Genomic DNA, 144,179 nt, shown 5'->3' on the forward strand with positions numbered 1-144,179 from the left:
TTATCGTTTACAACAACCCCCACCTCCCAAACAAAATTAGTCTGAATATCAGTCAGAAAATCAGTCTGAATATCAAATAACTTTGACCTTTGTATTTATTTTATACACAATTACTTGGTTACTATGAATGCCCCTATGGAGTAAAAACAAACTACGATGTCTTAAATTGCATGTTTAAGTAATTTTATTTTTTAAATTTATTTATTTACTTTGAAGTATTTTTTTAACATATATTCATTTTTGAGAGACAGAGTGCGAGAAGGGGAGGGGCAGAGATGGGGGTGGGGGGGGGGCGGGCGGGGGAGACACAGAATCTGAAGCAGGCTCCAGGCTCCGAACAGTAAGCACAGAGCCCGGCGCGGGGCTCAAACCCACGAACTGTGAGATCATGACCTGAGCTAAAGTCGGACGTCCAATCGACTGAGCCACCCAGGTGCCCCTATATATTTATTTTGAGAGAGAGAGAGAGAGAGAAAGAGAGAGTTGGGAGGGAGAAGGAGAGAGAGAGAGAAGAAGAGAGAGTCCCAAGCAGGCTCTGCACTACCAACACAGAGCCCAACACAGGGCTTGCACTCATGAACCACAAGATCATGACCTGAGATGAAATCAAGAGTCAAACACCTAACTGACTGAGTCACCCAGGAGCCCCACGTGCTTAAGTAATTTGAAAAGAAAAGTTTTCAAAATGCCATTGATCAATTGTCAAAACCACTACTCTCTTCTCGTGCATAAAACTTTAAGACAAGGGGGTGCCTGGGTGGCTCAGTTGGCTGAACGTCCGACTTCAGCTCAGGTCATGATCTCGCGGTCTGTGGGTTCGAGCCCCACATCGAGCTCTGTGCTGACAGCTCAGAACCTGGAGCCTGCTTCGGATTCTGTGTTTCCTTCTCTCTCTGCCCCTTCCCCGCTCATGCTCTGTCTCCCTGTTAAAAAATAAATAAACATTAAAACAAATCTTTTTTAAAAACTGTAAGACAGACTCCATCATTAAAAATGTGAAAACAACAAAAACAAAGAGCTGACAATTCAGTTCCACAGCAAATATCCACTACTCACCAGGTGCTGTGCTGTGGATGACCTAGATAAATTCAAAACTGATTTTAAAAAAACATTTTTTAAAGGGACGCCTAGGTGGCTCATTCGTTTAAGCGTCTGACTTTGGCTCAGGTCATGATCTCATGGTTCATGGGTTCGAGTCCCAAGTTGGGCTCTGTGCTGACAGCTCAAAGCCTGGAGCTTGCTTCAGATTCTGTGTCTCCCTGTCTCTCTCTCTGCTCTAACCCACTTGTGCACTCTCTCTCTCTCTCTCCCTCTTTCTCTCTCTCTCTCAAAAGTAAATAAACATGAAACATTTTTCAATTAAAAAAAAAAAAACAGATTTTGGTACCCAGAAGTAGGGTACTTCCCTCCCCAACAATATCATAGAATACATGCAGGCTTTCAGACTGAGTGGTTGGAAGAAGTCCTGATGACCTTCGGGAGGCTGTTAAGCAGAATCGTGACCATAGCCCTAAGGAGAAGGTTGCCAAATAACTCAAAGGAAAATGAAGAAAATATTCCAAGAAGCTTAAAGAAAAGGGATCCTTGTGATGTAGTAACAGAAAATTTAGCAACAGCATTGCTGTGGGAAGGTGGAATAGAAGATGTGTTTCTGGAAGGGATAACCTAGCTCAGGGGACACCCAAGCAGAGTACTGAGAATACAACCTGCCTTTATTTGCTGTGTATGGTAAAATGTGAGTAAGAGAAATAAAGCAAATTAGATACGCTAAGGAACATATACATACAAAGGATCCAGGATTGCATTCAAAAATAAATTCTTTCTAAGAAATACCTTCTGGGGGCGCCCGGGTGGCTCAGTTGGTTAAGCGTCTGACTCTTCATTTCAGCTCAGATCATGATCTCATGGTTCTCAAGACCAAGCCCTGCATCAGGCTCCATGCTGACAGCGTGGAGCCTGCTTAGGATTCTCTGTCTTCCTCTCTCTTTCTGCCCCTCCCCTGTTCACTCACGCTCTATATAAATAAATAAATAAATAAATAAATAAATAAATAAATAAATAAAAAAAACCTTCGGAACAAAGATCAAATCCAAGGCACGATCAGGAAAACAGTCTAAAGATGAGGCCAAGGGTGTGACCATACAGTCTTTTGTTGAGATCTCGGAAGACAGTACCCCTTTAAAATAGAAAAAAAAGGGGCGCCTGGGTGGCCCAGTCGGTTAAGCGTCCGACTTCAGCCAGGTCACGATCTCACGGTCCGTGAGTTCGAGCCCCGCATCAGGCTCTGGGCTGATGGCTCAGAGCCTGGAGCCTGTTTCAGATTCTGTGTCTCCCTCTCTCTCTGCCCCTCCCCCGTTCATGCTCTGTCTCTCTCTGTCCCAAAAATAAATAAACGTTGGAAAAAAAAAAAAAAAATAGAAAAAAAAGTCATTGTCCCTCAACTGTCTTAGAGGGAATCTAAGCTGCAAAGGGGTTTATTCAGGGGATTTGGAGTGTTGCTTTTGCCTAATGAGATGGGTTACAAACCAAGTCCCAAAAAAAACTTGCGAATTTTTTAAAGGAATAATACTAGTTTGAATTGAGAGGGATAGACAGTACAAACAGAATGGTAAAATTTGCATGCTTAGGAATTACTCAGCTTTGAACAAGGGCCACATTTGATGGAAGAGGAAAGCTATTTCAGAGGATGAGGCCAAGAGCCACAGTGAATCACTTCCAATCTTTAAGCCTGAGCCCTAATTGTGGAATTGGCAACACTTGTGCAGCTGGATTTCAGGATTGCTATGAACCCTTAAGGGCTATGTACCTTCACCTTATCTGAACAGAATGCTTACAATGGTTATCCCATGCCTATCCCATCATTGTGTATTGGGTTAAATGGGGCCTGTATACTGTGTCACTGTACTTACAGCTGTTTCAGTCAAAAGGAAGAGTTCTCATGGTGCCTGGGTGGCTCAGTCGGTGAAGCATCCGACTTTAGATCAGGTCATGATCTCACGGTTCGTGAGTTCGGGTCTCTCATTGGGTGAGCAAGAACCCTGCCCTGGGTGAGCACGAGACTTGCTTCAGGTGAGCCCCACCTCTCTCTCTTTCTCTCTCTCTCTCTCTCTCTCTCTCTCTCTCTGGCCTTTACTCAATGGCACCCTCTCTCTCAAATAAAAGAAAGAGTTCCCAAGGAGTTGTTTCAGAGGTGTAATGTTCAAAAGCCTGCCTCATCCTCACCTGGACAAGATTTAAATGATGGGATACTGGATATTGAGTTGGAGCTTGCTCCTGGGATGAGGGTTTGGGCAAGTGCGGTTTCCATGCAGGACAGACTTGAATTATTGTGGCCAGAAGGGAGATGTTAGCAGATTGCATTTTCTAAAAATGGCTGCAACAATAGTTTTCATCCCATATGCTCTTCCAGAACTTTGCAGCTAGTCTTCCAGAGGCAGAGTCTACTTCCCCTTCCCCTAAATCAGGGCATCCTTGATTAATAGACTAGGATGGAAGTGATACTCTGAGACTTTGAAGGCTTGGTAATTTTAGAGGTAACTTTTTCAAAATGCCCTTGATCTGTATGAAAGCTGAACCCCTCTTCTCACCCAGCATGCTTTAAGATTCCCCACGAATCCCCACCAGAAGAGAGGGAAAAATTCAATCAACCAGAATAACGTCTGACCATCACTTGAAATGTGAAAGAGGCCAAAAGAAAGAACTAGAAGTGCAATTCGGAACTGGATATCCACCAGTTCTGGCTCTGTGATAAGCCTGGGTGTGCCCAGAGGAAAGAGAAGTAATCTCCTGATGGAGTTCACTGACAGAGGGGACAGAATGTGAGCCATTATTATAACACAAGGTAAGAAGAGCTATTAAAGATGCCCAGATACAATGGTTTATGTATAAAATAGGACAGCAAATAATTCTTTTGTGGAGAAGACCAAAAAAAAAAAAAAAAAAAAAAAAAAAAAAAAAAAAAAAAAAAAAAAAACCAAAGAAACCTAGCTTCAGAGTGACTATATTGGAATTAAATGCTGAAGGATGAATAAAAATCTTCCAAGTGGACAAAAGTCATTCACATAAAGGCCCTGAAATAATTAGGACTAGGTTTCACTAGGTGTGTGACAGAAAAACACATACACAAACAAAAAAAAAGAAAACTGGCTTCACAAAACAAAGTTTTATTTCACTGTTGCAAAGAAGCACCTGCAGCTGGGATGGCATCTTTATGACCATCAGTGAGTCAGGCTCCTTCCATCTTGTTCATCTGCCGTCCTCCACGTGTGTCTTCCTCCTCATGGTCCAAGGTGGTTCTTCCAACACAAGCCATCATATCTGGACTCCAGCAAAGAAGGGAGAGCTCTTTTGTGTGGTGCTTTAGTTTAAATCATGCTAAGCAGAACGCAGCCTCACCTGGATGCATAAGAGACTGGGAAATGTGGTGTTTATCCTGGACAGTCAAGCGTCCAGGTGAGAATCAAAGGTTCCATAACTAAGGAAGAAGAGAACAAGTATTGGAAGATATGATGAGTCTCTGCCACAGCTGTGGAGGAATTAAAGTGTGTGGCCCATGGAGGAGCTGGAGGAAATTCAGCATTGTGAGACCATAGCGAGTGCAGAGGTGAGAGAGTAGGAAAGGCAGCTGGGAGATAGGAGGGGGCCACTTGATGATGCGTCCCTGCCAAACTAGGGAATTTTGGAATGGCTGTCTCAACACTAAGGAATCACGAAGAGATGGACTGGATTGAGCATTGTTTTAAGATAATCCTGGCAACAGTGAGGTGATGGCTCTCACAGTGAAAGAGAATACAGGTAATATAGTACGTGTGGCCAGCTAGCATCTCTGAACATCCTCCCTACATTCTGGTAATTTCCCTAATTATGAGTTCCACCTTCTCAAGGTAGAAGCTGGAAGCTCTCAACCCCAGACTCCCTTGGAGCTGATAAGTGGAATCCAGGTCACAGCCCCAGACCCCCTTGGGAACTTGTATAAATCTATGGATGGGAGAAATGGGATTAAGATCTGGGAATACCCATGAGGGTATCCTGGGTATGCTCCTCAGGAAGGGTATAACTTCTGGGATAGGGCCAGTTCTTGAACTAATGGGCCAAATTTGGATTCAATTTTAGCCTTCTTCCTTTTGTTATAATTCCCTGTAGTTGCCTTGACCCTTCAGGAAAATCAGGTGGTGTGAAAGAAAACAAAGGAAGACAGCAGAAACAGTTGTGAAGCCTGCCTATCTTCACCCCTCCACAGGCACACAGAGAGGGAGCAAAATGTATCAAAAAATTGTATCCAGCAGAGAAATGAGTAGATGTCCATGGGAAAGTTAGAAGCAGAGATGGAGAGGACCAGCGGCCAAGAGAATAGCTCAGGAGGAGCACAAATCAAAATCTTCTCTTTCAGTTTACACCAAGACCCTTCAAGACAGGAAAGTTTAAGTTCCCTATAAAATTGAATCATGGGAACTTGTGATATCACCCCAGCCAGCAGTTTCTAAATTCATTTCCTGTGGCAGCCCCTGTCTTCAAAGGAAATGTTATAATTGTTGAAACTGAGGGATTGGTAATGGGGATTCATTCTAGTATTCTACTTGGTGTGTGTTTGAAATTTTCCATAAAAAACTATTAAAGAAAAACTGCATTGACATTTAATACATAAAACAAATTAAATGTATGGTTTGAACACTGCGAAATTAGTCTTCCAAGATCCAGCATACTTGCTAAGAACCATTTCCAAGGAGTCCTTGGCAGATGGTCTACCATTGCCTAAATACTTATAATGACAAGAAGCACACGGATCTTGAGGCACTCGGAGTTGGCTCTGCTTGTCAGAAAATGCTGATATTGATCCAAAATATGACCCCCTTACAACTTCAATTGAGAACCAGATAGTTCCTCTATCAAGGAATTAGATTTATCCTTTTTACTTCGTTCAGTGCATTTTCAAATAATCCCAAATAAGTGGCAAAGTTTGGTATTCTATATCACAGTAATACATGCTACGAAGTCTGTGAGAGAGATGCTAAGGGCCATGTTTCTATCCTCTGGGTTAAAAAGATGTGAGCAAAATGTTTAAGTTCAATTAAGATGCCTACAGGCAAAACCTGACAGAGTGTTTTACATTGTGCTACATAACAGATTGAGATTTTTTTTTTAATATCATGGTACTCGTCCGTCTTCACCCACCTGTCAACTCCACATCATTTGTTATTAATTTAACACCAGAGAGCCTGGAAAGAGCTGCAAGCTACCAAGGGCACACAAATCAGGAGCGAAGACAGCAAAGCCTCCCTGGAGATTCTTGTTCACAAACTTTAAAGGAATTTGAAAAATGCCCCTCAATTTGGAAAATGCTTGATATGAAATCAAGGGAAGTCTAGAAACACAAGTCTCAGTTGCCTAATCTCAATGCAGCAACTGAGGATAAGGTACGAATAGACAAGTCATCCGTGGAACCCCAAGACCACTGTGGGAACACATACCTGTCCCTCTGATTTTCTTTGGCATCTCCTTCCTCAATTACATGGACCTGTTTCCAGCACCAGCTGATTCTAACACAGGGACATCTATGTGCACCTCAGCAGGATGAGCTGGAGGAAGAAGTGTGTCTAGTTTTCAGGCTGATCCTTGAAGTAATGCTCCCTTACAAAGAATCACAGTTGGCCTTACACTGGAATATTATATGAAACATGCTTTTCCCATGTTAGCCAGAGCCCAGTCTCAGATGAGTAGTGTTCATTCCATGTCTAAATGCCATCCTACTCTCAAAAATGTTTTAAAACAAAGTGACACTTTAGCGTCAAGTACATGGAAAAAAATCCTCCTCTACTAAATGCCGTAATCAAATCCCATCTACTTACGTTGGCATGCATATATATCCAAATCTGTTGAAAGCCAAGGATAAAACTTAAATATTGGCACTGACCATCATGCAACAGCAACTAACAAAATGCTCAGCAAACCTGCTATCTTTTCCAGCGTAAATCAGGATTCTTGCAGGAAACAGAATCCAACTCTGATGATTCAAGAAACTTTAATGGAAGAACTATTTACAGAGGTGTGGACATGATTAAGGAAAATCAAGAAGGGATGATGAGGTACCCAGGGATTAGCAAGAAGAGAGAGCCATTGCCACTACTAGGTTGCCAGCTGCTCTCAGATAACATGGCCTATCTTCTGCTCATTCCACACACAGGATGGACTCCTCCTCAAGGCTGGCCATCTTGACTGACAACACTTCTTCATCCACTAAGAGAGTTGGAAGGAAGTCTATTACACACACCCAACGGACTTCAGGGGAGAGAAGGGTAGGTGCAAGGCAGTCTAGAATGGCAAGAGCAAAGAGCAAAGAAGGGCTTTGGCCTTCATCATGCCTAGGGCATCAGAGCGGAGAAGAGTTCCCATACCCAAGCTAGGACTATAAGATTCAAGTTTCCTGTTGATGTCAAGACCTCAAGGAGGTATGTGGAGTTTCCTTACATAAAGTACCAGATGTGCACTGGTGGGGAAGGGTTAGGTTGATGCCTAAAAGCTGTCAGCCATCAAACCTCAAAACTGGAATCAGACTCTATCAGATAACCAAACAAATGCAAGAAGGGAGAAAGATATAGAAACTCCAAACTCTAGCCCTCCAATCTCCTGCCTGTGCCTACCACATTGAACCTTTCTGGAAGCCTGAATCTGAATCTGGAAGATTCAGAGATCTTGGGTGATGTCATCCATAGTGTGATGTCAGTCTTCTGGGGCACAGAGCAGAGCTAAAGAGAGTGGAGAATGGAACCAAGGGGCAAAGGAAGAAGAACCAGCTGATACACAGACACCATTACTCAGCCTCCCTTCAGCTAGGTGAGGCTTCGTGACAGAGTTCTAGCATGTGGACAGAAGTGATGTGCCACATTTTTGGTCCTGGCCCATAGCACTTGGCATGGCCCTCAATGCTCTGTCTGTGCTCTCATCTATAGCTCAGACTGAAAGGATCCAGAGGATTTTTGAGGTCTTCAGTGATCATGGAGCCATTAGACTAGCTGAGCCTGGGTATTTAAATGACTGTGTCTGTCACAGACCCACACTCAACAGTGACATGAGTGAGAAACCAATTTGTATGTGCTAAGCTTCTGAGATTACGGAATTACTTATTACATAGACAAATGTAGCCAATACTTACATGAATATTTGGGGGGGGTGGAGAAAAATTCTAAAATTAACCAAAGTTTGCAAAAGATTTTAAGAATAACTTTAAAAAATCTATCCTAACAATTATTAGCAGAAAAGGACCATGAAATAATAGGTTACCCACTTGGGGCCAAAGCAATCAAACCTTTGCATCTTAAGTTTCTCCTGTACTTTCTGTCAGTATTATAGAAGCTGTGCCCTATTGGATGGAGGAAAAGGAAAGAAAAATAGCTTCTGGGTATGAATCCAACAGTAGCTGCCATAAATGGGGACAAGTGCGGCCCTTCAACACCAGCATGTGGACCAATAGTCCTTGGGTATATATATAGTTTGGACCCCCTTTCTTCAACGCTATTCTGTCTCCCTAAGATTTCATTCCTAAGATTACTATTCATTTAACCTTCATTCCTTCATTCTAGAAACATTTATTGAATGGCAACTCTGTGCCAGTCACCTTCCCAGTGACTTAGTGTCTACTTGTAAGAGACCTACAGGTCAAGTGTAGCAAGTGCTTTGTTGGAAGGACCTATGGGGTTCAGGAGGACCCAAAATGGGGAGTGACCAGCTCTGCCTTGGTCAGGAGCAAGGGTATGGATGGATTAGAAAAGTCTTCAGAGAAAAGGTGACCCTGAGCAGGCTGAAAAGTAGTAGCTATATGGACACCTGTCCTTCTAACAGCCTGTACTCTTACGTGAAAGAATTAGCCTGTGCCAAGAGATGGGTCAGCGTATGCTAAGTCTTCACTTTAAGGGTAGCACGGAGGACACGCCGCGCCTGTGGGCCTTCCTCCAGAGAGGTTGGGAAGATATTCTGCCGCTACAAATCCTGTGATTATCTGCCATCATCGCCCCCAAGGCTGAGGTTGAAGCTGGGCCAACAGCTCTTCCCTAACGCATTCTCAGCTCAGCAACAATATTGGCACCAGCAGCAGCTGCTGGCAGGCGGGAGAGCCGCCACGGCACAGCAGTGACCCTTGGATGGCTCTCCGGCTGAGTTCTAGCTGAGTTGTGATGAACTGCTGTCCCCAAGAAGAGCCTGGAGCTTCGCGGAATTGCCACTGAGTCTGAGAGTTATGAGGCTGTGAGAACAGGTCCAGCAGGGGCGGGTCTCAAAACCCACTGGGAATTGGATTCTTTCTTTCTTCTAAGGCATTTCCCTCTCTGAATGCTCTAGAAATTCATTTTCTTACCCTTATTTGAGCCTCAATTTCCTAATCTGTAAAATGGAGTTAATAATAGTATTTGCTTCAAAGGTTGTGGTGAGGATCCGTAAGTCAATACAAGAGCCCAGGGCGCTGTCCAGCACACAACAGTGATAAATGTTTGACAGTCCAATGAAGAGAATAAGATGGCCGTGATGAGGTGATAAGTGGCCACTTCCAGAGCTCAAAGAAGGCAGGCAGTTCAGGAAATCAGTAAAGGAGTGACTGGGGGCTGCTGAAAGGAAATGATTTTTCCTTTAGGAAACTGCTTGCCAACTCCTGATTTGTAGTTTTCGGAATCGTTTTTATTTGCACTGGCCCACCCATCACGTGTGGATTTTTTGCTTTTTGGGTTTTAATATTTACATAAAGGCAGAACTCTACAATATCCTCATGGTTTGTGTGTTCATTGCTTTGACCCATGGCCCTAGCTTTCAACATCATTCTGTGTCTCTGTGCATCCATTTTTTCATTCAACAAATGAATTTATCAAGTCCCCACTCTGTTCGGAGCCTTGTACAGGTGCCAATGACTCAGCAATAAATAGGACACGGTCTTTGTCCTCAGGGAGCTTGCTGGCGATGGGCAGAGAGACAAGAAAGCAGTTTCAGTGCCATGGGCTACTTCTGCCTTGTGGAGGGAACATTCCCAAGGAGGCTCTGAGAGCTCTGACCTCAGCCCTAAGCGAGGGTGGTGGCATTCTTGGTGGGAACAGATGCAAAGACCCAAAGGCAAGAGGGCACATGGAGCTTTCAGGACTGTGAGGAGACAGGCAGGGCTGGAGCAGAGAGCACCAGGCAGGAGGCATCGAAAAGTGAGTTTGAAGAAGTCAACGGCAGTCAGGTTATAAAGGACCTTCGTTGACAGGCTAAGGAATCTGGACTAAATTCTCAGTCCTTGGCAGGGGACTGACAAAATAAACTGGCACTTTAGATAGATGTCTAAAGCTGCAAGGTGGAGGACAGAAGGGAAGAAGCCAAAATGATGTGCGGAGCCCATGTAGGAGCTACCCCAGGTAGCTGAAAAATTTCACACAGTCGATGACAGTATTTATGCTAAGGCATGAGCAGTGAGGATGGGGAACAGCAGATACAAAAAGCAGCTTTCAAAGGCTAACAGTGACCAGAAGGCAGTCTGGGCTCAAGTACAGATCCAGTGTAGACACTCTGAGCCAGTCTGCCCATGCTAGGGAGGCAGGGAGGGCATAGAAGACTGCCTTGAATCCACCCTGGGTTGTCCTGCAGTGGGACATGAAGGAGAGGGAAGACTCAAGGTTGGTGCCTGGACTTCTGACTTGGGCAAATGTTTGAATGTCATTCAGTGAGATGGAGACCAGGAGAGAAGGGGTGGCCCTGGGGAAAGGGCACGAGACAGTACAGGGAGCTCAGTTCAGACATGCTGCGTCTGAGGTGCCTAAGAGACTTTGGAGTAAAGACTTCCGAAGCAGCTTACAAGGCTCTTCTGACTCAGCCTCTACTTACCTGTCCAGCCTCCCCTCTCACTACTCACCCTGAGCGGTTCCTGCAAAGAATCAGTTTCTCCTCACACTACACTCTTTGCACATGCAATTCCCACCACCTGGAACTCTCCCCTAACACCCCACCACCCCAGCTCTCTCCAGACCAATCCATGCATTCTTCAGGTCTTGGGTTCGGTGCCAGGACCTCCTGGAAACTTCCCTGACCTCCCCCAGTTCCACATTAAGTGTCTCTCTGTGTGTTCTTGTCACTCTCTCTATTTCCCAATCATTGCCTGCCACAGGATCCCAATTATCTGTTTTCTAGTCTCTTCCCTCAAGATGCCCTAAACCTAATAGGGCGGGGGTTGCTCATCAGTGTGTCCCTAGTGTTTGGTTCAGTGCCTGGCACATAGTAATGGCTTAACACACACATGGAACACCTGTAGATGTGTGAGGTGCCTGTGACAAAGAGAAACAGGCGCACAGGGTGCAGGCATCACCTATGTACCTTTCAATCGATGTCGCTTAAACATGCGTTCAAAATCCCAACATATTCTGAAATAGAAAGTTACGTTCCCCCAAACTGCTAAGAGCAATCTGATACAGTAACAGTTTCTGGCATCTGCAGCTCATTTTAACAGATGCCAATATGACACACAGAAAGCTGTCAGGCCTGCTCCGAAAAGGAAAGTCAGCCAGTTCATGTTCCACTTGCCAAATTAATTTCACTTGACGTTCAATTCGTATCCTAAGGTGCTGTGGACTTAAAATTTGACTGTAATAAAAGCAGATTAGAGAAGTGTTCCATCTGACAAACTCAGGTCCTCGAGTTATCTTTATTGTGAGTAAGGCTGCCTCGACAGGGAGCTCTCCGATCAAATATGTGAATCATCTAAGAAATGTGTCCATTGATTATTTTAAATAAAATACCTTTCTCCTCTTTCCTATGCCTGATGTTGACTGGAGAGGAGGCACCAGCTCACCATAATCACAGAGAAAGGAGACAGCAGGAAGTTAGAACTCTGGGGGCTTGAGGACAGAAAACTGAGTTGAAATCTCAGATCCTCTATTTGTTTAATGTTTATTTATTTATTTATTTATTTTGAGAGCACAAGGAGGGGAGGGACAGAGGGAGAGGAAGAGAGAGAATTCCAAGCAGGCTTCGCGGAGCCTGACGTGGGGCTTGATCCCATGACCCTAAGATCATGACCTAAGCTGAAATCAAGAGTTGAACACTTACCTGACTGAGCCACACAGGCACCCCTCCTCTATTAAAGGGGGTCTCTATTAAAGGGGGTCTCAACCCCAGTTGCACATTAGAATCACTTGGGGACTGTTTTTTGTTTTCTTGTGGGCTTTTTTTTTTTTTTTTTTTCAATACCAATGCCTGGTCCCAACCCAGATAAAGTAAATCAGGATCTCCTGGAATATAGCACGACATCTGCATTTTTTAGAACTCCAGGTGATTCATGCACGCATTTATTAGCTATATGAATTTGAGTAAGTAATTTAATATCCCTGGTATGCAAAATGGAATGTGGTCGATGTGTGCCACTCTAATGGCTGACTGCCAACTTTTTTTTAACTTAACAGTTTTTTGCTAGAATTAGGTTTAAGAAAATATCCATACATTGCAATTGATTGATATGTCCCTAGACCTCTTTAAATTTTTAAGTTCTACTTCCCTCTTTTATTTTTTCTTCACAATTTATTTATTGAAACTGATCATTTGTTCCAAAGAGTTTCCTATGATCTGGAATTTGCTGATGGTTTAACGTGTTCTTCTTTCCCCCTATGGGTTGCTAGAGCAAAAAGCTTAATTACATTCAGATTCAATTGGCAAGACTACTTGTTTTTAATTTTTTTTTATTTTTTATATGTTTTATTTATTTTTGAGGGAGAGAGAGAAAGAGACAGAGCATGAGCAGGAGAGGGGCAGAGAGGGAGACACAGAATCTGAAGCAGACTCCAGGCTCTGAGCTGTCAGCACAGAACCCGACATGGGGCTCGAACCCATGAACCGTGAGATCATGACCTGAGCCAAAGTTGGATGCTGAACCAACTGAGCCACCCCGTCGCCCCACCTACTTGTTAATGTACCTTTCTCTGAAGCACTTTATATCTATTGTCTCCATTTTTGTGATGTGAGCAACTGTTAATAACCATTGCCTAGATCTATTATTTCATTGAAGGATGCAAAACAATGATAGTCTATTGTTTTATCTTCATTTCTTAGCTTGAGCACTTCCATAAAGAGAAAATTACCCCTCAACAGTATTTGGTTTCCCCAAAATGCAGTAACTATATAATAATCGAGAGGGAAAAAAGTTCCCTTTTTTGATTCTATTATTTATCATTTTTCAAAATGATGAACTGGATCTGTAGAATCACCCAAAGGTGATCAATGAGGGTCGCTTTGATTTTGTTCTTTTTTGTTTTTTAGTATCATTATGAATTCATAGATTCAAATATATTTAAAGTGTTTTAATCCACTGCAGTCTTAGTGACACTCAAATGATCTTATCTCACCCTTTCACGCTTCCTTCTCACTCTTTGATAACTTCTTTGCTTTCTGCTCTGACAAGATGATCCAGGATCATCTGATACATGTCTTGTCCCAGATCTGGAATCAGTTCTCCAAAGAACGATTATTCCTTTCAGTGGAAATAGTATTCGAAACTAAAACCTGGGTCTGATTGACTCTCAGTGTTATGCAGTTGTTCCTGTTTCTAAGACTTCTAAGTGGACAGAGCTAGACAGAAAATACTTTTCATTTTCTTTAAGATAAAATCATTATGAGCTCATATTAGGATTTCAATTCAACGAAATCTTGCCATTTGCAACTACGTGGATGGAACTGGAGGGTATTATGCTAAGCGAAATTAGTCAGAGAAAGACAAAAATCATATGACTTCACTCATATGAGGACTTTAAGATACAAAACAGATGAACATAAGGGAAGGGAAACAAAAATAATATAAAAACAGGGAGGGGACAAAACAGAAGAGACTCATAAATATGGAGAACAAACTGAGGGTTACTGGAGGGGTTGTGGGGGGGGGGATGGGCTAAATGGGTAAGGGGCACTAAGAAATCTCCTGAAATCATTGCTTCACTATATGCTAACTAATCTGGGTGTAAATTTTATTTTATTTTATTTTTTTATAATTTTTGCTTCAACCATCAAAGAAAATTTATTTATTTATTTATTTATTTATTTATTTATTTATTTATTTATTTATTTTAATATATGAAATTTATTGTCAGATTGGTTTCCATACAACACCCAGTGCTCATCCCAAAAGATGCCCTCTTCAATGCCCATCACCTACCTCCTCTCCCTCCCACCCCCCATCAACACTCGGTTTATTCTCAGTTTTAAGGGTCTCTTATGCTTTGGCTTTCTCCCACTCTAACCTCTTTTTTTTTTTTCTTCCCCTCCCGCATGGGTTTCTGTTAAGTTTCTCAGGATCCACATAAGAGTGAAAACATAATGGTATCTGTCTTTCTCTGTATGGCTTATTTCACTTAGCATCACATCTCCAGTTCCATCCACGTTGCTACGAAGGGCTGTATTTCATTCTTTCTCATTGCCAAGTAGTACTCCATTGTGTATATAAACCACAATTTCTTTATCCATTCATCAGTTGATGGACATTTAGGCTTTTTCCATAATTTGGCTATTGTTGAGAGTGCTGCTATAAACATTGGGGTACAAGTGCCCCTATGCATCAGCACTCCTGTATCCCTTGGGTAAATTCCTAGCAGTGCTACTGCTGGGTCACAGGGTAGGTCTATTTTTAATTTTTTGAGGAACCTCCACACTGTTTTTCAGAGCGGCTGCACCAATTTGTATTCCCACCAACAGTGCAAGAGGGTTCCCGTTTCTCCACATCCTCGCCAGCATCTATAGTCTCCTGATTTGTTCATTTTGGCCACTCTGACTGGCGTGAGGTGATATCTGAGTGTGGTTTTGATTTCTATTTCCCTGATGAGGAGTAATGTTGAGCATCTTTTCATGTGCCTGTTGGCCATCTGGATGTCTTCTTTAGAGAAGTGTCTATTCATGTTTTCTGCCCATTTCTTCACAGGATTATTTGTTTTTCGGATGTGGAGTTTGGTGAGCTCTTTATAGATTTTGGATACTAGCCCTTTGTCCGATATGTCATTTGCAAATATCTTTTCCCATTCTTTTGGTTGCCTTTTAGTTTTGTTGATTGTTTCCTTTGCAGTGCAGAAGCTTTTTATCTTCAGGTCCCAATAGTTCATTTTTGCTTTTAATTCCCTTGCCTTTGGAGATGTGTCAAGTAAGAAATTGCTGCGGCTGAGGTCAGAGAGTTCTTTTCCTGATTTCTCCTCTAGTGTTTTGATGGTTTCCTGTCTCACATTCAGGTCCTTTAGCCATTTTGAGTTTATTTTTGTGAATGGTGTGAGAAAGTGGTCTAGTTTCATCCTTCTACATGTTGCTGTCCAGTTCTCCCAGCACCATTTGTTAAAGAGACTGTCTTTTTTCCATTGGATATTCTTTCCTGTTTTGTCAAAGATTAGTTGGCTATACTTTTGTGGGTCTAATTCTGGGGTTTCTATCCTATTCCACTGGTCTATGTGTCTGTTTTTGTGCCAATACCATGCTGTCTTGATGATTACAGCTTTGTAGTAGAGGCTAACGTCTGGGATTGTGATGCCTCCCGCTTTGGTCTTCTTCTTCAAAATTACTTTGGCTATTCGGGGCCTTTTGTGGTTCCATACAAATTTTAGGATTGCTTGCTCTAGCTTCGAGAAGAATGCTGGTGCAATTTTGATTGGGATTGCATTGAATGTGTAGATAGCTTTGGGTAGTATTGACATTTTAACAATATTTATTCTTCCAATTGAGTGTAAATTTTAAAAAACAAAAAATTAAATTAAAAAAAAGATTTCAATTCAAGTTCAGAACTGAGGAGCTTTGATTCAACTCTTCTTTCTTGCATCTGCTTCTCTTTTCTTGCAAACCATAATTACTTCTTTGCTTTGTGCCACAGTATATGTGCCTTCGTAGGCATACATAGTGCACACGCCTTAGAATACCAACACTGCCAACATGCTAATCAAACAAACAAAAAAAACCCCTGCAGATCTTCATGAACTTTTGCCTTTAGAGTATATCTCACTAAAGAATGTACAACTAAATTATTGCGTTACAAAGCCATTTAAAAGAGTTCCAAACTATGTGATTGCGCCCCCAACTTGACGTACCATTTTGCTTTATTTTGCTTTCAGTATTTTAGGGACAAATTCTTAGATGTGATATGTTTATAATTATGTGAAAACGTGTATCTGGTTCCAAAGTCAAACCTATAAGAAAAAATGTAATCACAAAAGTCTAGTTTCTATCCTGTCCACTTCATTTTTTTTTAAGTTTTTGGTTTATTATTCCCTTTTTAAACAGAAGCAAAAATATACGTGTATTTATACTACCCACACTTCGTTCAGTGAATGGTAGGATGCCATAAACACCTTGTCTACCTTGCTTTTTCACTTAACAACATATTCTGGAGATCATTTTCTACCACCATATAAAGACGTTCTTTATTCCTTTTTTAGAGCTACTTAGCACTCTGCTCCCTATTTCTTCAGCTCATCCTCTATTTCTTCAACTTGCTCCCTCTTTAAGGACATATGGATGTTTACAGTTTTTTACTATCATAAACAGGATGGCATTCAATAGCCTTATACACATATACCTTCTTGTTTCTATATTTTTATCAGTATTCCGTGGAATCAAGCCTGGTGGTGGAATTTCTGGGCCCAAAAGTAAAGATGTTTGTAATTTTGCTAGGCATCACCCAGTTCCACTCGTGGGAATTATATCATTTTGCTGTCATCTGAGATGTATGAGAGCACATATTTCTTCACATAGCCGATCACAGATTGTGATGTCACCCTTTTGGATGTTGCCAATATGACAGATAAGAAACGGTATCAATGTGGTTTATAATTTTCATTCCCCTTATTGTAAGTACATTTTATATTATTATGAGTACATAGTGTAAGTACAAATTACCCATGTTTTCTTTTGGTACTTGTATGCTTTTATTTTATACACTTAAGTCTCTAATATATTTGGAATTTATCTCTCTGTGTGTGGTGGAGGCTATTGAAAAAGTCCAGGGGCGCCTGGGTGGCTCAGTTGGTTGAGCATCTGACTTCGGCTCAGGTCATGATCTCACAGTTCTTGAGTTCAAGCCCCACATCGGGCTCTGTGCTGACAACTCAGAGCCTGGAGCCTGCTTCAGATTCTCTCTCTCTCTCTCTCTCTCTCTCTCTCTCTCTCAAGAATAAATAAACATTTAAAATAATAACAATAAAATAAAATAAATGGTCCATCTTTTCCCCCACTAATTTGAGTTTATTGCATATTAACAAATACAACTGGGTATCTATCTGGATTTTCTATTCTGTTCCACTGATCTGTCTCTTCATATGTCAATACCACCCTGTTTTGATTATAGAGGATTTATAATAAAGTTTTTTTTTTAATTTTTTTTTAACGTTTATTTATTTTTGAGACAGAGAGAGACAGAGCATGAACAGGGGAGGGTCAGAGAGAGAGGGAGACACAGAATCTGAAATAGGCTCCAGGCTTTGGGCTGTCAGCACAGAGCCCAACGCGGGGCTCGAACTCACGGACCGCAAGATCGTGACCTGAGCCGAAGTCGGACGCTTAACCGACTGAGCCACCCAGGCGCCCCTATAATAAAGTTTTAATATGGTAAAGGGCTCTCCCGGCCCCCAAACTACATTGCTCTTTTTTCACACACAGAATTTTTATGGCTTTTTATTATTATTCCAGAATAATAATAGTAATAAACTACCTGTTAGATTTTTCTTGCAATTTAGTAATTTATAAATTAATTTACAGAGGCTTGACATCCATATGGCGTGCCTGCCCATTTGTTCAAATGTACTTTTGCAGCTTTGAGTTTTTATATTGTTTTACATATAAGTGATACCTATGTTTTTACATCTCCTTTTTTTAATATTTAATACAAATGGGATCTTCTCTTCAATTATAACTTCTAACTATTGATTTTTTAATGTTGCTATTATAATCTACTGCTTTGGTAAATTCTCCTACTATTTGTAGTTTTCCCACTGATTAGCTTGAGTTTCTGAGATATAAAATCAAATTCTCTACAAACAGATTTGACCTCTCATTTCCATTTGTATGCCTCTAATTACTTTTTCTTACGTAATTATGCATTGGCTAAAACTGTCTCACACAATATCATGAAATAGTGGAGATGGTGAGCACTGTTACCTTGTTCCTGATTTTAACAAGAAAGCTTCTAATGTTTTCCCATTAAATAAAAAATAAACTGCTACCTTTGGGATTTTGGCACACACTCACTCATACACATATATGTATATACTAATTGCCATTGTATTCAGTGTTCTTAATGCGAATGAGTATTAAATAATGTCAAATGACTTTTTTGAGCCGGCAAAAAGATTATACGATTTTTCTCCCTAGCCATATTAACATGATGGATTATACTAACAGATTTCCCAATGTTGGACCACCCTAGCATTCCTGGAATAAAATCCACTTATTCGTGATGTATTTTCTTAATATGCCATTGGATTCTGTTTGCTAATATTTTATTTATGATTTTTACATATATATGTATAACAGATTGTTCTGTGGTTTTCTTGTTAGGAAAAATCTTTGACAGGTTTAGGGATCAATCCCTTCATCTCCTTGTAAAACAAATTTCCAAGTTTTTCTCTTTCTATGTTCTGGAATAATTTCACCAGCATTTAAATGATTTGATCTCTAATTTTGGTAGACTCCCACTGTGAACACATCTGGAGTTGGTACTTTTTCGTGGGCAGTTCTACCACTCCTCCCTCTATTTCTTCCCTAGTGACTATTAGTCTCTTTACGATTTTGTTCTCACTGGTGTCAATTTGAAGTCACATTTTTCCAGAAAATAACTCAAAACATTTTTCTTTTTTTAATTTTAATTTTTTTAACGTTTATTTATTTATTTATTTATTTATTTATTTATTTTTGAGACAGAGAGAGACAGAGCATGAACAGGGGAGGAGCAGAGAGAGAGGGAGACACAGAATCCGAAACAGGTTCCAGGCTCTGAGCCGTCAGCACAGAGCCCGACGCGGGGCTCGAACCCACAGACTGTGAGATCATGACCTGAGCCGAAGTCGGATGCTTAACTGACCAAGCCACCCAGGCGCCCCTCAAAACATTTTTCTAGGAAGCTTCATCTAAGTGTATATTTACAGGGACTTACACAAAACAAATCTCTTATGATTTTGAAAATTTTCTCCGTTATGATGGTTATTGCCTTCCTGTCACTTCTAATTTTGTGTATTTATGCTTTCTCCCTTTTATATCTTTCACTACATACAGTAGCTGGTGGTTTGTTAATTTTGTGAATTTTTCACTTTTACAATTTGATTTTATTCATAAATTCTACTCTCTCATTGTTATTGTTTTCTTACACATTTTTTAATATTTATCACTTCTTTCCTTGTGCTTTCTTTTGGCTTATTTTTAAATTCCCTATCTACATTTCAATTTTAATTTATTTTTCATTTTTATTAATATAAATATTTCATAGTATAAATTTTCCTCTCATAACTGTATTCATAGATCCACAAATTCTACTATTTCATCCTGTGTTTCCTCTTTGGTCCAAGAGTCGTTTATTAAAATGTTTTTACATTTCTTTTTTTTTAATTTTTTTTAATAGTTATTCATTTTTGAGAGACAGAGAGAGACAGAATGTGAGTGGGGGAGGGGCAGGGAGAGAGGGCGAGAGATAGAATCCCAGGCAGATTCTAGGCTCTGAGCTGTCAGCACAGAGCCCAACGTGGGGCTAGAACTCATGGACTGCAAGATCAGGACCTGAGCTGAAGTCGGATGCTTAACTGACTGAGCTCCTGTTTTTACGTTCTAAAAGAAGTCTTAAAATTTTTATTTTATTCTTAGTTTATGATTCTACTGCATTGTGGTCAAAAAAGGTCCCTCCGTTTTTACATTTCTAAAAGAAGTCTTTTTAAATTTTTATTTTATTCTTAGTTTCTGATGCTATTGCATTGTGGTCAAAAAAATAATGCTTTTGTTATTTTTATTCTTTAGAATGTATTACTTTTCAAATTTATTTATTTTCTTTGTGACCAAAGATGCAATGAATTTTCATGAATGATCCAGGGGTGCATGTGAAATGAAGGTATGGTAGGTGACAATTGCCCCCAAGAATATCAGGTCTTATTTCTAGAACATGAAAATATATTACTCTATAAAGCAATATTAAAAAGATATGCGCAGATACGATTAAGTTAAGGGTTTGTAGATGGGGAAATTATCCTGGACTATACAACTGAGCCCTATATGCAACTACAGGTGTCTTTGTAAGAGAGGGGCAGAGGGAGATGTGACAAACTAAAGAGCAGGGCTGTGTGAAGACGGAACAGAAAGAAATCTGAGGATTCTGGCCTTGAGTATTGGAATGAGGCAAGCCGCCGACATCTTGATTTGGGCACAATGAAACTGATTTTGAACTTCTAGCCTCCAGAATGTGACAAAACGAATTTCTGTTGTTTTGATCCACCAAGACGGTAGGAATTTGCCACAGCAGCCACAGGAAAACTAACACAAAAGGTGTTTTCTCAGGTTTCAGAGATTTGTTCATATGCATGTGTTCTACATTACTGATTCTCTTATCTGGATTTTCTATATTCTTCCTGATTTTTTTTTCCACTTGCTCTGTCTCAGATTGAGAGAAATATACTAACAGCCCCTTTTATTCCTGAGTTTCTATTTCTCCTACCATCTCCTGTTGTATCTGCTTTGATAAAAATTTTGTCACATTTTGGGGCATATAATATGGGGTATATATCTTTAGCCTTTAGCATTATAAAGTGCCCTTTGTGTTTTTTTGGATGTGGTCTTATAAATAATACAATGTGAATTTTGCTTGTCAGCTAATACTTGGCCTCATTATTTCTGTCATATTGGTAGAGACAGACATACAGTCATCCACTTACATGGTCTGTTCCATTTACTTGCATTATCTCTTTCTTTTGGTGTTTAGGAAAGTTTATATTTTTGTTCTAAGGTTACCTTTAGAATACTACCTTTATATATTAATCAAATCCTCTCTTCTTTGGGATACTGCTTATCAGTTGCCTATCATGAACAATATTGGAACTAGCTAGAAATCTTTTCTTTCTCCTTCCCTCCTTTTCCTTCAGCACCTAATGTAAAATAATAGCTTTTTTTCCTTATAATTAACACCAACAGAGCAATCAGCAAGCTGCTCTCATTCCTGTATGTTCATCATCTTATCTTCCCATTTTTGATAGTCTTACAAATAGTTATAGTTTTTAATAATTATATATTTTTTATCTTAGAGAGAGAGAGAGAGCGCATGTGCAAGTTGGGGAGAGGGGCAGAGGGAGAGAGAGACAATCTCAAGAAGGCTCCACACTGTCAGCACAGAGCTCCACGCAGGGCTTGATCTATGAACCATGAAATCATGACCTGAACCAAAATCAGAAGTCAGACACTCAACCAACTGAGTCATCCAGGTGCCCCTGCATTTTTTATAGTTATATTGTTCCACATTTCAGAGCAGATAAGCAATGTATAATGACCGCCTCCATTATTTCTGTAATTTAGATATGATATTAGAGATAAGTGTAATATCAATTCTTTGAATACTGAATACTGAAGTCAAAACTCAATTTCTCAGATTAGCTTACAGCCAGGACACAAGCAAGTGACTAAATTATGCCAATCAGAACTTTGATCCAGGGGTGCCTGGGTGGATCAGTTGGTTGAGCATCCAACTTCAGTTCAGGTCATGATCTCGCAGTTCGTGAGTTTGAGCCCTGCATAGGGCTCTGTGCTGACAGCTCAGAGCCTGGAGCCTGCTTCAGATTCTGTCTCCCTCTCTTTCTGCACCTCCTCGCTTGTGCTCTGTCTCTCTCTGTCAAAAATAAATAAACATTTAAAAATAAAAAAATAATAAAAAAGAGAGTAGTCAGGGACACCTAAACCCCTCTCTCTATTTCTACCCCTAAATTCTGTTTAAAACAAGCAAGTCATGATATTTATATACCACAGCTGGCCACAGCAAAAGGCTTTCCAGCCAACCATACAAAATTGCTTTAGTGGTGCAGTTACATTTCAAAATTACAATTACAAAATTACATTAGTCATACAAAAATACATGTTCACTTTAAGGCAAAAAGTGAAACATATGATCACCTTAAATACTGAAAAACCGAATATCAATGCCAAAAGGAACCAGAGAGAATCCAAGCCCATTGGGTTTATATTTAGGGAAATTGAGTCTCAACGAGGCTAACTCCCTGACTAGAGTGACATAAACAGCGCTGAATAGAGAACAGAATCTTTGGGCTCCTGAAATCCGGTTTAAATTTGCCTCTTTTTATGTGTCACCACCTCCCTTCCTTTTCATCTCAGCAGCCCTGCAGTGGTTAATTTTCTCCCCCAGTCATTAATATCCACAACAAAAGTAAGAATACTAGAGAGTAAAAAGACATCCAGTATTAAAAGCCATCAGGGCTTGAAGGGAAGGTTTCTACATTAAAACAAATTTTCTTTTCAATTACAAATCTATCCGCAATAATTCAAATCAAAGTGCATAAATTAAAAGATGATATTCTACCCGATTATCCACTCAAACTTCCCAAAACTTTCACGTCTATCATTTAGGGGAATATCCATTCAGTTATTTTTATCCCAGAACTCAAATCATCAGTTCAGGTAATTTAGATCAAGCCTTATTTTAAATACACCATCCACTAGAATCACATAACTGTGGCATCTTTTTTATTGTTTAAAGTTTATTTATTTATTGTAGCAAGAGAGCAAGATGAGCGGGGGAGAGGGAGAGAGAACCCGAGCAGGCTCCACACTGCCAGCGAGGAGCCTGAGGCAGGGCTTGAACTCAGGAACCGTGAGATCATGACCTGAGCAGAAATCAAGAGTTGGAGGCTTAACTGACTGAGCCACCCTGGCGCCCTTAACTGTGGGATTTTTTAAAATGTTTCATTATAAACAGAAACTGAACCTAAATATTGAAAATAGATTATGTGAATTTTCTTAGAGTACTGACCTTTTTAGAAGTAGTGAAATAGTCATTCAATTCTCTGTATTTTGGAAAGTAAAGAGAAAATAGATGCACAACAATCCACCTACACCAGAATTTCTTTTGTATTTTGTTTATGTTGATTTGGCCAAATTCTCTTTTCTCTACATTTAATTCTGCTACCAGTGTTAACTCATTAAGTATTTTGGAGTAAGGAAGGTGTTACACAGGGACAGCACTCTCCATGAAACTTCCATATTTCTGATTTAGTGAACTACCTTGTAGTAATTCTTTTCCATTTTTCTCAGACTGACATAAATTTTGTTTATTCACTCAATTTGGAAAAAAAAATCTTTCTAGAAATCTTTCGGAAATTCAAGGCTTCAACATATGCTACCCATTTTCTGTCTTGAAGATGTAAGAATATAGCGGTTCAGGAGGGAAACGTCACTGCATTGCTTATTTACATGCCAAAAGCTACTTAAATTACATCATTACTTTATCTTCGTGGCATGGCAAATAAAGCTCATTAAAACTATTAATGGCTGATTTTCTTGGGCCATAGGAATTGCTTGATGTTATCTAACATACCAGTGCTCTATAAATAGTCTTTAAATTTATATTTCTACTGTTACTATTAAACTGTAGATTGACAGACGGAAAATTAGTTTTTCCAATACAGCATTACGACGCTATTAAAATTCCTATGACTAACACCATGTTAGAAACTCCTCATAGATTGTGAACTCTTTGCTATTCAATCTGATTGTTCAAATTCACAGATTCCTAAGCCAAACTAAAGTAAATCTTGGTTCCAATTATGCATAAAAAGACTCTTAGCATGCCAAATCAGCTAACCAGTTAACTCTGGCAGCCAGGAAAGCAGCCTGCTGTCTAGAAGTTTGCCGACTCCGTCTACAGCAAAGCCCGGCTCTGCCAGTAAGCTCGGGAGCTCCAAGACCTCACACAGGTGTTTGCTACCACCTCTCCACCTGTCTCACACCCATCCTTCTGCCCCGCCCCTTACCTTGACCCCGCCTCTGCGCTCAGCGAGACTTCCACGCCCCCCTTGCGTTCAGCCAATAGATGGTGACATTGGTGGGAGCGGGCCTTCCCTCCCAGCCAATGCAGGAGATCCTTGCTGTTCTGGTCCCGCCCCTGCCAAGAGCTCCTGCCGGAAGATGGCGGCGGCCGCGGAGTTGAAGCTGCTGGAGAAGTCCCTGGGACTGAGTAAAGGGAACAAATACAGCGCTCAGGGCGAGCGCCAGGTGAGAAACGGGGGCGGCGCGGAGGGGGAGAGGTGGACAGGAGCGGGGCTTGCTGAGCCCAGGTAGGACGGGGTGGCCGGCAGAGGCGGACAGAATGAGGAGGCGGCTTTCCTTCTCCCCACGTGTCTGCGCCGCAGGACCGGCTGGCGTCTCTCGGTCTCCCCCTGCGGCCCTGGCTCCTAGAGGGTGCAGGGGAACCTCCCCAGTTCGGGTTCAGCCTGAACGTTTTCTCCTGGGAAATTGTCGTCATCCCGTTCTGGGAAAGCGAGAAAGGGCCTCAAAGAGTCCAGTCTGGAGGCCCCGCGTTTGCATTCAGTGACAGCATTAACTAGAACACTACCTTTCATTCAGTGTCATTCAGCCACTCCAGAGAGCTAACAGGATGCCAGGTAGCGCTGTGCTGGAGCTGGGGAATGCAGCAGTGGTTGAGACGGACTCACTCCTTCCTCCTCCGGAAGCTTGGTTTTTTTCTAGGTGGACAAACTTTGCTGCTGTTTTAATTACAAGTGAAAAGTGCTACATTGAAGCGCAGATGTCTGAGAGAATACATAGTTGGTTTTGCTCCAATCTAGGAGATTCAAGGAAGATTTTTCTGTTTTTCAAGTTCAGTGTGCAGCGTGCAGAAAATGAAGGGGAAAGGTACTGGGTATGAAATTGACTGGGAAGGTATAAGGACTCCGATTTCTCAGGGCGTTGAAGAACGTTTGTGTTTCATAAACATCGTTGTTTGACGTGGATGGAATGTGTTAGAAAAGAGGAATGATTGTAAGCAGACAACTTTGGATAAATACATTTTTCGTCCCTTTGAGATTTTTTCCATGTGACGCTTTTCTTTTTGTGTTCCTCAGTTTGGTCCATGGTAAAAAGCAGTCCTTGTGTAGTTTTTATACATAAGTTAACCTGAAGCCTAGAAAAGTCATGGGACTTGCCTAAGATCAGCCCATTGATTGGTGGCAAAGTAGACATTGGAGACAAAAGGCCTGCTGTTGCGTTTTCCTCTGGCCTCTTGCTGATCCCTTCCCTTCGCCCACTATTCCCTAGTTCGGTTTCTGTTTTTTAGAGAACATTGCCAAGACGTGAGTCTTGGAGGCTTATCTAGTATGAGAAACAGTCTTTGGCAATTTAGGGCAGAATGGAATATATACTAAGTGGAGGAAAACGTTGAGGAATGTGAAAGGAGAAAGTTAATTTTAACTGTGAGATTGGATTTGTAAACTTCACAGAAAAGCTGCTATGGAAAGTGTGTAAGACCAAAATTATGAAAGATTGGGAAATTTGGAGCAAGAAGTAGACCAATATGAAAAGTGCTGCAATGTAAAGTAAGCCCAAAATTATAGTTTGAGGGCAATTGTGAGGGCTTTGGAGTTCAGAGTATGGTTTTTTACTTTATTTTAATTGAAACTTTTTTTTTTGTCTTAGCAGAGGGTAGCTATTGAAAGTTTCTATTTGTGTGTTTGGGGAAAGGGTTGGGATTATATGAAAAGATTCAGTCATTTTGGGGGAAGACAGCTGACAGCAGTAAGCCAGCAATGATATGAAAAGTTGGAGTTCAGGAGCGAACAGTCGAGAAAGAATTCTTGACATGTCTTTGGTGCAAAAAGGGTGGTTTTATTAAAGCACAGGGACAGGACCCTTGGGCAGAAAGCTGCACTGGGGTTGTGAGGAGTGGCTAATTATATACTTTCAATTTGGGAGGGGGTTAGGGATAGCGTAAGTCTCTAAGGGGTTTGGAATCAAGGTTTCCAGGACCTGGAGGGGCTAGCTGTTGTTAGGAAAAGGTCATTTACTACTATCCAGTAAAACCTTCTGAGACCCTTCAGATGTATATCAGTGGGCCACATGCTTGGAAGATGATTGGTAACATGTATCTTTGAGGAGGGGTAGAGATAAAGAAAGTTTCCAAAGGAATTTTTTTGTGAGACTTACAGGTTCCTGGAGATTAGGCTAATGTTAAGCTTAGGTTGCCTTTTCCCCTTAGCACAGTATTAACATCAAGGCAGTTGAGTTTCTAGAGGAAGGTCACTCTGCCTTTCTCAAGGATTGTCAATGGATTGTAAGTTGTAAGAAAGTTTAATTTTTTTCTTCTGCCTTCATTCTCCACATCAAGCAATAAGGCATTCTCTGTAACATTACCAATTATACATTAGTCACCTGTCTGTGTACCACCTCCCCATCCATAGTTTCAATGTCTGCAGTTTCAGTTCCCTATGGTTAGTCATGTCCAGAAATAGACACTATGTCAGAAGGTCGGGAGTAGCCTAGCACTATGTCACAATGCTGATGCTGTCCACCTCACTTCATCTAATTATATAGGCATTTTGTCATCTCGCATCATTGCAAGAAGGGTGAGTATAGTAGAATAGGATATTTAGAAAGAGAGAGAGACCACATTCACATAACTTTTGTTACATTATATTGTTATAATTGTTCTACTTTATTATTAGTTATTGCTGTTAATTTCTTCCTGTGCCTAATTTATAACTTCAACTTTGTCATAGGTATTTATGTATAGGAAAAAACATAGTATGCATAGATTTGGTACTATCCAAACCTATGGTTTCAGGCATCCACTGGGGGTCTTGGAACATCTTCCCCACAGATAAGAGGGGACTAGTATAATTAAAAATTGACAGGGCACCTGGGTGTCTCAGTCAGTTAAGCTTCCCACTTCAGCTCAGGTCATGATATCATGGTCCGTGGGTTCTGAGCCCCACATTAGGCTCTGTGCTGACAGCTCAGAGCCTGGAGTCTGCTTCAGATTCTGTGTCTCCCTCTCTTTCTACCCCTCCCCCCTTGCACTCTTGTCTCTGTCTCTCTCTTTCAAAAATAAATAAACATAAAAAAATTGGTTTTTGTTTTTTTTAATTGACAACAATCCAGGGGCACCTGGGTGGCTCAGTTGGTTAAGTGTCTGACTTAGGCTCAGGTCATGATCTCGTGGTTCATGGGTTCAATCCCCACATCAGGCTCTGTGCTGACAGCTCAGAGCCTGGAACCTGTTTCAGATTCTGTGTCTCCCTCTTTCTCTGCTCCTCCCCCACTTAAGCGTTCTCTCTCTCTCTCTCTCTCTCTCTCTTTCAAAAATAATAAAACATTAAAAAAAAATGTTTAATTGAAAATCCAGGGACACCTGGCTGGCTCAGTCAGTAGAGGATATGACTCTTAATCTCTTAGGGTTATGAATTCAAGCCCCACGTTGGGTGTAGAGATTATTTAAAGAAATTTTTTTAAAAAAATTGAAAACAATCCAAAGATCCAGCTTTGGGAGAATGGTTCATTAAATTATGGTACATCAGCACATTGGAATATTACTTATATAGCCACTGATGGTGATTACTTAGAAAACCATGGCCTTCTAAGAATAATATGAAAATAGCCTGTGCCCCATGATTGCAGCTATGCAAGATTTGTGTACTTCAGGCTGTATAAAGGAAAGAGAATGGACTTTACAAGTCAGTCTTACTTTATCCAAACCCTGACATTATCCACCTTGCCATTACAAAGCAGATGACCCTGATTCTTTGTAAGATGATGATGAAATTACTTTCCAACTTAGAAGATGTAGTGATTAAATGAGAAGGTAACTGGGAATTTTTTGAGTTAGCATGGTGGGATTGTGGATAATATATTTTTACAAATAATCCTCTTTAGAATTAAATGTCATTTCCCCACACACAGTCATTGTTTGCAGGTTCTTTTTCTGGTTTTGTAATGTTTTGTTTTTTAAATATAACATACATTCAGAAAAGTGAATAAATCTTGATGAGTTGCCACAAAGTGAACACAGGTAGGTAACAACACAGTCAAGGAATAGAACATTACCAGCAACCCCAGAGGTGCTGACAGCAAAAAGCCTGGTGCAGGACTCGAACTCACAAACTGTGAGATCATAACCTGAGCCACAGTCAGATGTTTAACTGACTGAGCCACTCAGGTGCCCCTCCATGCATTTTTTTTTTTAAGGATATTATCAGTGATCTTAGAGGTAGAGGCTTCATTTGAGTATGAAGGCAAAAGTGAAATTTCAAGGAGCTAAGTAGTGAATGGGAAGTAGGTAAGGAAGTGGGAAACCAGAAAGTACCTTTTGTTACTTTAATTTTTAGGAGGTAACCTTTGAATTTGTATCTGATAATGTTAATCTCTCCATATACTTCACAGGGTCCTGTTGACCTAAATGTGAGCGTGAAAGTGTCCCACAAAGTGTAAATCACTTTACAAGTACAGATACTATTTAGTGACTGGAAAAAGCAGCCATCTTCCCAAGAAGATATTCTTGTTTGGTTTGTTTGGGTTGTTTAGATTGTATACTTTTTTTAATGTTTATTTACTTAGAGAGAGAGAGAGAGCGAGAGAGCGCATGTGTGTGTGTGAGCTCAAGACAGGCAGAGAGAGAATCCCAAGCAGGCTCTGCACTGTCAGCAAGGAGCCTGACACAGGGCTGGATCTCAGGAATCCTGAGATGACCTGACCTGAAATCAAGGGTTGGTCGCTTAACTGACTGAGGCACCCAGGTGCCCTTGTATACTTGTTTTTGGGTAATTGGTCAGTCTCCCCATCAGGTGATACTTTTTCTTTCTTTCTTTCTTTTTTAAGTTTATTTATTTTTGAGAGAGAAGGAGAGGAACAGGGGGAGAGAGAATCCCAAGCAGGTTCAAGAGTTAGATGTTCAACTGACTGAGCCACCCAAGCACCCCACCTCCCCATTTTCTTTTAAATTTCTCATAGGTCTTTGCTTGGTTGTACATCAAAAACATTTAAATTAATTAGCAATTTCTTATAAGCTGACCTTTTGTATTACTGTTCTAATAAGGGAAACAAAAACAGTATTATTTTTCAGATGATTACCTGAAGCCCAGACTATTATCATTGGCCCCAATTATATTTTAGAACGTTTTTAAAAATATAAGATATTGGCCAACAGTGACCTTACTCTAAATAATTCCAGAATTGATGGATATGCAATTCATAGCAACCAAGTCACCATCACAGTCCATACCTAGTTAATGAGATCGCTAATTATATTAAGATCACATATCACTAAAAGCAGCCTAGATCTCATTTGGTGGTTGTAACTACATCAGCATTAAGTGAGTGTTACTATAATTGTATCTTTTTGTTATTACAGAAGTCAGGTTTATTTAAGTATGTTCATCTTGCTAAAATAGGGTATTGGTAACCTTGATTGAAATTAATGCAGTATTATTAGGCTTTCCATTTTTTCCTCTTGTATAAGCACAGTTATAAATTATGTAGAAACATACTGATTTTTGCAATGTTACTACGAGTTTTACTCCAAACATCTGTTACCAAATTGTAAATAATAGAACAACTATTTTGCTGATTTTCATTTGTATATAATTTAGTACCTTAGAGTAGAATCCTAGATTGTCTTGAAAAACCAGTGAGGGATTTGATACGTAGAACTTAAAAACATGATGGTACTTGTTTTTTAAATTTATCTGAAGAATTTTTTTCTTTTTAAGATTCCCGTTCTTCAAACAAACAACGGTCCAAGTCTAACAGGACTGACTACTATAGCAGCCCATCTTGTCAAGCAGGCCAACAAAGAATATTTGCTTGGGAGCACCGCAGAAGAAAAAGCAGTAGTTCAGCAGTGGTTGGAGTACAGGGTAACTCGAGTGGATGGGCACTGCAGTAAAGACGGTGTCCGCACTCTGTTGAAGGTATTGTGATTCGCTGTAAAGGCTAAAATAAATGCGTGAACTGTTAATAGCAGGAAGCTCTCTCTCCCCTGAGATTCGGTAGCTGAAGCTATGGGCCTTCTTGCTTCCTTTTGCCTCAGGGTAGTTTGTACCTGTTATTACCTGTGCTGGTAAGAGTCCACCAGCCCTCCGCCTTCAGATCTCAGCTCAGATACCCCTTCCTCAGAAATGTTCTCAGCCACCTCTCTCTCTCTAACAGATGTAGGTCCTTATTCTATGTCCTTTTTCTCATAACGTTCATCATAGTCAACAATTACTTGCATGATTTTTATTTAATGTCTTAATACTTATTTTCTCCATTCAGCAGTAAAGTACTTTGCAAGGGCAAGAAGGGAATCAGAATCTTTGGGAGTTACTAAAAAACACTGTTAGATTGATCTGAGAAAGCCCACATTTTTTCCCTTAAGACGTATTGTTTTAAGATTTGTATTTTCTTTCCAAAGAAGCTAGATCAGAATAAAAGAATCTATTGATATAAGGTATAAACTGAAGATGGCTCCAGAATCACCAATAATAAAAAACATTGTGGGGCACCTGGGTGGCTCAGTCAATTAAGCATCCAACTTCAGCTTAGGCCATGATCTCCTGGTTTGTAGGTTTGAGCCCCACATGAGATTTGCTACTGACAGCCCAGAGCCTGGAACCTGCTTCAGATTCTGTGTCTCCCTTTCTCTCTACCCCTCCCCCCCCCAAAAAAAAATAAACATTAAAAAATTTTTTTTAATTCCAAATGATATTTTTTATTAATTACATAAAAATAAAGCAGGTTAAAAAATTTTTATAGAAGTTTAGAATTTGAAGGATCCTTAGAAATCATCCAGACAACCACATACCACTGCAGGAATCCCTTCTGTTTTCTAATTTTATTCGCATTATATAAATTGGTAGTGTAAGTTGTGTAAGAAGTTCTCATAGTACGAAAAGCTTTTCATTTATCACTCGGGGAAATGGTTTAAACTATATTCTTGATAGATATCATCAAGAGAACTGGTAGATTTCAGGCCTTGTTTCTTTATAGGTGCTATCCTGATCAACTATTCATGCTTAATATCCACACTGACCCTTCCTGCTGGCCTCTGCCGTGCTCAGCAGCATTTCCAAAGGGAAGCAAGCATGTCTGTTCTCTCAGTGAATGTGAGATTTCAGGCAAATGTAACTATCTCTTGTAATTTCCCAGAAGAAAGGATAGTAATAGTACTTAATTCTGAAAGGTATGAACAGGATTTCACTGAATTGGGTTTATAAGTCCAAAGTTGTATTCAGAGATTTGGTATTAGGCACATGGAAGTAATTCCACCAAAACGGTGTATCTGGGATATATAAATAGTATTTGAAATTCCAATCCAGAGAATCTGACCAGAGATACTACCATTTTTGAAATGTAAAAGGGGATAGGTGACTTGGTTGTCCTTGCCCTGCCATAGTTTCCTAATCTGTACCTACAGTGATGTGTCAGATGCAGCTCTAAGGGCTTGTGATCCAGTGACCCATTAAGGGTAGGCTGTAAGAACACAGCCCCTGTCCTTACAGAACGCAGACTGGTAGGGAGACTAATGTATGTATAATGGACTGCAGTGTGATTTTTGGCCATATGAGCATAGATGAGAAAGTGTTTTCTGTTTTGCTTTGCTTTTTGCTATTTCGTGATAGTGTTTTTATCTTAAAGACAGTAAATACTTATTAAAGAAATTTAGTAAATACAAATAAGGGAAAAAAATTTTAAGCATTTATAGTCCCACCAAGAGAGAACTGCTACTAACACTTTAGTTGTCAGATATTATTGAAATCCTTTTGTGCTCTTTCCATGCTTTTCCTTTCTGTATATACATGTGTGCATTTTATTTTAAAAGTGGGTAGCTATTGGACACTGTAACTTGTTTTTTTGTTGTTCATTGACAGTGAGTTCTGAATATCTTTCATGTCCCTAAATATTCATTTATACTACCTTTTTGATAACCTGTTAGTATTGCATCATATAGTTGTACCTGAATTTAAATGATTTTTAAAAATTTGCTTGTATGTATTCTTTGCCCAGTTTTATAATGGGCTATTTATCTTTGTATTACTTATTTTTAAAACTTTTGCTAATAGAATATTATGAAAGGGTTTACTTCTTACTCTCTATAGAGTTCCATTTCAGGCTAAAACCATGATTGTAAGTTTAAATGGCTCACAAATAAGGTAATACAGAATTTCAAAATGGCAGGCATTGCAAAACATTAACATTTGTTGAATCTAGAAAGAGGATATATAGCTGTTTATTATACCACTTTTTCAATATTATTAGGAAGTTTAAAACTAATTAGGAAAACAAAACTCAGAACTCTGTAGGGGGAAAATATCTGATAAAGTTTGGCAATGGCATGGGAAAGACTTTAAAACAAAGGAAATGAACATCAAACATTAGTTCTGTGACTATCTGAATATGTGAAATTCTGTAATGTGGTAGGGACAATTTGATTTATATCACTAATCAAAAATATTATTTAATTGTAGTTTTTTAGTCTAAAGGTGACAACCTTGAGAGTCTTTATAGCTAAAACATCCATATGAATTCTATTTTAAGGATATATACCCAAAATAATTCACAATGGGTCTTAAAGAGATATTTGTACACTCATGTCCATAGCAATATTATTGACAATAGCTGAGAGATGGAAATAATCCAAGGGTCCTTTGATGGATGAATCGATGAACAAAATTTGGTATATGTAAACAATGGAATATTATCAAGCCCCAAAAGGAAGAAAATTCTGACTCATGTAAGAGGTTATTATACTAAGTATAAGCTAGTCATAAAAAGACAAACTCTCTATGAGTTCACTTATATGCTGTATTGAAAGTAATCAGTGCATAGAAACAGAAAGAATGGTGGTTGCCAGGGTCTGGGGTGGGGGAGATGGGGAGTTGTTTAATAGGACAGAGTTTTATTTTATTTATTTATTTTTTTAATGAAATTTATTGTCAAATTTGTTTCCATACCACACCCAGTGCTCATCCCAACAGGTGCCCTTCTCAATGCCCAAAACCCACTTTCCCCTCCTTCCTACCCCCCATCAACCCTCAGTTTATTCTCAGTTTTTAAGAGTCTCTTATGGTTTGGCTTCCTCCCTCTCTTTTTTTTTTTTTTTTTTCCTTCCCTTCCCCCATGGTCTTCTGTTAAGTTTCTCAGGATCCACATAAGAGTGAAAACATAATGGTATCTGTCTTTCTCTGTGTGACTTATTTCATTTAGCATAACACTCTCCAGTTCCATCCGCATTGCTACAAAAGGCCATATTTCATTCTTTCTCATTGCCAAGTAGTACTCCATTGTGTATAGAAATTTCAGTTTCTTTATCCATGCATCAGTTGATGGACATTTAGGCTGTTTCCATAATTTGGCTATTGTTGAAAGTGCTGCTATATAAACATTGGGGTACAAGTGTCCCTATGCATCAGGACTCCTGTATCCCTTGGGTAAATTCCTAGCAGTACTATTGCTGGGTCATAGGGTAGATCTATTTGTAATTTTTTGAGGAACCTCCACACTGTTTTCCAGAGCGGCTGCACCAGTTTGCATTCCCAACAGTGCAAGAGGGTTCCCGTTTCTCCACATCCTTGCCAGCATCTGTAGTCTCCTGATTTGCTCATTTTGGCCACTCTGACTGGCATGAGGTGATATCTGAGTGTGGTTTTGATTTGTATTTCCCTGATGAGAAGTGACGTTGAGCATCTTTTCATGTGCCTGTTGGCCATCTGGATGTCTCCTTTAGAAAAGTGTTTATTCATGTTTTCTGCCCATTTCTTCACAGGATTATTTGTTTTTCGGGTGTGGAGTTTGGTGAGTTCTTTATAGATTTAGGATATTAGCCCTTTGTCCGATATGTCATTTGCAAATATCTTTCCCCATTCCGTCGGTTGCCTTTAGTTGATTGTTTCCTTTGCAGTGCAGAAGCTTTTTATCTTTATGAGGTCCCAATAGTTCATTTTTGCTTTTAATTCCCTTGCCTTTGGAAATGTGTCAAGTAAGATATTGCTGCAGCTGAGGTCAGAAAGGTTTTTCTTCTGCGTTCTCCTCTAGGGTTCTGATGGTTTCCTGTCACAGTTAGGTCCTTTATCCATTTTGAGTTTATTTTTGTGAATGATGTAAGAAAGTGATCTAATTTCATTCTTCTGCATGTTGCTGTCCAGTTCTCCCAGCGCCATTTGTTAAAGAGGCTGTCTTTTTCCATTGATGTTCTTTCCTGCTTTGTCAATGATTAGTTGGCCATACTTTTGTGGGTCCAATTCTGGAGTCTCTATTCTATTCCATTGGTCTATGTGTCTGTTTTTGTATCAATACCATGCTATCTTGATGATTACAGCTTTGTAGTAGAGGCTAAAGTCTGGGATTGTGATGCCTCCCGCTTTGATCTTCTTCTTCAATAATACTTTGGCTATTTGGGGTCTTTTGTGGTTCCATACAAATTTTAGGATTGCTTGTTCTAGCTTCGAGAAGAATGCTGGTGCAATTTTGATTGGGATTGCATTGAATGTGTAGATAGCTTTGGGTAGTATTGACATTTTGACAATATTTATTCTTCCACTCCATGAGCAGGGAATGTCTTTCCATTTCTTTATATCTTCTTCAATTACCTTCATAAGCTTTCTACAGTTTTCAGCATACAGATCTTTTACATCTTTGGTTAGATTTATTCCTAGGTATTTTATGCTTCTTGGTGCAGTTGTGAATGGGATCAGTTTCTTTATTTGTCTTTCTGTTGCTTCATTGTTAGTGTATAAGAATGCAACTGATTTCTGTACATTGATTTTGTATCCTGCAACTTTGCTGAATTCATGTATCAGTTCTAACAGACTTTTGGTGGAGTCTATCGGATTTTCCATGTATAATATCACGTCATCTGCAAAAAGCAAAAGCTTGACTTCATCTTTGCCAATTTTATCTATTTGGGTCATCTCCCTTTTATCTATTTGGGTCATCTCCCTTTTCTTTTTGAGAAGCCTGTCTAGAGGTTTATCAATTTTGTTTATTTTTTCAAAAAACCAACTCTTGGTTTCATTGATCTGCTCTACAGTTTTTTTAGATTCTATATTGTTTTATTTCTGCTCTGATCTTTATTTCTCTTCTTCTGCTGGGTCTGGGGTGTCTTTGCTGTTCTGCTTCTATTTCCTTTAGGTGTGCTGTTAGATTTTCTTTTGAGGATTTTTCTTGTTTCTTGAGTTAGGCCTGGATTGCAATGTATTTTCCTCTCAGGACTGCCTTTGCTGCATCCCAAAGTGTTTGGATTGTTGTATTTTCATTTTCATTTGTTTCCATATATTTTTTAATTTCTTCTCTAATTGCCTGGTTAACCCATTCATTCTTTAGTAGGGTGTTCTTTAACCTCCATGCTTTTGGAGGTTTTCCAGACTTTTTCCTGTGGTTGATTTCAAGTTTCATAGCATTGTGGTCTGAAAGTGTGCATGCTATGATCTCAATTCTTTTACACTTCCTAAGGACTGTTTTGTGACCCAGTATGTTGTGATATATCTTGGAGAATGTTCCATGTGCACTCGAGAAGAAAGTATATTCTGTTGCCTTGGGATGCAGAGTTCTAAATATATCTGTCAATATAGGATGGAGTTTTAGTTCTGCAAGATGAAAAAATTCCAAAGATTGGTTACACAACAGTATGAATATTCCTGATATTTACACTTAAAAGTGGTTAAGGTGATAACATGATTCTACTGCAATTAAAACTTTTTAATATGCATATATAAAAAATACAGCAAGCCAGTAAATTATATAGTACTCTTAAGAGAAATTATTGAAGAGTTTTTTTTATATTTTGATGGAAAAAGTAAATCTAACATCATAATTTACAAAATGATCTCCCCAACCCTGGGGGGAAAAATGTGTGCCTTTGAAATGGACATAGATGGTGTTTTGAATAACATTTTTAATGTTTTTTTATTTCTTTAAAATAAGACTAATAACATTTACCCTATTTTTTCAAAATGAGGTGATTGGTTTATGATCGGTTCTTTTGAATGAATCTGAGTCTATTAATGTCAGAAATTAAAAAATTAAAAGTCAGTGTTTTGTTTTCGAATAGTCTTCTAAATGTTCCAAATCTAATGATATGGTAGTTGACTTGATTATTATTGCTTTTTAGATTAATATCTTATTTGTTTTTTCTAGGATCTTAATTCGTATCTTGAAGATAAAGTCTACCTTACAGGATATAACTTTACCTTAGCAGATATCCTGTTGTACTATGGACTCCATCGCTTTATAGTGAGTATTTGAATAGTTGTTAGCTTTTTTCTCTGTAATGTTCCGAATGATTTTTTTATTTGTCTTGAATTTAAATCAAATTTGCATTTCACCTTTTCAAATAAAAATGAATTTTTTTATACAAAGTACCTTATGCACATATTCCTTCCACATAATCCATCAAATGCAGTAGCTTCCTGTTCCTTGACCTGTTTGCTTCCTGTTCTTGTCTCTGCTCCTGTTCGCAGCTACTTCTCTTGCCATTCCGTAGACTTGACTGTCATCATGGCCTGGACTAGCCCCCCATCATCACCCTCACAACTCTCTAATTCCTTTTTTTTTTTTTTTTTTTTTTTAAATGTTTATTTATTTTTGAGAGAGAGAGAGCACAAGCCGGGGAGGGGCAGAGAGAGAGGGAAACACAGAATCTGAAGTAGGCTTCAGACTCTGAGCTGTCAGCACAGAGCCCGATGCAGTGCTCGAACCCTTGAACTGTGGGATCATGACGTAAGCCAAAGTTGGATGCTTAACCAGCTGAGCCACCCAGGTGCCCCTCCTTCTAATTCTTAATTCCAGTACCACGTCTTCTGTACAACCTCTACTTCTTAGCTCTTAATCTCTTACTCATCCCGTCATTATCTGAAGCAGCTGGATCCCTTCCCTTTTTCCAAACCTACGTACTTTTTCTCCATCCAACCTGGATCTCCTTTTGTGTAACTTCAAATACTCTTACTAGTGTCTTCAGCTTCTTTGCTCCACTGTACATTCACCACCCTTTCCCTGTAAATCCCCACCTCTTGGTCAGTTCTAATAAATGCTTCCATCCTGTGTCCTTGTCCAGGCTGAGGTCTGTGGGAGAAATCACAAAGCTACAGATTGGTGCCACTGTGAATTTATACTGTTCAGTTTCAGCCGGGCTCTCATCTGCATCAGCTCTTCATTCCTGCTAGGCATACTTCCAGACCCTTAGCGCTTTCCTTAACCCCTCCTTTTCCCCCCTCCTTTGTCTTCATTATCTCGGAGCCTTCCTCCCTCTTTCAGCCATAAGGTGGAGGCTATTGATTTGAATGCCCTCATCTTCCCCCATCTTCCAGCCCCCCTGCCCCGCCCCCATGCATGCATCCCTCTTGTCTCCCTTTTCTGCTCTCTTACTTGAACTCCCCCTCCTGCCCTATTTCTGGATCTTGTCAAATGTTACATCCTTTCTTCCTCATATCTGCCATTTTTCCCTTTATCTGGTCAATCTCTTTAAATTGTTTCCCATCCTAAATTTATTTACAATTATATGGAACTCACTGTGTTCTCTATTCTTCATAAGTGTTAACTCATTTAATCCTTATAACAGCCCTATCAGGTAGGTACTATTATTATTATCCCCATTTCACAGATGAAGTAAGAGAGGCATAGAGAGGTCACATGTCTTCTTTGAGATCACACTGTTAGTGGCAAAACCATGTCTGGAAACCAGGCAGTTTGGCTCCAGAATTTGGGCTTCCTTACGTCTATCTCCCCCTGAAACTTCCTCCCAACACCGATCTTCTTCCTTGTGGAAAAAAATAACCCATTTTCTGTATTCCGTGCCTCGTGCATCCAATTAATCAGGTTCTTTTGTTTCCACCTCCGGGATGCCTCTCACATACATCTTGCTGCGATCCTGGGTGATATTGCCCTAATTCCAGAATTGATTATCTCCTGTCAGTGCTGTTGAAATGGCCTCCTGCCAGCAGTCTCCTCTCATACAGTCCATCTTCATTGCCACCCGAGCGATTTTTCTCATGAATGTGTCTTTCTTTCTCAAAATAATGAAGTAGCTCCTCACTGCCCGGACGGGAGCCCCTTCTTCATGTTGACCCTCTGGCCTCATTGCCATCATTCTCCCCACATGCCTCTCTCTCTCGGCCGTAACATACTCCCTGGTCTCTTGCCCTGCGCCCCCTCTGCTCAGGGCCCTCACTCTGCTCGTCTCATTTGCTGCCTGGGCCCAGCCCTTATCTTCCTCCCAGATTCGCTCACATTTCACCAAGGGTCACTCGGCTACAGCACTGATTTCCTGGTGAGGCCCCCTCAGGCTCCTGAAGCCTACTGAAGTGCTCTTTCCTCGGTTTCTCTTTGTGCCTCCCAGCCTCCCTCAGCTCTGGCTTGTTTCACTTTATACTGTAATTCTTCTTGGAAAATTTCTTTCAAATCGTAAACTGCTTGAGTCAGAGACTACGGCAATTCGTAACTATAACACCGCTGTCAGACATAATGCCTCCCAAGTGCGTACCGTCTACACTCCCCTCCACGAACACTGACGAATGTAATTAACATATTTCTCTGTATTTTTCAGTTTTATGTATATTTTCTCCTTGTACCTCAGATAAAGGAGACGGAACTAGTGGTACTACCCTCTTATTATACAGAAGGAAACTAGTGCTTTGTGCAAAGACCGCCTGGGTTTTGGAAGGGCCAAGACAAAGTCTGTCTTCTGCTGCAAGTGTCACAATGTGTGGGGATGCCCTTCGTATGCTGTCAAATACTATAATGTATGATAGTTTTTCTTCACGCCCTGCTCAAGCTCTAATTCCTCAGTTGATTTACTTGGCTTATTAAGCATTGTTCCTCTAAGATCCCTGAGGGATTGTGCTCAGTTCTGTAACATCGTCACGGTAACCGCCTAGGTACGGTCCTTCACTCAGCCTAATAGTCTGTGTTCTCACGACGATACTTAAACTGAGTTTATTGTATGTGCCCATTTTACTATCCTTGAGAGACATAAAAGAAGTATAAAGCTTGTTTTCAAGCAACTGTAGATCTCTTCAAAGAAATAAGACCATTTTATAGGAAGAGAATTATTGAATAAAGCAAAGGGCTAATTTCTGGTCAGAATATTATGTGAACAATTAAAGAGGCAGATGGAGTAAAGTAAAATGTAGAATCATCAAATTGTCAGAAAAATATCTGCAGGATTTGGGTGGCTTTAGCTATCTAAGGGAATTTTCATTGCTTCAGAAAGCTAATGATAAGTTTGAATATAAATAATTGCATTTAAGTAGGATGATCATAGGATTTCTCATCCAGAACAACACTTTGACAGTGAAAGGAGAGTTATTAATAATTATTAGTCATTACTGATACAACAAGAATAAAGTGGGACAGATGTTTCCTTATGTTTAGAAGAGGTAAGACTCCATTTCAGGCAAAATAAGGGGACTGAAGAAGGTCATGTCATATCATGTACACCTCGCAGCTCTTAGCAAATACATCGTACAACTAGATGCTTATTGAGATCAGTAGTACTTAGCAATCTCTTCCTCTTTGTGTTTCCTGTTTTAGGTTGTAAATCTTGAGAGTGCGATCTTTAGTTTTAAGCTTCAGTATAATTAAATCTAAAATTACCTTATTTGAATGCAAAGCCAGTGGAAGTAGAGCTGAAATTCTTTGATCACCCCAGCCTCCTTTTAGTCCGTTCCAGATTCAAAATATTTTAGTAGCTTTTTGAATGTAGAAGGGTGACATGGCACGGTTTACCTCATTTCCAAATGCAAAAGCCCACAAGCTAAAGATTGTTTTTATGGTATCTGTGTATCTTTATCCTGGTGGGAAACCTCCATCTTTCAACCAGGAGGCATCTGTGGCTTGACTCGAGGGAGAGTTCATAGCCAAGAGCGTGGCTACTTTCCAGAGAGGCACAAGAACAACATCCGTCTAACAACCACAACACTCTTGTTGACATTTTTAAAACATTTGAGTGTGACACTATTTCATTTTAGAGCTTAACACTAGGAGAAATGTAATCTAATCCTACGTGTGGCGCTATCTGCAGGTAGGGAAGGCCTGTCGGGCCTTCCCTAGGCCTGCCTCCTTGTAGTGTCGAGCTCTCACTGACAAAGAGCCATTTCTCCCATCTAATTTAAAAAAAAAAAAAAAAAAAGACAGTAATGAAGTGTAACTCTTACAACCTGAGTATGTATTTACATTTTTCTCTCTTCTGGCTAATGCAGGTCACGTGGTAGGGAAAGGAAATACTCTGAGAAGGAGGGAGCTTGTATGGAATTTCTTTGCCAGCAGAGTGACCAAGGTCATAATTCTATAATGCAAAATATTCATAGCATGAGCTGCAAAGTTACTTAGGTGCTCCCAAGGGTGTTTGGTTTTCAAGCAGTTTAGAAGTATTTTGTCCAATGCAGCATGTTAAAATTAGGGTTACGTTAAGAATATTTAATGATCCATGCCTATTTATATTTTCCTGTTTCGGAATGTATACCTTCTTTACATGTAGTGACCTAGGATACTATGATGAAGGATATTATACTTCTCTTTTTCAAAACAAAAGTGAGTAGAATAATATGTACATCATGTAGCAAGGCATGCATTTGGCTTCATGAAATGAGTACATAACCAAAGCGTGTCTCTGACCCCGGTCCAAGTGCAGGCAGAGTACGTCAGAGAACAACTTCTCAAGGAACCCCTCACAGACTAAAACCTCTACTGTGATGGACTTGCACTGTGGTGTTAAATGACATCCCTGTTGAGTTAGGTGTAAATCTATCCATATGAGAAAAGGTGATTACTGGGCATTAAGTTCAGACAGAATCAATGTGCTGTTCAGTTTGGCTACCTGCTAGTATTCATCAGACAGTTTTTGTGCTTCATTTGCTTTGGCGGTATATATTTATCTTTGCCCTCATGCATTCCTTTGTTTTCATGTTATTAAATACTTTGTATGTAATCAACGCAGTGCCCTAAACAGCAGTCAGGGAACCTTCAAGTCCTCAAATAATCCCACAGTATTTTGTTTCAGTGTAAGCCCAACTTTAGTTGTGGCTAAGTTACTCTAATTATAAGATCTGGTCTATCGTAATTCCCTTTGAGGAATATTATGTTGTTCTCCCTTTGTTAAACTGCCGGTTAGTGTGGCTGTTTATTGTCATACCAGTGACTCATTGCTTTCCTAAAGTGATTTCACTAGTAGATAGCAGTCCCTGTGAGCAGACTGTTGCTCAAGATTATGAAAATCCTTTGTAGGGTTATCTGTTGCCTGACTATCAGATTGTTATCAATTAAATTACATTTGTTCTGAAGTCTGCAACACGAGTGGAGGTATGTCGTTCTTTTAGGAAAGAAAGGAAAAGTAAAAGAAATTGCTGTGGTGCTGTCCAGGAACACTAACCATAAAGATTGTCCCAGGGGTTGCATGGTGCCAGTCGGAAAGATAGCAAACCAGCCTTACAGCCTGATCTGGAATGGGTCACTTAAAGTGTTTCTCATGTGTCTTCATGGGAAATTAGTGTCTAAGAATATTATCTGTTTGGCTTTGAAGTTCAGGCTAGGTATAGAGAGCCAGTATAAATAAAAAGGAATGATTAGGTAGAAAGAGTCAAGCATTGTCACTGTAGACACAGTGGCATGTGGGCCAGTGAGAAGCAGGAAATGGTGACTGGAAAGTTGCATTGTGTTTCCTGTTGCAAGAAAGGAAAAGAAGCCGACTAGAAAGGGATGCTGTAAAACCAGTGTTGTAAGTGAAGTGGCCCAGGGGGTCCCATCTAAGAAGTTCTAAAAACCTGTAAGGTTACTTGGGGGGTGGGGTGAGATCTGTTTTGTGTTTGTTTATCGTGAGTTCAGAAATAGAACGTCTACCAAAAATGTAGAAGAGAGCTAACAAATCGATCAGTCATAATTTTCTCAGACTCAGGGGACAAACTCTACAGTTTAAAAGGAGGGTAAGTGGTAGCCTGAGCCTTTTGGAAAAGCTCTTGTATATTTCTGTCACTTGAGGTTTTTTGTTTTTTGAGAGAACGAGAGAACGTGCACTTGTGGGCAAGGGGCAGAGGGAGAGAATCTTAAGCAGGCTCCATGCCCAACGTGGAGCTGGATGCGGGGCTCGATCCCACAACCCTGGGATCATGATCTGAGCCGGAATCAAGAGTCAGACGCATAACCGATTGAGCCACCGAGGTACCCCACTGGCACAATTTTCTGAGGGAAAATGAACAGATTCACGTTCTCTGAAATAGATCCATCTTGTTGGAATAGATTGGAAATGTTAGAAGAAGGTTTAGAAGCTCTTGGAATAGAAATTATTTCATACCATCTGCTGATAATCTCTATACTGGAGACTCTAAACGTGAAAGTTTTAAGTTGGAGAATATTGGTTTTGCTGTGTGTTATATTTTATTGTTATTACTTTAAATAATAGTCTGAGTAGCGGCATTAGCCAGTCCTCCGTGATAGCAAATGCTGTTCTGAAATGTAAACAGTAAACAGACATTGCCCTTTTGACTTATGTTTGGAATCTGATTGAATAACTTGAACATAGATCATAGATCAAACAAGCACTTTATTGTTTGGAAATGCTTTCTTCTCAGTGTGTTTTAATTCATCCTGAAAAATAGCATCTCACACAGTGGCTGAGTGGAGACTTTTAAATGGAAGTTTTGAAAAGAGTAAATTGTAAGGAAGCGGTCAGATTTGAATCATATATTGCAGCAGCTAACACAAAATCGAGTTGGAGTGGAACTTGGTCTGTTTGCTTTAACTATTGGTAAAGAGGTTTGCTGAAGTTGATTTGGAGTTTACATACGTATGTATGTGTGAATGAATGAATGAATGAATGAATGAAGAAAATTCACCCCCCGTCTCCTGCTAGACTTGCAATTATGTTTAGTAGTGGTTGAGCTTTTTCAAAACCTTATATTTGGGGGCACTTGGGTGGCTCAGTCGGTTGAGTGTTGGGACTCTTGACTTTGGCTCAGGTCATCATGATCTCTAGCCCCACTTCAGGCTCTGCACTGACACCACAGCGCCTGCTTGGGATTCTCTCTCTTCCTCTCTCTCTGCCCCTCCCTTGCTCACGTGCTCTCTTTCTCAAAATAAATAAGTAGACATTTAAAAACTATATAAAAATAAAGTCTATGTAAAAATTTTTCTTTTAAATCTTACATTTTCTTTTGAAGTCACTGGTGAAGTTCACATATGGAAAGCATTTAGAAAAAGAACAAAACATTAGCTCTTTTACAAAATGTTTTTTACCTTTTGAAACATAAACTGATAATTCAGTTTATTCAGCAATGTTTATTTTCCTCCTGTTTATAGACCAGACAGTTAGGAATAAGATAATTCTTCACATGTGAAGCCATGAATTCTCTTGTAATAAAAAGTACTTTATATATATAGATGTGTATATATATATATGCACACACATATGTATACATGTATATGTTTATATATACATGCTATAGACTAATGATATTGTAAGTGAAACAGTTATAGTAACAGATTTCTGATAACTAGAGTCAACCTTACACTGCCTTAAACAAGATGAATATGTTTTCATCATTTGTGTAGCAACTTATATGTACGGACTTAAACCTGAAACTTAAATTTTTTATGTAGCAGAGGCAGAAGATTCTCACTGCTGATAATCTAAGTAAACTGAGCCAACAGAGATGGACTTTTGAGACTACCCAAGACAATGTTAAAAGATCAGATATTGATACAGTAGTATCCTCATGTCGACGGTAAAAAAGGAAGGCAGGATGATTTGTATCGGTTTTGCTTTTTTAATTGCCTTCTAATAAATATAAAGTGGAAATAATGAGTTCAGTTAAACATCTGAGAGAATATTATGCGACTGCCTTTTAATTTTATCAACATTATTTTATATTCTGCAATAGAGTTTGCATACTAGAGTGATTTGTCCTCAGTTTTGTTGACCCAGGCAGAATATTTGCCTGTAGACACAAGTATATGCTAACTTCTGAACAGCCCCAGGACAGCTCTCTCACTAAAAGTGCCTTCCAGTAAGCAGACCTCTAATGGATTTGAACCACAGGAGGCTTTTTCCCTTGTGTAAAATGTTCTAGTCAGTTTTACAGACACTTGTAATATCTGAATAAATGTGGATTCAACAACAGCAAAAGGAGCCACACTATCGTAAACATGGGCCATGGCTGTTAGTTACTGGCCCACTGGCTCTCTCTTTACCTGACAACTCTCCTTGATTCTAGTTTAAGATTTGGCTTAGAGAAAAGTCGTTGAGTCACCTACTTTGGAATTTGAGCCCAGTGAAATGATAGGACCGACTGTTTTTATTACGTCTTTTTCTAAGGAGATCTCTGGGCATTCTTGTAGCTTGACAGGAAATTGTGTGACCTGCTGCACTCAATGGAGATAAGAGTTCAGCTTTGTGACAAACTTAATTGAGAAGGTCTGTTCATCTGAGGCACATGCCACTGGAAATAGCCCTTCCTTGTATTAAGCAATAATCACTTGAAATTAAGTGGGTCATTGTCTTCCTGAGTACAGTTCTTCCTCAGAGTTAATGAAAAGGAAGTGATAGTCTCTCTCCATCTCTCTCTCTCCCTCTCTCTCTCTCCCTCTCTCTCTCTCCCTCTCTCTCTGTGTGTGTGTGTGTATATATATACATATATATATGTATATATAGCATCTATATGTGTGTATATATGTATATATATATATATACACACACCAGCCATCTATTAATGTGCGTGTATATACACACATGTATTAGAGTTTACATAGTATTCTTTTGTTAAGCATGTTAGATCCTAATAAACCTTTCTTTTAGATTTGCTAAAAAAAAAAAAATATTGTGGAAAGAACCAAGGTCTTACCTTTTGGGAGCTATTCTCTAACTTTCTCCTATCTTCCTTTCCAGTAAAGTTAAAAACAAACTCTTTCGGCCTCCAGATGCTGGGTTAATGTAAACTTTTCATTTGTTGAAAATTTGAGACTTCCTTAGAAAGCATATCTGGTGTTGAACTGAACATAAAAGCATTAAATAAATAGCTCTTCTAAGTGGCTGAAATTATTTAATCCTATCCAAATATATTGGCTTTTGAGAACTGGGGTTGTTTTTTTTCCCCCCAGTTTTTATCTTTTAGTCAAATGATATTGATAATTGTTCTTATGTAATGTCTGTGTTGTGTGTGTTTTTAATCTCTATTTAGGTTGACCTGACAGTTCAAGAAAAGGAAAAATATCTTAATGTGTCTCGCTGGTTTTGTCACATTCAGCATTACCCAGGGATCAGGCAACATCTGTCCACTGTTGTCTTCATCAAGAACAGACTATATACTAATTCCCACTAGAAGCGATCCATGACATACAGAAGCGTGGTCACAAATATTTTAAATGGAAAGTATATTCCGGACCAGAGGACTAACGTAAATTGATACGCAGTCATTCTTTGTTTGCTGAGGTTGATAGAATAAACTTATATCCAAATGTTTTCTGTCTTCTTTAGTTGAAATTTTGCAGCTTTTATATGTAAAAATTCAACTGTCAAAACTTTGAGTTGAGATCAAGTTATAAATTACTTTGTTTTTATAGATGAAACTTATTTTAGTATATAAACTTGCAAATCAGTGGCTTAATCTTAAGAGAAAAAGTAGTCCTTTCAGTGGCTGACATATTTGACTATTTATTGACCTCTCCCTCATATTTTAAAATTCATTTTCCGCTTATGGATATTTACAGTAATTTGTTTACTAAAAACTATAATAAATTGTGCCAAGGATACAGAATGGGAAGACAGATGGATTTGTTTTCAAATATTTATGTGAGCCAGTAAATGTGGTTGAAAAAATCTTTTTTGTTTGTTTCTTTCTTTCCTGTAGCCAGTATTCATTGAGGTGAAACTAACTACTGAACTGCCCTGGAGGGAGCTGGAATAAGATACATTCATTGGAGTTAATGGTTCTTTTGTTGTGGTTGGGCTTATTGGAATAGGCAGTGGCTAAAGACAAGAAGGGAAATTCTTGCTATCCCACCAATTTTAGGCCTGACACCTAGTAGGTTTTTCTGAACTAAGAGCCAACTCAGGCTGCTGTTGAAGCGCTGTAAAGAACAAAGAGGCACATTATTAACAGATCTATACATTTTATAACTTACTTGCTGGGTAAATAATCAATTACTGAGATCTAAAGAACTTATATTTCTAAATAATAAGAAAAATAGAGCCTTTGAGCACTTACTGTTTAATACTGTTATTTTGGTGCTGATGCTGAATCTAAGCGGTATACAGTTCAAAGGTCAAGTGAAAAAAGAGATTTGGGAAATATATAGCCCTTTGGTTGAGTTCTTTTATCACTTACTAGCTTTATGACCCAAAGCAAATCAGTTAACCATATTTCCTTATCTATAAAAATAAAGATCACTCACTTACAAGGATTAAATGAGGTAATATATGTGGAAAAGCCTAACATAGAGCCCATGTCTATCAGTAAAATTTTCTCTTTTTGTTTGTAAGACACCCCCCCCACCCCGCGCCTCCATTTTTGTCCTTTATGTTACTAAGTCAGATTTAAGAGGCTAACTGTGGTGAGTGCTTTGTAAAATAGGACAGTTTTTATAGGATTAAATCTCAAAATGTATTGCCCTTAGGAACATTTTTAATTTTACAATACAGCCTTTAAATTAGAAGCTATAAACTTGTATTTGCACACTGAGACTAGAGGGCTCAAGTCAATCTTGGGAGTTCGTATGTGTGCCATAGAGGCAGACCCAGTCTGTGACATTTCGTTCAAACCACCACCCCAGCTGGGTCTGCCACAAGTATCCCGTGTCATGTTTTACTGCTGCAAATTCCTCCTTCCCCCAATACTTCTCTCTTCTGCCCCTGGAACTGCTGGGGGAAGTAAGCAGGACAGACAGGATAGCTGAGAGATGGCTACCTAGCTTTCCCATTCCAGGCATCTCCCTCGTTCCCTTCAGGGTTAGGTCAGTTGTAAGGAAGCGGCAGGAGGACCCCTGTCTACCTCTTTGCCGAATGCCCCCTCCTCCCACATCTACCTCTTGAGTCCTTGGTACCCTTACGTCTGCTAGTCAGTTCTTTATGTAGGTGCATGGCATTGCTTCCACAGGTGTTATCTGGTGCTGCTAGGTACCAGGACTTTCCGTCACTAACTTGGGTCTTAGAGGATGAGAGAATGGCAGAAATGTAAAAGACCTGGCTCCAGTAAGCAAAGGTCAGATGATGTTCTCAGCATCTAAAATAGAAACAATTCGGGGTGCCTGGGTGGCTCAGTCGGTTAAGCGGCCGACTTCAGCTCAGGTCATGATCTCGCGGTCCGTGAGTTCGAGCCCCGCGTCAGGCTCTGGGCTGATGGCTCGGAGCCTGGAGCCTGCTTCCGATTCTGTGTCTCCCTCTCTCTCTGACCCTCCCCCGTTCATGCTCTGTCTCTCTCTGTCTCAAAAATAAACGTTAAAAAAAAAATTAAAAAAAATAAAATAGAAACAATTCATTTCCGTGTAGAAATATTGCAGTGCCTCCTAGGTCATTTCTGTCAGGTACTTCTCTGCCAGAAATGCCCGTCCCATCTCACCTGATACTCTCTTCAGTATTCAACTATGTCTCGTCCTCCTGAAAGTCAGGTCTATCCTGACTGACCCACCTCCCCATACCCCTGCTTCTGGCAGTTGACATTCTGGTACCATTAGGATTCTGTCTCTCTTCTGCCAGACTGTTAATTCCTTGGGAGCAGAGACTTCCCTTACATATCCATCCCTCAAAATAATGACTGGCACGCAACAACAGACGCTAAGCGTATGTTTGTTGAAAGACTATAGTATTATTTTAAGTCCATTTTGTACTGACCAAGAAAAGTCTGAGGGTGAGTTGCAATTAGGTACAGCTGTAAGTAGCAGAAAAACCAAGTAACGTCATGAAAGTGGTTTGTTTCCTCTCATGTGAAAGAATGCACACAGTCCACAGTTGGTATCAGGCAGGCAGCTGCCATCTTTCTGCTTCTCGGTACTCAACAGGTAGTTTCCTTTCTCTCAATTTACAGTTCAAGATGGCTACCAGAGCCCCAGACATCAGGGTCCATGATCAAGAACCAGAGAAGGGGGAAGAAAGGAAGGGCAAAAAGACGGTCTTCTCCCAACTGAATCAACTGAAGGACCTTTCCTGGAAGCTTTATTCAGCACTATCTGTTTACATGTCTGGCCATCTGAGCTGGGAAGAAGGCCGGGAACCTAGTTCTCTGTCCCATACATTGTCATCCAGAATAAAATTGGTGCTCTGACAAGAAGAAGGGGTGAAAAAGGATACTGGGCAGACAGCTAGTATCTGTCACAGGAAGTAGTGTTTAAATGGGGAAATACCTTCTGAGTGCCAAAGTGTAAAAGAAATTTTATTAGTAAATTGTTGACATTCCATGGATCATCAGTTTGCAAACAATTAGAATACAGTAAGTACTTTTCACTGACCACAATTTCCATGGTTCAGAAGCTATTTCAGAATTCTACAATACTCAAGAGTTACCAGGAGGGTCTATTAATGTACTTTTAATAATAATAGCTAACACTTATTGAGAATTTAGTATGTAGCAGGCAGACTTCTAAGTGCTTTAAGTGAATTCACTCCTTTAATGATTATTCTCTTTTTTGCAATTAATGAAACTGAGGCACAGATTTGTTAAGGAACTTACCCAGGATCACACAATCAATATCGAGGAGCTGGGGTTCAGACAAACGTTTGGCTCAAACTTAACCTGTAAACTACTTTACCCGTGGACCAGTAAGTTTCTGCTTAAATCAACTTGAGAAATCAGTTTTTACCAACCTTAGGGGAAAAAGCTGCCCTCCTAAGCATTGGATAAAATAAATGAGTAACTTCAAGAATAAATGAGGTAGTTACACATTCTGAATATGCTTAAACTCATAGATCTGTACACTTCAGGTGGGTTAAATGGGTAAACTTTGTAATATGTGAGTAATAGCTCAGTAAAGGTTTTTTTTTGTTTACTCTAAGGCTGGAATCATAGGGGGAGCCTGGGTGGTTCAGTTGGTTAAACGTCTGACTCTTGATTTTTGGCTCAGGTCATGATCTCACGGTTCTTGAGTTCAAGCCCCACATCAGGCTCTGTGCTGACAGTGCAGAACCTGCTTGGTATTCCCTGTCTCCCTCTCTCTCTCAAAAATAAATACATAAACTTAAAAAAAAAAAAAAAGAATGGAATTACGTATCAGCCTCGCCATATAAGACCTTGAATAAGTCACTGAACATGAAATTCCTCTTAGGAAATAGAGATGAAAATTTCTGATCTCATTGTTTAATTTGCAATGATAATGTATAAAAAGTATATTGTATAGTGCCTAGCACACAGAAAGGGATCAGTACAATCTACTATGGAAAATTGTAAAATCATAACCTACAATTTTATAAAGTGAAATCCTTAATCTAATTCTTAAGTCTTTTCCCTTCTGCTGTCCCTGGGACACCTGTGCAACATGAGCCCATCTGAGAGAAGACAGTTGGGCAGAGCATCTTATGATTTTGGAAAACATGAATTTGTCATATTACTTACCAACTTAAAAATCTCTGCTCCTTACATCTTTCAAGCTGTTCCAAAAAGGGACCATACTATTCATTTTGTTTTGCTTTCTAAAAGATCAGTGAGACTCCTTTAAAAGAAAGTGGGGCAATCTTTGTGCATGTTATTTCTTCTGAAGAGTGTATGCCCCTTTCCAACCATTTTCTTTGATTCACAGAAGCCTGCATCACTGATCATTCGATAATCCCTCAAATATTTATTTAGCACCTACTATGTATCAGAAACCGCTAGTTCCTGAGGATGACAGTGGCATTAGTGCTTACATTTACAATCTAATGGTCTATGACCAAATTTCTGAAACAGCGTGTAAAGTTTCTTTGAGAGGCCGCCATCACTCAACATTGTTGGAAAGTAAATAAAAACAATCAGGTACCATTTACTGAATGTCTACTATGTTGCAGACTCTTTACTAGACACTACACATTCAGATTATCTCATATTAAGAAGTTAGGTTGGGGCATAGGCCAATCCACATGCTAACCAACACCTCACTTAAACTGTCATTGGAATGAGCAGGAATTGTACAATTTCAGAGTCAGAGGACATAGTCTGCCACCATAGTCTGTTACAGGGGTTGATTTGACTGCCCTGAGTGGACACATGGCCCTGTCTCCATATTCCACATGCAACTTTCAAGAACAGATAAAAAATTTCAAATAGGGAAGGGTCATTCTTCAGTCAAGAATCCATGGATTTTTCATTCATTAAAAATGAACACTGGTTTCAAAACACACAGATATAGTAGGACTGGAGGCAATTTCTAAAGGTCATCTGACTTTAGGCACAGTTATATCCAAAGCTTCCAGATGTCATGAAATATTTTGTGCAGTTCTGTGGTTGTAAATCTCAAGTAGCTGCTGTCTCAGTATGGTAGGAAAATGTAACAGAGCTTCAAGAATGACCTAATCACCTATCCATACCTGACTTTCTGGTTGAAACTCCACTCCCTCCTCATCCAAATTCAGAAATAAGATTATTGCACTTAACAGAGGTTCTTAACAGATATGTGGACATTCTCATTTTTACTCCTTGTTAAATGGACGTCCTCCATTGGCTCCACCCAACTAAATGTGAAGCCATAGTTAACTACAGTCAGTGAGAAGCTCATAAGGTCTTCTGCAAGGATGAAAGCAGGAAGGTAGGAACAGAATGAACAGGAAGATCACCTCCTGCCAGTGCATCATATGAGAGCCCTGCTAAAAGTCCTTCCAGAAAAGCCTGAAGATACGTTGATAAAAATTTAAGCAGACCTATCATTGGGAAAGAATAGAACTCTATTACAATCAGGTACAGGTGCATCCCACTGTAAGATCGAACACGCAACTATTGGACAAGTAGTCAAATTAGAATTATTGTGAAGTATAGCTTTTTCATTTATATATTTTTTTCCATTTAACTTCATTCCTTTTAAAAAAAAAAAGTCAGATGTTACCTGAACTTTGATATTAATCTAGCTTTGGCAGAGATGTGGTGGTTTAATGGATTAGAGCATTTAGCTTTTTACCCCAGAGAGCAATATTTCTTCTTTCTCTCCATAATTAGATAATCTGCCCCTACCCATTACCAGGGCACTAAATTTCAAGTTCTCCATACACCTGAGCAGGCTGCTACATATCTGGCCATCTTAATTTTAGTCTTGATTTATTGAAGCTGAATTACATTTCTAACTTCCTGGAGCTCTGGGTGAATTTTATTGCAAAAGCAATGGGGAGAAAGTTACCATCATATATCTCTCTTGCTGGGCAGAGCTTTTAGGTACACAAGGGGCTCTGTATCCCACTGCTCCATGTCTTATATGCTGAATTTATAACACTTTGAAGCCCAGCTCTAGGGTTACATACAGGCATATCAGAGATGAGATGGGGAATTTGATTTTGCAATAATGATTACTTGTTGCTGAAGCCCACATTCCTGCAGGCTCTGCCTTTATTCCCAATACTAGTGGTGAATAAAACCAATTCCAACTGCTACCTAATCTAGCAAAACTCATCTTTCACTTACGAGAGAGGCCAAAAGAAGGTAGACGGGAAGTCAGGAGCATTTGAGATGTTGGCTAGTTTTACTATTACGTCTCAAGGATTTCTGATTCCATTATCGTGATTCCTTTAGGAATATTTTAATCTTTTAAACTTTCATTTCTTTGTGGGGAGAATGAAAGCTTTGCATCTTTTCCGGCCTGGTGAGTTAATGTGATGGCTCATTCGTGCTGTCTCTTCCACTTCAAAGAGACTGGGTCCCTAGGGCTAGCCAATTGTATTATGGATCCCGAAGATTTGGCTTGCCATTCCTGCTGAGTGTCATCTGCCCTCAGTCTTGCGGTGGGTAATTTTTGTCCTCCCTAACATCATCTGCTTGAGAAATTTGTGCCTGGCAGGCCTGTCTGTCCAAGTTAAGCTTGAAATACAGTAGCCACACAACTAATTTGACAAGGCATAGCTCTAAACAATAAAGCCACAGGCTTGCTTTGACCAAGACCACAAACTTCCAGCCATCTGATTACCAAGTCCCAAGTTTCTTTGGTGCGGTCCATGAGCTAGTCTGTTCATGTCATATAGGCTGTCCTTCCTCTACTGCCTCATTTTTCCGGAACTTCTACAACACACACACCTTATCTTAAAGTCAGTTAAGAGATTTTTAACCCTCTGGTTGGCCTCATCCGCTTGGCAGTTTCTAACTGTTTTCAGCATTTGACTTGAGCCCTGTCACTTGGATAAAAGAATCTAAGAGTTGACTATCCTTGCCAGAAGTTTGGGGAATGCACGATAGACATTGCACTAAAGCAGTGGTTCTCAGACTTTAGCGTGCGTGGTAAATCACCTAGGACTTCTATACAAGTTGCTGGGTCCCAATCTGTGTTTGCGTGGTTCAAGAGGTCTGTTGTGGTTGGCCCTACCCCGAGGACCCCGGTACGACACTTGTCCAAAGATTGGGTGACAGTAGGCATAGAGCAGCCTGGTCACTCAACGATGGGTGCTTTTGTCCTTTGGCATGGCTGAGTCGAATTTTCTGAAGGTGTGGCCAGCATGGTGGTAGAGCACTCTACGTTCTGATCCATTGGCCCTATCACAGGAGCACGTCCCTCTCGTGGTGGCTCTGCAGTAAAGCATCACATGCACTCCAAGCGATGTATCTACACCAGAAGCATCCGTAGGGGCAACAAGCAGGATTCAGTACAAGACTATGGAGTGGCTGTCCCCCGGAAGATGGTGGATATCAAAGCACAGCATGCTGCTTCCACCAAATGGCCTCTCAAGCCTGGTGTGCCAGGTGCATTCCCAAAACTTCATGAGATGCAGTAATATTTACCATCTTACCTCAAAAGACCCTCTAATCTTTCCTTCTCCTTTGCTTTCAGTCGTTTCTTCCATTTTTAATTGTTTTCATCCTCCTCAAAAATAGGTTAGACAGAAGAGGATAAACAGTGATGTCAACAGAGAATGTTCCAGAGGAAAATCTTGTGAAATAGATATGATAAAAAGCAAAATAGATTTAGGAAGTCCCCCCCCCACCCCCCAGCGATGCCTCTAAGGATGGGCTTATACCAAGGAATGAATTTCAGTGTTGTTCTCAATATGTATATAATTAAGTGCTCATTTTATTTCTATTTTCTAATTTTCATAAGATTCAATATGGATTTAGCAAATACTACCCCGAAGTCAGAACTTTACTCCTATTAAATTAACATTATTTCCATGATTTAGATATCTTAACTCTCATAAAGCACAATAACTGGAAAAATCCTTTTGTATTTATATGGTCTGAAACTGTCTGATATTGAGCCTCTGGAAAATGATCTTGGATCGTGTAAATATGAAGGTGAGAATACCTGCTCTTAAAAACACAGAAGTACTTAATGTATGATTCCATGCATATAATATTTTTTAAAAAGACAGAATTTTAGAAATGGAGAATATATTATAGGTTGCCAGGGATTGGGATGGGGACAGAGAGGAAGTTGGTTGTGGTTACAAAAAGGCATCATGGGCCGTCCTTATGGCTTTGAAACTGTTCACTATCTTGACTGTGATAAAATTATATAGAGCCAGAGGCGTCCGAGTGGTTCAGTTGGTTAGGCATCCGACTTCAGCTCAGGTCATGATCTCACAGTTTGTGGGTTCGAGCCCTCGTCGGGCTCTGTGCTGACAGCTCAGAGCCTGGAGCCTTCTTCAGATTCTGTGTCTCCCTCTCTCTCTGCCCCTCCCCCACTCTCTCTCTCTCTCTCTCTCTCTCTCTCTCTCTCTTTCAAAAAGAAATAAAAACATTTTTTAAAAATTTTCAAAATTGTATAGAGCCAAATACACGCACACTCTCTCTGTCTCTCTCTCTCTCTCTCTCTCTCTCTCTCTCTGTCTCTCTGCCTCTCTCTCTCTCTCTCTCTCTCTCTCTCACACACACACACACACACACACACACACACACACCATCAATATAAGAAAATGGGAAACCTGAAAGATTGGTGAATTGAATCAATGTCAATATCCTATTTGTGATATTAACATTTGCAAACCATTACCATTGAAGGAAAACCAGGTGAAGTGTACAAGGAATCTCTCTGTATTATTTCTTACAACTGTGTGAGAATCCATAATTATCTCAAAGTTTCATTTAAGAATACAGAAAAATCTCATCAAGCCAGACAGCAAGAGGTAATACCAGACCTTTGGCAGGATGATATAGGGTCCAAGCAGCCCTAATCCTAGCTGAAGTTTCCCGATGCAACAGCACTGCTAATGTGACTCTTTTCTGACTCCTTGCTATGAACCTAACCATCCCAGAGAACAACATAACTCAGTAGTAGGTAGAGCAATACAATCAAACAGCTGGAACTTGTATCTACAGATTATAAGCAACAGAATTGCAGAAAAGTAATTGTACAGTATTTTAATATTGTTCCCTCTGGTAGATTGTACCCTCACTGAGAGAAGGAAAAGGCTGAACGGTCTTGCTCACTGCTATATCTCAGCTCCTAGCACTTCACTTGGTACATAGAAAGTGCTCACTACATGCTTGTTAAATGTGTTGGAATGAAGTTTACAGCCCATCTGCCCTTTTAGAGGTCAAATGGCTTCTCTCTTCCCTCCTTCCCAATCTCCCTTCCCCACTCTCTACTCACCCATGTAAATGCATGCAGAGAGACCAAGGTTGTTTCTGCCACACTCAAGCTGGGCAGTCATTTAACCTCTCTGTCTCTCAGCATCCTCATCTGTAAGATGGTAATAATAACAGCAGTATCTGCTTCAAAGGACTGACATGAGAGTTAAATGAATTAATATGTGTAGAGCACTTACAACATTATCTGGCAAACCATGGTTGCCACGTAGGTGTCTGTTCAATTGCAACACAATTCTGACACTGATTACCAGAGTTAGCTTAGACCCCACAGGTAAAGGACACCATCCTCTACAAGACTGCCCTTACTTCAGACACCAGGCACAAGCTCCAGGTTCCCAAGCTACCCATGTTAGCTGTCTACAAATTTTGGAGGTGCCCACTCTATCCCCTCAGGTTCAGTAATTCACTAGAATGGTCCTTGGAACTCAGGAAAGTACTGTACTTAGGATTGTAGTTCTGTTGTAAGGGATACAAATCAGGACCAGCCAAAGGAATACATGCATAAGGTGAGACCTGGGAGGGTCCCAACAGGAAGCTTCTATATCCTCCGTATACCTCACCCTCTAGGCACATCAGGGGGAGATTGCCAAGTAGGAAGCTCACCAGGGCTTGTACAGGTTTTATTTGGGTTTCATTACTTAGACATGGATGCTTGAATCATTGGCCACGTGATTGAACCCCCTTGCCAGGACCCACCCCCCTCCCCCCAGAGGTCAGACTGATATTACATGGCTCAGAGCCCCAACCCTCTAATCACACAGTGGTCTTTGAGCTCCCATCCTGAAACCATCTAAGGGCCTTTGAGAGTCACCTTGCTAGCATAAACTCAGGCCACCATGAATAACAAAGTTAATATCTAAAGTGAGATATTCCAAAGATTTAGAGGTTATCTCCAAGGAACCAGGAACAGAGATCAGCCAAATCCTTTACTATACACCATAAATAAAGTTTACTGAGTTGAATAGGTGGAGGGGTAAGGAAGGGAGTGCTCAAAGGGAAGAAGCAGAAATATTCCTGCCACAGCCATGGCACAGTAGAAAGACCCCCTAGCTGACTGGGCTTCGCTGTATTGTAATGCACCAGCCTGGTCATCTAGGCTGATGGTCATGGACCATCTGTCCATGGTTCCGCTCTTTGGTAGCTGTGATGTCATCCTGTGGGAGTACCCGGATCATTGTAAGCCATCTTAAATCCTGTCGATGACAGGGAGGGCATAATTGAAACACACAATTTAATGGATTTATTTATTTACTTACTGTTTCTCAAAATTGTATTATTTCTCACAGAATTCATTATTTCTCACAATACAGATCAGGCAGCTTTCTGGCTTCATGTGGTGGTATCAGTTTCACTGCAGATGGTGCAACTGCATTCAAAAGGCTGATGGTCGGGATGAAGGAACCAAGAATGGCTCCCTCATATTTCTGCGGCCTGGTGCTGACTGCTTGGTGCCTTAGTTCTCACTCACACAGCCTCTCTTTACATGTGCTGTCTCAGTTCTCAGGGCAGGAGACCCTGGACTTGCTGACAAGAGAGCAAAAGTAGAAACCACCAGGTGTCTCAAGGGCCTAAACCGGCACAGCATTTTTTTTTCCCACCATGTTCTATTCGTCAAAGCAAGTCAAAGAGCCAGTCCAGATTCAAGGGGATAGGAAACAAACTCCAGGTCTTGAGGGGAAGAGAGAAGCATGTTGCATGTGTACACAGGGAGGGAAGGAATCACTGCAGTCATCTTTGGAGGCTCTCTACCATATCCTCTGAACCTCAGTTTACTCATCAAAATGGGGATTTTAATAGCTACCTCAACTAGATTCATGAAAAGATTAAGAGACATGGGGAAGATGGTATGTGATAACATTTTATAAATTGTAAAGTCCTAAAAAAGTACAAGATATTTTAGTGGTGGGTGATACAGGTGGATTGTAAGAATGAGAAGAGATTATACAAGGCTTTAAAAGGAGATAAGAAGGTTGTTGTAATCATAATAACATTTATTGAGCATTTGGTTTGTGCCAGGCATTGTACTAAGTGCTTTATAGGTATTATCTTTTTTAATCATCACAACCTCATAAATGGATATTTTATTGCCATTTGACAGGGAAGGAACTGCAGGCAAATGGCAGAGCCAGAGCTTCAACCCAATTCGGTCTGGTTCTAAAGTCTTAACTACTGCACCTAGAATTCTTCTATCACTTAAATCATAATCAATCGGCAGTTGGGTAAGGGGAGGTAGGAGCTACCCCAGAACTACTGAAACAGAACTTTTGAATATGGAACCCAGGATCTGCATATGTAACAGCCACATTAATGTGGAAGAAGCATTAACCTTCCATAGTGAGCCTTTTCAGATTTTTCAGTAATTCAAAGACACTAAATGTTCCTTTATTTTCTTGAGAAAGAGAGTAAGAGGGAAATTGGAGGAGGAGCAGAGAGGGAGACAGAATCAGAAGCAGGCTCCAGGCTCTGAGCTGTCAGCACAGAGCCCAAAGGGAGGCTCGAACCTGTGAACCGCAAGGTCATGACCTGAGCCGAAGTTGCATGCTTAACCAATTGAGCCACCCAGAAGCCCCAGTTATTCAAAGACACGAGAAGACAAGCTATGAGAGGAAATTTGGGTTTGCAGGTACAGAAGAAAACTTGAGTAAGAAAAGTACCTAGAAGGGGGGAGAACAGTGAAGGGCTTTAAAAATAATTATATTTTCTAGAGGTTGATGCTAAAGCTAGGGAAATGAAAGTGAGACTAGAAAGGTTACAAACCAGAGGCAACAACTTGGAATTAACCAGCTGTACATTTCATGTATTAATCCATCTATTTTATGTCTCTGCCTTTGGGCTTGTTGTTTCCTCTGCTAGAAAACCACAAGTTCCATCTTCTTCTCACATACCCTGATTGACATTTCTTCATTTCAGGTCTGAGGACAAATAGGTGCCTCCTCTGGGAAGTCTCTCCTGGCCACCGCCCACCCCCTGGGGTGTCCCACATGTGCTGCACCTTCCTCCATGCTATTATTTGTAGGATTTATATTTTAAATGTTGGTTCATGTTTCTTCAGCACTCGACTGCAAGACCCTTGACAGTAAGGACTGTACAGAAAGTGGGGGGGCTGGGGGACAAGTGAAAACATAGAGATGATTCCTAGAACCACTGGATGAACACAGGAGGTGAAGGAGCCATTGCAAAGCTGCACATTGTCTGCACAAAGACTTGTTGAGGCTTCAAGGTGAACTTTATGGAGTTTAACAAAGAGCAGCAATTAGATATATGCATCCCCAAAGCTGACACTTCATAAACACAATTCAAAGCAGCCCAGCAAATCTTTCTCTTTCATAATTACATGTATTTCCTCTTAGACCATATAATACACAACCGGTTGATATTTCACAAACGCAAATGCCAAGAACAGATTTGTTTTTTCTTCACAGCGGCACGGATGAGGCTAAGTGATTAGACTTAGACTCAAGTTACTTAACCTTTAACCCTATTTCTTCATTTGTTATAAAGAAATGATAAAATCGTTTCCCCGAGTTGCTAACATGACCAAACGCGGCAACGCACGTCAAAATGCTTTATAAAATATTGGTGGCAGGTATAACAGAGATAATATACTTCTACTACTACTAATATTGATATTATTCTGCGGCTGTATCTTCTCTCTTTCAATCTCCCTAATCCAGAATAAATTCCAGCCAGTTTAAGGTGCAATAACAGACATTCACTCTAATTTTCAGGCAAATTCCAATTCCGCCAGCATCTGCCCTAACCCAGCATGGCGGCATCGGCTTCTTCAAGTTTACAACTCTGGGTACCCAAACACAACTTGTTGCCCGCTGGGTGGACTCAGCTTCCCGTAGGCCCTTTGATGACGCTTCAAGCCTGCGCCCGGAAGGCGGGCAGTTCAGATCTGCGCAGGCGCAACGCGGAGGCGGGTGGGCGGAGCAGGTCGCGATGAGTGGCGGAGGGACGGAGACGCCTGTGGGTTGTGAGGCCTCCCCGGGCGGCGGCGACAAGAAAAAGGACTCGCTGGGGACCGCGGGCTCTCCAGCGCACCTCATTATCAAGGGTACGGAGTAGTGGGGCTGTCGCTCTGGTGGATCCCGGCGCTGCTCCACCTCCGGGGCGGCGCCCTCTGACCCAGGCCGCTCCCTGGGGCACCCCCCGGCTGCAGGGCGGCCTCGCGTTCGTGGGAGGTAGGGGGAGTCGTGGCCGGAGTCCGCATGGTTCCCCACGCCAGGTGCCTTCCAATAACAACCAGCCAACTCAGCCCCTGTTACTACTTCGAAAAACCCGCGGACGTGAGTCTTGAGGCCCGCCCCCTCTCCCCTTTCCCAAGCCCCGGACCTTTGGGCGCAGAACTTCTTTGGACGCCGCCTCTTGATGGTGCTGTAACGCGTAGATAGAGCATCGGGCTTAGGGGTCGAGAAGGGTCTGCTCCCTCAGTCAGGTCGTTTAGGAGTTGGGTGACTTTGGTTCGGCCGCTTTACCTACTCTGCCCCTGCGTGCCCCTGGGTCATGCAAGGAGTAAATGAGATAACATATACGAAAGCATCTTAAAACATGAAAGCGCCATATACAGCTACAGATGTCCATTTGGTTTGTCGGCTTTACGCTGGGAGAAGGTTACAACCTGGATTCTCACAGAACTTGAGTAGGTTTGATTCCCAAAGCTCACAACAACCCTGTTTTCCCGTAGCAGGATCTTTGCCGGTTAAATACTGCACTTTCTCATCCTCGTCCTTTCTTAACCCTGTGCTGGTCCTGTCTGTCCCAACATCTTGCAGCGTTGAACACCCCCCCTCCCCCCGTAGGATTCCAGAGTCCTTCAGCACCACCCAGGGAACGACATCCTTCGGTTGCTGCCTATTTTAACCTTATCTGTCAAGATTGTAGACAGCCCCCAGCACGGCTGGCTGTGGCTATTTGTAGACTTCATGTTGTCTCTTAAGTCTAATTAGGAGTGTTGAGAGTGGTGCGTGGGTGTTAGGGCTAAATTATAAATGTTTTTATGTGCGATCTAAGTGAACTGCTACTTAAAAATGTTTTAAATTGCGGTGAAATACATATAAAGTTTATCTGAACCATTTTTAAATGGACAGTGTTGTGCCATTAGTACATCCCTATTGTTGTGCATCCATCACCACCGTCCATCTCCATAACTTTTCATCCTCCCGAACTGAAACTCATTGTAGGGATGAAACACTGACTCCCCATCTGACCCTTCCCTCCAATCCCTAGCAACCACCATTCTACTTTCTGCCTCTGTGTGACTGCTTTAGATAATTCATATACATGAAATCTTACAGTATTTGCTCTTTTGTGACTGGCTTATTTCACTTTGAATAATGTCCTCAACGTGTCCTTTATCCACGTTGTAGTCTGTGATGGAATTTCCTTCCCTTTAAAAGCTGAATAATATTCCATTGTATGTCTATACCACATTTTCTGTATCCATTCGTCTGTGGATGGACCCTTGGGTTACTTCCACCTTTTGGTTTTTGTGAATATTGCTGTGAACATAGGTATGCAAGTAACTGTTTGAGCCCTTGCTTTCAGTTGTTTCGACTATATGCCCAGAACTGGAATTGCTGGACCAAATGATAATTCTATTTTTAATTTTTGAGCAATCACCGTACTGTCTTCCATAGCGACTGCACTATTTACAGTCTCACGGGGCACAAGCGTTCCAGTTTCTCCACATCCTCACCAACACTTGTTATTTTCTGTTCTTTGGTAGTGGCCCTCCTAATGGGTATGAAGTAGTGTCTTGTAGTTTTGATTTTCATTTTCCTAATGATTAGTGATGTTGAGCATCTTTTTATGTGCTTATTGGCCATTTGTATGTGTTCTTTGGAGAAATGTCTGTTGAAGTCCTGTACCCGTTTTTTGATCAAGTTTTTGTTGTTGAGGTAGAAATTCTCTGTATAGTCTGGATATTAACCCCTTTTCTCATGGATGATTTGCATATATTTTCTCCCATTCCATGGGTTGTCTTTTTCATTGTTGATTGTATCCCTTCATACACAGTTTTGTTTTGTTTCTTTCATGTGTTACTTTAAAAAAAAAAAAGATTATTCAGGGTAAATTTTTTCAAGCTAATGGAAAAGTGAGTTTTAATTAAAAATATGTCTAGAATTTTCTTGGCTTTTTTATGGAACCATTCACTCTTCATTCTGAAAGTCTATTTTTAGTTCATCCTTACTTGAAGACCATTGGTTCTGAACAGATCATTGTTGAATTTTATTGCGAGAATTAGTGAAAAGGAAATAAATAAATGATTTCACTGCTTATGCCCTGGGTCTGTAAGGGTTTGTGGCCCAAGGGTTTGTGGCCCATGGGTGGGGTTTAGGAGGTAAAGAGTGAGAAATAGGAAGGGCTTCCTGAACTTTTTTTTACTGAAGAGTAAAGTGTTAGCAATTAAGAAAAGAGGGCAAGGGTATTTTGGACTTAGTTTGCAACAGCCTGAGCAAAGGTGTGGAGGGCTCAAAGAGCATGGCCATGTTTGGGAAATTACATATATTGCTACAAAGTGACTCTCAGAGAGGTGGAGTTTGGTGGAAATCAGACAGTAGAAGACTTCTTGCCTTAGATTGGACTTTTTCTTAAATTAGGAAACTAACCAGCAAGTTTGAGAATCATGTGGTTAGATTTGTATTTTTTTTAATTTTTTAAAAATGTTTTATTTATTTTTGAGAGACAGAGTGTGAGTGGGGGAAGGGCAGAGAGAGGGAGAATCAGAAGCAGGCTGCAGGCTTTGAGCTGTCAGCACAGAGCCCAGCATGGGGCTCAAACCCATGAACTGCAAGATCATGACCTGAGCTGAAGTCGGACACTCAATCGACTGAGCCACCCAGGCGCCCCAGATTTGTATTTTAAATAAAGCACTCAGGCAGATAACAGTGGATGCTCATCTTGTGGATTAGGTATTTGTGAATTTGCCTAATTGCTAAAATGAATTTGTAACTTCAGTATCAATATTGATGATGCTTTCAGGGTCATTCCCACATGCACAGAAGAGAGAAAAACTTGAGTTTTTCTACATGCACATTTGTAGTTGAAGCTGAACAAGGCAACCCTTTGCTTTTTGTTTTACCTCTCATACCGTAAATGGGTCCTTTTTGCTTTTTATTTAGTATATTTTTCACATTTTTGTGCTTTTGTTGCTGATTTTGCTTTTTCAAGTGATCCCCAATGTGTAGTGCTGAGTTTTCCCTAAGTACACACATATTCTGTTGTGTGCCTTACAGAGAAAACACTGTAGAAGACAAGTTTCTTTCAGGTATGAATTACAGTGCTGTTTGCTGTGAGACAAATGTGAATTAAACAGTCCACAATAAGGAAGGAGATTCACCAATTTGTGCGTTCGGCCATTCCAGAAAGTGCCAAAGCAACATTCATAGTGTGTGATGAAGTGATGGGAAAGCAGCTAAATTTGTACATTCTTGAGATGATTGACCGAGCGTAGTGGACAGCATTGTCGTAAAGCTGAAAGCCACAGAAATTTATGGTCAGTTGTGTAAGGTCAGGAAAACGTTCAACTCTTCTGTCTAGTGCTAGCCATACTTTCAAAGGTGGTACAGGATGAAAGTGTTCAGCTTGCAGGTGAAGTAGGTTATGCAGGTCAAGGGGCTGTGGGAGAACTTTAAGAATACCTGGTAAGTGTTATACACGGAAAAGGATTCTATTGGAAGAGCAGATGGTAAACACTAAGAGTTGGGGCGCCCAGGTGGCTCATTCGTTTGAGCATCCGACTTCAGCTCAGGTCATGATCTTGAGGTTCGTGGGTTCGAGCCCCGTGTTGAGCTCTGTGCTGACAGCTCGGAGCCTGGAGCCTGCTTCCGATTCTGTGTCTCCTTCTCTCTCTGCCCCTCCCCCACTTGTGCTCTGTCTCTATCAAAAATAAATAAAATATTTTTTAAAAACTTAAACGCTGAGAGTGGCATGTTTCACAAGGATGTTGGAAAACAAACCTGTGTGACACAAGTGGCATTTTGGTTTGACAAAAAAATGTGACCAGAAGCTTGCAGGAACCCAACTTTGTATTTCCTGGAGGACCAGTAGTGCTTGCTAGTTCAGTGCTTGCTAGTTCAGTGCTTGCTAGTTTAGTGTTGGAGGCAACTGTGTAAACATTGCTACTGGGAATGACAAGAACTGACTCTGTGTGGAGTGGGTTATAGAGAAAAGTGACTAGTTAGTTCAAATAGTCCTAGTGAGACAAGCGGGGATGAAAAAGAGGGAGTGGTTTTGAGACCTGATAAGGAAGAAGAGCATCTTTTTGGTGATGCCGTGGGAGTTATCAGAAACAATTGCAGTAAATTGTTCCTTATGATATTACATTAAAGGCCTGGAAATTCAGGGCCAGAGGAGAAACTTCTTCTGTTAGATAATGAGAGCTCTACAATTGACCATATTTCTTCATGTTCCATAGCCACATGGCATATTGATCTTCTATTAAAGTGCTTATTTTTCTCTGTCTTTTGTGTGAAGGGGTATTTGTCCAACACTCATATTAGAGTGTGAACTTTTGGAGGATGAAAGATTATTTTATCTTATATATCAAACAACAAAAGAATGCTTTGCAGGGTTAGGGTTGAACTTATGTGAAACTCTGTAGCTTACATTTACATGATCAGACTTAGAGAATTTGTCCTTGGGACTCCTGAATTATTATTATATGCTTGCTTTGTTGTTGTAATGTTACAACAAAAATATTTAGTGGCTTAATTTCTGTAGTAACATGTATGTTCTCCCCAAGTCTTTACTATCTTAAATTTTGGGGCACAGTTTTGGAAGTGATCACTATCCATTTCTAAACAGAATTGAATTCTCTCTCCAAAGGCCACCTAAATTCTATCAGGCTGCAGAAGATCTCCCCAAATCAACAAAGCCTAATAGCTTCTCATCATATAGAAAAATACATGTTAACCCGCATATCCCCTGTGGGTAATACAAATAGTGTTGTCTCTGAGATACTCACTGGAGGAGAGAGATAATTTCAGGACAATATAGTAAGTAGTAGGATAGAAGTAATTGCCCCGGGTGCTTTGGGAGGCATAAAATAGGGGCACTCCTTGAAACTTTGGAGGAAGCTGAATAGAACAAATGAAAATTTCAAGGAAGTGTGATGTCAGCGGTTTGGAAGGAAGAGCAGGGATTCAGGAAGGTTCCCGGTGGTGATGAGAGCACGAGCTGTGACAAGGATGCATGAGATAGCGCAGTGTGTTTGGAAAACCGCCAGTCGTTCAGAGTTGTCAACATGGGGGGAGATGAGGCTGGAACCAGGCATATGGAGGACCCTGTGTGGCTACTACTACGAGGCGTGAACTTCAGCCTGTTAGACAGTTGTGTTTCAAAGACACTGGTGTTTGTTGAAATGTGAACAGATATTATTTGCCACATAGGTTCTCTTAATCAAATAAGGTCCATGAATTTCTGCATAGTGCAACCCTCGCTTGGGCATTAATAATTCATATGAGTAACTATCGGCTCCCAGAAGATCTGAGGTAAAGGAACTTGTCTAACTTGATTTTATCTAGTGTTTCCCAAATTTAACTAAGCATAGACCTTTTTCCTTTCTCTTTTTCTTTTTCTTTTTTTCAAAATGAACTCCTGTTACCTTCTTATAGAAGTGTTCTGGGTAATGAGTCATTGAAGGACTTAAGCAAAAGTTACATATCTGTTTACGTTTTTTTACTTAGCATACTTCCTAAGATGTATCCTAATAAACTCCTTAAATAGAGTAATGAAGTTTGCCCCATTGCATGTCTGCAAAAATAAAAGATTCGAGGAACAGGTTATACCAGTAAATGAACATGAATGATGCATGTTACTTATTTGGAGAATTAATTTCCTCTAGGAGTTTTGAGGTTTACCCCTTGCACAATATTGTTACAAAGTAGAATGAATAGAATGACCTACCAAAAACAGTTAGAATTTGGAACTGTTTCCTTTAATTTTTTCAGACTTGTCAAAAAGTATAGAGACCTGTAAGGAACACTCTACCCATCTTAATAAACACCCAAAGCCCACTGGGTACCTTGCTCTAATTGTGTTGTCCTCTCTCCTCTCTAAAGGTAGCCACTGTTTTGGATTTGCTGTTTACCGTTCTCATGCATTTCTTTCTACTTTTATTGCTTCTGTATGTGTCCCCAAATTAAGTGTCTTTTATATGTTGTTTAAGTTTAGATAAATACCTTTAGTCTGCTGAAACCGGCTTTTCTGTTAAGCATTATATTTATGGGATTTATCCATGTTAATAAATGTAACTTTAATGTATTGGGGTTATTTTCTAGTTTATTTTGAGAGAGCGTGAACGGGGAAGGGGCAGAGAGGGAGAAAGAGAGAATCCCATGCAGGTTCTGTGCTGACACGCGGCTCTATCTCACAGATTGTGAGATCATGACCTGAGCTGAAGTTAAGAGTTGGATGCTTACCCGACTGAACCAGCCAGGCACCCCAGTGTATTTATTTGGTGATTTATAGTATTCCATTGTATGAGTATGTTTAGGTTGTTTGCTTTTTTTCTTCTTTTGACATTATACTCATATTGTAGTAAACATTTATAAATGTCTTTCATTTGTGCAAGAGATTTTCCAGGGCACATACATAGGCATGGAACTGCTAGGAGTGCAGATCCTAAGCTGTATTAGATATTGCCAGATTGCTCTCAGAAGTACTTGTACCTATTTACTGGCAATGGATATGATTTCTTCTAAATCCAGTCTAAACTAGATTTTAACCTACATGTATTCGTGGGAATTGGGAAGAGTGAATCACGCTAGAGATTGTGCCCCCCAGTGTGGATTAACTTTGAATTTCATTTTGTCTTTATAGACCTTGGAGAAATTCATTCAAGGCTTTTAGATCACAGACCAGTTATTCAAGGTGAAACCCGTTATTTTGTGAAAGAATTTGAAGTGAGTATTTAAACCTTACTTTGTAAAAACGCTGCCCTAGTTGTTAGTGTGTTAATATACAGAAGGGGAACTCTGTGGTTTTAAAATCTCTGATTTCCATTCATGTGTTCGTAACATAGACAAAGTAGAGCTCATTAGGAGGCATTGCCATTCATGGAAGGAGCGGAAGGAGGAGAAGGAGCAGGGCTTTGGGCTCAAGTTCCGGTGCCTGCTCTGGGGTATTTCATATCTGTTGATCTCAGCTTTTTTCATCCGTAACATGAGATACAATGAAAAAAATATTTTAAAGACTGATGGGTGTAGGTCTTCCAGATCCATTTTCTATTTTTTTTTTTTTCCTCAGTTGGAGCATCAGCACCCACCCAGAGCACTCGGGTTAAAGCATGAGACTCATCCTTGGTTGTTCCGACCCAGTTAGGACCCACATTCAGTGACCGTTTCTTTTGGATGTTACTCATAAATCTCCATCCCTTCTGATTTGTGTGCCTGCTTCATCAGCCCAGTCAAAGCCAGTGTTTCCCATGCTGCCAGAGTGCTCAGACATTATTTCACTTTTTAAAACCCTTTGATGGTATTTGCTATGCACAGGATGAAGTCCACGCATCCTTGACCTGGCCCCTGCCTTGCTGGCTTTGCCATCTGCCAGCCGACCTTTCATGCTGCGCTCCAATGATACTGATGTGCCAGCCTGCCATCCTGTTTCATAGTACTGTTGTTTTACACGTGTATAATTGGTTCATTGTGCATTAAGCAGCAACATGCCAAGCTACTGTCAGATAGATGGTAAATGGTGTTGCACAAAAAATTTCATGGTTCTGTGTAAGTTGGGGTTCTATTTCCAAATAAGACTCCAAGCAGGGAGTCTAAACCTACCAAAAGGAGAGAACCTTTTCATAAATCCTTTAAAACTTCAGAAAGCCTGTGGTACAGAGCGCTCGAGATAGAGGGACAGAGCTGCAACATCAGATATCATTTCTAGGTTCAATAGACTCATACTCAAAATCTGCATAATACTTACCTCACAGGGTTGTTGGAAAGATTAAAGGTATGCACGTTCACACAATGAGTGCATCTCTGTGTGTGTATCTTAGAATGTTATCTGGTACCTAAGAAGAAATAACTGTTAGCTATTTCATCATCATTACTGTCGTGGTGGGATACACATAATCTGGGACACACAGAATATTATCCAGAGATGATTCCCTTTTATGCTATTTGAAGATTATTGCCAGTTCCTTAGAATAAAGTCTGAGCATCACATGGCTGGGTTCTCTGCTCACACTCTCTCAAGGTTAAAGTCAAGATGTTGGCCAGACATTGTTCTTATTTGGAGCTCAGAGTCCTCTTCCTAATTGACATGTTTGTACCAAAACTCAGTTCTTTGCCCTGATACAGTGAAGTGCCCATTTCCTTATTTGCTGCCAGCCAGGGGCCCCTCTGAACTCCTAGAGACCACTAACGTTCCTTGGTACGTGGCTCCTTCCATCTTCAAAGCCACAAATCAGTCTCGCTCATGTGGAGTCTCTCCCTCTCATGCTTGCCAGGAAGAGCCTGGACTCTGTAAAGGACTCACCTGATTAAGTCAGGCCCACTGAACATAATCTCCCTTTCTTAAAGTCAGCTTATTTGGGACCTTAATAACTTTAGAGTATAGATACAGTGGCACCTAGATTAGGGTTTGATAGAATAACTAAGAGAAGGTGTGTGTACGCTGGGGGGGGGGGGGGGGGGGGGTCTTGAGGGCCATCTTAGAATTCTGTCTACCATAAGCTCTTATAACTACCTGATATTTTTCTTGTTATTTATTTGTTCATTGCCTGTCTTCTTTCATTAGAATAGAGGTACCATAAGAGTCAGGACTCCTGATTGTTTAAAAATGCCTTATTCTCATTATATTAAAAATGCCTAAACCAATGTCTGATGCACTGTGAGTGCTTAATATGATTCAAAAGAAAAACAGCAGAGCCTTGACAAAAACTTGAGTTTCCTAATGTCTAGTGATGCCATAAGTCATCTTTTTCATAAGTTATCTTTTTTTCTTTTTGCTAGTCTGATTAATTTGAAATACTGAATAGTTTTTAAAATATAACTTTAGAGATCTACTTGGTATTAAACATAGAATTTTGGACTTAAGATGGATTTTCTGATCCACCCCCCCCAACCCACTTCATAGAAACTGAGCCCAGAGATGGAAAGCAACATTGAAAAGTTGCACATTGCTAATTAGTGGCTGAGTTATCCCTAGAAAATTTATCATTATACCTATATCAGCATTCTTTTTTTTTTTAATTTTTTTTAATGTTTGTTTATTTTTGAGAGAGAGACAGAGACAGAGTGTCAGTGGGGGGAGGGGCAGAGAGAGAGAGAGGGAGACACAGAATCCGAAGCAGGCTCCAGGCTGTGAGCTGTCAGCACAGAGCCTGATGCGGGCTTCAAATTCACAAGCTGTGAGCCCATGACCTGAGCTGAAGTCGGACACTTAACCGACTGAGCCACCCAGGTGCCCCTATATCAGCATTCTTTGAATAATGTAGATGGTTTTTGTGAAAAGGCTATCTATACAAGTGAAACTGAATGTTGAATTCAAAATGAAAAAAGTTTTACATTTACGCCATTAAGAGCTCACTTCCTGTTGAAGCCAATGCCTCTTCTAACTGGGATAGAAGATAGTTGCCAAGGGAAGATGGGCATGTGTCTCAGAGGAGAGAGATTACCTGCATTCCGCATCGTGAGCCCTTCCAAGGTCTCTTTGGAAAGGAGGCTGTGTTGAGGAATGAAAAGAACATGGGCCTTGGAGCTTGACATCTTTGGATTCAAATCCCGCCCCCGTCTTACTAGCTATGATTACTTGCTTTACTGAGTCTTAAGTTTCCCACTTAAAAATGGGAAGAGCAATATATACTGTGCAGTTTTTGTGAAGATTAAATGATAGGTTATTTTTAAATCCCTGATACATAGGTGTTAGACAAATGTTGGTAACTGTTGTTATTAAGAAAAAGATGGTAGCAAATACAGTCAAAAAATTTTTTTAACTCAGAATTTACAATAATTTGAGCTTGAGTTCAATATTTAATGACTTTAGGGAAAATAGAGTTTTGCTAAGCAGGTGGCAGAACTGTTATCTTAGAAAAATGTTTGTTTACTAGGGACACCTGGATGGCTGAGTCAGTTAAGCATCCAACTCCTGATTTTGGCTCAGGTCATCATCTCCTCATTTGTGAGTTCAAGCCCTGTGTTGGGCTCTGTGCTGTCAGTGCAGAATCCTGCTTGGGATTCTCTCTCCCTCTCTCTACCCCTATCTCTCTCTCTCTCTCTCAAAATAAATAAAACTTAGAAAAACAAAAGATGTTTGCTAGAGAATAAAATTATCACATCGGGTATGATAGAAACAAGCTTGTTTTGCAAGTGTCTCGAGCACTTACTTTGTGTGAGACATAACATAGAAACCAGTGCTGCTCTGATAAAGAGGACGGACACAGACCCACCCTTCATGAAGCAAGATATTCTCATATTGTCATTGAAGACTGGCCTCTGAAAGGCTCAAAAATATCTTGTCAGCTAAGTTCAACTAAATGTAATATAATTCCTTTTCTTGATAGATACTTGATCCAGGTTTTTACACGATAACCTCCCTGGTTGGTCTTCCTGAGGGTTTGGAATAGCATGGAAACTTTCCTGTATTTTCTGTGTATTGTATTCTGACATTTCTCCTCAAATTAGAAGAAAGCTGAAAGCATTTTAGAGGCTTTGGATTTGAATATATATCTGCATTATTTACAGTTCCTTTTCTATCTTGGTCCAAATAGTGGCATCCACTAATTCATCCCAGATGGCATGGTTGGGCAGACAGGAGTGGCAGAGCAGTGTTACCAGTACACCCGAGAACTTTCATCTCTCTCGCATTTAAACGTAGTTCACCTTAAGAAAATCTGACTAGTATGTAAAACTACAGATGTTTATAGTTTTTATATTTCAGAAAGTTAATGCACGGGCCAACAATCATCTTTTTCTATATAAAATTTTATTTCTAAAGGAGGGGAATAAGTGCCACATGGTGGCAGCATTACTTAAAGTATTGAAGTTCTGTTATATTTAAGCTCTCTTTTTGTGTTTGTTAGTATTTCTGGACAGTTGACTGACTGTCTTTCTCCTGACTTTATGCAGATCTTTTATATCCGTGATTCTACTGAACAGAGATCCCTGTAGGGCCTTTTCCATGAGCATCAACTTGGTAGTGTGAGTGGGGAGAGGCATTGTCTGCCGTACCGTTATCTTTCTAGCCCCAGAGGGTATGTTGTGGCCTCTCATGTGGAACAGAGGAAAGACCCACATTAGTGAGAATTTCTGATGTGTTTTGGGGATATATGGTCCTGTACAAGTTCTTTATTTCTTTTTTTTTTTTTTTAGTTTCATAAATCTTTTTAATGGAAAAACATTTTTTATTGATTATAGTTGGCACACAATGTTATATTAGTTTCAGCTATAGAATGTAGTAATTCAGCAAATCTATCCATTATGCTGTGTGCCCCACAAATGTTGCTACCATCTGTCACCACACAAGGCTGTTACAGTACCATTGACTATACTCCCTGTGCTATGCCTTGTATCCCCAAGACCTATTAATTTTGTAACTGGAAGCTCATGAATCCCACTGTCCACCCATTTTGCCCATCCCCCTGATACCTCTCCTCTGATTGCTTATTTCATTTTTAGCAAATTTTATTCCTTCAGTGCTTTATTGAACAGTTGTTGATTACCTATGTGTATCAGTAAGGAATATGTTTAGGTACTAGTAACAAACACCTGAAAAATAGTGTCTTTAACAAGTATTTATATTTCTCTCACAATACCTGGAGCCTAGGGCTCTATGATGTCAGCTTTTTCTTCTAACTTTGCCTTCTACCTCCCTGCAGTGTTGCTCTTACCCTTATGCTTATAAGATGGCTCTGGGAACTCCAACCATGATATCTGCATTTCATGTAGCAAAAAGGAAGGCAGATGGGAACGAGAAGCAGTCTGTGTACAGGCACATATAACACCTCAAATAATACTTGGAGACTGATAGGAAGAAAGAGGAGGAGAATGGATCCAGAACTATCTGTCACAGTAGGTATATAAAAATAAATAAGAAACAGTCTATCTCCAGAAGTTGACAGTCTAGGGAGAAGACCTATAAACAGTGAATTTTCATGGTGGAATTATTATGATAAAATAAGCACAAAGCACTTGAGATCTCAGGAGGAAACAAGTCCAGAAACAACTCCCCACAGAGCTGGGAGGAAAGTTTTCATAGAAGGGGTGGTGTTTGAGCTGAGAAAGGAAAATAGATATTAGCAAGTAGGAAAAAAAAAATGGAGGAAATGATGATTATAATTAGAGGCTAAAAAACAAAGGTATTCAAATAAGTACAGTATTTGCAGGAGTCAGGAGGGATTGTGTCGATGAATTTGAACGTGGATTGAATTCATGAAGAGAAAATCCTTCAAAAGGCAGACAGGTCAAGCTAGAATTTCATTTGATGTCCTAATCTCTCATTTTTGGTTAATAGATTATTGGAGTAACTGGCAGATTATTAAATATCAGGGTAAAGTATGTCCCATATAGCATATAATAAACATATGTATATACAATATGGTTTTAAATCTTGTTGGACTGACCAGTTTAGTGATTGAAAGAAAATTTTAAATTCTTATATTGGTCTCCCATTTCCTTTCTAACACTATCAAATTACATCTTAAATGTAAAGGTTATAGTAACTGTACTAATATTATTAATAATTGCTAGCACTTTTGAGCACATACTTAACCAGGCACTGTTTTAAGAACATTACATGAGCACTTGCTATTCATTTCAACTTAGAAATTAACTGTGTGATTTTATGGAGTGTTACACATCAGAAGCCAAGCTTCATTAGTGCTGATCTTTGATATTTATGCACGAGAATATATGTGAATATATATGCAGTTAAATAGATGTTAAATAGTCTTCCTTTTGTAATGAGTGTCAACAGTACACCTTGGTCAAAAATACCAGCATAAAAACAGGCACGTACCAGAGGGTAAGTTCAAGGGCGAGACTGTTTTCTAATTTCTAACATCTTTTCTAACACTATCATTGGGCCTATATGTTGTTTAAATGAACGAGGCTATAAACTCCCTTTCTACAACGTGAGACTCCCAATTTGCCTGCTAGAAGAAATAACCCTTTAAATAAGTGGTTCTTTTTTATCTTTATTTTTATTAAAGTATAATTGGCACAACACGTTACATTCGTTTCAGGTGTACAAATTAGTAATTCAGCAAGTCAGTGTTATGCTGTACTCACCATAAGTGTAGCTACCATCTGTTACCATGTGATGCTATTAACAGTACCATTGACTGTATTCCCTCTGCTGAGCCTTCTGTCCTTGAGACTTCTTCCATAAGTAGAAGCCTGTACTTGTCCTCCGCTTTCATTTCATTTTGCCCATCCTCCCACCTCCCTCCCTTCTGGCAACCATTTCTTTGTTTTCTTTATTTATGGGTCTGTTTCTGCTGCTTGTTTGTTTTGTTGAGATTCCACATATAAGTGAAATCACATGGTATTTGTCCTTTTCCATCTAACTTATTTCACTTAATGTAGTAAGTGCTAGGTCCATTCATGTCATTGCAAATGCCAAGATCTCATTCTTTTTTATGAGTGAGTAATATTCCAGTGCGTGCGCATATGTGTGTGTGTGTGTGTGTGTGTGTGTGTGTGTGTACACACACACACACATACACATCCCACATCTTCTGTATCCATTCATCTATTGGTGGACACTTGGGTTGCTTCCATAGCTTAGCTATTGGAAATAATGGTGTAGTTAGGGGTGTGTGTTTTCATTTTCTTTTAATTTTTTTTTAATGCTTATTTATTATTGAGAGAGAGAGATAGAGCGTGAGCAGGGGAGGGGCAGAGAGAGAGGGAGACACAGAATCCGAAGCAGGCTCCAGGCTCTGAGCCATCAGCACAGAGCCCAAAGCAGGGCTCAAACTCACGAGCCGTGAGATCATGACCTGAGCCAAAGTCAGATGCTTAACCGACTGAGCTGCATAGGCACCCCGTGTGTTTTCATTTTCTTTGGGTAATACCCAGTAGTGGAATTACTGAATTGAATGGTATTTCTAGTTTTAGTTTCTTGAGGAACCTCCATACTGTTTTCCACACTGTTTGTACCAGTTTACATTCCCACCAACAGTACATAAGGGTTCCTTGTTCTCCACATCCTTGCCAGCACTTGGTGTTTCTTATCTTCTTGATTCTAGCTATTCTGACAAGTGTGAGGTTTTGATTTGCATTTCCCTGATCATTAGTGATGTTGAGCATCTTTTCATGTGTCTGTTGGCTGTGCATATATCTTAAAAAGAAGTTGGTTTAGGTCCTCTGCCCATTTTTTAATTGGTTTATTTGTTATTTGGTGTTGAATTATATAAGTTATTTATGTATTTTGGATATTAACCGCGTATCAGATATATCATATGCAAATATCTTCACCCATTTAGTAGGTTGCCTTTTCATGTTGTTGATGGTTTCCTTGGCTGTGCAAAACTTTTTTTTTTTTTTAATGTTTATTTATTTTTGAGAGAGAGAGAGAAGAGACATAGAATCTGAAGCAGGCTCCAGGCTCTGAGCTGTCAGCCCAGGGCCTGTTGTGAGGCTCGAACTCACGAACCATGAGAAGACCTGAGCCAAAGTCGGACGCTTAACTGACTGGGCCATGCAGGCGCCCTAGTGCAAAAACTTTTTATTTTGGTGTAGTCCCATAGTTTATATTTGCTTTGCTTCTTTTGCCTAAGACCAATATAAAAGAGATCACTGTCTGTATTTTCTAGGATATTTATGGTTTCAATCCATTTTGAGTTTATTTTTGTGTATCAGTAAAATAAGTGGTCCAGTTTTATTCTTTTGCATGTGGCTGTCCAGTTTCCCTAGCACTATTTATTGAGGAGACTACCTTCCTCACTGCATATTCTTGCCTCCTTTGTCATAGCTTAATTGATTATATAAACATAGATTTATTTCTGGGCTCTCTATTCTGTTCCATTGATGTAGGGGTCTTTTTGTTTTGATTGCTACAGCTTTCTAGTAGATCTTGAAATCTGAGATTAGGATACCTCCAGCTTTGTTCTTCTCTCTCAAGACTGTTTTTGGTATTTGGGGTCTTTTGTGGTTTCATACAAAGTTCAGTATTCTTTGTTCTATTTCTGAAAAACGCTGTTGGGTGTTTTCATAGGGATTCTTAACTTTATATTTTAACTTTGATAGTGGTTCTTAACATTAGTAAGTCAAGGTGTCCTTGAAGAATTTTTTTTCTCCCAGAAAAATTCATAGAACGCCTATATGTATTCAATTTGAGTACAATTTCAAGGGGATTCTGGAACCCCAAAGCCCATCCATTGACCGCCCCCCCCCCCAAGTAAGACCTATACCCTGAGTAGAACTGCAGAACTCCACTCTCTGTTCTTCATTGTCTTTGTATTTGAATTGAGAGACCATTCCTTTGCATCTTGACAAAGAAAAAATGCACCATAAGAAAGGAAATAATCTTTATAATCTTGATTCATTCAGATTCCAATGCCATGGGGGGAAGATGGCAGCAAGCTTTGACATAGTTTTTTGTTGTTTTGTTTTGGGATTTTTTTGCTTCAATCTGTCTATAGAAACAGAACTACTAGGGTAGCAAAATCAGGCAACATCTATAATAAAACCAGGGGACAGGGTATCCCCCAAATACCAAATGACCAAATCACCAGCTAAACAGCTAAAAAGCTTCTGTGGTATCAGAAACTAGAGGAAGACATGGACGGATGGCAGAGGGTCTTGTGAAGCCTTGAATGTTGTTGCTTATAGTAGGGAACCAACTGACAATAACCAAATACATGGAGACCAAGGGTATTCTATAAGTACTAATATAAACATAACCATGAGAACAGAAACACCAAATTTTTCTCAATCCTGAAAATACCAAAAAAGAACAAATAGACCACATGATCACACAAAGGTGATATACATTGTGTGTGTGTTTATGAATTTCTTAAAGTGAAATAAGAAAAGTCTGTATATCATGTTTACATTTAAGAAGGAATTGAAAATATATATATACTTATACATATGAATAAATGCATATATACATTTATATATACCTTTGTGTATATATATGTAATGCATGTGTGTGTGTGTGTGTGTGTGTGTGTGTGTGTATATATATATATATATATATATATATATATATATATATATAGATGTGTATCCTTATACTTAAGACAGTAGTAGGATAAAGTTTTAAAAGAATTACCTAAAGAGAGAGTTAGGAGGTAATACAATGCAAAAGACATACATAGAAGCTAGACTTTATATATATAGATCTATATATAGATATATGTGTGTGTGTGTGTGTGTGTGTGTGTGTGTGTGTGTGTGTGTGTTTTAATACAGTTTTGGAGACATGTAAATATCTTACATAATTTAAAAGAAAATTTTTAAGGAACAATCCCTAAAAAATCAAGTGAAATGTAAAAAAGCAAACCTGTCTTTCTGGATGGTGGTATTGCCATGCAGAAAGAAATTGTTCCAAGTAACTATAAAACATAGTAATTTGTGCATATATAGTCAAATATCCCTTCAAAACAGCAACAACAACAAACCATTAATCTGTTTTCAGTAATCATTTTGTTGATACTAGCGTTGCTATTGTTTGATTGAAGTAGTGATAAAGTAAATTGTAGTTCTGTCTGGTGTTTTGAGAACTGCAAAGAGACACAAGACTGAGAAGTATAATTAAAAGCGTTATTTTTCTTAATTTGTGATTATAAACTTAAAATGCATCTTTTTAAAAATTATTTTTAATGTTTTTATTTCTTTTTGAGAGGGAGAGAGAGAACTAACAGGGGAGGGGCAGAGAGAGAAAGGAAAAGAGAGAATCCCAAGCAGGCTCTACACTGTCAGTGCAGAGCCTGATGCAGGGCTCGAACCCATGAACTGTGAGATCATGACCTGAGCTGAAATCAAGTTAGACTTCTGACTGACTGAGCCACCCAGGTGCCCCATTAAAATGCATCTTTTAAAAACAGATACCTTGGGGCATGTGGGTTAAGTGTCCTACTCTTGATTTAGACTCAGGTCATGATCTCATGGTTTGGTTTGTGGGATCGAGCCTCGTGTTGGGTTCTGCACTGACAGTGAGGAGTCTGCTTGGGATTCTCTCTCTCCCTTGCTGTACCTTCCCCAGTTGCAGTCTCATGTGAATGCTCTCTCTCTCAAAAAAAAAACCCAAACATTAAAAAAAAATAAAAACACTTATTTCATAGCCTTGTTCACTAAAAGGCCTAGAAATAATGACTGACATGGTAGCAGTGAGCACCCCCAGTGATCATTCTCTAAGTACGATTTCTAAATAGTGGCATTTAGAGACCTGCTGATTCCAAGTCTGAGTCTAGAAATGTACTAGGTGAGCCTAGAGCACCCATTCGTATCAAAAGCAGAGAGGCTACTAAAGAACATAGAATTTTGTCTGAAGCATTGCAGAGCCAACTTAACTAGGCTCCTACTGGACAAAAATAGGACAGTTTGAACACCAATAAGGAAAAATACTGTAATGGCTTGAAGAACCTCAAAATTGTTAAATCTATGAGTCATAGGAATGCATAGAACAAACAGAAACCTTTAGAGAATACTAGGGAACCATATCATTATTTTTCTTAAACAAGTTAAACTGTTAAGTAAGAGGAAGTAATCAAGTGTTTTATTTTGCCTTGCATATGTAAACATTCCTCAGAGTAACCAAGTGGTTATGGGGAAATTTCCCTTTACAGAGGTTATTCCTGCTGATAAATGAAGACGGAATGCTACCAACATCCTGCTGAAAGTATACAACCCACCTCCCTCTGAAATATTCCTGCAAACAAAAACCAAAACAAAACCCTGAATCTGATCAAGCCTCTAGTTCTAACTACTAATTTACAGGAAGGAGAACAGACAAAGGGATATGTTAAATTACACCATGGGGATTCATTCAGCCAAATAACAGACTGTGGGAAACTGCAGAACAGATGACTCAACTTTTTTCAACAAATTGCAAAGACAGAAGTGATGGAGGGGAAATCTATAGATTAAAAAAAAAAATTAAACATACTAACCAATTGCAATATATGTTTTCCTTAGATTTGGGTTTAAACGGGGATCAAAAAGAACATTAATGGGATATTTGAGGAAATGGGAATATGACTTTGATATTTAATGATATTAAAGAATTGAGTGTGTGTGTGAGTGAGAGTGAGGGGAGAAGGGGCAGAGAGGTGTATTTTTTTTTTCTTAAGAAGAGTCTTTGTCTTTTAAAGATAGATGTTGAAATATTTACAGTTGAAATTATATGCTGTCCAGGATTTGCTTCAAAGTAATCTAGTATTGTGGGTAGGAGGATGTATGGAATGTTACAGGGGGAACAAAATCAGCCAGGAGTTAAGAATTGTTGATTGGCGATAAGTACAGGATTCATTGTTTATTCTTTCTCAACTTTTGTATGACTTTTTAATTTTTTACTATGGAAATATTAGAGTAAAAACCCAGCCATAGCTGCTCCATAAGAATGGCTCAAAACAAAACAAAAACCCCAGTGTCACAACTAACTTATTACTTCTCTACAGTCAAGTTAACTGCCCTTCTTTTTTTAGTGAACTTTTTATTTTGTATTAATTTTAGATTGACATTAAAGTTGCTCAGTTAGTATAAAGAGTTCTCCTGTACCTTACCCTCACTCAGTTTCTGTCGCTATTAATGCCTTATATTACCATACTAAATGGGTAAAAACTAAGAAATTAACATTGGTATGTTACTATTGATGAAATACCAGACATTATTCAGGTTTCACCAGTTTTTCCATTACAGTTGTCTTTTTGTTCTGGGACCTTATCCAGGGTACCACATTGCGTTTACTTGTCAGTCCTGCTAGCCTTCTTTGGTCTGTGACAGTTATCTCTTTCCATGTTTTTCATGACTTTCACAGTCTTGAATACTGGCCAGTATCCTGTAGAATGTCCCCCAATCTGGGTTTGTCTGGTGTTTTTTTTCAGATTAGACTGGGGTTATGGGTTTTGGGGAAGTGCCCTTCTTGTCACATTACATCAGAGGGTACATGTTATCACCATGACATCACTGATGATGTCAACGTTCATTGTCTCCACCGTGCAGTTAATATTTTTCTCTTTCCCTACTCTGTTCCTTGGAACCAAGTCACTGGCCTACCCTCAAGTGTAGTGGTAGGTAGTGTTAAAGTCTGCTTTCTGAAGCAGGGTGTGTTAGGGATCAGGACCACATCCAGGTTCAGCGACTGACTAAATAGGCCTTAGCATATGGTCATATTGGTAGCTAGGCTTTAATATGGCAAAAGGATATAGAGCAAAATCAACAAAGGGAACAGGTGTGTGACAAGAAGTTTGGAGAAAACCAAATAGAAGCTTCCCAGAGTCCTCTCCCAGTGGAGTCACACAGATGTTCTTCGGTCCCCCAGCAATGAGCTGTGACAACACATGTGAAATGTCTACTGGAGAAGCTCACCTGAGTATAGGAGTCCAGGGATTTGATTGGCGACTGGTCAAGTAGGCACTCTCTGCCCAGCATGTATCAAAATTCCAAACTCCCAGAAGAAAGGATGTGTCTTTTCATTTATAGAAAGTTTTCTACCAGCGTAGGGAACTATTTACTGGTCAAGTTTCTAGCCCCCAGCCAAAGGCCAACCATGCAAGCAGGCCTTTCTAAGGACAGTGGTCAGTGTCAACTCTTTTCTGCATAGGAAAGTATTCCCTTTATGACGCATTTTTGAGAAAAATGGAATTAGTTTTAAAAACAGCATAATAGTAGGACCTATTATGTATTTTATATAAAAACAACAAAAGTAAAATTAGATCAAGGGTGTCTTAATTTCCCTGCTGTACAGAATGAAGTATGTGGCAATCTAGGCCTCTTTTGGTTCATTTACTATTTCTCATGCCCATTAAAAAAATTTTTTTATGTTTATTTTTGACAGAGAGGGGGAGAGGGAGGGGCAGAGAGAAAAGGAGACAGAGAATTCCAGGCAGGCTCTGCACTGATAGCAGGGAGCCCAGTGTGGGGCTCGAACTCATGAATGGCGAGCTCATGACCTGAGCTGACTAGACGCTTAACCAACTGAGCCACCCAGGCGCCCCTTCTCGTGCCCATTTTTAAACATTGTTATAAAAATATTACTGCAGCTTTTGAAGCATTTCATAATTAAAAAATGCCTCCAGGTTGTGACTTCATTTATTGCCAAATAATTGGAAGAAAGCTGTGTAAATTTCAGTAATAACATATAACCAAAACCTGGGTGGAAATCCCAGAAAGTAATTACTGAGATTTAAGACACAATATGTATTCATAATTTACTTTCTTTTAATAGGAAAAACGGGGTCTTCGAGAAATGCGAGTTCTTGAAAATTTGAAGAATATGATCCATGAAACAAATGAACATACTCTTCCCAAATGTAGAGAAATAATGCAGGACGACTTAAGCCAAGTTCTCCAGAGATGTAAGCCAGCGTTTTTTGTGTGTTTTTGTTTTGTTTTTTAACGCTGTTTTATTTCAAATGAATGCTATGCCAAAATGTATTTACTTCAGTGTTTTGGTGGTAGGTGGAGAGAGAATTCTTAATCAAAACCTATAAAATGGAAGCCCTGTCACAGAGCATGTGACTATCTAGTGATTAATGTGTGTTGCCAATGATGTTGAGAGCATTAATCTCCAAAGTGAGATGTGTGCATCGGGGGTACACAGATAAGCAGTCCTTTTAGGATGTGAGAAAATTGTAGCATTATTTACCTTTTTTTAAATTTAATTATGCATAAGAAGTTTGATGACTAAGAATTAGGCAGTGAAATGAAACTTGTTTTTCAAACAGGATACTAGAATTTTTAACTCTTTTTAAAAAAGGATCCCATCGGGGCGCCTGGGTGGCGCAGTCGGTTAAGCGTCCGACTTCAGCCAGGTCACGATCTCGCGGTCCGTGAGTTCGAGCCCCGCGTCAGGCTCTGGGCTGATGGCTCGGAGCCTGGAGCCTGTTTCCGATTCTGTGTCTCCCTCTCTCTCTGCCCCTCCCCCGTTCATGCTCTGTCTCTCTCTGTCCCAAAAATAAATACAAAACGTTGAAAAAAAAAAAATTAAAAAAAAAAAAAAAAAAAAAAAAAGGATCCCATCATAAATGTTTGTAAACATTTTATAACTTTTTTCATTAAGCAAAATATTGTAATGTGGAGACACATTAAAAAAGAATCCTTATTAAACATATAAAATAAAAGGAGTTTTATTACTAACTGATTTTAAAATTAGAAGTATATCAAAAACTCAAGGTTTCTCCTTGGATCTAGATCCATACTGACACTGTTCAGCTTGTGTGAGGGTAGATAATGCTGGCAAATAATGATGGATTACTGAAGTGCAAATGAAAAAGTACCTTTCTGGGGGGCGGGGGTGGGGGGGTGGGGAGAAAACAAAACTAGCCAGTAATATAATGACCTGTGAAGGAATACAGTAGGGAGATTTGGTTAATAATTGAAATTAGCAAGTGTTTGTATTCAGGTCCAAGTTAGTCTCATGTACTCTAATGTTAAAAGGGGCTTGGAGAGAATTAATGCCCCAAGATTACATTTGGTATCTTTGAACGAAACAGCAGAAAGTCTAAAATTGACTGTAGGCTTTTGCATCTTAGTACACACATCATTTGTTTGTTCAGACTATTACTTCCTTAACCCTGACAAACATTGTAGATATTATACTAATAAAACTCGATTATTAGTAAGACTACTTATGTATGCATTTGAGATGTGCCTGTAACTGTTCTTTTCTACACTTTGAGTCATAAAGATAAATTGGGTAAAACTTGGTAAAAATCTGTGAATGGTTATTTTGATTTAATTCATTCTTGGGCTAACATAACTTCTGATGTGAAGACTAGCCTCTTAAAAGTAGTCTCCACAATGAAATAGAAAAGTATTACTAGTAAAATGGAATTCAGACTGTAAGTGTATCCTGAAATGAAGAATTAAAACACATAAAATCCAAAGTTGATAATTAAGGTTTTAAGATCTGTGGACTACTCTGGGTGTAATTAGCTCTATGGACCTAAAAAATGGCTTTGGAGGTGTTTTCCTGCTAGAAGCATGGAAGGCTTCTTCAGTAGGCTTCAGCCCAAGTATTTTCTGCTAAGTATTATGAGCATGGGTAGAATGGAGATGATTATGTGCTTTAATTTTAAAGCTTTGCCTGGGCCCATCTGTCGTTCCCAGGGAATTGCACGTTTAAAAATCTGACATTTTAAGTCAGAGTGCTGGCTTGTTTATTTTCGATACTGATTCATCAAGGAGTTGTACAAAATCATGCAAGCCAGCTTATATGGAATGTAGTGGAGTATATTCTGGTCTAAGTAGTACTCTACAAGCCTAGTGATGAGTTAAGTTTTGTTTTGTGCCTGTTAATACAGCTGTCACATTTATCTCTTCCTGTGCTGGTGGTGCGGTCAGCTGTGCCGCTCAGAACTCTGCAGCTGTGGACCTCCGGCTGCTGGTCTCACATGTTGCGCAGAGCTAGGTAACTGTGGAGCAGTAAGGTGGGGACATCTTGAATTATTGGAATGTAGACCTATTACAGAATCCTCAGCTTGGAACTGTTTCCACTTTTGGCTGTGTGGCCACCCACCTTGTATAGTGTCTTTGGATTTGATGACCAGAAGCTTTAGAACAAAAACTTACCTGTGGTATAAAGTCATCAACATACAGCCTTTATGGGGGCACCTGGGTGGCTCGGTTAAGCGTCCGACTTCGGCTCAGGTCATCATCTTGCAGTTTGTGGGTTCAAGCCCCACTTCGGGCTCTGTGCTGACAGCTCAGAGCCTGGAGCCTATTTGGGATTCTGTGTCTCCCTCTCTCTCTGCTCCTCCCTGCTCACACTCTGTCTGTCTCTCTCAAAAATAAATAAACATTAAAAATTAAAAAAGAGGCAGCCTTTATGTTATTTTTTAATCCTGAAAACAGTATTAGTGTCTATGCCCTGCTTATTAATTATTTAATAGACTTACGGATTTCACCACATTTGTTATCTGGAGATCTTGCCTTAGTATTAAGGACCTAGACCTTGATTTTAGAGTAAGAAGGACAGAGCCTGTGGGTTTTCCTTACGTTAACTAACACGGTCATAGGAAATTAATTTTCTTTCCTTACCTGCTTCCCTCTTTTTTTTAGAGAGACATGACTTTGTTTTTTTATTATTATTTAAGCAGAAAGATGTATGTTTAAGTAATAAGAAAAAAAAAAAGGGGGAAGAAAGCAATAAATCACCCTAGTAACTACCTGAAAATAACCATTGCTTTTTAACATTGGTGAACATCATTTTAGACATCTTTGTGTAAATCCAAATAGAAGGATGGATAGAGACATGATAGCTGAATGAATGGCTGGGCCGGTATGAGGGAGAGAGCGCATTTGATAATGAGATCATACACTTTTTTTTTTAATGTGTATTTTTGAGAAAGAGAGGGAGAAAGAGAGAGCGAACATGCCAGTGGGGAGGGGGAAGAGAGGGAGGGAGACACAGAATCCCAAGCAGGCTCTGAGCTGTCAGCACAGAGTTGGACGCAGGGCTGGAACTCACAGACTGGCGATATCATGACCTTGAGCTGAAGTCAGATGTTTAACCGACTGAGCCACCCAGGCACCTCTATTTTTTTTGTTTTTATTTTTGTTTTGTTTTTGTTTGTTTGTTTGTTTGTTTTGTCTTATGGGGAGGGTCATACACCTTTTAAGCTTAGGTATTAATTTTTAATTTTATTTGAATTTAATGCAACAGATACTTAAAACTGAAGGAAATACCTTAAAATAAGTGTCACTTTTGCATATAGTATTTACTAAAAGATCGTTCAAGGAAAAATAATTATAAAAAACATTTAGAAGTTAGAGTCATGATGTCATTATTTCTGCATTAATTAATGCCTTGAGAGTTGGAGGCATTCAGACATTCACAGCTTCCCTCACCACTCTCTTCCCCAACCTCACTTGTGAATTTTAACTTGATCAAGGTTTATAGTATTTGCTTTCTGTCCTGAAGTCCTAATGCTGCCACTTATTTATTTAGTCTTAGACTCTTGACTTCCTTCTCATTTGTTTACTGGATCTTTAACGATGATATTATAATTCTGTTTGTTTCCTTAGCCCTGTACTTTCAATTTTATTTCACGCAATATGTTTGCTCTCTTTTAATAAAGAGAGATTTTGTATAACGGAGCACCTATGGACAATTTTATTAGGTTTTCTTTCAGAAGGGAGGCTGTGTCTGTTTCATCTGTCTCTCACATATTGTGAGCCTTTCTCCACCCCTCATATCTGTTTCTGTACAAATTAAAGCATATTAGAGTTCTAACAATTTTGTCAACTTATTTTCTTTTTCTGACTTTTGGGGGATGAAATAATTAGGGGTTAGGAATCTCAGTTCTTGGCCATCATACCACATTTCAAAGTTTATAGTATACAATTATAATTTTTCCTTGTTCAGTAAGTGATGGAATTTTTTATCTCTTATTTTTTTTTAACTTTTTATTTATTTTGTGAGTGATTTAGGAGACTAAGTTTGTGTGGTTTTCCTTCAGTCTGTCTCTACCTAGAAATGTTTAAGAAGTCAATGATTTAAAATACCAATTTTTATTTTTTTTATTTTAGGGAGAGAGAGAAAGCCCGAGCAGGGGAGAGGGGCAGAGGAAGAGAGAGAGAGAGAGAGAGAGAGAGAGAGAGATCGAGAGATCGAGAGATCTTAAGCAGGCTCTACACTCAGAGCAAAGCTTAACATGAGGCTTGATCCCACGACCCTGGGATCATGACCTGAGCCAAAATCAAGAGTCTGATGCTCAACTGACTGAACTACCCAGGTCCCTAAAATTAACCAAAAATTTTATAGCACTTTACTAGTTAGAATTTTTACCAGCATCCTCTTCACTCACTGCCTCTCCCTTTTCTGTTCTCCCTACCTCTGCTCACATGTAGCTTACTAACAGATTTTTTGGGCACAACTTTGAGAACATAACTGGGATCTGACCATCCTCACCACTTCACTAACTGCTGCCACCCTGGTCTAAGCCACTCTGATCTCTCACCTGGATTGTTCTAGTAACCACATAACTCATCTTTATGCCTTTCCTGCCTATAATCTGTTCTCCACATAGGAGCCTGAATGATCCATTTGAAATGTAATTTGGCTCTTGTCATTACTATATCAGAATCTCCTCCTCTTGCTTACAGAACAGCCAGACTCCTCACAGTGGCCTAGATGATTCTACATAATGGCGCCCACTCTTTTATTTCCTTCCATTTTCTTTTCCCACACTTCATTCGAGCTACTCTGGCCTCCTTATTCTTCTACTATGTGCCAAACATGCTTCCACTTCAGGGCCTTTGCACTTGCTTCCTCTGGAATACTCTTGTCAGCCTTTTTTTCTTTTTTTTAATTTTTTTTAATATTTATTTTCGAGAGAGAGAGACACAGAACGCAAGCAGGGGAGAGGCAGAGAGAGAGAGAGAGAGGGAGACACAGAATCCAAAGCAGGCTCCAGGCTCTGAGCCATCAGCACAGAGCCTGATGTGGGGCTCGAACCCACGGACTGCAAGATCATGGTCTGAGCGAAAGTTGGCAGCTTAACTGACTGACTCACTCACGCGCTCCATTGAATACTCTTGTCAGATATTTGTACATTCTCATTTCCCATCCATCTCTGCTCAGGTGTCAACAGTGAGACCTTCTTAGCTACTCTGTAATAATCATGTTCCCTCGCTCTGGCATTCTCTGGTCTCTTTACCTTGCTTTTTCCTCCAGAGTATCCACCCCAGCCTGGTATGCTAAGTATTTATATGCTATCTGTCTCCTCAACCAGAATATAGGTTCCATGAGTTCGGGGACTCTGATTGTTCTCTCCAGTACCCCTGGCACCTAAAACAGTGGAGTTCCGAAGTAATTATTTGTTCCTTGAGATGAATGAATGAGAATTCAGCTAACATCTAATACCAAGCCAAAGTTACTTGCTTATGTATGTATTTGAGGTTCACACATACCCATCATGATAGAATGTATTTGTTTTTCTTGTGTGAGGACAGTCAGGACATTGTCACCTATCATATGTGACACTACTGTATGTGGTGCTAATTTCAAAAAATCTTTTGGTTGAGAGAAAGTAATTTGACATTTCTTGACTCTTTAAAATAAGTATGGTCTCCTGAAACGCAGACAACAGGGGAAACGGCTTCCTGCTGCATTAGGTACAACCAGTAAGTGACGTGGAAGTGATAGGAAGGTTGAATAATAGGCCTTTTCCTCTTGGGGTCTCTAATCATGAAGAAGGAATGTTTGGTATGGTCACGTGATTTTCTTGTATTTTAGAAAAGCAGGTTTCATTAAATTTAGGATGTAAACCTTTCTTATTGTGTGGCTAAAGAATTAAAAAGTCAGCAACTTCTAAGGGACTGAAATTTCTAAAAATGGGCGTTCTGTCTGAGCACAAAGACAATCCCTGTAAGAAACAAAAGTGTGCCTTTGTCAGATGTGTTCTAATTAAAATTTTAAAGGACATAACAGATGACAAAATAATGTCATAGTCTTGTAATTCTTCTCTTAGGTTAAGCCCAGAATGATCTGAAAATGATGAAGCACCCAAAGACCACAGAATGGATTTTTTTTAAGTTATGTTCAGAGTCAGGGGGAAAAAAATCCAATCAGGAAATGATAGAACCACTGCTTGGGAAGAATGATGTAATATTAATATGCCACAGAAAGAAGGCAGATCTAATCAGCTCCCATTTTGTTTTGTTTTCATCTTTTCTGTTAGAACAAACAATGATTGGGAACATAATTTTCAGGGCTAAAATATTATCTTTGATATAACTAAAATAAATGGCTACTGATAAAAACATTACTTTTTAAAAGCAGAATCCTCCTCTTTTACCATATTCTCACAGGGAGGGACCTAACATTTTTCTGAAAGGGAAGTCACAGTCCCTGCCCTGCTGAAGAACTTGGGACCTATTCGGGACTAGGTTTGGGTAGGAGAGGAAGGCATGTTGTGAAACACTACTAAACCTCTGTGTAAGCAAATGCAAGGTAAAGTGGTGAAATACCCACATACCTGGTAAAGGAATTTCAAATAAGAGAAAATCCTTATAGGGAAAGCATTAATCTAGGAGGGCTTTATTATGAAGGCAGGACACCATAAACTGTTCTCTTAAGACAAGTAAAACATTGTCATTAGGAGACAGGACTAAGGAAAGCATTTTCAGTAGGGATAGTAAGTAGAATAATATTAATAACAACCTTCCTTGACTGCTTACAATGTGTGAGGAACTGCTCTAAGTGCTATTAGTATTTAAATTACTTGTCAGCCTAGTATCCACTCTGTTATCTCATTTATTGTCAGTTCTGAAGTCCTCTCATTAGTTGTTCCATTAATTTTACAAATGACGAACTGAGGTGCTGAGGTGTTAGGAAAAGCAACAGTGACAGTGCCTGGCTCATAGCAGATGCTCACTCGGTATTTGGCAAGTGAATGAGTGAGCAAGCAAACATGCAAGTTACACAACTAAGTGCTCAACTGTACATTTGACTACAGCTCCCTGTCACCTGCGTGCAAAACAGTGAAGTGAAAACACTTGTATACAGAAATAAAATGGGTTCAGTAAATGAAGAGGTCTGAAGAACTAATGGATGAAAACCAGTTTCATTGATGAGATCACAAGAGGAGAATGTTGAGGGTATAAGCCATGCCTTTAGAGGCAGGGATCTGATTGTATTTATTTTTGAAAAAATTTTAAAAATTTTTATCCAGTTTTTGAGAGAGAGAGAGACAGAATGCAAGTGGGGAAGGGGCAGAGAGAGAGGGAGACACAGAATCTGAAGCAGGCTCCAGGCTCTGAGCTGTCCACACAGAGCCCACCATGGGGCTCGAACTCACGAACGGTGAGATCATGACCTGAGCTGAAGTCGGACACTCAACTGACTGAGCCACCCAGGCGCCCCTTACAACCTGCTTTCTGCACTTATTAGTCATATTACCTACTGTTTGTACCTCAGGTTTTTACAGATGCCAGAAATCTGTGAAATGGGATAGTGATCCTCTCCTAATTTAGGAAGATGGGATTGAGAGGAGTAATACATGGAAAGTACTTAGGACAGGTCTGGGCACATAGTAATAATAAATAACTCTAATAATTATCATGAGCAGTTGTGGTTCATTAGAAAGGGAAGTCACTCGAAGGAAACAGTCCAGAGAAATTTATTTGAATCTGGCAGTGGCAGTCAGGATGAACTAGCAGGCAAGAGCAGAAGCAGGAATGGGAAGTTGTTGAAGCCTTGTGGGTACCAAGTACTGCCTGCAAGAGAGAAGTTTGTATGAATGAGAAAAAGGGAGAGGGAGGGCTAATGAATCAGAGAGACACTGTAGACATAATGAGAATGTAATGATAAATTTATCAGGCATTTTATATCTTTTTAGAGGATTCTGAAGCCATTGTTGACAACTTGCCATTGGAATTAGTACCTAAATGCCCTTGGCTTATACCTCAAGGCTCATGAATGATGTTGGTTCTAATTATGACATCCTAAATATATTGGCAAAACTTCTTTTTTCCCTTCTAGCCAGCCTATCACAAGCAAAATAATATCAGTTTTTTTGCATAGTTTCTTGAGATCTAAAACAATTCAAGTTTTGGGGGTGTTTCTTTTAGCTAAGTCTTGAACAAGGGCTGCTGGTTGAAAACCCATTGTCTGTTTTATTTCAGTGCAAACAGCTTCTGACGCAGTCTGTAGACTCCAACAGAAGGAGCAGGAACGAAAGAAGGTAAAAGTACATCATTTGGATAATGGGACCTACAGCTCCTATTATCATCATATTATTAGCAGTTGCTTTTTATTTAAAAAGTCTCTGAATTTGTTTTCTTTATGCAGTGATTTAAAAAGTTTAAAAATGGCTAATTCATTGAAGATGTGTTAAGGAGGTATGAACACTTGATTGTACCACCCATATTTTTATAATTCAAATTGCAGATCTCTTTTTTTTTTTCCTTTTCAACATTTCCAACTATTCCCTGAAAGCAGTATTTGTCTCATTGAGGAGAGAGTAAGACTTTTACATGGAACAAAAAATGCCTACCAGATTGGGAATATAAATCTTTTCTTTGAGCCTGAAGCACTGATGAGTATGTTATGTGTATTTCTTCTAGAAAAGGAAGCATTCATGCCCATGGATGGGTTACTTAATGAATAGTCATAAGAGTATGCGAAACACTTGCTGGGTAGTGCTTTGCTTATTGAAAGTATATCTTAAGTAAGTTTAGATGTAGAAAAACAACACAAGAATTTAAGGTCCTGTGATCATTTGCTATTTTCACTTACAGTTTCCATAAAGTATTTTTATAACTTATTCATTGTTCTGAACTAATAAAGATACACTTTTTAAGAAATGCTGAAAATACTGAGTCACTCTGAATATAGTGTCTTTTATGGGTAAATAAGTGTTGCTATCTCCATTTCTCTGGAATGTGCTGTGGTTAATCCACAATAATAGTTCAGATCTGCACTGTATATAAAAATACAGTGGAATAAACCATGCCAGAGTTTACATTTCTGTACCCTCTGCTCAACTCTAAATATTGATACAGAGTTTAAAATTCAGCAATTTGGTGAATTAGGCCTTAGTGAAAGGACTTAACATTTCAGGCAGGTGGGAAGGCTGCCCGAGAGGTGTAAGGTCACAGCAGGCTGGGTCAGGAGGCAGGGCCGTTGAGCATGTTGATAAAATGGCAAGGCAAGGCCACGGGCAGGATCATCTGTTACGGTGTCATGCTTGCATCATGTCCAGAGAACACTGTAAAGACAAGCACAGGACCTTACATAGCCATGCCAGGCTGACACCGGATGTGTTTCTTTAGTTCTCTCCTCTGCAAGGTGCCAGTGGCGATATTTCAATTTGTTAAGTGTAAGGCAGTTCATACACTCAGGAACTAGCAGTCTAGAAGAGGGAGCCCCAAACCACTAACACTAGTGCAGTGTAGGATAAACTAAGAGCTGTGATCAAGTTCCGAAGAACTTTGTAGGATCTTGGCTAATGTATTCAGAAGATGGTGACATTCAAGCCCAGCCTTGAGTAGTGGGTAGGAACTCAGTTTGATAGAGGATGGGAAGAAAGATATTGTAGGGCGAGGGATACAGTGTAAGCAAAGGTAAAAGATGTGAGAAGTCAGCAGTCTCACGCAGCTGACATGTAGAGTATCTAAATGGGTATTTCCAGAGATAATTGTAGAGTCTTGAATGCTGTATTGAACAGTTTGTTGTTGAGGGCATCAGGAGTATTTCTGTTTAAACAGAAATACTAGTGGATAGAACGCTGGCTGTACTGGCTATTCCTGTAAATAAGCAATTCTCTTGGTTTTCAAAATAAAATAAAAAAGAGTTGTGGTAGCACGTTGCTATGTGATTTAAGCAGATTCATGTGAATGTGCACTCACACATTATTGGTCTTCCTAAGACATTGTCAGTGCAGTTATGATTGTGATTAAATGGCAATTTTTGTCATTCTTGAGCATAACTAACCTAAAATTATAATTGGAATCGTTCCTCTTGTCACTTGGAACTTTTATCACATTTGGTGTATTAACTGTATATAGGCAGGAGAATGGCCGGCTTAGGTGAAGAAGTAACTGGCGTCTTCTACTTGTGGTAGTTCCTTTTGTCAGCCAGCCGTTTGCCCTTGGACAGGTCCTTGCCCTTCAAGCTCCTCATCTGCAAAATAAATACCGGTTTTGCTTACCTGATAGGTTGATTCTCTCCTTACCAGATAAATTGTATTACGTAATCTACATGAAACAGCTTTGCAGATTGTCTCTCACTCCAAATGTAAGGCACCATTTCTCCCCTGCCAGCCCAGTCGTTTGTTTAAGGTGCAGGTGTTCACTGTGCGGATAAGAGCCCTGCTGTGGTCTGGTTAGAGTTGGTGAAGCATTGGGAATCCTGCCCATTCATGATTTTCTAAATTAAAAGATACTAAGATACCATCACATGGTTTGAAAGAAAAAAAAAATGGCCTCAAGAAATAATAAAAGCCCTTAGATTATGTTGATCTTAAATATACTTCTTACAGGTATTATGTTAGAGAATGTTACTAAACCATTTTTTAATGTGGAATACACAATACAATGTACTGAAATGTGTTTCACTAAGAATTAGTATGCCATTTATGAAACCTACATGTATAAGAATCTGTTCTAGGGGCGCCTGGGTGGCTTGGTCGGTTAAGCATCTGACTTCGGCTCAGGTCATGATCTCACGGTCTGTGAGTTCGAGCCCCGCGTCGGGCTCTGTGCTGACAGCTCAGAGCCTGGAGCCTGTTTCAGATTCTGTGTCTCCCTCTCTCTCTGCTCCTCCCCTGTTCATGCTCTGTCTCTCTCTGTCTCAAAAATAAATAAACGTTAAAAAAAAAAAAAAAAAAAAAAGAATCTGTTCTGAATATTTTCTCACGATAATTTAATAAAATTAACCAGCTGAATGTTACACAAAATGTATTTCTCAGAGCTCAGAGAAAAGTAAAAATTCCTTATATCCTTTCAGGGCAATAAACTTTTAGTCTTTGTTTCTTTTCTAGTACTTCTCTAATTAGCAGAATATTTGAAATATGTATCTTTAAGGACTTTTTTTTTTTTACTGCTGTATCTGGTTTTTGCTGAAACTGACATGGCAGAGGTTTCAGATTACATATATATGTATATAAAAGATGTAGACATAAAGTTTAATGTTTTATCTAGCAAAGGCGTACAAAGAAAAATCGACCTGTAGCTTCATTTTACAATCTAATGGTAATTGTTGCCCTTGGTTATACTTTTGGCTACATTTTGTATATTTGAATACCTCTCAGGACAAAGAAAGATGGGAGTAGTAATGGAATAAAATAGACTATTGCCATTAATCATTAATTCTTTTATGTCAAGACAATTTGTGGAATTCTGTGGGAAGTAAATTATGATAAACGTCATTCATCCAAATTACACTTCCCACAATTGATACCTAAAAGTACATTCAGAAGAACAATAAATGCACATTCCCCAGTTATTTGACATATGTCTTGAAAAAGTACCCACTAACGCAAAGCTGCATTTTGGAAGCTAGCATTAAGAGTAGCGAAATGAAAATACAACTAGCTTAGAAAATTCACTGACTCTGAAAAATATTCCATCAAGGGAAACGAGCTGTTAATATCTATAAGTAGTTTAAACTTAGGTTCATGCACAAGTGTCAGTTTGTGAAGCCGTATTCAACCAGACTGGACATGATAATAAAATAAACATGAATCCTTTAATTCATCTTGTCTCTAGAAATTTATTAGATTTGGTTATACCCCTGCATGATTTTTTTCATGAGAGCAGTGAAATAGCATATCCATTATTCTTGATAGAGCTTAAAAATACAAATAGATCAGTATGTAGTATTCTATTTAAAATCCTTATGATGGCAGTTATTCTGACACTTCTTACTAAATGAATTAAATTCTTTATTTGTTGGTGTAAGGCATAGGTAAAATTAGTGACAGCGTATTATTGACAGATGTTTGAAAGGGCCTTAGACCCTCATTGGCTTATTCAGAGTTTTCCCTTAGACTAGGGTTTCCCAGCCTCTGCAGTATTGACATTTTGGAACAGATAATTCTTTGTTGTGGAAGCTGTCCTGTGCTTTGTGGGATGTTAGCATCCTTGGCTTTTACCCACTAGATGCCAGTAGCCCATCCTCTTGTGCTGTGATAACCAAAAATTTGAGGGACAAGAGGGTCAAAATCCACCTCCCCCCACCCCAGTTAAGAATCACTTAGACATAATATATGCAAAACTTTTATGTATCCCAGAGTTCATTTATAGACCTGTTTAAATTTATCTCTAAAGAGGTATATGTAAGCCAATTTTTATTACTAGTTCTTTCTCTCTTGTAGAAAGAGATGAAATCATTAGAGCTAAGTACTTCTGGTACACAGTTATGGTGTATTAATAAACTTTCTCTTCATTTTCTTTTTTTTATGTTTACTTTTTGAGAGAGAAAGGGAGAGAGAGACAGAGCATGAGTGGGGGAGGGGCTGGGAGAGAGGGAGACAGAATCCGAAGCAGGCTGCAGGTTCTGAACTGTCAGCACAGAGCCTGATGTGGAGCTCAAACCCATGAACCATCAGATCCCGACCTGAGCCAAAGTTGGAGGCTTAACCAACTGAGCCCCCCGGAAGCCCCTCATTTTTTTAAAGTTGGCATTTTCTAATTTTATCTTGAGAAAAACAAACGTATCCACTTATTTAAGAAATGCAGTTAATTTCATTTAGGAGGAACACTCTGAAACCTGATTTGAGAATTTTTTTGTTGTGGTAAAATACACAGAACATAAATTTTAACTATTTTTAAGTGTGCAAATCTGTGGCATTAAGTATACTCCTATTCTACAGTCATTACTACCATCCATTTCCAGAACTTTTTATCTTCCCCAGCTGAGACTGTGCTCATTGAACACTAGCTGCCCATCCCCACCCTCCCCCTCCATTCCTGGCGACCACCATTCTACTTTCTGTCTCTATAATTTGACTACTCTTGGCACCTTTTCTAAGTGGAATCATACAACATTATCTTTTTGTGAGTGGCTTATTTCTCTAACATAGTGTCTTCAAGGTTCCTCTGTGTTGTAGCAAGTATCAGAATTTCATTCCCTTTTAAGGATGACTAGTATTCCGTTGTATGTATATTCCATATTTGTGTATCTGTTCATTTGTGGGTACTTGGGTTGTTTCCACCTTTTCGCTTTTGTGAATAACACTGCTTTTAACATGAGTGCATGGTTCTTCTGGGTATATATTCAAAAGTGGACTTACTGGATGAAATGGTAATTCTGTTTTTAATTTTCTGAGGAAAATTTCCTGTTTTCCATGGCAGCTGCATTACTTTATAGTCCCTTCAGCAGTGCACAAGGGTTCCATTTTCTTCACATCCTGGTCAACTCGTTATTTTCTGTTTCTTTGGTAGCAGCAGTCCTGATGGGTGTGAGATGGTCTCTTATGGTTTCAATTTACATTTCATTAAGGATTAATGATGTTGAGTATCTTTTCCTTTGCTTATTGGCTGTTTGTGTATCTTCTTTCTAGAAATGTTCATTCAAGTCCTTTGTCCATTTTTTAAACCAGATTGTTTTTGTTGTTGTTGAATTTAGGAGTTCTTTATATAGTTTGGATATTAACCCTTTATCATATATATGATTTACAAACATGTTCTCCCATTCTATGGGTTGACTTTCACTCTGTTCATAGAGTCCTTTGATACACAAAAGTTTTTAATTTTGATGAAGTTCAGTTTATTTTTACTTTTGTTGTCTATTCTTTTGGTGTTCTAACAAATAAGTCATTGCCAAATCCAATGTCTTGAAACATCCCTCTCTTCTAAGAATTTTATAGTTTTAGGACTTAACATTTAGATCTTTGACCCATTTTGAGTAATTTTCGTATATGATGCAAGGGTCCATTTTCATTTTTATTTGCATGTGGATATCCAGTTTTCCCAGCACCATTTGTTGAAAGGATTGCCCTTTCCCTATTGAATGGTTTTGACACCCTTATCAAAAATTACTTGACCTTATATGCAGGGGTTTATTTCTTAATTCTTCTATTCTGATGGTCTCTCTATCTCTGTGGCAGTACCACACTATTTTGATTATAGTAGCTTCGTGGTAAGTTTTGAAATCAGGAAATGTATTTTATAAAATGTAGGTTTTATTATTATTCAGATATGGTGAGGCCAACAGATTAGGGGGTGGTTGCCATGGAAAGGTTGTTTGTTACTCATAGTTCCCAAGAAGAGGATGCCTGCCATGCACATGGGACCCTATGAGGAAGCACCAGAGTTAGTCAGGAGGCAGAGCAGGGAAAATGGGTTATTGTAGTTGCAGCAGGAAGGAACATGTGAGGCAGGATTAGCAGGTTTAGGATTGGCTAATTTGAATGATTTCAGCAGACTCTGGGGCATAGGGCTCTCCCTGGCTATCTGACCTTGTGTGATTAGGGCAGGTGGATAGTGGCCCAGAGGGTGAGAGCCCAGTAGAGGTGGTTGGGGTATAGGCTCTGGGCTGGTTAGCTTGCATATAAAAGGTATGCTATGGGGGAGTTGTTTACTATCTCTAGGAATAGGCTGGCCCTGGGAGGGACAGTCTCTCCAGGGCGAAAAGGGTCCCAGATGTCAAAGCCTCCTGGACACATGGTTAATAGAGTGTGAGACCAACTTTTCTTTTTTCAGGATTGATTTGGCTATTTGGTGTCACTTGAGATTTCATACGAATTTTAGGATGAATTCTTCTATTTCTGCAAAAAACATCATTGGGATTTTAATAAGGATGCCATTGACCCTGCAAATCACTTTGGATAGTGCTGACATCTTAACTACATTAAATCTTCCAGTCCATGAACATGAGATGACTTTCCAATGACTGTGTCTTTAATTTCTTTTTCAGGAATGTTTTATAGTTATCAGTGTATGTCTTTTTTCCTCCTTGGTTAAATTCATTCCCAAATACTTTATTCTTTTCAATACTGTTGTAAATGGAATTTTCTTAATACCTTTTTTGGATTGTTCATTGTTAAGAGTATAGAAATGCAACTGATTTTTGAGTATTGATTTTGTATCCTGCAAAATTTGCTGACTTTGTTTATTCTAGTAAGTTCTTTGTTGCAATCTTCTGGTTTTCTACATATAATATCATGTTGTCTGTAAGAACAGATAATTTTACTTCTTTCTTTCCGATTTGGATGCTTGCTTGCTCTCTCTCTCTCTCTCTCTATCCAAATTGCCCTGGTCAGGACTTCTAATACTATGTTGAGTAGAAGTGGTAAAAGCAGAATCGCTGTCTCCTTCCTGCTACTGGAGGGAAAGCTTTCAGTTCTTCACCACTGGATATGAGGCTAACTGTGAGTTTTTCACCTATGGCCTTTATTATGTTGAGATAGTTTCCTTCTATTACTAGTTTGTGCAGTGTTTTTATCATGTAAGGGTCTTGAACTTTGTCAAATGTGTTTTCTGCAGAGATTGACATGATTTTGTGTTTTTCCCCCTTCATTCTGTTGATGTAGTATATTTCATTTATTGATTTGCATGTATTGAACCATGCTTATGGTCCAAAAACACTTGTTTATGGTGTATGATCCTTTTAATATGCTGTTGAATTCAGCTTGCTAGTATTCATCAGGAATATTGATCTGCAGTTCTTTTTTCTTATAGTGTCTTTGTCTGGCTTTGGTCTCAAGACATTGATGGCCTCATAGAATGAGTTGGGAAGTCTTCCCTCCTCTTCAGTTATTTGAAGAGTTGGAGAAGGATTAATGTTCATTCTTCTTTAAATGTTTGGTAGTATCACCAGTGAACTCGTCTGGTCTGGGGTGACTTGATTTTTAATGCCACGTGCTTTTTCATATGACCTCTTGCTAGAAAAAGAAAAACTAGTGCAAAGTTAGTTCTACCTTTGTTTTGAAAATTAGCAGGAGTCCCACATATAAGTCCCCAGGTGGGTGGTACACAGTGTGTGCCTATGGATTTTTTTTTCTGCCTGTTCAGGCATATTCAGTCAGGTTTTTTAAAGCTCTTAATTACTTTTGAAACTGGAATGTAAAATACTTATTAGTTTCTGTCATTTTTAAAACATTGCTGATCCTGAGAGACTAATAATTTAAATATTTCGTTTAAATAGCATTATATAGCAAAAAGAGTAGAAAACTGGATTTTTAACCTTACTCTACCCTGTTCTCACTGTGTGACCTTGGAAATTGGTCTATAGGAGCAGTGTATGTACAGTATTTTATACCTAGAATAGACCTGGTTTTAACATCCCCCCAACAAAATTATTTTTAATTAATAAACCTGATGTTAAAGAATAATAAGAAAAAAAAATGCAGGTGGTGTTCTTTTTAACTTTATGTATGTAGTCACACCGGTAAAAAAAAAATTAAAAATTTAAGAAATATTACACCACCAAAGGAAAAAAAGAAGAGATTAATAAATTTAAGTACATCAATTATTTAAAAAAAAAAAAAAAAAAGGAAGCACCTATTATCCAAATTAATGTTATGGTAATGAGTAATAATATTTTAGTTTGCTTTTGATTCTTATGCAAATTTATTAATAACTTCATCTAATTTGATCTTTGACTATTTAAATAGTATAGACGGATTTATCAATCAGGTTTGAGTCATAGTTGATTAAAAATGCTTTTTTTTATAATTTTGAAAAATTTCTCACATGAAGCAATAGATACATAGTTCAGAAAAGTTTTAAGCATAAAGTAAGTCTGGAAGAGCTTTATAAAAATCACATATCACGATCAATTCCAGAAATGCAATGCTGTCTTTGTTTCTTTGGCAACTATTCTAGTGGCTCCCAATGCCCCCACAGTATAAAAAAGTTTAAGTACAAATAAAAACATATGCAAGTTTAAGTACCAAGAAAAGATAACATAGAAGAATGGATTGGAACTAATTCAGGTTTCATCTGCAGTTGCTCTACTCTCATTATTTAAGTGCAGTAATATTTCATTACTCCCAGGGAGTTGGACGGGCTGAGCATCTAAAGAAAGCTTAAATGATTCTGAATTATTAGGAATTTGCTTTTTAAATAAACGTGTATAGCCGACTTCACCTTTGTCTGGGACGGGCTACGTAACTAGAAGTCCTCTAAATTAACTTCAGTGTAAAACACAAAACTTATTAAAGGATAAACAATAGAAATGTGTTAATTTGAAACATACTATTAAAATTCGACAGTAACCTCAGTAATTATTTACAGCTTTAGACCAAAGAGAGATTTTTGGTTTAGGAGTATTTTATCACCAGCATTTTTCAGTATTGTCAGTGTCTGCTGATGATAAAACACAGTCTTTCATTTGTTTGTGTCATTGATTTAAATTCTCTACAGACAATACACTCTTATTGCTTGCACCCAGGGCAGAGCTCTCCCACCCTCCTGCTGTTGCTGTGCCTCTCGTACATATTGTGTCATTACTGAAAAGAGAAGGCTGCAGACCATCCTATGTAATAGGACTTCATTTTGTTGTTCTTAAAGAAATATGTTTGTATAAACATCAGGAAAAAATCTTCAGTACTCATTGAACTACTAATAATGCCAGGAAAAAGGATCCTAGAGAAAGGATTTGGTATGTATGTAGGGGAACTGTCACTTCCTATTAGACTTGTATGAATCTGTTTGAATGTAACTATAGTTTGATGGGATTGTTTTTCAGATGTGTTTTAATTAGAGGAATACTTATTTCAGACTAAGTCTTCTGTAGAACCCCATTAATTGAACATAAAAGCAGAATGGCTATTTTTGAAAGTGATGGGCACAGGTGATGGTAGTATACAGTTAGTTCAGTATTTATAAAAGATTTTTCCTTATTTTTCTGAGAGTTCTTTGTATTATAAACAGATTCATTGGCACGTCAGGCTAAATCTGTGGATTTTCTAAGTGTATGAACTGGGGTGCATGCTGGCATTAGAATGGCTTTGGTGGCACCGAGGATGTAGTGTGGCAGTCTGTCGGGAGGCATATCTGCTGCTTCTGATGAAGCAGCTGCTCAGCTCCTTGTTATTTTGTCCAGTAAAGTCACAGCTGGCCAGGTCGCATGTCCTCACATTTGGAGTAGATACACCCTAGGATAACCTTCACGCCTATTGACTTAGAACACTGTTTACCTTTTGCTTGAGTGATAAGTGAGAGACAGCTAATTGGGGCATTTTCTGCTATTGTATACAGTAAAACCTTATGTGTCTAGGAGTTTTAGCCAAGTTTACCACAAGGCTGAGGTTTTATCTTCTTCAAGCACACCACTTTTATAACTTTATCTTGGATGGAAATCTTTAAAAACATCTTTCATACTTGTTTAAGCAGCTAATGTGTTTTGCAGATGGATTCTGAGTCCCATGGTCTTTGGGACCTGCAGGGCTCTAAGAGTAGGCAGCAGCCTGGGGAGGGCAGGAGGCTCCGTGATGTCCCCGAACCCCCAGGACCTCCTCTGCCTGCACGTGCTCCACACTATGTACACATGCTGCTTCACAAAGAAAATAGTAAGTTTAAGAATCAAAAAAATTTATATATGTGTGTATATATATATATGTATATATATATATATACACACATATATACATATATATATATAATTTCATACTTTCCTGGTTTTTGCAAAAAATTTACTAAATGTTATAGACTAACTTTCTTTACGAATTAGGAATTACTGAGAATATACAGTTTTACATTATGGTGAATATGGAGATGTCCTCAGGGAATTAAGAGAAAGAGAGAATGTTCTTTTTTTTTAATCTTTTTTTTTTTTTTTTTTTTTTTTTTTTTTTTTTTTTTTTTTTTTTTTTTTTTTAGAGCGAGAGAATGTGAGCAGGGGAGAGGGCACAGGGAGAGCGGTAGAAGGAGAGAGAGAGAGAGAACCTTTGACTTATTTATTTGTTTGCTTGTTTATTTTGTGAGAGAGAAAGACAGAAGGCACAGGCAGGGGAGGGGCAGAGAGAAGGAGAGACAGTCCCAAGCAGGCTCTGCACCATCAGCACAGAGCCTGATGCTGTGCCCAAACTCACAAACTGTGAGATCATGACCTGAGCCGAGATCAAGAGTCAGACACTTAACCAACTATGCCACCCAGGTGCCCCAAGAGAGAGAATATTTAAGCTGGCTCCCCACTCAGCACGGAGCCCAACACAGGTCTCAATCCCACAACTCTGGGATCATGACCTGAACCGAAATCAAGAGTTGGATACTCAACCAACTGAGCCACCTAAGCACCCCAAGAGAGTGGTTTTCTGTACCAAATGCCCTCAAAGACTGTGTTTTAAGTTTTTGTTATCTGTGTTCTCCTGCCCTATATGTAAGGCTGATGCCTATCATTTCTTCCGGTCTCATTTATCAGCATTTTTTTTCTAATTTGTGACATTTAATATGGTGTACTTTTGGAAACCCAGTTAACTAACGGTTGGAATTATGTGTAAAGTGGGGCGCCTGAGTGGCTCAGTTGGTTGGGTGTCCGACTTCAGCTCAGGTCATGATCTTGCAGTCTGTGGGTTCAAGCCCCGCATCAGGCTGTGTGCTGACAGCTCGGAGCCTGGAGCCTGCTTCGGATTCTGTGTCTCCCTCTCTATCTGCCCCTCCCATACTCACGCTGTCTGTCTGTCTGTCTCTCTCTCTCTCAAAAATAAATAAACATAAAAAAAAAAAAAGAATTACGTGTAAAGTAAGGTAAGTAGATTCAAAATCAGAAGAGCTTTTCAGGAACACCACAATGCTTGTAATTGGACTTCTTGGTATCTTTTTTTTCTTTTGATGGATTAAGTCTTACCATATAGTTCTCAACTAAATTTCAGGAAGATGTTATTTCCTGGTAGCCAAATTTTATTTATGTATATAAAGAGTATGGGATTGTCAGTATATGAATGTATAAACTGCCTTCCATTTTTTGTTTTTGTTTTTGTTTTTGTTTTTACTGATTGCTAGGAAGAATGCAAGTTTGCATAGCACTTACTGTTATTAAAAGTGAGAGGCTATGAAATAGAATGACTTTAAGAACTTCTTGATAAGAAAGCAGGACTAGATTTTCAACTGGATTAGAAACTGGTCAGCATTCAACATCTTTTCACCTGGACTGTGAGGCCAAGACATGATCTGTCTTCTGTGCAAAAGCTAGTTGGGTAGTTACATGTATATATATAAAATATCATAACATCCTGAAACTATAAAATAGACATACCAGTATTTAGCAACATCTTGAAGTCTTTTCTTAGAACCAGGTGGTAAATAGTGGAATCATCAAGGAAGATTGAATTGAGTACAGGAATGGGAAGAGGAAAGTCACTTTTATTTGAGTGCCTGTATTCATATTATTACAAGAATCTGTTCCTGAAATTAAATTATTAAAATTAAAGGGAAAAATGGGGAAGATAAAAAGTGGTTTGATCTGGCTTCTAGATGTTTTGCTTATAATTCATATAATAGTAATATCAGTTTTCATTAAGCTCCACAGGCACTGAGCTAGGACCTTAACATGTATTACCTCTGGTCTTCATAAATATTATTTATGACTGTAAAGTATTAGTCTCCTCATTTTAAAGTTAAAGAAACTTGTAACTTGCTCAGCCTCATGCAACTAGTAGCAAGTGAACCAGAATTTGAAGTGTGCTTCCCAAATCTTCATTTTTCTGTGGAGTTGTACTAGAAAAAGTGCTCTCTGGTGGGAAGTGGAGTCCGGCCTGTTGCCTTATGGTCCAAATCACAGGGTTGGCTGGGCCAGATATGGTACGTATCCTAAAAGAATAAGAAGAAAAGAAAAGGCAGTTAAACAGCATCTGAGCGTGCCTGTTTCGTTAGTGTTTTCTGTATTTATTAAAAAGTAAGTTACAGCTAAAGCAGGATTCCATTTTTGAGGGAGCTCGTTTGCATTTTCTTCTCTCTCAGAATATAATATGTTTGCCAAAGTTCCATGAAAAGAGTTTAATGAATTCTTCATGTTTTATTCATCTTTTGGAGAATTGTAGTCCATGAGGCTGAAAAGTTAAAAGGTAAAGTGGATTTTGGTTAACCTGTTTCCCAAATTTATAGCATCAACAACCCCTCCCTAGCCCTCTCACCCACCACCGTAGTGCCTGTGCAGGTCCCAGGGTCTGGGACACCTACTAAAAGGGAACATTTGACTTTAACTCAAACCTCAGCCTCTAATCCAGCCTCTTTTCGCTTGAAAAGGCTTGGTACAGAGGAACTTCAGATCACATTGGCAGAAAAAGCTCTTCTAATAGTTGTTTCTGTGTTGCGAAAGAGACTTTTAGCTACCTGTGTAAACCTTCCTCTGGAAAGATCCGATTTGCTCTTTGTGATAGAAAAGGCATGGGTTGGGTATCACAAAGACCTAAGTTTGAGTCCAACTTCATAGCTGAGTGACCGTGAAGAAATTAAATGTGGTGTCCTTTAAACCTTAATTTCTTCATCTGTAAAGTGAAAGTAATGTAATTTTATGAGAGCAGTTTTTAGAAGCAGGTAAGATAGACAAAACAGCTAGCAAAAATATGCGCTTCATAAATACCTAAAGAATGATGGATCGTCCAGCTTTTCATCCTGTTTATCATCAGGACTCAGAGGGGAGAGAAACCAGAGCAGCAAGGACACATGGCAGCATGAAAACACAGCTTCCTTTTTTTCCTGTTACCTATCTTTCTGGTGTGGCCAGGCACCTGGGCACCAATGTCTGTGTATACCAGGTGTCCTGTTTCCGTTAGAGTGCTGGAAATTAGTGCTGACATGAGGCGCTTTGTAACTTGTTATGGTCTGCATCTGTCACAGTTTTTGTTTGCTTCATAGGACTTAGTCTGTATCAAAGCTTAACTTCTGAAGACATGTATGTAGAGCATTTAAGGCAGGGATAAAGGATAAAGTTATTTTGCAGACTCTCTTTTCCTCTTCAGCTCTTTGTTGTGCATCTTCAAAGATAATTTTAATTGTACTAAATGTATGCCTTTTTGACATACACGTGGTTTTATCTTTATTGTCGTGGTACTCAAAAGGAAATTTTTTCGTCTTCATCTAGAAATACTAAGAAAATCTCAAGAAGAACTTAATATATCTGACGCAGACGCGTTAGGTGTTTACTTACTTTAAGGGATGGAATTGAAGACATGTCTTCCATTCTTTTCCAGTGATTCACAATCTATACTTTTTTCATGTATCTAAATATGGAAGACCTGCACTTTAATTTAATATAATAATGCTTCTTTTTGGCATATATTCTTTAAACTTGATGTAAAATTTATAGGTAGTTAAATGGAACTTGAGGAGAAATAGAGGCATAAACTTTTACTTGGATTGTGTTTGATTTTGTCATTTAAAGATACCAGACATTTTTGAGATTTCAGAAATATGGTTACCCATGTTCAGTCATGGTAAGAGAAGCCTTAGATGTTTCTATACGTCATGTTCCTATTGGACATTAAAACTGTAATGCAATTTTAGCATGTGTCTTTCAAACTTATTGCTGTAGTAACCAAATATTAAGAGGTAAAGTTATGTTTGTCTCTTCTGCATAGCAGAATAATTGTCTGAAAAATGTCATGTGACTTTTAAATTTCTTTTCTCAGATTCTTAATGACCATTTAATAGCTAGTGAAAAACAGCATATAATCCAGTGGGAAGATTTCATGAAAGAACAACACAGCAAACAGGCTGAAGTGGATGAAGAACACAGAAAAGCCATGGAGAGACTTAAAGAACAGTATGCCGAGATGGAGAAGGACCTAGCAAAATTTTCAACCTTTTAAGAACTTGAACCACAAGAGTGACAAAGTAATAAGAAAACATTGACTTCCCCCAAAAAACTGTTCCTACCAAACCATTTAGCCTCTGCTTCAAGCTTAGCAATATATTCAGTGGCACTTTTACATCAGAAGAAAGAAAGGTCTTACTGGAGTCTTAAGTGTTTAATAGAAGAGAGCTACATCTTTCCAGTTTTAAGTGCCTATATATGATTATTTGAATGGGGAGGAGTAGCAGGAAAAATGGTACAAATTTGTTTTTTGTTAATCAGAATTGGGTGTTCTTTCCATTGATCATCTCAGAGAACTGTTAAGTACAGGCTTCTTAGAAAAATAATTTAATTCATTCTCACACAGGGTGAACAGTAGTTATTTGACTTAGAAGCAGATACAGTAGCTGCCTGTCATAACGTCCTTGGCTATTGGAAGAGTGTTATACAGTATTATTCCATGAGTAATGTAGACAAAAACAAGTGTCTTTGGAGCAGAGATCATATTTAAGAGAGGGGACAGTCAAAACCTTGTCTCTACTGAGGCAAAGATGGCCACGTTGGCCTTTGAACTGCCTGCTGGGAAAGGTTACAGATTTTGCAGTTCAGCATAATGCCGTGTGTTTCACTGAGTGACAGAACACACTTGTTAAATTTTGTGGCCTTCCGGCACTTAATATTTTCAACTTTTAAAACATACTTAGAAGGAAAAGCTTACCAAAAATATATTTGACTTTTAGCCTTTCCAAGAACCATAATCTTGTCCGTAGTATTCACCTCATTTACCTCGTTTTTGTGTCTGTTTTGCTGTGGGTAAGCTTTGTAAGATAAATAATGTCCATACATGTTTCAACTGTTTAATGAGTAATCAGCAGAATCTGCCAAGGAGTCCCTCTGGAACCATATAAAGATTCTGGCTCTGAATAAACCAGAAGTGTTTGCCCACATAGCAAATGATCCATGTTAAATGTAAATCCTTTTTTAGTGTTCAACGTCTGTTCTCATAAGCAGGTGTATTATGATGAAACATGTACCAATTCTGTCATCACTGTGATCTTTAAAAAAAAAAAAACCTGCTTTTAACAGTCTAATTGAGGAACTAAATTGATTTTTTTATTTGCCATAAACCAAGCAAAATTAAATGCAATAATTTCTTGAGATTTATGGCAAATGAATTTGAGGTATGGGTAAATCTTTCAAATATTTTTTTAGTGCTCTTCAGTAAAGAAAGGGGCAGGAAAGAAAATACCCGACTCTCTTGTGTTATCTCAGTCTTGCTACTGCAGAAAAGTGACAATGCTTGCTTGTGTAAATTTATGGCCCCCTGTCAAAGCTTCATTCTTGGCTCCATGTTGAAAATGTGATTAAAGTTAATAGAGGAGATGAAATAAGTATTTGAGATTTCTTTCAATAACACTGAACTTCTGCCAACTTTCTCTGTCCGCTACTGTAGGCTTGACAGGTTCATCAATCATTCTCTGGTACCTGGACTAAAAAAGAGCACTTGCTGACACAAAGGCATGTTGGAATTTTCTTAATTCTCTTTCAGTGGATGGAAAAAAATAAAACCGTACTTCCAAAAATAGCCCACACATGAAAAGGGAGGGGAACCTGAAATGAAAATTCCCTTTGTACTGTAGGCAGTTTTTGGAATGCTGTTAATTGCCTGTGCACCGTTTGAACAGATGCTATAACCAAGAAATCGGGACTGTGTGTGTGAGAGCAAATGTACTCTTAACTGGTTCCTCCATCCACTCGTGCAGCAGAGGTTTCTGATGGTGTTTGTTCATCTCATATGAATAATAAATACCATTATAAGTTCGTATATTTTACATAAGGATCTAAAGGACTTCTTAAACTAAAATGAATTGGTGGGCATCTTGAACTTTAAACGTTAAGATAGTACATTCTTTATTTACAACTTTGTGAGCTATTCAACATAGTGTGTAAAAGAGACAGTTGGTTTGCCTTCCCCTTAATATTTTCCCTCGCATCTCAGTTTCCAAAGCACTTTTGATAGATATTTTATTTACATAAAAAGTTAACTTTAATTTTCAACATTTCTACTGTTTATGTGGTTGAGCAGAGGTAATATAGGTTCTGTGTAGCTCACAGGATTATTTTATAATGATCAAATGAAATAATGTTCTGTCCTTTTAAAGTGCTATAGCAACATTTGTTTTTAAGGCCTAAGTATTTTCTGTTTTTCATTATGATTTCTTTTTTTGACTTAATATTTGCGGGTGGTTTTTCATTTCATAACCTGTAGATTTTTAAATTGTTCTTATAATGAATTTATGCTGTAATTGGATTGTGGTTAGAGAATGGGGCCATATCAGACTGGTACATTGAAATTTATTTGCTTTATGACCTAAAATATTGTTAGTTTTTGTAAGTGTTTCACTAGTGTTTCAACATACACTGTTTTCCAGTTATTGGGTATCCATTAAAAAAACTTACAGTGTTGTTCAAATTATCTGTTTTACTGTTTTCCTTCTCAGTGATCCCTCAGATTCTGAGATATGTTGAAATTTCCTACTCTAGTGGATATTCTAATTCTTCCTGTCATTCTGTCAATTTTCATTTTCTGTATTTTGAAACTTTCTTATTAGGTACATATAAGTTTAGCATTTTCTTTCTTCAAAGCTTAGAATAAATCTTACATTTATAGTATAGCTTCTATTCCTAGTAATGTTTTGTATTTAGTTTTGTATTACTTTTAAATCTGTGTTTTTTAACAAAAATTCTAGGTGGATTTTTTTCTTTCTATCTGATTATCTTTTAAGTGGAGGGTTTAATCCATTTAAATTTGTTGAAACTAGTAACTTACTAGGATTCATTTATCTCCTCTCTTGTGCTTTTCTGTTTGCTCACTGCCCATGTTTTGTTGGTTAGTTGTTTTGTTGCCTTCTTTTAGATTGAGTTTCATTTTCTTTTTCTTTTTTTTTTCTTTTTAATGTTTATTCTTGAGAGACAGAGTGTGTGTGTGTGTGTCTGTGTGTCTGTGTGTCTGTGTCTGTCTGTGTCTGTCTGTCTGTGTGTCTGAGTGGGGGAGGGACAGAGAAAGAGGGAATCTGAAGCAAGCTCCAGGCCCCGAGCTGTCAGCACAGAGCCCATCGTGGGGCTCAAACTCACGAACCATGAGATCACGACCTGAGCCGAAGTCAGACACTTAACTGACTGAGCCACCCAGGCGCCCCTTGCTTTCTTTTTCCATTCACACTCCCTCTACTAGTTTAAAAGGTAAAACTTGGGGCGCCTGGGTGGCACAATCAGTTAAGCGTCCAACTCTTGATCTTGGCTCAGGTCATGATCTCAGGGTCCATGAGTTCGAGCCCCACATTGGTCTCTGCTCTCATGGTGCAGAGCCTGCTTGGGACTCTGTCTCTCCTCTGTGCCTCTCCCCCACTTGTGCTTTCTGTCTCTCTCTCTCTCTCTCTCTTTCAAGATGAATAAACATAAAATGTTTTTTAAAAAAAGGTAAAACTCAATTTTTAACTTTCAGTGCTTACCAAGAAGTTTAACCTGCATAGTTAACAAAATCCAAAGTTAGTGCCTTTCCTATCTTCCTAAACAAAGTTTTATTTCCTCAATCAATTAGTGTCTAGAATTTTAATTTTATCTGTTTCACTACAAAAATAGCTATTTTATTTTATAGTCAGTATTTATTTAGATTTATCCACAAGCTTATCATTTTATTATCCTTGAAAGTTAGCTGGCTCTACAGTTCTAGATTGATGATTATTTTCTCTCAGTATTTAATGATATTCTTTCATTATCTTCTTGCATCCATTGTTGCTTCTGAAATCACAGTTGTAGCTGATCACTACTCCTTTGAAGCTAACTGTCTTCTCTCTCAGGTTCTTTATAGTCTATCTTTGGTGTTTTACAGTTAAAGTCATCATAATACAATGTGTCTAGCTGTGGATTTTCTTTTTTATTTTAATTCCAGTATTTTTGATCTTTTTAAAATTCTTTTTATTATCCTATTCAAATTCATTGAGCTTTCTAAACCTGAAAATTAGTGATTTTTCACAATTCTGGAAAATTCTCAGCTACTGTCTCTAAATATTGACATTGCTCATTCTCTCTGTTCTCTCCTTTAGGAAATCAAATTACACTTATATTTTACCATCCCACTGTTCTTCGAATCTCTTTTATATCTGTTTCATATTTTGTCTCTTGTCTGCAGTGTGTTGAATTCTGGATATTTCTTTAAAAATCTATTTTCCAGTTCCCTAATTTGGCGTTCTTGCCATCTCTAACCAATTTATATCTTAATTGAGTTTTTTTTTTTTAATTTTTAAAAATTTATTTATTTAGAGAGAGCAGGGGAGAGTGGCAGAGGGAGGGAGGGAGGGAGGGAGAGAGAGAGAGAGAGAGAGAGAGAGAGAGAGAGAGAGAGAGAGAAAATCTTAAGCAGGCTCCATGCTCAGCACAAAGCCCAAAGTGGGGCTCAATCTTTGTGACCCTGGGATCATGATCTGAGCCAAAATCAAGAGTCAGACACTCAACCAACTGAGCCCCTAACCCATTGAGTTTTTAACTACAGTTGTTTTTTTCTTTACCAAAAGTGTTGTTTCTTTCTTTCTCAAACATTCCTGGTCATTTGAAATAGCTCCATTATTTCCTCTTTTTCTTTTCTTTTTTAATCTAATGTTTATTTATTTTGTGAGAAAGAGAATGAGCAGGTAAGGGGCAGAGAGAGAGAGAGAGAGAGAGAGAGAGAGAGAGAGAGAATCCCAAGCAGGCTCTGTGCTCTCAGTGCAGAATCCAACTCAGGGCTCGATCTTAGGAACCATGAGATCATGACCTGAACCAAAATCAAGAGTCGATTCAGACACTTAACCGACTGAGCCACCCAGTTGCCCCTCCTTTTCTTTTCCTAAGACATAGTAAATGTTTATATTCTGTATATGATAATTTCATGTTTTCTCCTTTTTTGTTACTCTAAATCTACCAATTTGTTGTATGTTGTTTGGTCTGAAACAAGCATATTGGTGATTTGTTTTCTAATATGATCAGTGATTTTGGTTATGAGTTGGTATTCCTCTAAACTTTATTTTGGGGAGTTTTTATTTAAAATATGTTTCTATAGGGAGATAGTGTTTTCATTTTTCTCGCACCACCAGTTTGTATCTTGTGGCATGACGAACCCTGGATCCCTTCAGTTTTCCTCTGGGGTTTCCTGCCTCTCTCTCCCCTGTCCTTCACTGCATGCATGCACATGTGCACATACACTTAGAAGTAGTGTGAATTTCATTCTCAAACATAGGTGAGTGTTGGGCTGTGATAAGGCATTCTCAGAGGAGACTTTTTCCCCTTCCTGGATCTCCTTGGAGTAAAGAAAGGCACATTTAGGTATTTTCTAGTTTACTCATTGAGAATGACACCTTTTGGGGGTTCACCAGTCCTACTGCTCATCCAGCTCAGTCCCTGTTGCAAACTGAATTTGTCCTGCCAAATTAATATGTTGAAGCCCTAACCCCCCGTGTGATTGTATTTGGAGATAGGGCCTTTACAGAGGTAATTAAGGTTAAATGAAGTCATGAGGGTGGGGCCCCGATCCCGTAACCAAGTCCTTATAAAAAGAGGAAGAGACAACAGAGCACTCTCTCTCCACTTGAACACAGAGGAAAGTTCATAGGAGGACACAGCAAAAGGTGGCCATCTGTAAGCCTCACCAGAGGTAGAATTTTCTGGAATTGTGATTTTGGACTTAGCACCTCCAGAACTGTGAGAAAACAAGTTTGTTTAAACCATCCCATCTGTAGTATTTTGTTACGGCAGAGCAGATAGTCCCAAATTGTAATTCCTGTCCCCCACGTAGGCATGGCTTCTTAAAACTGGAACCCTTTCAGGCTACAGGGATGGGAAAATGCTTTTAGGACTGTTACCAATTGCCAGTCTAAATGATGCTATGGAATTTCACTTTTTCCTATCTGCCTTCAGTTGTTTTCATTAATTTGCCATTACTCAGCCATGAATAAAAAAATAAATGTTTTTCTCATTGTTTTTGGTATTCAGTATCTAGTGAGATTTCTCTGTACAGAAATAGCATGTCAGACAAATACATGTTGATTTGATTATATTAAAATTTACCTACCCCAAGGGGCACCTGGGTGGCTCAGTTGGTTAAGTGTCCAACTCTTGATCTCAGCTCAGGTCGTGATCTTGGTTCCTGAGAGCCCCAGGTTGGGCTCTGTGTTGACAGCATAGACCCTGCTTGGGATTCTCTCTCTTCCTCTGTCTCTGCCCCTCTCGCAAGAATTCACATGTGCGCACTCGCTCTCTCACTCTCTCTCTCTCCCCCCCAAATTAAAAAAAAAAAAATTTTTACCCCCAAAAGAAAAATTTCCCCCCAAATTTAAAAAATTACCCCCAAAAGAAATGTCCATATTCTTGTATAAAAGGTGATACCTTTCCTTTTCATTATTGTACCAAATATTGTTCATTTGATTGTTTATTATCTCTGGACTAATTTGATTGTTTTTATTCTGCTGGAGTCTTCCTTACTATTTGTGAGCTCCTGAAAACAAATGAGAGTATAATAGTCTTTCTGAACCTACATCACTTTCACCTGAATACATCATTTTGGATTCTTTTCAGGACATTATTGTTATTTCTGAATATGTAGATAGATATTATGGCTATGTAGATAGAGGTATTAGATCTGTGGTATTAAACCTGAAGTGCCATGAAAACCTGGAGGAGTCACAAATGCCTCCAAGATACATCGTAAATTGTCGTCTTTGCTCCTGTAACACACATAGGATTTCCATCTGAACACTTCCATTCACTTTCTCAACTGTTTTTAAATGTACATGTATTTTGATGTGTTAGGTTCTTGATGCCATTGCAAATTAAAAGTAGAGCCTTGTATTGCTTTGGAAGTTAGCATGGTGACTGTCTTTCCTGAAACTGCACCTTAGAGGCTCTTTTTTGCAATTTGAGGCTATAAGTCTATATCTCAGGATGAAAAATACCAGAAAAATATTTTAAACACTAATTCAGTGAAAATATGTGAAGCTACCATTCTAGAAAATGTACTTTCTAGTAGTTTTTTCTTAGTCTTTCAGAAGAGTTTTACAATCATTTCATTAATTTTCAACTTCAATAAATATGGATATTAATATTTTATTGACTTAGTGTAATTCAAGGTCATAGAATGAAGAGAGGATCAAAATTGCTTACATCACTGCCTGCCTGCTCATCCTCTTCTCATTTTTAAATTTTAACTGCTAAAAACAGTGGTTTCTTGTCACTGGTCTGGCAAAATTAACAAAGCAGTGTGGCCTCTGAAATTTTTATCTTTATGTTCCATAAAAAACAGAAAATGAGATTTTTAAATGTGATGCATTATAAGAGCAATAAATTAATAAGTAACACCTGATCCTCACACAAATTCAAGATTATAATTATTTCTGAAGAAATAATCCAAATCGATTTAAGGTAAGTATACATTCATACAACATAGCTTATAGCTTCCAGTGTACGTTGTACTTTTAAGTGCCTTACATGTAATTTAATCTTACTTCATCCTTGTAAGCAAGACATACACCCTGTGTTCTTTTGGAGAAAAAGTAAAATGGTAGAAATATAGGTAATACAGTGTTTTGCTCACCTATCACTGAGCCAGCAGCAGTACATTAGATAGATTAAAAATACCTAATGTTTTTTTAAAAATATTCCATAAATACTATCATGAAAATCCACATTATAGATGTGTCTGCCAATTTTTCTTTACTATTACATAGTTTTTTTTAAAAAAAGAATGTTTCATGTGCTATAAACACTAATAAGTCAATATGTGAAATTTCCGTGTTCTAAGATATTCTAAATTACTGAAAATATCTACTGTTTCATGCTGTGCCACAGGATAGAAAATGGTATGAGTTTGGCCAAGGTTAAGAGATAAGTGCCACTAGGGAAGAGACCGCTGTGTGATTTGAGGTCACTGAGAACAGTCAACACACACCAGGCCCAAGTGGTCCAGCCTTTACTTAAATAGCAAAAGGAGAGACAGGATAGAAGAACCAACCTTTTGCAGTGCATGTAGCCCTCCTGGCCAGCCAACCCCCTCCACAGCCAATGTGGGCAGTAGTATAGTATACTTTTTAAAAATGGAAGTGAATACAGAATGTGGTTCCCATTATTCCTCTGGAGTAATTGTTTTCCTCCCTTAAACTTAAAAAAAGAAAATCAAGTTTGATTGAGACCAGGCAGGCATGGAGTTTAGACTTCATAGCAAATCTTACCATTTATGAGTGAAAATTTTGACTGTAAGAGAAGTCAATGTCCTCTGCAAAGAGAGACAGTTTTACCTCTTTCATGATATTATATATAGAAAACCCCTGAAGATGCCACCAAAAAACTGTTAGATCTAAAGAACTAATCAACATTTTCAGCCAAGTTATAGGATACAAAATCAATACACAAAATGCAGTTGTGTTTCTATACACCCAACAATAAAAGTAAGAAATCAAATTAAGAAAACCCATTTACAAATGCAATTGCCTTACAAATTGCACATCTCAAAAAGAATACCTAGGAATAATTTTAACCAGAGGTGAAAGATTGATACGCTGAAAACTACCAGATATTGATGAAAGAAATTGAAGAAGACAAATAAATGAGAAGATAATTCTGTATTCAAGGACTGGAAGAATAATAAAATGTATAAAATGTCTGTACTACCCAAATTCAATACAATTACTATAGATTTCAGTGTAGTCCCTAACAAAATTCCAATGGCATTTTTCACAGAAATAGAATAATCCTAAAAACAGTATGGAACTACAAAAGACTCGGTAAGCCAAAGCAGTTTTGAGAAAGAAGAACAAGTCTGGAAGCATCACATTTCTGTATTTCAAAATATATTACAAAGCTATAGTAATCAGAACAGTGGAACACATCGGTGGGACAGAGTATAGAGCCCAAAAATAAACCCATGTGTATATGGTCATTTAATTTATGATGAGAGAGTCAAGAATATACAATGGGGAGGGTGCCTGAGTGGCTCAGTCAGTTGAGCATCTGATTCTTGATTTTGTCTCAGGTCATGACCTTGCAGTTCATGGGATCGAGCCCTGCATCCAGCTTTGTGCTGAGAGTGTGGAACCTCCTTGGGATTCTCTCTCCCCATCTCTGCCCCTCTCCCCACTGCGCACATGCACACTCTCAAAATAAATAAACTTTGATATATAAATATATATATATCATATATGTATATATGTGTGTATGTATATATACATACACACACACATACATACACAATGGGGAAAGGATAGTTTCTTCAATAAATGGTATTGGGAAAACTGGACAGCCACATGCAGAAGAATGAAACTTGATCACTATCTTATACCATACACTAAAATGGATTAAAGACTTGAATATATGGCCATAAAGCCCTAGAAGAAGGAAGGCCTAGAGGTAAGCTCTTTGACATTTGATGATTTTTTTTGCATTTGATACTAAAAGCAACAAGTGGGACTACTTTCAAAAAACTTATTTCTGTACATCAATAAAATGAAAACTGGGAGAAAATATTTGCAAATCATATCTGATAGGTTACTATCCAAAACATATAAAGAACCCATACAACTCAACAGCATAAAAGCAAACAATGAACTGGAAAATGGTCAGAGGAACTGGATAGACATTTTTTGAAAAAAGTGATACAAATGGCCAATAGTTATAGAGAGAAGTGTTCAACACCACTAATCGTCAGAGAAATGCAAATCAAAACCACAATGAGATTTTACTGCATGCCTGTTAGAGTGCTATCAAGAAGATAAGAAATAACAAGTATTGGCAAGGATGTGGAGAAAGGGGAACCCTCACACACTGTTAGGGGAAACGTAAATTGGTGCAGCCACTATGGAAAACAGTATGGAGGTTCCTCAAAAAATTAAAACTAGAACTACCATAGGATCTAGGAATTCCACATCTGGGTATATATTTATAGGAAACATTATCACTATCTGGAAGAGATATCTACACCCCTCTGTTCATTGCAGTATTCACAGTAGCCATGATGTGGAAACAACCTAAGTCCGTCAACAGTTGAATAAAGAAAATGTGATACATATGTACACACTGGAATATTTAGCAGCCATAAGAAGGTAATCTTGTCATTTGCAAAAACATGGATGGGCCTTAAGAGCATTGTAAGATTCTGTATGCAGAATCTTAAAAAAAACAAAAAACAGAAAACACAGAAACAGATTGGTAGTTGCCAGAGGTGGAGGGTGGGGAGTGAGAGTGAAATGGGCAAAGAGGGTCAAAGGTACAAACTTCAGTTGTAAAATAAATAAGTCACGGGATGTCATGTAGAGCATGGGGACTATAATAAACAGTACTATATTGTATATTTGAAAGTTGTTAAGGGAATAGACCTTAAAAGTTCTCATCACAAGAAAAAAATTATAACTGCAAAGTGATGGATGTTAACTTATTGTGGTGACCATTTTGACATATATACATAAATCATGTTGCACACCTTAAGCTAACACTGTGTTATATGTCATATCTCAGTAGAGCTGATAGAAAAAAGTCAATATATGAGATTAGCTAGATTGTGTTTAAAAGTTTCTCTAGGGGTTCCTGGTTGGCTCAGTTGAGCTTCCGATTCTTGGTTTTGGCTTGGGTCACGATCTCATGGTTCTTGAGTTCAAGCCCTGCATCAGGCTGGCCGCGCGGAGCCTGCTTGCGATTCTGTCTCTCCCTCTCTCTCTCTGCCCCTCCCCTGCTCATGTGCGCATTCTCTCTCTCTCTCTCTCTCTCTCAAAACAAACATTAAAAAAAGTTTCTCTATTGCATAGATGTAATTCTTAACTTTTATGAAATTGCTTATATTGCTAAAATTCTAATTCTACAAAGAAAATACCCTGTAAATGATTTTAAGATTTAATATAATGCATTCCCTTAAAATATATTTGTAGAGAATTTGAAAAGAAAGCTGCAAGTCAAACCACTTTTTTAAAAACATCATGTACTCCAAAAGGCTTAAAAAGCTTTTGTTTTTTTGAAATGTATCATTTTTAAGAAAACAGTTTATAAAGTTAGATTATTATCACAAAAATTGTTTAAATGTCAATTGCATATTAAATAAATTTGTCTCAAAAATTAATTATACATCAAATAAACAATTTCTTCAAATGGAAGACATTAATGTTTAATTTTACTAAGCAAAATTTTGATTCTAAAGAATGTGTCCTTTGCTTGGAATCTAAAATTTATAGCTAAAACCAGCAGGTGTCACTGTGATAACAGATTTCTTTTCCCCTCCATTTAAGCAGTTATGTGTAGATGGGTACATACCATCTATGAACAAAGATGTGTAAGAGATAATGAATTTAAGGTACGTCACTGAGCAAAAATACTAGAATGTAGAAAAGTATGTACAAGATTTCAGGAGGATTAGGAGTACATTTGAGAATTGTATTTTTTCATAACTTTATTCCTGTCTCAAACATACATATTTTTTCATTATATAATTGATGTGCGGGTTTTATTAGCAGTAAAAATACATAGTAAAAAGCCTCAGGTGATGTTTTGGACTTTATACCGAAGTATATAGACTAGTGCACTGATGATTAGGTTACAGCTGTGTAATGAAAATCAAATCAAGAAACAACATTTCCAGGGGCGCCTGCATGGCTCAGTTGGTTAGGCATCCAACTCTTGATTTCAGCTCAGGTCATGATCTCACAGTTTGTGGGTTCAAGCCCTATATCGGGCTCTGCACTGACTGTATGGAGCCTGCTTGGGATTCTGTCTCCTTCTCTTTCTGCCCCTCTCCCTCCCTCCCTCCATCTCTCTCTCCTCTCTCTCAAAATAAATAAACATTAAAAAAGAAAGAAAGAAAGAAAGAAACAGCATTCCCAGGAATGTTTTCAAATGAATTTTTGAAAAACTCGGTCCTGTACTCCAAATAAAGGTAGAGTTATAATTTCTAAATGAATGTTTAGAGACAAACATATAATTGGTGGAAAATAATAGGAATTGAAGAGGTGGTTGTCAGGGCATTTTTCCCCCACCTAGTATGGAAGCCAAAGTAGGATTTAATAAGCATTTATTCCTTGGCACATTGTGCAGAGTCTGGATTTGATTCCAAGAGAAATACAGTCAATATAGCATTCAATCTTAAAGGAATTTATAATCAAGTTGTGCATATATATAATAATAGGAAAGCCAAGACTATAATAATAATATGATATCAAAGACCGTAATATTTTATAATATGTCAAAGGCCATTTTATATATATAAATATATATGTATATGTATACACACACACACCCCATAATATACAAGCGAATTCCAGGTAGGAACTATCTTTGTGAATTATAATCAGGAAATCATTCTTAATAGAGATAAAACTTGAATTCATTAGATCTTAGAGAACAAAAAGGATGGCAGAATATGTCTGGTTCAGTTTAGTTCAATAAGCATTTATGGAGCACCTATATTCTAGCCACTCTATTCCTCAATAGATACTAGGGATGGAGAAGTGAATAAAGGTTGGTTTCTGCCCTTGTTTATCAAAAACACAGATGGAAATACGCCCAGCAAATTCAAAATAGTAATTCGTAGACTCTTCGATGTTGAAAACAGTGATAGGGAAGACTAGATTTTGGAAAGCACACTGGTTTGGGAGCCAAAAGACTGGCGTTAGTCATACCATCACTAAATTTATACAGGGACTTAAACACATCACTTAGAAAATTTTCACATCATTTCCAACTTTAGTAATTTGTGTTTATCCTGTAGGTAATGAGACTATTAGAGTAAGTGGCACTATGAAAGTTACAGGAAGGTTACTCTGTAGACTCAGAGGCATGACTGATTGATAGAGGAAATTACTAACCTGCTCATGGATCTTGAGAATGTACTTGAAAACAGCAGTTCCTAGTCTAGACAGGGCAGGGTTAGAAATGAAGATCTTGGTTTGGAATTTAAGGTAGTGGGGATTGTTAACATCCATATATAGATATGTTTATGTGCTATTTATATTACTTATGCCAATTACTAGCACAGTTTCAGATTTAGATAATCAGCCCCATTACCCTTTTTATATGATTCTTAATTGTTTTCCAAAGTAACTGAATTCTTGCTTTTGAGAGTACGATCACTATAAATTAGGAAAGTCAAAAAGATATTGAAGGGTCTTTTCTTCATCTTTTAGATATTTTGCTTTCATATAATTAGTGGGAAAATACTATGGGGTTTTAAGCAGCTACCCCCGTTTAAGGATTTCCCATTTCCTTTCCCAGAAGACTAAATTGTTCAAGGACAAAGAATGTGTTTTATGCTGTTTTATATCCCATGCTGAGAACATGTGCTGACTATGATTTAAACAAGGGAAATTCTCTCCATATTACAGAGCTAGTCATGAGTTTGTTAAGGAAGATTTGAATTATCTACGCTACTTACATTTGTGTTTTATAATGATTGAATATGAAGAAATACATAGACTAATGTGTTCCATTATTTTTAGTGTATACATACCATCAGGTTTCTGGTCTATCATCACCTAATTTATTATTTGCTATTTCTCTTAGGAAGCTTTTAACGTGAACTATATACTGCAAAAATAGAAACTTGAAATCTTAACCTCTTTGAAACACACACACACACACACACACACACACAATTACTCCCAATTAATCAATATATACATATTTTTTTTCCCAAAAAATTTAGGTCATCTGTTTGGAACTTGGAATGAATCTCTAGATGGAAATAATGATGTACATAGTGATTAGGCTCTTAGCTAGCCCACAAAACTATTAGGTCTCAAAATATTATGGTACCAGTAGTAGAACCAGTAGTATGTAATGATGTAAGCCACTATATTTAATTTTTTTTTTAATAAAATTTAAATGTACCCAGATTTTCAACTTGAGAGACCTGGAATGAACCCCTCTTGCTGTAGCTCTGAAGGTAATGTTGCCAGATAGGAACAGAGGAAGGAGAAATCCCTTAGTTCATGAAGAGAGACTTCTCTAGTTTAAACCAAATCCTTCTTTGTCGCCAGTCCTGGCCTCACACCAGTCAGCTTGCGTTTCTATTGCTACTCTTACTGCCTCAAAACAGAAAGTTTCTTCTCTGGTGCTGAAGAGATTTTGGAATTCTTAACATGATTTGTTAACAATAGGAAGCAGATGACAGAAAAGAAGCACTCTTCCCTACCGCCATCATGCACACTCACACATTTTTGAATGTCATTAGGTGAGGATTGATGGAGGGAGGTGCGTGGGGGGATGGGTTAGATGGGTGATGGGTATTAAGCAGCACCCTTGTGATGAGCTCTGGGGGTTGTATGTAAGTCATGAATCCATAAATTCTACTCCTGACACCAGTATTGCACTGTATGTTAACGAACTAAAATTTAAATAGAATTTTTAAAAATGTACTCAGGTGACAATGATAGCTGTTTAAACCCACCACTGGATAAAGGTATCTTCATTTGCAGGTTCAATGAACTTCATACATTTTGTCTGAGGTTCTTTCTTTTTTTTTTTTTTTAATTTTTTAAATGTTTATTTATTTTTGAGACAGAGAGAGATGGAGCATGAATGGGGGAGGGTCAGAAAGAGAGGGAGACACAGAATCCGAAGCAGGCTCCAGGCTCTGAGCCATCAGCACAGAGCCCGACACGGGGCTCGAACTCACGGACCTGGAGATCATGACCTGAGCCGAAGTCGGAAGCTCAACCGACTGAGCCGCTCAGGTGCCCCTGAGGTTCTTTCTTTTAAGTGTGGGACGTTCTGTGAGGTGACTGAGTTGGCTGTGAGGGTGCCACCTAAGGGCTTTCTTTGGGTCTTGAGAAATGACAAGTGGCTGTAGAGAGCAACTCCTAAGGGTTTATTTTCATTTTTTTCCCTCTTCCCTTCTTTCATGTCCAAACTAGTCTTCCCATCATAGATCTGGGTTACCATGAAGTGAGTTAAAGTGGTGTTGGAGATCCCAGATCCCAATGGTGTCTACAATTATAAGATGGTAACAAAACACCTTCCTATATCTGATACATGTGTATATGTATATAGCTCTTGCATTGCTCTTGGGTTTATTGTCTTACAATCTCTTGTAAGTATCTTCTTAAGGTCCCAGAGTGAGACTGACTTGAGTGCTGGAATGCACAGACACTACTGTCAATCACCTGAGAAAGTGGTAACTCTTAGGGCCAAAGGGGTTGAGAATCCCTCCATTCTCCCCTCCCTTTCCCTTCTCCTCTGTACTTTCAGAAATCTGGGCACACTTGATGGCATTCCTGGTGGGTTGGGGTTACAGATAACCTCTGCTACATGGAGCTAGTCAGGGAGTCTCTCGATAGGAGTGCTTGAGCCAAAGATGAGTGAGTTATGTTTTATAAACCAGATTATCTAGTTTTATTTTATGCTATTTCCACTTTGTAACCTCCAAATCCTTGGTGAAACCTTTTTTCAATATTCCAACATGACCTCAGTGGTGTGTGTGTTGAGGGGGGGTGGATTTTGGGAAGTGGGTGTCCCTTGGCATCATACATGGTGGTGATAGCAGGGAGAAATCGCCAAGGGAGAAGGTGGACATTATACCTGGGAGGCCTGGTTACTGTTCTCCAGTAGAAATTTCATCTGCACTGCCCACCTAGGAGCATCTAGATTTGATTTTAGTAAATAAAAGGGCAAGTTCCCTTTTAAAGTGTGATTACTGTTACTGGAAAGTAAGAGGCAATACTCATAGTTGCTATGGCCAACCGACCGACTGAGCCAAGTCTAGATGCCCATTTGTACACTGCCTTGTATCCTAAAAAAGCAACAAAACAAAACTTTGATTAAATGTGTACAGAAGAGGGGCGCCTGGGTGGCTCAGTCGGCTAAGTGTCCAGCTTTGGCTCGGGTCACGATCTCACGGTTCGTGAGTTTGAGCCCTGTGTCGGGCTCTGTGCTGACAGCTTGGAGCCTGGAGCCTGCTTTGGATTCTGTGTCTCCCTCTCTCTCTGCCCCTCCCCAGCTTGCACTCTGTCTCTCTCTCTCTCGCTCAAAAATAAATCAACATTAAAAAAAAATTGTAATGTGTACAGAAGAAAAATGCATGTTTCAAACATAGGTTATAACCAGTTAAACTAATTTACTTCCATTTTTTCAGATGAAAAGATAAAAAATTTAGAGATGATGCAAAATCATTAATTTAACAGATTACAAATGTGTTAAAACTACCATCTAGACTCATGAGGCCCTCCAGAGGCTCCCCATTTACCCTTAGCTACTGCTCCATTTATCTGCTCACATTTGCAGTAAAATGCCTGAAAATTTGCTGTTGTCTCCACTTACCCTACCTTGTATTCTCCCTTGAGGCCTTTCCAGCCTGCTTTTCAGTACCACTCCTCCACTGAAACCCCTCTTGGCAAGGTCACCAGCAGCCTCTATCGAGACAAATCCAATGAGTTCACAGTTTTCTACCCCAGCAGTTGATACTGTTGGTTACTCCCTCCTTCTAGAAACACTTTCTCCACTTGGCTCTCTGATCACCATACATTCCCAGGGTGCTTTCCACTTCTCTGGGTATGCCTCTTCTTTCCAACCTCTAATTTTATATGTGCCTCAGGCTCAGACCTCCAAACTATTCTCTTGCCTACAGCCAGTCCCATGACTTTATCCCCAATTTATATCTCTAGCCCTGACTTTTCCCCTCACACATTCAAAAATAGGCCTGGGCAGCGTCTCTACTTGGACATCGAAAAGATGTCAAACTTCATTGTCTCCACAGAACTCTTGATGCCCCTTCCTCCCAAACTGTCCCTCTCCCACCCTTCCAAATGTCATGAGTATGAGGCTCCACCATTTATCCAGTTGCTTGGATCAAAATCTCGGCATTGTGCTTGATTCTTCCGTCACACACCACATCCAGTACATCATTGAGCCACGTTGACTCAGCCTTCATATAATATCCCAAGTCTAACCACCAGTTTTTACCAGCTCACTGCTGCAATTCTAGTCTAAGCCACTACCGGTTTTCTACCTAGATCTTAGATCCTAGACTACTGCTTCTTGACCAGTCTCCATGCTTTTTCTCTTGCTCCCATCAATTCATTTCCCTCACAGCAGACATGTGTCTTTCAGAAAGCACAGATCAGAGCATTGTCATTCACCTGCTTAAAACTAATGACATCCTCTCCCACTCAACAAAATCCGTGCTTCATGGCATGGCCTATGAGGTCCTGTCTGTGTCACATTTTATCTCCCACCCCTGTGCACATTTGCTTAGTTTCATCTAGCATGCTGGCCTTCTTGCTGATCTTCAAACATATCCAAGCTCATTTCCACCCAGGAGCCTCTGACTGACGTGCTTTTGCCCCATATCCAATCACGACTCCCTCCCTCATTTTCTTTAGCGCTCTGGTCAAGACATCACCTCCTCAGAGAGGCCTTCCCTGACCACTCAGCCTAAAATAGCACCCTCACATTTGTATTTAATGTCCCCTGACTAAAATATAAGCCCCATGAGGGCAGGAACTTTGTCTGTCTTACCCATTCTGTATTCACAGTGCCTGGCATGTGGGACTTATTGATTGATTGGATGGATGGATGGATGGATGGATGGATGGATGGGTGAATGGGTAGGTGGATGAGAGGAAATGCTGTAGTCTAGCACTCTTCACCTGTATTTCTTCATACCTGATTTTTTAAAAGTGTAGAATAAAAACAAATGTAAGAACTGAGGTATTTCTTAATAGCTTAATTCTACATTTGGTAATGGATTTTTTAAAAAAACTTTAGAGACGATGTATTCTTAAACTTTTGAATGACAGTGCTAGACATAGATATTTCATATAAATGGCTTTCTCTTTATTGACCCATCCTATAATATAGTAATATGCTATTCAAGGGGAAAATAAAACTTCTCTTCCGCAACTATTGGAAACGAAGGTTGAATCATAATAGAGACTCTACCTAGAAAATTCTCAGGACTTCTCATTTCATTAACAAACCATCCAAATAATAACCTCTGTTAAGAGGAGATATGACGATTGTAATATACATAACTGAATCAGACAGAAGTATCTGAGAACCGCGAAATATGGGCTAACGGAGGGGGTAAAAGTGTCCATTGTGAGTTCAGTTCCACCTTCACGACTTATTCATTAGGTGACCACGGGCGGTTACTTAACCACCCTGTGCCTCAGTTTCCTCATCTGTAAAATAGGGGTGGTGAAAGTACCAAAACTTACCTCATAAGTTTGTTCTGAGGATTAAATGAGCTAACTTGCGTACTATATTTCCAACGTAGCCTGACGTATAAGTACCATATTTATGTTTGGTTTGTTTTTCAACAGTTTTATCATCATCATCAATTCTAGATATCCATTTGGGAATTCACTCTTTGCGGTCCATCCATAAAAAGGTTGATAGGTCATGATTGTAAGTAGATTAAGCTTCTTAAAGTGAAGTCCGTAGTAGTTCCCCTTGGAGCACTTAACTGGATTAGACTGCTTTCTATGGTCTTAAAATACATACTAAAGCCAAAGAAATACTAGTTTTGTAAATCCTTAGATGACACACCCATACAGCTGGTACCACAAATGATGTCACATTTCAGGAAGATCAGCTAATATATTCCATGGAATCAAAGGTACTTCTCAGGATGAAATGTTTTACTTCTGGTTCCCAGGCTGGTCTTTGATTCAGACCCAAATTAGAGAAAAACCTAGCCTTTCAAACAGGTCTTTGCTGAACCAATTTTGACAGCACTTAATTCACCAAAGTTATTTATTACCACATTTAGTAATTTTGGTGAAATTTCTCATTTCTCAAAACAAGTTTTGCTTACACCCTTTCAAAAGAATGTTATTGGTATGTGGGTAGGTTGTCTGGGGCCAGCCTCTTATCTAGAGACCAGATTCAAAAAGTCTGAGTTCAGCGAAGTGACTTACTTAGACTGCATGCTTTTGTTTTGTTTTGTTTAATAAGCATGTATGAGTCTTGCTAAAACACAGTGCTACCCCCATCTAAGAACAATGCCGCACACATCATTTCCTGAAATAATGGAGTTGGAAGGCAATTATCTACTCACAAAACAGGCTGAAACAACAGTTCCTGATATTCTTCTCAAATACTTTAACTTCCCAAGGAATCCGGAAAAAATAATTCCATGAGCCCATGTTGTGAATGAAGGTATGACATTTCAGTTTCCTTCACTGGAATCCAGTGACCAGCAGTAATGAATTAGTACCACTTGGCGTTACTAAGAGGGGCTCTGGCTGGGTAAGTTGTTTGTCTTTGCTTTGGGAACACTGTACTGCCTTATAGCCTCTGGTGAGATGATGGCCTTGGGTCCTTTTTTGTCCATTTCTGGGAACCTTCCCAGAGGTTACCTGCGGCCTCTGGAACTATAGTTATTTACGACATTGTTTTCCTTTTACTCCTTAAGAGAATTTGGGACTTCTGTTTCAGGCTTTCCGATAAGAAACATACACTTGCTAGAGAGAATGAATATCCATTTCATCAAAACATGTTTTTGAGTAGCATGAGAGCTTTTTGAACCCTGTGGGTCCTTTGTCTTCAATGCGGGTTGGTAGATATTCATAATAAGAGCTGCCTTCTCTGTGATCCTTCACAATCTGGCCATCACCGAGGTAGCCTAATCATGTTCGTGGCAAACAAGAGAAATTAACATTTCTAATATTTAGACACTACCTTCTGGAAATCTCATCTGAAGGACAGTGGCACGACAAATTACTTCATTACTTCATAACTTCATATTACGGGTTTTCTTCTTTGTGTCCAGAGAAAAAATTGGGGACGGTCATTTGGACTTGAAGCCTATACTATGCCAACTCTGAAGCTATTTGGAAACTTCCAGAGGATTGCCTGTTTGAAATGTCATCTGAATATTGGACTTTGTGTTGACATATCCTCCCTATGAAATAAGAGGTATAATGTTATTCTGTGTAAGTGTCACAGGGAGTAACATTTAACAGAATGAAGAGAAACCTGAGACACTTCATTATGTCAGGAGGTTGCATAAGCTGCGTCCAAAAGTTTTTCACAGTCGGGTAGACTATTTTCAGCCTGCCTTGTTTAGGTATTCATAAATCTTTTCCCTGTCTGGAAGCATAGATACTGATTCAGTGCCTTTTCATTAGGATACATCAGAATCAAATTGTTTGACATGCTCTGTGGTGAAATTTATAACTTTCAGAAGTGCAGTGTGAAATCTGCATTTAAAATTGTTTGTTTCTGATTTGTATTAGACATAGACCAGTTCTTCAGAAATAGCGGAAATAGCTATATTGAGGTTTCCTTCCTTTAAGATATCTTTCCATTTAGCCCGGCCCTCACTTGGCTGACCTGTGTGGTTGGCAACCTTCATCTAGCTCCTTCTAATGGCGTTATGTCCACATTAGAGAATTCCTTACCGCTTGACGTTGTCTTCTTTTGACTCCTGTTGACCCTTCTTAAGCCAAGAGGCCCAAATTGAGAAACTGTAGATGGAGATGGTCAATGTTTTAAAGAGGTAATGGATGAAATTAAGAACATCTAAAGAAGAGTCCATCAAAAGCTGAAAGCAAAAGTAGGGCCTGTGCCGTTACGCAGTGCTGGATGGAAAGTAGACCACGTACGGTCCCAGGATTGTGGATAAAGCCGTCTCTCTGGGTGGAAGCGGGCCAAGCATGAGGTTTGGTACTTTGTTCCTTCTGTGGAGTGTGCCAGGGCCAGGTTCTGGTGGTCTTAGGTCTAATTTAAGAACTTAGAGAGAATGAGCTGTGTTTGGATCCTTAACTCAGTTGCCTTTGTTGTTTGGCTGTGGTTTCTATCAGTGGAATCATTTTTTTGGCTTTTCATTTTGGCTCACTCCCAGGATTGGCTTAACACAATAGTTAGCCAATTCTACAAATTCCAGTTATTTTAATAGTCTTTATAATTACCTCAGAGGGAAATCACCAGCTATGAATAATTAACACATCTGTGAAGCACTTAAATCCTAATTGCAGCCATACATATTCAAGGTTGGGTGCTATTAATGTTTTCTAGTATCAATGTTATTTCCCTGGTAATATAGCAATTTGGAAGACATAGTTGGTTTTTTAATAACAAGAGTTTGTTAGCCTCGACATCACAGGCTGTAAGCAAAGAGAGTTAGAGTTTGTTCCTCATTTTCTACTCATTGTTACCCAGGCTGGATAAATGATAAATCACGAATCTTTTTTTTTTCATAATGCCTTTTCTAATATAGAAAGCTCTTGTTCTAGGGATACGTGGGTCGTACAGGCAGTTAAGTGTCCAACTCTTGGTTTCAGCTCAGGTCATGATCTCATGGTTTGTGAGTTTGAGCTCCACGTTGGGCTCTGCGGGGCTCTGTGCTGACAGTGCATAGCCTGCTTAGGATTCTCCCTCTTCCTCTCTCTTTGCCCCTCCCCACCTCACACATTCTCTCTCTCTCTTTCTTTCTCTCTCTCAAAATATATAAAGTTAAACAAAATGCACTTGTTCTAAAAAAATTGTTTTTAATTTTTTTTTATCATTTATTTATTTTTGAGAGAGAAAGAATGTGTGTGTGTGTGTGTGTGTGTGTGTGTGTGTGTGTGTGTGTGTGTATAAGCCAAGAAGGGGCAGAGAGAGAGGGAGACACAGAATCCAAGCAGGCTCCAGGCTCTGAGCTGTCAGCACAGAGCCCGAAGTGGGGCTCAAACCCACAAACCGTGAGATCATGACCTGAGCCGAAGTCCAGCACTTAACCAAGCCCGGCACTTAACTAACTGAGCCACCCAAGTGCCCCAAAAATGTACTTTTTCTTTTTTTTTTTTTATTTAAAAAAAAAAATTTTTTTAACGTTTATTTATTTTTGAGACAGAGAGAGACAGAGCATGAACGGGGGAGGGGCAGAGAGAGAGGGAGACACAGAATCGGAAGCAGGCTCCAGGCTCTGAGCCATCAGCCCAGAGCCCGACGCGGGGCTCGAACCCACGGACAGCGAGATCGTGACCTGAGCTGAAGTCGGACGCTTAACCGACTGAGCCACCCAGGCGCCCCAAAAATGTACTTTTTCTAAAGCAAGATCTATTTTAGACCATATCCAGGAGGCTATAATGCTAATCCAGCCAACATTTATCTAGTTCTTACCACGTATTTTGCAAAATACAGGGGATGTGAACAGAATTTAATATGTAGCTACTGCCTACAAAATATTTTAGGTGGAGATGCAAAGTCTAACCTAAAGGAAATAGTTGGAACACAATTTAAAACTAAATATTAGAACTCCTGGATTGTACAGGAGGAAGAGATCATTGTAGGCTGAAGTGGTTCATTCTTTCTTCCAAGGAGGCTTCATGAAAGAGACAGAATGTAAAAGATGAGTGGCATATAATTGAACAGAAAAGAAAGGAGAAATATTTATAGAGCCTCTTGAATGCCAGATTCTGTGATAGTAGCTTCATATACATAATCTCATGAATCCAGTAGAGTGGATATTTATATTCCTGTTTATACAAGAGAGTCTTAAGGATTGGACAGATTAAGTAGCTAACTCAAGCTCAAATATCCAGTGACTTGCTAATCAGTAATGGTTAAGGTCATTGGCTCTGAGTTGCAGGCAGTTTGGGATTTGAATCCCAGCTCCTCTGCTGACTGGCTGTGCTTAGTTTCCTTCTGCCCCAGTTTTTTCACCTATAAACTGGCAGGAGATAATAACAGCTGCCTCATAGGTTTAACTTGATGGATAACTATTTAATGAGACAAAGAATTTAGCCATTTCTGATGTACTGTAACCAATCCATAAATGTTTAAAAATATATAGAGAGAGAAAGTTTGAGATTCTCACCTCCATCTTGTCTGACCCCTAAGACTACACTCTTCATATTAGATCACCTTGCAGAGGGAGCAGATAGAAAATCCCACACAGAGTAAGAACAAACATTTTGTCTGCTAAAGAAGAGTCAAGTCCTGTGGCACCTAGGTGGCTGAGTCAGTGGAGCGACCGACTTCGGGTCAGGTCATGATCTCATGGCTCGTGAGTTCGAGCCCCGCATTGGGCTCTGTGCTGACAGCTTGGAGCCTGGAGCCTGCTTAGGATTCTGTGTCTCCCTCTCTCTCTGCCCCTCCCCTGCTCACACTCTGTCTCTCAAAAATGAATAAACGTTAAAATTTTAAAGAAAAAAAAAGTCAAGTGCTCTTCATGCCTGAAGTAGGGTTGGATTGATGAAATCATGAAAACGCGACTGGCTAAATCCTATGGAAGTGAATGATATAGGGCCTTAGGAGCTAGATGCCATAGGGACCAGAAAAGCCAGCTGGTTTATGAATGGGAGAGCGGCATGGGAAAGTGTTGCTCTAAACAGTGTAGGCGGAGGGCTGGGGGTGCTGGAAGTCCTCTTGGGGAGCTGCCCCGTAAAGTGTGAGGTGATGTGGTGCTGCTCTGGGGGAAGCAACGGGACGTCCAAAGAAAGGACACCCAAGGGAGATGCTGGTCCTGGTGACATGACCTCTCTCAGCTGACAGCACGGCCCCTGGGCTCTCGGTGCTGCCCTTGCCGCCTGCAGTCCCCACGCATTACTGGTGCCACCCTGCTGTGGGTTCTCTGCTCCAGACCTTAAAACCTCCAGAGCCGCGGTCAACTTGCTCTAAAAATAATCCTGTCTTGAGTAAAAAAGAAAAACCAATAATGTTTTCTGCTAAATAAATCACAAAATAAACTGAACGAGATAGTAGACTACAGAGTCTCTCCCTAGTTTTTGGCTGCAGCAAGCCTCACCTGCTGTTTTAATGCCTACCTAAAATTTGCGGAAGATTTGGTAAACTGAATCAGCACTTCTCAAACTGACTTCACATTTTCAATTTCATATCCCCTACTCCCCCATTTTTTACAGCTCCCCCCCACCCCTGCAAGGACTTATATGTCCAGTTTGAATATAATAATGCCCAATCTTTTTTCTTAGCAATATAGGTGAGTGGTTATACCAGCTAGGTCTTATAGGTAGCTACAAAGGTTAATCAAACAGATTAAAAAAACAAGTGGCATGTATTAGCTGAATGGCCCCTGCATGAATCCTTTGTGATTAAACTAAAAGCTATCATCTGTAGGTATTGCCGATAGAGGAGCCTGAGTCTGGCAAATGATTAATAACCATTATATGTTCAGCGAGGAGCTGGAATTAAAACATACAAGAATTGTAATAATAACAGTAATAATTAGATGATTAATTGGGAAAGGGTGTATGGTAATGATTAAGAACATGGAATTGGAACCAGGCAGCCAGGGGGTCAAGTCCTGGCCTTACTCGTCTCTAACCGAATAAACCTAGCACATTACTTTACCCAGAATCAGCCTCAGCTTCCTCATCTGGTGGCTACAAGGGCTAGAGGGAGTAATATTTGTGTACAATAATACCCAGCGCTTTAGAAATGCTGAGTAAATTCTTTTGTTGTTTGTTTTGTTTTTTGCCCAGTAAATGTTAGTACTTACAGTTAATCACACATTATACCTTCTAGAAAAAACTTGCCCACCTATATATTTGCTTTGAACCCGTCAGTCCTGTGAAGTAGGCAGGAAAGGTGTTACTATTCCCATGTGATGTCAAGAACTGAAGTTCTAAGAGAGGTTAAATAACTTAACTAAAGTTAATTAATGGCAAATCCAGGACTCAAAATCCAGTGCTGTCTCCTCTGGGCTTTACAACCGCACATATCAGAAAAGAGACCGGTGCTAAGGGGTCCTGGCTTTCGTGAATTCAAGAGCCAGTCCCTGATCACGGTAACTTCCAAGTGCCAGTTCGCAATGATAGTACGTGACAGAGTTTTGCTGTACGCACCATTTGGATGCTTGGGCCAGATGACTGAAACGAGAAAATGAGGGTCAGTATAGGGAGTTTTAAACAGTTAAATGTATTCAATTTAAAGAACTCTGCCTTTTACTCTGAAGTTTGTATCTTTCCTACTTTTTGATGTTAAGATACTCTTATGATGGCAGAACAGAAGTTATTATTATTTTCTTGTTGTTGTTGTTGTTGTTGTTAACATCTCTGCCTGATGTCCTAGAACTTGGGCAAAACCACACTGGGCCACAAGTTTTGTTTTTGAAATTTTTTCTAACCCCAAATTTGAGAACCGATTCTAGCTCTAGCATGATTTCATTATTTTATGTAATGATAGTTTGAAGTTTACAATGGTAGTTTATCTACATTCGGCCATGAAATCAGGCACTTGGGTGTGTGTACAGTTTTACTTTTATCTCTTTCCCTTTTTTATTATCTAGGTTACTTATTCTTAGCCTTTTGGGCTGAAGTAGGTCATTTGGGGGATCTAATGAAAACTACGGACTCCCCTCTCTGCCTCCACCCCCAAAAAGCACATGCATAAACAGTTATTGGTACAAATTGAGCTGTTCACAAACTTGGTGGTACTGGAATCCAGGAACCTCTAGGTGGCTCTAGTTGTTCGTCCATGTAACCCATTTTGTTTGTTTCCATCTTGTTTTTCTCTATGGAATATTAGGGCTGACACAGGTGAGACTGGTTTTACAGGAGTAGAAGGCTCAGTGTCAGGACTCAGTGTTGATTTGAGGTTCCTTACACCGTGTGTGGTTTTTCAGATAGAGCTAGCATTTGATGGAAGATTGCAGGAAACAAGGACTCTTAGGTATGGTTGGTGACAGTATAAATTAATGTAACATCTTTGGAGGGCAATCTGGAAATATCTACCAACATTTAAAATACATATACTTATATTTGTATGTTAAGGCATAAAGGGGCGCCTGGGATGCTTAATGCATCCAACTTCAGCTCAGGTCATGATCTCCTGGTTTGTGAGATCAAGCCCCACATCAGGCTCTCTGCTGTCAGCACAGAGCCTGCCTCGGATCCTCTGTCCCCCTCTCTCTCTGCCCATCCCATGCCTGTGTGCACGCACTCTCTCAAAAATAAATATTTTTTTTAAAAAAGGCATGTATACAAAGATCTTTGTTGGGGCTTTTCATATATGAGCGAGCTAATGAAAACATGTAAATATCCATCAGTTTGGAACTGGTTAAATAAATTAGGTATATTCAAATTAGTACACTATGCAGCCATGAGAAAGGGTGACTCTAAGATATGTGAAAATGCATTTTAAAATAAGGAAATGCACACATCCGTGGGTTTGGATACTCCTGCATATTTGGATATTTCTGGATATTTCAGCCATTGGTAACAATACTGCCCTTAGAAGTGGGGACTGGGAAGCCAAGGGTCTCCAATGGGAAAGATATTTGCTTTTTTAATTTACTGTAGTGACTAAATGATTTTAATCAGGTCCCTGTATGACTCATTCAGTTTTGTAAAAACTAGCTTAAAGAAAGGAATTAATTTTTTTAACTTCCTATGCAATACGAGAAAAAGAGATCAGAGTATATTTAGCTTAAATGGCCTCAGTGAAAAGGGTTGATACAAGAAAACAGGCTTTTCTCTTTGCCTCCTTCTCTAATGTGAGAACAGGGGGGTACCTGATAGCATTACGAGCTGGTAAATGAATAAATCAAAGGAAATAGCTGTTCACACAGCATGTGGCCAGGGTAAGGAATTTACCACCACAGGCAGTCATAGAGTCAGATTTTGTGGCTGGATCTTTTTTTTTTTTTTTTTTTTTTTTTTGGAAGTCTGGTCACCTATGTCCAGTCATAACATTAGTAGTTATGCAAGAAAAGATAAGGATAATCAAATCTGATGGTGCAGGATGCAAGCCGATCATTGCAAAGGAAGGAATTTCTCCCCCAACCTCCCTTCTTTTCTGGCTTCTTCCAATGCCTCCAAATAACATTACACAATTAGCTAGGTTCACTTTGAAGAATTAACAGTACTTCCTCTGACTCATTAGGTATTATCCATGGCTGGCCAAGGGAAGGATTCCAGACCTGACAGGGCAACAGAGCTCATAACTCTTTTTTCTTTTCTTCTTTTTTTTTTTTTTTTGCACCCTGAGCAATGTCCTCTCGAGCTCAGAGTTAAACGTTTTGGCAGGCCAGCTCTCCCACTGCTGTGCTGCTCCGGCCATTCCCAGGAAAGAACATGTTCAAAGGGAAATAATGGGTTTCAGTTCTTCTCCTGTGGAGCTGGCAATCTCGTAGAAACAACAAACGCTAGATTATTGAGGGAGGGACTGAATAGATATTCAGGAAATAATTCATGCTTTTTTCTCTGTCTCTTTCCTTCTTTGGCTACAACTAGTAATGAATCCCTCCACCAGGGGGTAGACAGAAGACATAAACTAGCACTTACCAAGCTCATTTAGCCCCAGTTACAGGTCTGACATTGTTATTGGTCTCATTTATCCACATGACTCAAGAAATACTGCACCTATCCATGTGCCTCTGTCTTATGTCTGAAGATTAAGAGTAGAATGTATCTAATTGTCTTGGATCGGAGCAAGTAAATGGAGTGTAGAAAAGCATACTGTGTCAACGTGAGCAAGATAAGTTGCACTTAACGAAATCCACTGCAGAATGACTCCATTCTGTCCCTCTCATGTGATCAGGTCAAGGGCAAACTTTTAAGTGTCTAATCACATGAATAAGAGTCCCCTCTTGTTCTAAGCATTTTCTCTCATATTATGGAATCCAGTAGTAGGCAGACAGGGTATTTGTTAAATGTGCAGGATGAATGTGCATCCTTATTTCAGTGCTTTGTTTCAAAGGGCCTTTTCCATCAACCAGCAGCTGGATGACACAGAGACCCCAGGCACCATCTGGTAGCTGGACCCAGGGACACGGCATTGTGCATATCCCAGAGACATAATTCAGACACTTGGTCGTCCAAACACCCAAAACCAGGAGAAAGTTTGTCTCTATCATTATTGCTTGACTTAATTACATTCTACAAAGTTCAACCGGAAAAAAAAAAAAATCTCTCATTACATTTAATTATAATTCCTCGTTTAGCTATCCAAACCCATTGGCACCTTCAACCTTTTTAAGGAAACCCATTCCATTTACTTTTTGTGGTGATGGAAATGCTCTGGATCTGCGCTGTCCAATGTGGTAGCCATGAGCTGTACATGACTATAGAGCACTTAGGATGTGGCTAGTGGGACTGAGGAACTGAACATTTAATATAATTTGATTTTAAAGATTTTTTTTTTAAGTAACCTAAACACTCCACAGGGGACTCGAACCCATGACCCCCCAAATCAAGAGTCACACGTTCCACTAACTGAGCCAGCCGGGCACCCCTAACACGATTTGATATTAATTAACTTGTAATCAAAAACACCACCGGAACCTCGGGATTCCTTGCATCCCCACTCCAATTTGATGTTAGCATCCCAGCAAGTGACATAGCCATTTTCTTCTTTCCTGGGCAGAGCGTTGGTTCCCTTTTTTTTTTTATTTTTTTGTCATTAAGATTAAAAAGCACTACTGAAATATATTTTGCTGTGTTCACACAGTCTTAGCAAAAGTGATACAGTCGTGTCGCTGCGTAAAGGCTACGACAGTTGTTACTTAGACTCTGTTGTGGGGCCTGCCCTTATACCTAATACCCCAGTGGCCGCATCAGTGAACAACCATAGCGAGGCGTCTTTTTCTAAATGGAGTAACCTTGACTGAAAATCTAGGAATCTAATGTTTGCATAACCAAGAGCAACATGGGGTACTAGGAAATTCCACCAGTAAGCCAAGCAACTTCTTGGCAGCAGGGACCATGCCTTTTATCTGTTTCCTTAGTTCCTAGCATAAATTATAACATTGAAGAAGTCTCAGGAAAGCACCCACCACTCTAGCAGGTATATTTATTAGCAGATATGTTATAGAAACATGCAGTACAATGAATAAGAATTAGGCAACAGCTAATATAAAGACACTGCAAACGCACCGATGAGTCATTTGAGTTCTGTACCAAATAAATGGTATCCTACATTTATAAAATCTATGAGTCCAGAAAAAAATTTCCATTTTCCACTACATTTTTACTTCTGTTTGGATTTAATTTTTATGAGGGGCTCTACCCCTTCCTGGCCATTCCTTTCCATCTCGACTTGCTTTCTACCATTGCACTGACAGACGTGATATCGTCAGCTGCTTCCCCCTCCCTCACCCCTGCCCAATTTTACCGTCACTACAGTCAGGGGTATGAAATTACTTTGTAAACTAAAGCGCAGGGTCATTCCTTTTGCAGATAACAAAACAAGAGCCTCGCTTTTCTACTTTGAGATGCTTTCACAGGATCACCTCCACTTTTCCTAGTCCCCTGTCTGCTTTCTTCATTGTTCTCATCAAAACAATCGATCAGTTTCTTTCCCTGATTAACTCATTCCTGCCTTAAGCCCTTTTTTTTTCGAGTTGTATCCAATGACTTATATGTCTTACCATCTCAAGTGCTCTGGCCTCATTCCCTTCTTGGTATCAAATCCTTGAAATCCTAACTCACACATAGAAGTTTTCTCAAACAGCAAAACCAGTGTGTTATGGAAGAAAGAACTCAGCGGCTCCAAGAAGTGTGATTAACTGATTTAAGAATCAGTCTCTTGTGTCACTAGCTGAGTGTATGATCAACTATACTTTGATTTTTTTTAATGTAAAAATAAATACAATAAAATGAAAAATGATGTTTAAAAATATAGAAAGGTTTTTTTTTTAGAATCCCAGCAATAATCAGGAGGGGTATAAATGAAATTACTCCAAGGTCCCTTGCATTTAGAAGTAAAAGTGTTAATGATATTAGCTATTAAAAAAATGCTATTTATTTTTAATGTCATCTCTACCCCCAACACGGGGCTCGAACTCACAACCCCAAGATCAAGAGTCACGTGCTCTACCAACTAAGCCAGCCAGGTGCCCTGATACTAGCTTTTGATATTGAATAATACATGTTGTAATCACTCCTATTAAAAGAATAGTAAAAGATTGAAAACTGCCAAGTTAATGGAAGAAAATTAACTTAAAATATTGTGTCAATTCTAAAGAAGGCAAAAAACAAGATGGGGAAAAGAGGACCTGCAACAGGCAAGACCAGCATAAAGCTCATAGGAAGATGGCAGATTTCGAAACAAAGGTATATGAAGATGTACCTTGAATGCAAACAGAGAAAAAATGCTTCACTTCAAATATAAACATTGAGGGGCGCCTGGGTGGCTCAGTCAGTCAGTTGAGTGTCTGACTCTTGATTTTGGCCCAGGTCGTGATCTCACAGTTGCGAGTTCAAGGCCCACGTCAGGCTCCGTGCTGACAGTGCAGAGCCTGCTTGGGATTCTCTCTCTCTCTGTCCCCTGCCTCCACCTCGCTCACTCTCTCACTGTCTCCCTTTCTCTCTCTAAATGAATAAACATCTTTTAAAAATCAAGATACAAACCAGTGATTATGTTTATTCAAAATAGGCCTTATTATTTACTGAACTCTGGGCTAAATGCTAGAATTGGAAAGGGGGATCAGAGGTAGTGTCTGCTTTCCAGGAGCTCAGAGGAGCTGTGGATCATGACTTACAGACAAATGGCTGTGACAAAGTAATGTGCTAAGTGCCATCAAGAATCAATACACAGAATAGGACCGGTCTTGCCTCATGGGATCAGGATTGATTTCCTAGGGAGTCAGCATGTGAATTGGGGCTTGACGTATGATTGGCCTCAGAACAAATGAAGAAGATGGCTAGGGATGTTCAGGTAGAAAATGTACGAACACGAGCAAAGTTTAAAAGTGCAGGCATGTCTGCTTCAGATTCTGTGTCTCCCTCTCTCTCTGCCCCTCCCCTGCTTGCACTCTGTCTCTCTCCCTCTCTCAAAAATAAACAAACATTCAAAAAAATAAATAAATGTTTTTAACTGCAGGCATGTTCACTCAACCACTAAAAAAAAAAAAAAAAAAAATCAGAAAAATCAATACTTACTAAGTTTTGCATTCGTACTAAAGACTGATAAAACAGAGAATGGTCTGCTGCCAGGAGGCATGAGTAAAAATAGAAATCGAAGGAGAAGGCTTCTTTGTTCATCTAAAACTCCATGCCTGGATCTTAGCTTCCATAGAGTGGATTTATTGTATATATTTGATAGTAGCCAAGCTCTGATAGGAGTAAATGTTGAAATTAAAAATCGTGCATATCCTTTAGGGAAAATGTGAGAGCTTCTTTTTAATCTCTATTTACTTTTGAGAGAGAGAGACAGACGGACAGAGCACGAGTGGGGGAGGGGCAGAGAGCGTGGAGACACAGAATCTGAAGCAGGCTCCAGGCTCTGAGCTGTCAGCACAGAGCCCGATGCGGGGCCCAACCTTGTGAACCGCGAGATCATGACCTAAGCCAGAGTTGGACCCAGGTGCCCCAACGTGAGTGCTTCTGTGAGTCGTTCACACTCTGCTCTCCAGATGCTGATAATGCTCCCTGACGCACAGCGAGAAATGTGTCTGCTCTACGGGTGTGGGGTCTTCTGTCTGCTCACGCTGCTCACGCTGCCACCGTGTCCCCACTTGCAAGCCAGCGCATACCCTGGACCATTTTCTAAGTGGGCAGGCAGCTCTTCACTGAATGGCCATTTTGAAGACACACTGAGGTCCAGGCTTTGTGTGCACGTCTGCTGTGCACTTAACACAGCACCCCACAGCCATCTCCGGATGAGTCTGTCTCTCATATTCGTGTTGTTGTCCCCTTCGCCTGCCACAGGGGCAGGCCCCCCGTGGGTGCTGAGCAAATATTTGCTGCAATCACATTAAAAAAAAAGCCTAGGTGGTGAGTGGCCCTAATAGTGAAGTTGTGGCATCAGGAATGCGTCTCGACAGCCCCATTAGGGTGCGGACCGAAAAGGGGAGCATCTATCATGCCAACCAAGACACTTCTGAGTGTGAAAAAAGGTGCTATTCATACATATGCCAGGGCAAACCCAGGATTTTCTGGAGGAAAGCGGGAGATACGGTCACCCTCTTATGACTGTCTCCCCACAGGATTATTGCAAAATGGCCCTGTGTCATCCCAGGGAGGGTGATCCTAATCCCAGGTGACCTTGGAGAGTCATACAAAGCACCACTCTTGTCCATTCTAGATCTCTGAGAGGAAGGCGGTCCCGGGACTGGAGCGGGCTTCCCCCCTCCCCCGACCCCTACCGTGTTTCCTCAACAACCCCAATTGTGACCCACCACATTTTTAAGGTTGAGCTCTCATCCCATGCGGGCCTTCCGGGTTCCTGCTAACTTGCCAAAGCCTGGTGCTTGGCCCACACGTGGCCCATGCCAGATGCTGAGAGGTGCTTGGTTCCCACACTGTGTTTGCCAGGAAGACATGGTGTGACAGGTGTGATTCGCTCTTCTCCTGCCCTGTGCTCCTGCCGCAGACATAGAACCTTCCCCAGAGCAAGGTCCCCACGTTGCCTCTCTGTCTACATTAGGTGAAAGCTCACAGTGTTGATCTCACTGCACGCGCTGCCGAGGCCACAGTCAGGGTGGTATTGCTGATGGCAGGGGAAGAAGTTCAGGAGACAAGAAACGTCTCAGTAGACCGAGTCTGACAACGGGCGAGATGAATGGCGATGATAGACGTTTGCAATTAAAAGCACCCCCAGCACCAAAAAATAGTTTCCATGCTATGTAAGAAGTACGTAAACATTACAGCCGATTAACATTTGATAAACTCTTAACTTCCCCATTTCTCTGATAGGAAGGCTGTGAAGTGAGATAAAGCAGACGCGCGCCGCCCGAGGACAAACATCTCGGCATCCCATAAGCCTTGAAATGTTTCTTTTTTTGTTTTCAAGACTGGTTGCTATTTCCTGCGCGACTCTTGTTTATTAGCGCGTTGACTCATCTAGAGTCGAGCGCCCCGTTTGCACACCAGGGAGATGGGGCTTGCACGTGTGCTAAGCGGAGTCGCAGGGGGAGATAACAGCCAGCGACAACAATGGTCTTCCTCCATCCCCGCCAGCCAACAGGGCTTTTGGCACAGTGGGCTGAGAATAACTTATCATCGGTGCCCCAAAAAGCTCTAAAGTTCTGGAAGCCCAGAGTGGTTGTTTGCCAGACAGAGATAACAGGCAGGATACGGCCGAGAGCCAGACGCGCTCGGGAAGTCAGGGCTACACCTGGCAGAGCTTGCAAAGGAAAGGGGATGAAGCGGCCACTTAGCGCACGGTTTCCTGGTTGCCCCGTCCTGGCTGGCCTCTCAAGCGAGATGTTCTTAAGTTAGCCCAGAGGACTGACTGTATCACGGGGCCATGAAAAAAAAAATACTTAATGGATTATGGTGCAGGGAAGAATTTCCACAGACGTGATTTAAAAAAAAAAAAAAAAAAAAAAATTATTGCAAGCAACTCATCCAGGAGAAAAAATCTGTTCCTTTTCAGTTGCTCTCGTTAAAAAATAAGATTGTATGAAGTGAGGGTTTGGTTGTCTTATGAATCGGCGTCTCAACGGATGCCACGTCCTACATTCTTTTTTTTTTTTTTTTTTTTTTGAGTTTATTTATTTTGAGAGACAGAGACAGCATGAGCAGGGGAGGGGCAGAGAAAGAGGGAGACAGAGAATCCCAAGCAGGCTCCATGCTGTCAGTGCAGAGCCCAACGTGGGGCTCGAAGTCATGAAATGGTGAGATCATGACCTGAGCCGAAATCAAGAGTTGGACACTTAACTGACTGAGCCACCCAGGTGCCCCCAACATGTCCTACATTCTTAAAGCATGGCTCTGATAACCTAGAGAGGCAGTTGAAGATGCCTCAGAGACCAGATCTGCCTGCGCTGAGCTTTCCAGAGCATCTGAAACCAGTATTAAGTGCTCCACTCACCAACTGTGCCTTTAGATTCGGGACGATGCACACTGCTCCACAGGCTTCTTCCGCTCAAGTCATTAGATGCACCAGATAGCACGCTTACCAGTTTCCGCTATACATTTGTGATGAAAATTTCCTTCACTGTCTCATTGAAACTTTTAGGGTAACAACTAAGACATCAATAAAGGAATGGTTGTTTTGGTAATAAGTTCGGTGCCATACTGTGAATCAAGCTACAAAGGGCTACGCTGCAGTGTATCAGTGCTAATAGCCATTATTAATTTGAGGGGAGGGGAGAGCAAAGAGTCTGAGTTGTGTTTCATCAGTTTTCAAAGCCACAGAGCCACAGAGTCACTGGTTCAGCAGTGACTCAAAGCAAATGGCGGAGTCTGCTGAGTTATTGGAATTTTGATACATAATCGATATTTACATGTGAGTTAAGATTCGGTCATGAAAGCCCCCATGTCGATACTAAGTAACTTAATTACATTGTGTGTAAATACAGTATATTCTTTCCCCTCCTCCAGCACCTACTCCTATTCTTAGTTGTTATAAACTCATCAGCAACATCTCCAGGAGTATTTCATAGGCATCTATCATGGTATTGTGCTAGATCACCTGAAAAAAAAAAAATCCATCCGGATTTTACAGCACTCCATTCTTTTAATATATGGATAGGTTTGTTTTTATGTTGGTTATTTAAATCCTCCAAAGAGAAGAAGCTCAGTAACAGCCATGTGTTGTTTTTTGTTTGTTTGTTTGTTTGTTTGTTTGTTTTGGCTATGATACAACAGATTTTCAGTAAGACTTTGGCAAGTGAAGGCTATGTTTAGCTATCGATTGTTTCGGCATGGGCAAGGACCACACCCTGCCGAGTTTTATCCTTAGTCTCTCGGTCTAAGTAAGATTGTGATTGGCCATCTGATCTCAATAGTAGCTAATTTCTTACAGTGGGTGGCTCATTAATTTAATATAGATAACTCAAAGAAATTCTAAGGCCAGAAAGGCATAAATTTGACCTACCTGTTAGGAAGGGATTTTAATGCCCAGAGCCCTAAAAATAGGATTATGAATTTTGTGCATTTGCCTCCCTTGGGCTGGCCATCTGGAGGGCAGGTGGGAAACGACACAGCGATCCAGAAGCCCTAGGGTTGACTTCTGAATCATCTTCTCCATATAGAAAAACAGATCCTAATGGGAGAATAATATCTGGCCCGCTCCACAGAAGGCCTACAGTTTATATGTATATATGAGACAAAACTGATTTCGGTCAGTGTAGAATGTATTGTGTGATTGGTGAAGAATTGTTTTCCAAAATTCAGTTAATGTGGAAAGTCAAGTATTTTTTTCTTTGCAGAATGTATTATAAACAATTATGCTTTGGGACAATAATATTTGAGAACAGAAAAGTGATTAAGGAAAAAAGTGATTACATTGAACACATTTAGGGCAAATCATCTGTTAAAGAGGAGCAAAAGCACTCTTAATTACTATATCGTATTTTCTCAAATCTAAGGTGCACTTTATTATTATTACATGTTACCATTTCTGCAGTGGACAGATCATTTCTTACAGTGCATATCTGTATTTAATGTGGTAGTGTTACATTCCTTCCCCACCACCCCCAAAGTCTGTCATTAACTCATCATCTTAAAAATCAGTAGCATTGTGGTGCCTGGGTGGCTCAGTCGGTTAAGTGTCTGACTCTTGATCTTGGCTCAGGTCGTGATCTCGCGGTTCATGAGTTTGAGCCCTGCATCGGGCTCCGCGCTGAAAACACAGAGTCTGCTTGGGATTCTCTCTCTCCTTCTCTCTCTGCCCCTCCCCTGCTCATGCACACGCATACACTCTCTGTCTCTCTCTCTCTCTCTCTCTCTCTCTCCCTCTCTCTCTCTCTCTTTCTCAAAATAAATAAGTACACTTAAAAAAAATTCAATGGCATCTTGGAATTTTTTAGAAAATAAAGAAGCCAAGAATTAAGCAAAGATAAATTTTCCCACCTTTCTGGAGTCTAATTTTACATATTAAAGTTTAAAGATTAAGTATTTTCCTATCTGACTAAGTGAATGTCCTTAGAAGAGTATCCCAAATGAGGGTGATCATTCTACTCTGTATTTCTTTGATGAAGTCATTATCCATCATAACATTTAGAATTTTTTAATTATTCTCAGTTAGTAACTAATAATAGTGGCAAACAGAATATAAAATTCATTCAAAATGTTTCCATTTGGACCCAGGCCTCTAAAAATCCCTGTTTACCTTCCTTAACAACTCTCCTATAATGCATGCATGCATAGTGCAGGCATTTATGCATGTAAATGCTCTGTTTCCACCCCAACTGGGTGTCCTATCACATAATTCCCACACCAGCTACCTGATTAGCATCATACTCCACAGGTTTCTCTCTCTCTTTTTTTTTTTTAATGTTTTTTTATTCATTTTTGAGAGATAGAGAAAGAGCGTGAGCAGGGCAGGGACAGAGAATGAGATAGAGAATCCGAAGCAGGCTCCAGGCTCTGAGCTATCAGCACAGGGCCTGACATGGGACCCGAACTCACAAACTGCGAGATCACGACCTGAGCCAAAGTTGGATGCTTAACTGACTGAACCACCCAGGCACCCCATCACACTCCACAGGTTTAAGGGCTCAGTCTTAGAAGACTGCCCTCACTTCAGACACCAGGTGAAAGCCCCATGACTTAAGGGTTCCCATGAGTCCCCCAGGTTCAATAACCCACTGGAGTAACTCCTAGAACTCAGGAAAGCACTATACTTATCACTATAGTTTTAGCATAATGGATACAAATCATGGCCAGCCAATTGGAAGACATGCTCAGTGCAAGGTCTGGGAGGGTCCAGAGCATCCCTACCAATCCTTGTGGCATCTAAGTGTACCACACATCAATGTGTACACCAATCAGGAAGGTCCACTGAACCCGTGTCCAGAGTTTTTACTGGGGCTTCATTATGTAGGCATGATTGATTAAATCATGGGCTGCATGATTGAGCTCAATCTCCTGGAGGTAGGGCTGGTCCAAATTCCAACTCTCCAGATACATGGTTGGTCTTTCTGGGGACCAGTCCACACCCTGAAGTTATGGGGTGGAGTGGGATGGGGGAGGGCACCTTGAGTCGTCTCATTACCGTTATCAGTGGCACCACAGCACTCTGGAAATACCAAGGGTTTCTGAACCTCTGTGTCAGGAAAGGGGGACAAGGATCAGATGTATATTCTCGATTATACTACAGGATATAATCCAGATTTTGTGTAAGGCTCTCCTTTGTGTCTCTAATTCTGACCTTTCTACTGGCTTACTCACAGGCTACTGCAAGTCATTGGAAGCTGTCTTGCTTCCATCTAGCTCAGCAAACTCAAAATCATGCTTATCTGCCAAATTGTCCCAAATTCCCTGTAATGGTTGTTAGAAACCACTGTCCTCCTGGACGTGAAGACTCCAAATTTTAGATTCATCCTTGACTCTCTCTTGTGATTAATATTTCCTCTAAATCTTTGATTACATTATTTAGATCACTTTTCCAACCTTGTTGAACCTAGGCCCCCTGATAGTAAGTGTTAAAAATCCAAACGCAAACAAAGCAAGTTAAATTCCACACACTTCACTTTGTCCTTTGTCCCATAGATTCTGATATGTCCCCTCTGGTTGAGAGTTTCTGGGCTGGATTATAGTCACATCACAAATATGACTTTAGACGTTTTCAACTCTTCCAAATCAAAGATCATCAATAATGTTTCAAGGGAACTTTCTCCCTGTGCCTTTGAACACACTGCCAGTAGATATCAATTGATGGTAATACAATCACAGTAGAAGACTTTAACACTCCACTTCATTGATGGACTTCATCATCTACACAGAAAATGAATAAGGAAACAATGTCTTTGAATGACACATTGGACCAGATGGACATAACAGACATACACAGAACATTCCATCTTGCAGAGCACTTTTTTGAATTTAAACAAGGGTAGGGCTGGCATGGGTAGCTCGAGAGTGGCCAGGAGGTTGCAACACAAACTAATCTCATTTTTCCTTTTCTTCCCTCTTCCTTGTTATTCTATGTTATACATCCCACAAATCAAAATTTCCTGACCCACTTTTTTCCGGCATCCATTTGCTCATTTGATCCTTCATTTATTCGTTCATCCCGTATCTCTTGAGCACCTCTCGGCCAGGCACTGTTCTAGTATCGGGACAGAGCAGTGTTCAATACCCAGCCCCCTGCCCTCCAGGAGATCCCAGTCTCATGGCAGGGGCAGCAGGTAGGTGAACAGAGATACAGGATAACTTCAGAGTGTGGTAAGTGCTAGGAGAACAATATTAAAACAGGCTCAGATGATAGAGATTGATGGAGGGCAGTGTGTAGCTTAGGTTGGGTGTTCAGAGAAGGCCTTTCTGTACGGGCAGCATTTGATCCCAAACCTGAATGACCTAGATCTTGTCTCTTCACCCCTGTTATACCCTATGTAAAAGAGAGGGGAAGAGAGAATCCTAGGATCACACTACACGGAAACCACGGTACATAGTAATTGAGAACACGGGGTCTATTTGGAGACAAACAGACTTGCCTTAGTCCTTAGATCACAAAGGACTCTTTGATCTTAACTCTGAAATTAGAGAAATTGAGCCCAAATTTGTTTAGCTTGAGCTTGCTCTTAGTTCCCATCTGAGAAATTCTGGGCTCAGATAGCCCTAGCATTCTTTCCTGGAAGCAGAGTGTGATAAAACCACACACTCAAGCTGCCGCGGCGTCCTACATTGCTTCCCTTAGTGTCCCCAAAAGAGCCTCGAGGGGTCCATATGGGTTTCCTACTAAAGCGAGAGCTCAGGAGTGAGCCACTCTGCTTCTGCTCTTTTAGATTCCGTAGCAGTCTCTTTCTCTCTCCCACTCCCCGCTCCTCTCTCCATAAATAAACCTGCCTTCTGTTTATTTAGGGTGGTGAGCAAGTTTCTACTTTCACAGCACACAAGGTCACAGTCAGCCTAAGGGCCCTCCTTGAGGTATTCTGCATTCAGGAATCTTTAGGGGGGGCACACCTCTGGGGATTAATAGGAACAGGCAGGGCAGTGACAGTGAAATGTGAAGAATCTGGGGGGGGGGGGGGGGGTGCTGGGCATCACCGTGCAGGCATACGGTGCTTTTTCCTGGATGACTGAATGCCTTATTATTAAGTCACACAGAGGGGGAAAAGTCGCTTTTGGACTGAAACCAAATACGGGAAATTTCAACACCAGAGGTGGCTTTATCCGAGTATTTTATAAGGACCTCTGTTTCACGCTTTGAGCCAATGTAATGTCAGGCTTACAGATATGCTTTTGTTATAGCTCTTAATTGTAACTCATTTGAAATACAGGTACATCGCTTTGCAACTGCTTTAATGCATCAGGACAACACTATGTTTCATCCAAATTAATGTAACATTTTCAAACACTTTTTGTGGGGCACCTGGCCGACTTCAGCTCAGGTCATGATCTCACGGTTCGTGGGTTCGAGCCCCGCGTTGGACTCTGTACTGACAGCTCAGAGCCTGGAGCCTGCTTCGGAGTCTGTGTCTCCCTCTCTCTCTGCCCCTCCCCCACTCTCACTCTGTCTCTGTCTCTGTCTCTCAAAAACAAATAAACATTAAAACAAAAATAAAACACTTTTTGTACCTGTTTATGCCTCCAAGCTCAGGAATTTCATTCTGGTTTTCTATTCTTTTCCGTCTACCCAGCTCATTCTCACTCTGCTCCCACACCACACTGGACCTTTACTGTCTGGTCTGGCAGCGATTTCTCTCCCTCTCTCCCGGTCTCATTCTCTAAGAAACGGAAATGGAAACAAACAGAAATTAAAAGAGCTGGCGTCTCCGAGGGATGAGCCGGGTTTCTTTTCAGGTGTTTTCCCTTCTATGTCCTGCTAAACTGATGGTTATACCCAGTGTGAATCCACAGAGAAGGAGAAGGTCAACAGAGGAAGTGAATCCAGATCAGAACACTATCCTGGCTGTACTGCCGCAGCTTTTGTAAAGATTTCATTAAATATCAGGCATAGCCTGCTCATGGATAATTAAATTAAAAGTTGCCTGTGGAGAGCATATTACATGTAAGAGAGTAAGTAGTAACAAGAAACAAGCCAGCGGTCCCCAAGACCTCCCATCGACAGTGCCTTCAGTGCTCGAGAACCTGGAGGCCTCTGGGGTTCGTCAGTTCCTAAAGCTCTGTCCCCAGCTCTGACTATTAGATAGTTCTTTCCTTTACTAAGCTGACATTTCTCTCTCCTCACTGGAAATAGTTCTGTGGCTGGTGCGGGGCACACATACAAAAATAGGTCCAGTTTTTCTTTTGGGTGAAAACATCAGCCTGCCTTATCTCTAGGTTAAACACATTTGATTTAAGTGAATAATATTGATAATGTTCCTTCAAGTCCCCTCAACAGGCTGCTTTTTTTCCTGAATTCTTTCTGATTAGTCTCTATCCCTTTTATACTGACTGTTGTGTCCTAAACCTCTTCTTTTAGTGTTTTCTCACTGCACCTTTTTGGCCCCCTTTCCTCTGATAATACATTGGAGTGCTATCCACCAGCAGCTACCCCCACCCTTTACATTTGCTTTTAGAGATCTACTCCTTTTATTTAAAAAAAAAAAAAACAAACAAAAAAAAACAACTACACATATTCCTAAAACCATAGATGATGTGAATAGGAATATATAGTCGTGGTGTGATTGGTAATTCATATGTATTTCTCTCTGGGTTTGGAATCCCCCAGGAAAGGCAGACCATTGGGAGAATCTGTCTTTCCAGATAGAACTCATCCAAATGCCTCATGATACTGAAAATAGCATTTTGTATTTATATTGCATGCTATTTGGTAATAACCACTGTTCTAAAAGCTTTACGTGGGTATTCTCATATAATTGAATTCTCATAAATTCACAAGGTAGGTGCAGCTAAGGCTTAGGAGGATCACGTGGCTTGCACAAGGCTCTGCAGGTTACGTGTTAGAGCCAGGATTATAACCCATCTCCCACAGTGATATCCTGCAGTGACTTCTGTGGTCTTTGTCATAATGCCTCATATAAGTACTTGTTGTTTTCCTGATGATCAAGCTAACAGAAACCTAACCTTGTCTTCCAATGTTTCCCATCTTGACGGTTCATCTGAATGGCTTGAAGCAACTCCAAGTGTTCTTGAAGTTCCTGGATAACGATCCGTGGATTTGGCTCTTTTAGGACATGCGTTTACTTCCTCATGCTTGTTCTCTTAACAAGGTTTGCAGTGCAGTTATCACAAACACATCAAAATTATGTAAATGTCTTTCCTACTAGATGAACTGTAATTGAGTGACCGCTTTTTGTGTGTTTTTTATGTTTATTTATTTTTGAGAGAGAGAGAGAGAGAGCACAGTGGAGGGGTAGAGAAAGAGAGAGACAAAGGATTCCGAAGCTGGCTTGTCAGCACAGAGCCCGATGTGGGGCTTGAACTCACGAGCTGTGAGACCATGACCTGAACTGAAGTCAGACACTTAACCCACTGAGCCACCCAGGTGCCCCACTTTTTGAGTGTGTGTGTGTTTTTTTAAATAAGCTATTGAGGTTCACTTTACATGCAATAAAACGTGTACACTTAACAGTTCAATGAGTATTGACAAATATATAAAGCCATGTAATAATACCACCCTAATCCAGGTACAGAGCATTTCTGTTAATCCAGAAAGTTGCCTTGTGCCCCTTTTTGTAGATCTTCCCTCCACCCACCCAAAGGCAACCAGTAATCTAATTTTATCACTAGATCTGATTCCTATCACTACACCATCACAAAGTAGAATCATACATACATACATGGGATCTTCTATTTCTGGCTTCTTTCACTCAGCCTGATGTTTTTGAGACCATTTGCGCATTGTTCTATTCCTTTTTTTTGTGGAGTGGCATTTCATTAGATAAACATACCACAGTGTTTATCCATTCACTCAGCGACAGACATTGGAATTGTTTTGTGTCTAATATGAATAAAGCTGCTATAAATATAGACAAGTTTTTTGTCTACAACGTCATTATCCTCTTGTAAAACCCTGGTTGCAAGTTAAGTGTACATTTAACTCCGAAACGATTGTATCATTTTATATTCCCAGCAGCAGTGTATGAGGGTTTCAATTGTTCCACATCTTTGTCAACACTTGGTTTTGGTAGATTTTTTTTTTTTTTAACTCTTAGCCTTTTTAGGAGATGAGTAGTGGTATCTCTTTGTAGTTTTCAGTTGCATTTCTCAGATTCCTAAATGTGTTGATATCTTTTCTTGTTATTTTTGGCCATCTGGTTATTTCTGGTCATTTTTGGTTATTTTTGTACATCTCTTTTGGGAAGTATCTGTTTCTGTGGTTTTAGATCTTTTTGTTTTTTGGTGGGGTTTATCTCATTAGTAATAAGAGATCTTTATATATCCTAGATAGAAGTCCTTTGTCAGATTCATTTATTACATTATTTTCTCTTGGCTTGTGACTTGCCTTTGTATCTTCTCAACAATGTACTTTAATTTTAATTTAATTTATTTTTGCATTAACAGTTTTATT

At 39.5% G+C, this 144,179-nt stretch overlaps 2 protein-coding genes across 4 annotated transcripts; both read left to right on the forward strand.

The window, feature by feature from the left end:
- The first annotated feature begins 24,030 nt into the window (after positions 1-24,030).
- Positions 24,031-58,524, forward strand: EEF1E1 (eukaryotic translation elongation factor 1 epsilon 1). Of its 3 annotated transcripts, none has more exons than XM_060614839.3 (4): positions 24,031-24,210; positions 29,694-29,894; positions 36,097-36,192; positions 47,964-48,215. In XM_060614839.3, the coding sequence occupies exons 1-4, from the start codon at positions 24,124-24,126 to the stop codon at positions 48,198-48,200; spliced, it is 621 nt and encodes a 206-aa protein (XP_060470822.2). In that variant the 5' UTR covers positions 24,031-24,123; the 3' UTR covers positions 48,201-48,215. The 3 variants fall into 3 exon arrangements, with proteins under 3 accessions (XP_060470822.2, XP_060470824.3, XP_060470823.2); XM_060614841.3 differs by lacking the exon at positions 47,964-48,215 and adding an exon at positions 58,352-58,524 and having other exon boundaries at positions 24,040-24,210; XM_060614840.3 differs by lacking the exon at positions 47,964-48,215 and adding an exon at positions 45,123-45,399 and having other exon boundaries at positions 24,054-24,210.
- Positions 58,525-104,397, forward strand: BLOC1S5 (biogenesis of lysosomal organelles complex 1 subunit 5). The gene is made up of 5 exons (XM_060614842.2): positions 58,525-58,683; positions 65,451-65,533; positions 78,966-79,095; positions 87,368-87,426; positions 101,761-104,397. Exons 1-5 carry the CDS (start codon positions 58,569-58,571, stop codon positions 101,938-101,940), a joined length of 567 nt encoding a protein of 188 aa, XP_060470825.1. The 5' UTR covers positions 58,525-58,568; the 3' UTR covers positions 101,941-104,397.
- The last annotated feature ends 39,782 nt before the right edge of the window (positions 104,398-144,179 follow it).

The sequence above is a fragment of the Panthera onca genome, chromosome B2 (assembly GCF_046562875.1).
Source record: "Panthera onca isolate mPanOnc1 chromosome B2, mPanOnc1 haplotype 2, whole genome shotgun sequence".
In the NCBI taxonomy this organism is placed as follows: domain Eukaryota; kingdom Metazoa; phylum Chordata; class Mammalia; order Carnivora; family Felidae; genus Panthera; species Panthera onca.

Excerpts from the sequence above, each read along its gene's own strand:
- BLOC1S5 (XM_060614842.2), top strand. The coding sequence starts at position 58,569 with ATGAGTGGCGGAGGGACGGAGACGCCTGTGGGTTGTGAGGCCTCCCCG. Across the intron at positions 65,534-78,965 it reads ATTTTGTGAAAGAATTTGAA|GAAAAACGGGGTCTTCGAGA; the intron begins GTGAGTATTTAA and ends TTCTTTTAATAG. Across the intron at positions 87,427-101,760 it reads AGGAGCAGGAACGAAAGAAG|ATTCTTAATGACCATTTAAT; the intron begins GTAAAAGTACAT and ends TTCTTTTCTCAG.
- EEF1E1 (XM_060614839.3), top strand. The coding sequence starts at position 24,124 with ATGGCGGCGGCCGCGGAGTTGAAGCTGCTGGAGAAGTCCCTGGGACTG. Across the intron at positions 29,895-36,096 it reads GTGTCCGCACTCTGTTGAAG|GATCTTAATTCGTATCTTGA; the intron begins GTATTGTGATTC and ends TGTTTTTTCTAG. Across the intron at positions 36,193-47,963 it reads ATGGACTCCATCGCTTTATA|TTCAAGATGGCTACCAGAGC; the intron begins GTGAGTATTTGA and ends CTCAATTTACAG.